The sequence below is a fragment of the Hydra viridissima genome, unplaced genomic scaffold (assembly GCF_058129835.1).
Source record: "Hydra viridissima isolate aposymbiotic clone 2 unplaced genomic scaffold, HvirCarnegie_v1 scaffold_10, whole genome shotgun sequence".
NCBI lineage: Eukaryota > Metazoa > Cnidaria > Hydrozoa > Anthoathecata > Hydridae > Hydra > Hydra viridissima.
In genome coordinates this window covers 13758118-13879644 of record NW_028324309.1, presented here as the reverse complement: position 1 = coordinate 13879644, position 121527 = coordinate 13758118, and the positions used below count along the sequence as shown (strand labels likewise).

General features: G+C 30.3%; 11 protein-coding genes, 4 long non-coding RNA genes and 3 pseudogenes across 37 annotated transcripts in view; 9 read left to right on the top strand and 9 right to left on the bottom strand.

Annotated features, from left to right (window-relative positions):
- Nucleotides 1-1549: 1549 nt before the first annotated feature.
- LOC145181477 (histone H3.3-like type 2) lies at nt 1550-3571 on the top strand. The gene is made up of 2 exons (XM_080056573.2): nt 1550-2188; nt 2879-3571. The coding sequence occupies exons 1-2, from the start codon at nt 1944-1946 to the stop codon at nt 3165-3167; spliced, it is 534 nt and encodes a 177-aa protein (XP_079912699.2). The 5' UTR covers nt 1550-1943; the 3' UTR covers nt 3168-3571.
- A 6525-nt stretch (nt 3572-10096) lies between these two features.
- Nucleotides 10097-11681, bottom strand: LOC149883221 (uncharacterized). Of its 2 annotated transcripts, none has more exons than XR_016456451.1 (2): nt 11453-11681; nt 10097-11189 (listed from the first exon to the last, which is right to left on the bottom strand). It is a non-coding gene; the product is annotated as an uncharacterized LOC149883221 (long non-coding RNA). The 2 variants fall into 2 exon arrangements; XR_016456450.1 differs by having other exon boundaries at nt 11483-11618.
- A 383-nt stretch (nt 11682-12064) lies between these two features.
- LOC149883220 (alpha-1-syntrophin-like) lies at nt 12065-16227 on the bottom strand. The gene is made up of 5 exons (XM_090101028.1): nt 15948-16227; nt 15658-15864; nt 15522-15580; nt 12456-12547; nt 12065-12161 (listed from the first exon to the last, which is right to left on the bottom strand). The coding sequence occupies exons 1-5, from the start codon at nt 15973-15975 to the stop codon at nt 12065-12067; spliced, it is 483 nt and encodes a 160-aa protein (XP_089957154.1). The 5' UTR covers nt 15976-16227.
- On the top strand, nt 12895-15143 carry LOC145185335 (uncharacterized). Its single transcript, XM_080061212.2, has 2 exons — nt 12895-13576; nt 13680-15143. The coding sequence occupies exons 1-2, from the start codon at nt 12994-12996 to the stop codon at nt 15065-15067; spliced, it is 1971 nt and encodes a 656-aa protein (XP_079917338.2). The 5' UTR covers nt 12895-12993; the 3' UTR covers nt 15068-15143.
- A 12712-nt stretch (nt 16228-28939) lies between the features above and the next one.
- LOC149883219 (uncharacterized) lies at nt 28940-31168 on the top strand. Its single transcript, XM_090101027.1, has 3 exons — nt 28940-30274; nt 30413-30800; nt 30888-31168. The coding sequence occupies exons 1-3, from the start codon at nt 28940-28942 to the stop codon at nt 31166-31168; spliced, it is 2004 nt and encodes a 667-aa protein (XP_089957153.1).
- Nucleotides 31169-32760: 1592 nt separating this feature from the next.
- On the bottom strand, nt 32761-57018 carry LOC149883217 (NFX1-type zinc finger-containing protein 1-like). Of its 2 annotated transcripts, none has more exons than XM_090065445.1 (7): nt 56890-57018; nt 49531-49660; nt 49235-49339; nt 44695-44826; nt 44134-44570; nt 41557-43388; nt 32761-36483 (listed from the first exon to the last, which is right to left on the bottom strand). In XM_090065445.1, the coding sequence occupies exons 5-7, from the start codon at nt 44554-44556 to the stop codon at nt 33438-33440; spliced, it is 5301 nt and encodes a 1766-aa protein (XP_089921571.1). In that variant the 5' UTR covers nt 44557-44570; nt 44695-44826; nt 49235-49339; nt 49531-49660; nt 56890-57018; the 3' UTR covers nt 32761-33437. The 2 variants fall into 2 exon arrangements, with proteins under 2 accessions (XP_089921571.1, XP_089921570.1); XM_090065444.1 differs by lacking the exon at nt 56890-57018 and adding an exon at nt 56174-56307.
- On the top strand, nt 53570-55099 carry LOC149883218 (uncharacterized; annotated as a pseudogene). The gene has a single exon (XR_016444550.1). The product of XR_016444550.1 is annotated as an uncharacterized LOC149883218 (transcript).
- A 2555-nt stretch (nt 57019-59573) lies between the features above and the next one.
- Nucleotides 59574-65731, top strand: LOC149883214 (uncharacterized). The gene is made up of 3 exons (XR_016444543.1): nt 59574-59995; nt 60085-60195; nt 65472-65731. It is a non-coding gene; the product is annotated as an uncharacterized LOC149883214 (long non-coding RNA).
- On the top strand, nt 60213-61184 carry LOC149883216 (uncharacterized; annotated as a pseudogene).
- On the bottom strand, nt 64016-64755 carry LOC149883215 (uncharacterized). The gene is made up of 2 exons (XM_090065415.1): nt 64158-64755; nt 64016-64100 (listed from the first exon to the last, which is right to left on the bottom strand). The coding sequence occupies exons 1-2, from the start codon at nt 64753-64755 to the stop codon at nt 64084-64086; spliced, it is 615 nt and encodes a 204-aa protein (XP_089921541.1). The 3' UTR covers nt 64016-64083.
- A 7485-nt stretch (nt 65732-73216) lies between the features above and the next one.
- Nucleotides 73217-80056, bottom strand: LOC145181840 (disintegrin and metalloproteinase domain-containing protein 10-like). The gene is made up of 6 exons (XM_090099636.1): nt 78708-80056; nt 78250-78391; nt 77765-77968; nt 76602-76903; nt 74213-74348; nt 73217-74077 (listed from the first exon to the last, which is right to left on the bottom strand). Exons 1-6 carry the CDS (start codon nt 79869-79871, stop codon nt 73848-73850), a joined length of 2178 nt encoding a protein of 725 aa, XP_089955762.1. The 5' UTR covers nt 79872-80056; the 3' UTR covers nt 73217-73847.
- Nucleotides 80057-80392: 336 nt separating this feature from the next.
- On the top strand, nt 80393-83992 carry LOC149883213 (uncharacterized). Of its 19 annotated transcripts, none has more exons than XR_016444685.1 (5): nt 80399-81376; nt 83105-83148; nt 83355-83442; nt 83564-83623; nt 83721-83992. It is a non-coding gene; the product is annotated as an uncharacterized LOC149883213 (long non-coding RNA). The 19 variants fall into 19 exon arrangements; XR_016444681.1 differs by having other exon boundaries at nt 83522-83623; XR_016444673.1 differs by having other exon boundaries at nt 80400-81376; nt 83355-83414.
- Nucleotides 83993-93717: 9725 nt separating this feature from the next.
- Nucleotides 93718-96897, top strand: LOC145181868 (glycosaminoglycan xylosylkinase-like). Its single transcript, XM_080057051.2, has 8 exons — nt 93718-94194; nt 94306-94392; nt 95436-95542; nt 95626-95800; nt 95916-96025; nt 96099-96183; nt 96263-96322; nt 96396-96897. Exons 1-8 carry the CDS (start codon nt 93782-93784, stop codon nt 96616-96618), a joined length of 1260 nt encoding a protein of 419 aa, XP_079913177.2. The 5' UTR covers nt 93718-93781; the 3' UTR covers nt 96619-96897.
- Nucleotides 96898-97934: 1037 nt separating this feature from the next.
- Nucleotides 97935-99661, bottom strand: LOC149883212 (uncharacterized; annotated as a pseudogene).
- A 1033-nt stretch (nt 99662-100694) lies between these two features.
- LOC145187759 (uncharacterized) lies at nt 100695-105612 on the bottom strand. Its single transcript, XM_090099893.1, has 10 exons — nt 104208-105612; nt 103787-104079; nt 103481-103693; nt 103142-103381; nt 102897-102973; nt 102593-102789; nt 102079-102402; nt 101760-101918; nt 101313-101505; nt 100695-101119 (listed from the first exon to the last, which is right to left on the bottom strand). Exons 1-10 carry the CDS (start codon nt 104661-104663, stop codon nt 100890-100892), a joined length of 2382 nt encoding a protein of 793 aa, XP_089956019.1. The 5' UTR covers nt 104664-105612; the 3' UTR covers nt 100695-100889.
- On the bottom strand, nt 105530-106951 carry LOC149883211 (5-hydroxytryptamine receptor 4-like). The gene has a single exon (XM_090099894.1). It carries the CDS (start codon nt 106949-106951, stop codon nt 105737-105739), a length of 1215 nt encoding a protein of 404 aa, XP_089956020.1. The 3' UTR covers nt 105530-105736.
- Nucleotides 106952-110598: 3647 nt separating this feature from the next.
- Nucleotides 110599-113505, bottom strand: LOC149883210 (uncharacterized). Its single transcript, XM_090101141.1, has 3 exons — nt 113383-113505; nt 111337-112244; nt 110599-110850 (listed from the first exon to the last, which is right to left on the bottom strand). Exons 2-3 carry the CDS (start codon nt 112166-112168, stop codon nt 110726-110728), a joined length of 957 nt encoding a protein of 318 aa, XP_089957267.1. The 5' UTR covers nt 112169-112244; nt 113383-113505; the 3' UTR covers nt 110599-110725.
- A 5635-nt stretch (nt 113506-119140) lies between these two features.
- LOC149883209 (uncharacterized) overlaps nt 119141-121527 on the top strand; it is a 2741-nt gene continuing 354 nt past the window's right edge. The window contains exons 1-3 of one of the 2 annotated variants that reach the window (XR_016444641.1): nt 119141-119623; nt 119717-119888; nt 120186-120926. This is a non-coding gene — a long non-coding RNA (uncharacterized LOC149883209). Of the gene's footprint in view, nt 119624-119716; nt 119889-120185; nt 120964-121527 lie in introns of those variants that run through there. The other variant, XR_016444642.1, reaches the window with a different exon arrangement.

Here is a 121527-nt window from a genome sequence, read left to right as displayed (position 1 = left end):
TAAAGTGCTCCACCCTATATAAATGTTACGATTAATAAAAATTGTCTGAAGTTTTTTAAAAAAAATTTTTTTAATGCATAGGTATTACGGTTTTTAAGAATTCCATCTTTTTTATCGTGAGTTGTAATAGTTTTCTAAATATATTTAATATTTCTCCGTCCCTCTAGAAAACATCCTATTATTAGTTAAAAAGTTTCACCTCCTTTTAGAAATAAGTCAAAAGCTAAAGCGTTGATGGACAGTAACATATTCTCTTTTATCTCTCCAAAGGTATTGGAGCTTGTGAAGAAAATCAAGTAAAGTTTCTTTGCCCACTACCTACAATATATATATAACTCGACCATTTAACGTGGCTTTCTTTAAACCTCTCAAACAGCTGGGCGTAATATAATTACCGAATACAGATTCGCCCGTAGACTCTATGAAGGCGTCTTATAAGAAACAACATTTTCCAAAACAATTTAATTAGTTTTTGCCTGCTGTAGAGCCGAGCTATTGTTTAAATGTCCAAAACGTCTACATAAACTTTTTTGTCAACTTCGTAAATGCAGAATTCTGATCGGCAAAGGAAAATTTAACAATTGATCATAATTTTTTTTTTTTGTATAAATGTTCTTTTCTATATTCTTCTTTCGGCTTTTTAGTTATCATTTTTTTAAGCGGCCGTTAAAAAAGATAACTTATAGGTATATAGTAATCATTTTCAACGGCCGCCTAGTCCTTGTGTTGCTAATTGTGCACGCCTCCACTTCATCTTCTTTAAAAAATTTAGAATTTTTCCTTTATCCATTTTTACATAATAATTGAAGAAATATTTTCGTTTGTTTGACCACCCATTCAATAAAGAGCAAAGCTAGATCATTAATAGAGTGATCTAGGTTTTCAGAAGTGCAAGATAAAGCAACTAAGATAAATGTTCTCCTCAATTACATTTTTTTCAAAAAAAAATAAAAAAAAACAAAAAAAAAAAAACTGTTAGTAAGAGAAGAATGAGTTAGATTTAAACGAATATACGGCTCCATTCCCCCCTATTTTTCTTGCGAACTTCGTTCCTTTCCCCCTCCCCCTACCCACCAACCTTTATCTGCTTTGTAGTGAGCGCGAATTTCATGTAATGGCTTCCATCACTTAAATATGTGTGGCAGTCTTGAAAGTTAGTTCAGGCTTATTGCTGTTGTCAAGCATTAAAATAAGCGAACTGTATATTGGGTTTCTTTAAATTTAACATAATGCACTGGTATACAATTCACAAAATATAGCTCAAAAGTTGACTAATAGTAGTTAATAGGTAAGGTATAAATTCTAGAGGTGTGGATAGTAAAAGGTACCTAGAGTGTAAACAATAATTTTTATATGAATCCTGAGTTCAAATGATCATGCTTACATAATATATGTGGGCATAATTTAATTCCCACACACTCATGCTAAAAGTTATACAGTTTTGTATATATTGACATACAAACTTGTTAAACACAAGCACAATTCTTTATTAATTTATTTGAAGAATTGTTGGATCAATTATTTTTTGTGACCAACATAAAGTAGTTTCTAATTTCATTTTTTAATTTCTCTAAAAAATGTTTAACAGTTGTCTTTTCATTTTTTAAAATAATTTACATACTTTTTAAAGAGAAAAATTATGGAGGACCTAAAATTAACAAAACTATTGTCTCTTGAGAAGTGATTGAGAACTGTAATGATAACAAACAAAAACTAATTTATATGATGTAAATGATCTTTGAATAATACACGACTTGCAAAAAAAACTACAACAAGAATGCTTTTTACAATTTTTTAACTTTTCTCTATTATAAATTAGTGTACTTTATGTTTTTCAAAAAAGGTCTAATACCATATGTAATTTTTTTAACATGCAAGAAATGAAGGAGATATGGTTATATGTAAATCAATAGATCTTATATTAGAATGATTATATATATAGAATGACAAAAAGTAAACATCAATCTCGCCCCAATGAAATAAAGCTTAAAACACCAACATCAACATCTACACCTCTTTCTAAGCCAAAGAAAAGAAAGAGTGCATCTCCAGTAATGGTGGTTGCAAAGCGCAAAAAAAGTGAAGTGAAAAGTCCTAACAAAACGGTGGTTTCAAAACAAAAAAGAGCTGTTGAAACCCCTGAGAAAAAAAACATGCAATCAAAAGATGATACTGGAACAGGAGTAAGGTAGATAGTTATATGTTTTGAGATTTTTTTAAAATTATTATTGATAATGGAGTTTTACATGAGTGTGTGGCATCTTTTTTACTATGGCGCTGTTGTCTTCATTTCTAAACCCATGATATTTCTGGGTTTGTGATCCATGGTTTATATTTGTAATGTGACTGTGGACCATGATTTATGCAATTTATGATATGGTTGTATCTTTGTAATGCATTTTGGTGTCAAGCACTAAAAGCCTTACAGATTTTTAAACAGAAAAATAGAAAAAACATTTATAAGTCTTTGAAAGTTTTGTAATTTTTTTAAGATCAAAGGGAAAGTAAATATTTGTTAACTCCTTTTAATCATTTTTAATTTCAATTTCACAACTTTAAAATCTAACTGCTTAAAAGTTTTTGAAGACTTGATTTTAATAAGAAATATAACTTAATATAAATGATCTCAAAATTTGAGCTGAAATAGTTCTTTCTGATTGGCTCTTTCTTTATCTTTCTTCTACATCTTCATAACTCTAATTTCAAAATTAAAATTTATGAGTTTCAATTACTGACTGGCAGCAGTTTTTTTACACATACTAATTTTATGTAATTTACTTTCACAATCTGTTATTTAGCACATTATAAACAATCTAAAAAAATAGTTGTCATGCATAATAAAAATCAAAAAATACTTAATATTGCATAAAATGTTTAGACGAAGTCGACCTGGAATTAAAGCATTGAAGGAAATAAGATATTACCAGAAAACAGATCACTTGTTAATTCCAAAACTATCATTTTGTCGCTTGGTAAAAGAAATTTTGTTGGGAATGTCTGCTTATGATTTGCGCATACAAACACATGCACTATCTGCTTTACAAGAGTCCACTGAAGCATTTGGCATCAGATATTTACAGGATGCTAACATTTGTGCAATACATGCAAAGCGCATAACTATTCAACCCAAAGACATGAAGTTGGTTGCATATTTCCAAAAGCCCTAAGTTAATTAAAAATATATTTTTGCTTGAGATGAAATGTTGTTATGAATATAATCCAACAGCTAGTAAGGCTGTTCAAAACATGGATAAATTGCAAGAACTTTTATATACATTTTACTAGGTAGATTTTATTTATTTTATTATATGCTATATGTAGTTTTACTGAAATTAAGTGGCATTTAGTGCTTTAAATAATTTCATTACAATTTAAGTTATTTATTTTTAATTGGTATTAAATGGAAGTAGTTTATTTGAAGTTCTTTTATTTCTAGCTTTGACAAAATGTTTGCTTTTTTGTTTTTAATGCATCAGTTATATGTGTATATAGAGAGAAATGTTCTTCATTTATTAACTGTGTTTATTTATTAACATTTCTTTCCAGTCAGTAACATTGCAGAGTATGGCAATACAGGTTTTTTTGTTTTCATTTCATGTTGAAGGTGATACAAAATTAAAGCCAACATTGGCTTTAGTTTTGTATTACCCTCTTCTTCAACTTTATCAATATTTTCGATAAACCTTATTTAAAAATTCAGTTGCTAAGAAGCTTTGTCTTACCAAGCAAACTGATAATCCCCTTGTTTTTAGTAATTAACGGATGTTTTTCTGTAAAACCTAAACTGTTAAATTTTTTTTTTCTCAAAGTATGAAGCGATTGTCGTATACTTTATATTTACATATTTACAATGTGTAAATATAAAGTGACTCCAAGTTGGCTCACATTCTACTAGAAAACTATTGCATTATAAAATTGCTATTAACTTATGATCAGCAACGGGTTGAACATTTAGTACACATTAGAAAAATACTATAATAAGCACTTACCTTCGAGTTCAACATACTGCACAGTTAATAGCTGTAAAGAAATTATTTTCATTGTTTTCTGCTTAAACGACTCGTGTTGCAAGATATTGGGTGAAAATGTTTTACGTGATTGGCGCTAATCCCAACATTCGTGTTCTTGAGTGATTTGCATTTGTGTTTTGCATAGAGTATAGATTGTAAACTCCCCTTTAAACTCTTAAAAATATTTTCTCCATTTTATATGATTTAAAGATTGGCCATGTGGGTTAACGCGCCCGATTTACGCGTACACCATTTGATTCATATTTAATATGAATCAAAGAGGTGTACGTGTAAATCGGGCGCGTTAACCTACATGGCCAATTTTTGCGCTGGGTCAACCTGCCCTATTGCCATGTGTAGAGTAAAAATGATTTTTTTTTCAAATTAACCAAAGATACTGTGTAATATTGTTTATTAAAATAACTCTCAAACTTTAAGCCTAAATACTTACAAATAAAACACTTAAAACACGATACGATACGATAAGATAACGCCATATTCAAAGACAGGTGAACTCAAACACACCAAGTATACTGTTCAAGCTTATTCAAAATTGATAAAAAGATGCTACACTACGTATTTGATACTTCTGAGAAATGCTAAAATTCTCCCTTTTGATTCCTTGCGCACCCTAGGGCATAGCCTGTGAATTAACTCAAAAGGGCCATCTTGCTCATAGAGCCAACTTGCCCCGGTCTACCGTAAATTTTAATCTTAAATTTTTGTTTAAATTTAATTATCTAATAAACACGAAAACGAACCAAGCTCAATTTTTTTGTTTATTTCGATACGGTCTGTTTTATAAGCATAGCAGTATAGGAGAATGATAAAAGAGACTTTTATATTTAATGTTTCGTTTAAAATCATTTTAAAATTTTTGCTGGATAAAAGTCGATGTAATTATACAAAATTAAACACCGGGAATCCATGACTTAAGCAACTTTGTTTTTAGAACTCCATCATTTCGATAAACTTCTTTTGTATTACTATTTTTAACTAGAATACTATTTTATAAACTCCTGATATGTAAAGAAAAAAGGAGATAAGCAAGATTTGTAAGGAATGTTAAGAAAATCAATTTGGAATTATTTTTCAAGATTCAGTAAATTCGTATCTGTTTTTTGAAAAACTGATTCAGCTTTTTTGAATAACTGATTAAATTAAAATCAAGGTAAATCTTATTCAAATAATATTTAACATAAACCAACATAGTTTAAGAGAGCATTTAAGAAATAATGTTATTTATTATAAAAAAATAAAAGTAAAAAGAATAGTTTAGGCAATAACTGTAAACCAGAATTAAAAAAGTTTAAAGAACACACTTTAAAGTAATAAATTATAACAGAAAAAAAAATGTCAGCTGTCTTTATTAGTAACAGAATTTGTATGCTTTCAAAGATTCTGATTAAAAGAAGATTTTCTCTCAATGTTAACACGTAGATAAAAACGAATAATGAACAAAAGTATAAAATTTTATTTGTTCTATATCCAATTGGTATCACCATCATCACTTTCAAATAATAGCGGCGGACTGCGACTATGTCCTGTCGCTTTGCTAATCATAAGTAAATATTTATTTCAGAATTAATTTATAATATAATCCTTATGTTATATTGTTTGATTTAGGTGTCATTTTTATCGTAAAGCACGACAAGAACTTTAAATGAAATTAAATAGACTTTTAGGAAATTATGCAAACTTTTATGAAATTTTTACCTTGCTAATAGTCATAAAATACTTAAGATCATCGTCATTATCAAAAAGAGGCTTAGATTTAATTGATTATTTTTGGCATTCATTCTTCTTAGTGACATTTAAACAGGCATCTTGAGGGGTATTTACAAATGGCGCTAGTAAGAGAGGGCTATCATTAGATCGCTCTTCCTTTTTAAGAATAGTGTTAGTAGATAACGATTGAGGAGTCTCAACAACTTTATCTTACGTAAGATATCTTTATTTACAGAAGATAAACCATCACTCAACAAATTAGTCAAACAATTTGTAACGCTGTTTGCTAAATTTGAAGGTGATTTTAACACGTTTATATTTTCAGATAGCGCAGACTTTTTAGATAGTTCATCATTTAAGACAGTAGAGCTGTTAATATGACTAATTTGATTTTTATCTCCTTGAAATATTTACCCATCTACTCCATCATTCTCCTCCTCTTCTTCCTTTTCCTCCTCCTCTTCCTCCTTCTTTTCCTCTTCCTCTTCCTCCGCCTATTTTTCTTCTTCTTTTTCTTCTTTTCAGAATTATCAACTTTTTCATTTCTATTTGTAGCATCTTTAGTCATCTGCAAAATTACTGTCTACTTTTCAGAATTATCAACTTTTTTCTTTTCAGAATTATCAACTTTTTCATTTCTATTGGTAGCATCTTTATTTATCTGCAAAATTACTGTCTACAAAGAAAATCTTCAAATAACGTACAATAAAGCTGATTTTATTTCTTTTAGATAAAGAGTAAAAATGGCGCAAATAAAACACACTAATTTTTTGATCACTGATCAAAATAACAAAATAAAATCGTAACGATTAAAATTATTTTAAAAATAAAAACGCAATAGAAAGAGAATTATCTTTTTCTATTCGAATATGTCAAAATAATTAGCAAATTAAATTCAGGTCCACTTTTTTTTAAAGTTGAAAAGAGTCTTAAACTTTTGTAAACCCTTTGGTTTGCAAACTCTGTGGTTTGCAAACCTAAAAGTTCAGAAACCGAAATCCAGATAAAATAATTTCCAACATTGTTCTTTAACATTGTAGTTCACTAATTTACATTCTTCATAAGTAGTTCACTAGTTTCTATTCTTCATAAGTAGTTCACTAATTTATATTCTTCATAAGTAGTTAAAAACATGTTTTGTTTAGTTAATTTAATTTCTCGTAAGTGTTAGTTTCAGTTTCTGTTTCTTCAAACTTAATCTACAAAAACATGACTTGTTTATGAAACATTCATGTTCAAAAAGTCGTACAATTAAGAAGATATTCAAATATGGCATTTCATTCTCAATACTAATAGGTCGCAAGAACAGCGACAATACAAGTTTCAAGGGATCAGTCTCAACAATGGTACTCTCACAGCAAAAAGATTCAATAAAAGTGCATGGATTTAAGTTCCTTTGGGAATGGGATAATGGTTTAGTATTCAATTTCTGATTCTGTTTTGATGGAGCATGATACATTCATGTAATGGTTGAAGGAACACGTGTTTAACTCCTTGTTAACCAAGTGCATAAGGCAGGTCTTACCAAATATTACAAAGGCATGAGCTTCAACAATTTATTTAAAGAAAATTTTTTTCTGCTTCTTAAACCGGTATTAGAAAACAGTAAATGTTTCACCTATTTGCACGCTGGTTTCCATTAGTCTTCAGTATATTGAGATATTTCTACTTAACAAAAACAGCATCAATCAACAGGCATTTGCTCTCAGAAAAGTTTAATCCATTAATGTCTTCAACTCAAATTGCCAACAACACAAGCTTTACATGTCAAACCTCGAAACTGGTTTTTACCTAGTAGAAACCAATTTCGATTTTTGACAAATAAAAACCATATAGTTCAAAATTTTTGGGAAATTAACAAAATTAGTTTAATGCTTTAAAATACTGCATCCTTGAAAGTATGTTTTTACAAATTAAAGGTATAACCAACGAATAAAACCACTGAATTAATTTTCACTAAATATTTTCTAACATGCTATTTTTGAGAAATAAATCCCCAATAACTTTTTCAAAACTCTTGAAATTAAAAGTTTAAAAATCATAAATTATATAGAATAATTTATTTAATTTATGATTTTTCAATATAATTTATATAACCATTATAATTTATGTAGCAGCTCTAATTCATAATGGTAAGTTGCGTTGGTGGAGAACTTTATTTATTTTTTTCATCTTGTTCAACTACAATGAGTTTATGAGCATATGGTCGCAAAATGTACCCGATGAGTGTCAAATCTGACTGAATGAGTGGATGTATCTGCTTTTTCTTTTTTGTTGAAAAAGCTGATGCATCCACTCATTATATATATTTTAATGATGTTCAAATGAAAGGTATTTAAAATAAAGTCATTCTACAACATAAAGTCAAACTAAGTAACGCCAACTTTAACAACTGCCACAATTATTACACATATTCATTTCCTCTATTGGCGTTGATAATTATACCGATGTTGCAGTTGCAAAAATTATTATAAACTAACTTAATGTAAAATTTGAAACGCGAGTAAAATGATTTGATTAAGAGCATAGTGTTGATTTAAAACATCAACCGCCACTGGTGTGGCATTTTCCTGAGCATCTCCCTTAAGATCCTACACAAAGGTTCAAACTTTGGTTACATTTATCTTTTAGCTTTGCTTAAAATGGTCTATGCTTTTTTTTTTTTTTTTTTTTGCATGCTGGATATTAGATTAGTAAAGCATAGCATTTTTGATTGGTACAGAATTTCTGGGTTTTTTTTATTGTTTTTTTCTTTGCAAACACGTGTGAAAAGAGTACTTAAAAAGACATTTTTTTTGTAGATTTAACTTTCAGTTCTGAACAAAATTGAAGTGGACGCAAAAAGAGAAATTGAACCTGAACAGAAAGTGTTTATAATTTCTTGACATTAAATCTTTATGGCCTGTGGCATAAAAAGCAATATTTTAAACAAATTTTCTTACTCATGTCTACTTGGGTTGAAACTAAAACAAAATAACAATAGTTTTGTTTGCAAACACGAAGTTCAGAAATCAAATTCTGTACACTTAAAGTGTACATGAGGAAGCAACGAACAAATAATTAAAAAAAAAAAAGTCTTTTTTAAAAATAAAAACTTTACATTTATTATCATTAAACTCAATGAAACTTAAGAAAGTAGTTTTTCTCACCTTTGGCTACAAAAACAAACCTAAAAATTAAAACAAATAAACATTGTCCTGGAGCTACAATCCTCTATTTTGATTGTAGCTCCAGGACAATGTTTATTTATTTTGATTTATATTCGTAACTTTTGTCTTTAACTTTTCTTCTTTCCGTTTTATCGTTCACTTACATGATAGATCGGTGAATCATCGTGTATAAGTCTTTTCTGGTAGTTGTTTTTGACTTTTCTAATTGTCGCTTTATTGTTTAACGAGTCTTCGCGTTTACGTCTTTTCTCAGTTGTTTTTAACTTAATTCTTTTTTGCTTTATCATTTACGCGTCTCAGTGTTAACGTTTTTGCCAGCTGTATTTAGTTTTTCTTACGCTTTACAGTTTACTTATGTGAAGAGTTGGTGACTCATCTTGTGTATGTTTTTATCGATCGTCGTTTTTATTGTAGTTCTCCCTCCATACAATACTTTATTTAAAGATTTCTACTCTAACTTTTGGCTTTCAGAGCAGATATAACAGAAATTAGATTTATCTAATGAAAGATAGGCACGCATATTGTAAGCACACAGCTTTCTAATATAAGAGAAGTTAGACTCCCCAGCCTTAGGAAGCATTATTTCTAAACCGAAACTGAGAATAAGGTAGCCTGACTTTATCTATTTTAAAGCTCTTCACGAATCTTCTACAAGGTCAACATGATCAAAATGCTAAGCCTGCTTAAAGTCGCATAAAGTAACTTCAGTACTTAGTTTTTGAAAGAACTCACATTTTTTACACCATTCAATTTTTCTGTGATGAAAAGAAATGTTAAGTTCTGTCAAAAAATGTTTTTAGCTTCTTCGCGTCCCCTTTCCTGAGAAAATTTTTTGTATAGCTCATACAGAAGGCTCATAGACAATTCAGACTCAAAATATTTTATTGTTGTATAATTACAATTATTAATGCGGTAATATACAAGGAATAAGTTTTTTATGATCTCTTCTTCAGTATGCTTGCCTCGTTTTCTTGTGATAGATATGTTGGTACCTGTTTGAAAACTTTCATAAAAAAAAAGAAATATAGGTTTGTTCCTTCTTTCTTACTCCTGGCCCGAGGGGTACCTCTTTTTGCTTACATAACATTTCCTAGACTCCAGAATCCTAGTTCGCTATGGTCCCTTCCTGTCGATAATAATAAAACATAAACCCAGTTTTACAATTTGCAAAAAAAAAACCTTCACCGATCAGACAAAGAATATTATATTCAGAAAAAAATTCTGATTACATAATTATGATTTAAAAACTGTGCTCATGAAAAGTGTCAGTAAACAATATCAACCTAAAAATGAAGATACTAATTTATGATAATAATAAAAGTACACTCTAAATTATATAAAATGCCTGGGACTAAGAGTTCTACAATACTTTGCCTTTTATTTTGATCTGGACTGGGGACATGTATTTCTTCAAGCATATCTTGAAAGAATCAAGGGTTTTACAATTTGCAGTTTGTTTGATTTAGGCTTATTCACTTATAAGAATGATTATATTAAAAAAGATAATTATTTGAAATCACTAGATTTATCACTCAAAAAATGGTGGGGAAGCAGTTAATTTTTTTATTAAAACTAGAGCGTCAGCACCATCTAGCTGGTATCCGAGATCAGCATCAATATTACCAAAATAATCAGAATCAGAAGACCTTTATATGCATAAACATTCAGTTCAGTTGAAAATAATGATCATTATGGCATTTTTAACTAGCTAAAGAATTTGATTAGATTTTTTATCTAATCTGGTAACTACAAGTCATCTTATAGTGTAGTTGAGTAGAATCTAGAGAGAGTATATTATCCAAACTTGGTGACTATTTGTTGTCTAGTAGCATTGTATTTTTCAAGCAAACTTAGTTTATCCTAAATTCTTCTCTTAAAAAAAAAATTTTGCCTTTCACAAATTTTTGCGTTATTTGTATTGGGTATAAGTCCACAAAGATATTCCTCAAAAATGGTCATCGAAAACATTAAAAACATATTTACAGGCATTGTTAGTTAAAAGCCATTGTAAACTACGTAACATCATCGGATTTTCTAGATGGTGAAAACTTTTTGATTGCAAAGGCATTTTAGATTTCTTCAGAGACTTTATTTTTTGAGTTTTTTTTTCTTTCTTTTTTTTTTTGTTTTTTAATTGGTCTAGGTAATTCACTTTTGGCTGAGCTGCTCTCCTCCTCTGTTATTTCTTCATTAGTATTACTTTTCAGTCTATAATCACTTTCTTGATGAATCTGTAGGTGATGATGATCGAGGGTCAAACTTGATTGGCAAACGTAACACACTGAATATAAAAAATTAGTCAACCCTTAGTAAAAAACCTGTATCAAATGCTATAAGGCAAATTATGCTTACTAATTAATTTTAAAAAATCTTACAATAAAAAAATGATGGATTAAAAATATTTTTCATAAAGTTACTTGTGTAATTGTACAAGAAGTTTTAAAAAAGAACATAAAAAAAAGGCAAAAATATAAATTGAGCTGAGTTAGAAAAGATAAACATATCTAAAGATAATTTAACAAACTAAAGAAAAGAAGCACTCACAAGCTGCTTCATCACTAAAAGAAAAGTCACCTTGTCGCTATTCTAAATGAATTTTTTTGTTGCAATCCCATTTGTTGCAATCCCATAACGCAACTCAGGAAAAATTTTAAACTTTCATGTCTTCTTAATATGTCAGTTCAAATTATTGCGTAAACGAGATCTGTTTAAAGTTATTTTTTTTTTTTTTTTTATTTTGTACACTTGAGTGTACACCAGGCCTTAATGGATTAAGTTACATAAGTCAATGAATAACTTCATGTTAAGGTAACACATGTTCCTATACTAATGTATTGAATAAGTAATTCTGTATTCGGTTTTAAAGAGCTGAAAGACTTTTTTTTTTTTTTTTGCAAATTTTTCACCTTTGAATAACCAGATGTTTTTAAAATATATTTTCTTGCAATTCGCAAAATTATTTTTATATTAACTTCATGATCATAAGTTCTCTCAATTTATGCGATTTTTCAAATTTGTAGCGTTCAAAATTACAATCAAACTGGTTTTTGCGAAAATTAAAGAGACAAACGTGGATTTTTTATTTATAAAAGACAAAGCATGTTCTTTTTTTTACTATAAAAGAGATAAACATATTTCATGATCAAATGCAAAATTTTATAGAAATCTTGTTGGACCCAATGAACAGTTCATTACGCTGCTGTTAAAGTTCACTTGCTCATCTATTACTGACAACTGACAAGGGAGAGAAGGTCTACAATTTAAGAACACCTCTTTCATAAACTTTTTGAAAACACTTCACAATCTTGAACAATTGAGGAAGTTCTTTTAAGAAGATAATAAGAAATAAGCTCCACTCGTAAAATTTATCTATATGATTTTGCCCCAAATTTGTTTATTCTCCAGCACTGCCGGCTCTTCTGTAGAAAAAGTGTTTGAAAACACGATTTGCTCTTGAGTTATCCATAGACCATTCAAATTTGTGTGAAAAGAAAAATAATAATTGTAATTATTACTGATACCATTAATACTTTTGCAAGAAAAAAACTTTAATATTTTACTGCTAGTTTTGCGTTTTTTGTAGACAAGTCTTGAAACCATAATCTTGACATGGGTTTTTGATTCTCTCAACATTTGAACACTGTTGTAAAAAATGACCAAAAACTACTTTGAGCTGACCCGAGAAAACCGGTTTGACAGGGTGAAACTACAATGTTTCCTGACTCCAAAAATGTAAAATTTGAAATCTAACTATTTCGTCCAAGAAAATAATTTTGATTTTTAGTTTTTAGTACTTTGCACAATAGGGCAAAATGACAGCTTTTCAAATTTTGCATTTTTACAGCATTCAAAAACTCTCCAAAATTAACATTTATTACTCTAAAACATAACAGTCTATATAGCAAGTATAATTTGTATTTATTTTAACTCAGAAGATAAAATTTTACCTACAATTTCATGGTTAAACTATATTATAAACATTTTGTTGCATCAAAATTGTAAATAAGCTAAAAATTCCGGGAATTGGCAGTGAACATGTTTATTTAAAGTGTTTCACTTATCAGTTGTGTGAGAAAAATTTCAAAATGCCAAATTTTTCAAAAAATCATGAAGATTGTCGGAAATCTGTCTGTGTCTTGTGTCTGAAGAAGTGCTCTCGAGAGTTGACACAGTTCCTTGTTGAAAAGATCCTCAAGCATTACCATACAAGTCTTGATTTGACTGATACCAGAGTGCCAAGAGGCATTTGTGACTCATGTCGAACAATTCTTCGGAGAAAAGATGAAGGAAAAGATGTTAACCTGCCACCTTTGTTTCCTTTCTCATCTATAAAAGTTAGACCACCAACAAGAGATCAAGGTTGCAACTGTCTTATTTGTCAAGTTGGACATTTGAAGTTGAATGAGAAGAGCCCAGTGGACTATTCTAAACCTGTGGAAGATTGTACCCCTCAAAGATGTGGTGATTGTTTGAGTCTAGTTGGAAGAGGTCTGCCACATCAGTGCACTCCATTCACTTTTAGAGAGAATCTCAAGCAGCTAGCTACAGCTAATCCACTCGCTGCAGAGCAAATAGCTACTCAAGTCATCTCTACTAAACCTTCCACACCTGGTGGTACTGCCAAAATATCGCATCCTAAAGGCGGCCCACCACTTAGAGTTAAAACAGGTGATACTTTTATATATACATATAAAGATGGCAGGTTCAGAGGGAATACCTTTAATTTTAAAACTTAAAATTACAAAAAGTGTTAATATAATTTCATTTTTAGGAAGCTCAAGTGCAAGAGCTCTTTTTCCCGAACCCAGCATCAAAACTGAAGATCTTGTACAAGTTCAGCTAAACACAGGACTGTCCAACCTTGGCATGAAGAAATTGGCATCAACCATCAACAGAGTCAGTGACACCAAGATTGTGGAGACTAGTTTTCTAGCTAAGTTTGAAGCCATTGGCAAACAGTTGTCTGAGTTTTTTACTCGAACCAGCATCCAAGTTTTATCAGAGAGTAACTCCACTGACTTTGTAGTTGTGCATTGCAAGGATCTTGCCGAGCTTTTGAATGAAGTCCTGCTTTCTCGAAGAGTTTTCCAGAATCATATTGTCAAGTTGGGAATTGATGGAGGTGGAGGATTTCTGAAAGTTTCTCTTGGCATCATGGAGTTGGATTCTCACTGTGATTCAAGGTCACCACCACGGAAAAAGCTTTTAACTCAGAGGACTGCCAAAGACAGTAGTGTAAAGCGTCAAATGCTTGTGGCTTTATCAGAAGGACTACCAGAAAACTTTGAAAATGTGAGGCAGATCTTGTCTTTAATCAAGTTAGACAAAGTCAACTTTGTTGTCTCATGCGACATGAAACTTGCCAACATCCTTTGTGGCCTTCAGAGCCATGCAAGTACTCACCCTTGCTCTTGGTGCAACACAGAATCAAAGCATCTTTCTCAATCAGGATCTTTGAGGACACTAGGCTCACTTGTTGCCTGTTATCAAGAGTTTGCTAAGTCTGGTGGTGATATCAAAAAGGCAAGATCTTTTGGCAATGTAGTGCATGAGCCTTTGCTATCTGGTTCTGAAAACAAACTCATCTTGGAGCTCATACCACCAATGGAACTCCATCTTCTCCTTGGTGTGGTCAATCACATGTACAAAGCCATGACAGAAGTTTGGCCCAATGTTGTCAAGTGGCCCTCAGCTCTCCACATTCAACAAGAACCATACCATGGTGGGCAGTTTGCAGGGAATGCCTGTCACAAGCTTCTCAGCAATCTTGACCTCCTTCAAAGAATTGCAGAGACTGAGTCTGCTTTTCAAGTCTTTGGAATCATTGATGCCCTTCGAAAGTTTAAGTCTGTAGTGACAGCATGTTTTGGTATGGTTCTGGAGGATGAATTTTCTGAAAAAATTGATCGCTTCAGAGACTCATATTTGGCAATCATGAACATCAGTGTGACTCCAAAAGTTCATGCTGTTTTCTTCCATGTGAAGCAATTCATTGAGATCAAAAGGGCTCTCTTGGGGATCTTTAGTGAGCAGGCAACAGAACCAATGCATCATAATTTCAGCTCACATTGGCAGAGATACAAAAGAGACCGCAATCATCCTGAGTATGCAAAGAGGCTTCTTTCATGTGTTGTGGACTACAACAGCAAGCATTTGTGAAGAATCAAATATTGAGAAGAATTTATTTTATGTACCATTTGCTCTTTATGTGTTTAGAATCAAAAGGTTGTTTTTGTGTTTTGGCTTAGAATAACTAAAAGAATTATTTAAGAAAGTGTTTATTATTTCCATCTTGTTAATGAAAAACTATATCAGTTGTGTCAGAATAAACTATTATCCAAGTGAATTTTAGACAGTTATGTTTTGGAGTAATAAATGCTTATTTTGAAGAGTTTTTGAATGCTGTAAAAATGCAAAATTTGAAAAGCTGTCATTTCGCCCTATTGTGCAAAGTACTAAAAAATAAAAATCGAAATTATTTTCTCGGACGAAATAGTTAGATTTCAAATTTTACATTTTTGGAGTCAGGAAACATTGTAGTTTCACCCTGTCAAAGCAGTTTTCTCGGGTCAGCTCAAAGTAGTTTTTGGTCATTTTTTACAACAGTGTGAACTGCTTCTTCGTGCGTAACGTTTCTGAAATTGTGTTCGTTTACCATAATAATTTGGTCACCTGGGAAAATAAAGAAAGTACTGGAAAAATGTTTCGTTTCATGAAATTATAGAATACATTCAAACAAATGATCCTACCTATTTCCAGTGTGTTTCTTTGGGAACATATTCCGTTTTTGTCAACTGATTTTACATATATAAATTTAGCCTGTGACTCTTTGCCTCCAATAATAGTAATGCCTAAAGTTTCATGAGATAACTTTTTAATATCAAACCAAAGTAATACTGACTCTGGAATGGGTGCAAGTTGGCTTAAGGATTTATGAACAGTTCTATGAGCATCGGCTATGGAAAAGAATAAAGTTAATTCTGGTTTAGTCATCAATTAATGGAATTGCATCTTAACTTGCTAAAGAGGCTAATCATACCTTTGCTTTCATTTTCGCTCGCAGTCATTAGGCCAATGATATTCTATTAGCCTAAGCAAAAAGTGTAAAAAAAAAACACGCTTAAACTTATCGTTAGGAAACCTTTATAAAGAAAGATATCCACTATGGCAGTATTTAAGACAGCTGTAGCAAGATTGATTTAAATTGTATTTAAAACTGGGAGCGAACGAGTTATGAATACTCCATTTATATTCGTATCTATTATGCGTTTATCAAATTTATTCATGCATGTATATTTTATTCATCAGAGAAGATACTTTTTAAAATGAAGGGAGAACCTTTTTTTTTGTAAAGACTTAAGTTTAATTTTTTTTTTTCTATCAAATCTTTTCATGAAAATTAAAATGAACAGATGAGCAAACAATGTACTTTCACTAAAAAACTTCTGAGAAAAAAATAATCTCTCGATTTCGTTAACAATGCGCTGGAAATTCGGAAGTTATTTTTAAAAAGACAGCGATTTCACTGCAATTGATTACTTCATCAGCCTTCCAGACTGTAACCGACGCAATCGATAACAGCAGCGTATGATTTTACTGCTTAGACATCGACGTCAAACAAAAAGGAAAGAAAAATCTTTTGAAGCAACGTGGCTAGAAATACTCTTAAAAACATATCGCAACAGCTAAAAGTTTTCAAAAATTAGATTGCAACAAAATAATTTTAAAACAACTTGAGACAAAGTCAAAAACTTTAAAGTTTGATTCCTGTCGCTTGAAAAATCATTTTCTAACATAAAAATCAAGTCATTTTTGTTTCATTATTTCAATAAAAATGAGATAAATTCTAAAAACCTTCAAATAGCAAAGAATCGTTGTTTTGACTCTCAATGTTTCCTGTCAAATTTCTCTCATATTTTTGTTGAATAACGACATTAACTATGTAAATGAAAGCTTATTTTTTTATATATCATTCCTAACTTTTAAGGTTTAAATTTTTAACAATTTTTTTATTATAAAAATTTTGTTACTTCAGAAACTTTTCTTCGATTTGACATCAAAAAAAATTTGTTTTCTTTTTTTTCTTTTATTTTTCCTTAAAGACGTTTTTTAAAACAAACGACTTTAATTTATTAAAGATTATTTGTCTCAGTTGGCCAGAGCAGAAAGCACTATTATGAGTAAAGCTAAAAAATGTTTAAATACCCCAAAACCTTAGATTTTTTAAAATCGTTAAATTATTTTAGATGTACTGAAAGATACAGTAGACAACGTATTAAAAAGATTAGAACGAAATCTGATCTTTTTAATTGGATTTCAAAATACTTATCACCTTCAAGATCACTTTAAAATAACCAAACCATTGTTTAATAATATATGTAAATAAGAAGCATAATGATGAAAAACTAATACACCCACACAGTAAAACAATTATTTAACTAATTAAAAAGCAGTAAAACCCACCTACCTGACACAGAGTTGACAAAGTTTTAAGAATTGAATTGAAAAATCAACGCAATAAACAACTTTATTCGTAAATTTTGGTTCCAATAAAAAGTAACGTAAGCCTTTTCAGTTGTAAGAAATAAAAATTTTGAATACAAATTAAACATACTTGGTAATAATTTTCCACAAATTTAAATAATCAATTTATCTTTTTTTAAGAAACTAAAATTAATGTTCACTACCTTTAATATTTTAACTAATATTTAATTCTACCATCTTGAAGTTTTAAGTACAATTAAACCATGTTTATCCCCTCTCTTTCAGAAAGTTTCAGAGTTATCTTTCAGAAATTGAATACCATAACTTTATTGTGCTTAACATCAGACTTTTGAAAAGCAATTTAATACTTTTTTGAAAAAGATGTTTTAAAAAGTTAATGCGTTTATATAAATTTAGGTTCTTTTAACATTTCTGCTGTGAAATTAGTTTTCAAAAAGACGTTTTTCATGCATGTTATCTTACAAGTTAGAAAACCTCAGCTCAGCAGTTGAGAAAGATTAATGAGACTTAGAAATATTTTGACCAAATACTTTAAAGTGAAAGGCAAGTGAAGCAGTAACAAATTTTAAAAGCAATTGTGACTCTGCAAAACAAGCTCCTGTATTAAGAAATTTGAAACAGGTTTTGAACCTATTAAGATTTAGTGAACACTGTTTACATAAACCTTTTTTTCTCGATATTTCATGAACAAATCGGTTGATAGCTTTTATTAAAAGAACATTTTCAGACATTTGGCGCCTAACAGAGAGCAATAAAATGTGGGCAAACTATGTTTCATAGTTAAGCACTGACGTAAGTGATGACGCCCGCGGATTATTTATCTCATTTTTTTACCTTTGAAATGTCTTTTTATGTGTTCATTTCTGTTCTTTCCAAAGGAAGAAGTGCAAGTTTTAAATGCTTGTTTTTAAACAATAAGTAAGCAAAAGCAGTAACTAATTTTTAAAAGCAATAAAAGCAGTAAGGACGAAAAGGATGAAAGGTTTTTCTTCAAACATTTTTTTACATTTTATTTCTCTCCTGGAAGGTGGTTTTGATTAACTCTTACAATCTATAAAGCATTTTTTGCTATTAACATTTGTTTGTATTTATTTCATTACAGAACACTGAAAATAAACAGAAACAAAGCAAAACAAATGTGAGAATGTTTTTGCTGATCGCAGATGGAAGACCAACTTTTTTACAAAACAAAACTAAAAGTTTTTCGAGTCTTTATATTAAACTTTAATACTTAAATTTTTTCCGTTTGTATCTTAATTTAAAAGAGCATGTATAGGAAAAAATCCCAATAGCTATTATTTATACTTAATATTATACTTAATAGCTATTGTTTCCGAAGTAAAACAGCTTCAGCCGAGCCTAAATGAATTGTATTTCTCTAACGTTTAAAATAATCTTTAAACTCTATCTATAAAAAAAGATTTTTGTAGATAGATTTTAAAGATCAATCATTTTAAACATTTCAAAAACAAAATTCAAAATGTTTCAAAGAATAGAATATTATATATAGTGAAAAGCCGGTTCCAGGACATTGACCCCTTTCCATACTTAAGGAATCCAAGATGTCGTCGTGTTTTGATGCAAAGTGTTGATTCCAGGACACAGACCCCTTTCCATACTTAATGATGCGTTGGTTAACGTTTTTCATGGATATTTTTCCTGTAGTTAAGGAATGATATCGTTCTTTGAATCAAAAAAAAATTCTTAAAATCCAAGATGCCTGTTCTTCGGTTTATTGCCTTGTTTTGTAGTGTCCATAAGCTAGCGTGTGTATTCCGTCTTGTAAAATGAATCTTTTATCATCGTTAGCGCTGAGTGCTACTTTGTTAATTTCTTCGGTGTAGACATCGTGATGACGTGATCGGAAGACGTTCATGGTGGTGAGTTTTTCTTTCTTATCCATTAAGCAGTCACCACAAGGTGTTAATAATGCTTTGAAAGTCGAGTCCTTCATTCAATTTTTTCAAGACGTAAAGACACAAGTGGCCGCAGTAAGAGGTGTTTCCAAATTGAACCCTTTCGCTGTTGTAATAAACAGGGCTTTTTAAATAATCGACGAGCTCGACGAGAGGAGGTTGAGCGTATGAGTCAAAGCTGTATTTTTTATCACCGTCTTTGTACCAACACACCCAATGAAACCCACTAGTGCTTGAATCACCTGTATTTGCAATACCGCACTCTTTTTTCATTGTTTTTTTTGGTAACTCGTCTCTTACAAGAACACCTCTAAAGTTTTTTAATTTTAACTGTTTGGCAGCTTTTTCCAATTGAAAGTTGGTTAATGCTTCGTTGGGTAAAACAATTCCTTCTACGTTAATCATTTTTTAAAAATTTGTTAAAAAGTTTAAATTAGAGAATGGATCCAAGAATGGGTATGCTATTGAAGGGTGAATTAGGCCCGAGGAGTAAACCAGAACCGGAAACAAGAGTGCTAACAAGCGTACCAAGCAAGGGGAGTAGAGCACCGATGAAACCTCCTGTTATTTCATGTCCTTTTCCAGTTTTAACAAAGAGTCCTTTTCCAGTTTTAATGAAGAGCCCATCGCCTTGGGTATTTCCAATCCAAGGTTTTAAGAATAAGCCAGAGCCAAATTTGGTTATTTTTATGCCTTTTCCATCTTTGCTCAAGTAAAATGTTTTGGGTTTATTAGTTGTGTGTTTTGGGTTTATTAGTTGTGTGAATCAACCATAGCTGAACCGGCAGATGAAGCAAGTCCGCCCAATAAACCTTTTGCAAGTACTGGAGCTGCACGAGAGGCAAGCGTTCCTAATAACGGTAAAAGAGCCCCAATGAAGCCTCCTTCTATTTTCGAGTTGTATGCAATTTGTCTTTTGCTCAATTTAAGAGTGACTCCTTTACCAGCTTCATACGCTTTTCTAATTTTGTTCAATTGCGCATTAGTGATAGCGAGAACATGTTTACCGTTCAAGTCTTGATGAGAAAGCTTAATGCTAGTATCGGTTTTATCATGCATAGCTTTTTTAATTTTATCAGATTGGCTCTGCGAGATGTTAATTTTGATGTTTTGATAATTGCTCATTTTTTATGCATTAAAAAATTATTTATTTCACTTCTCGAATATGATATCGTATTGTAATATCCTCTCCACGAAAATCAACCAAATCTCCATTCTGATCAATGATGCGAGTAACCATTGTTGAAATTTCAAACAGTTTAACAGGAAGATAAATCAAATGCATTGGTCTCTCGATGATTTTAAAACCTGGACTAACATTTGGATAAAAGGAGTAAATGAAATTTAATTGGGTTCCATTAATATAGGATGATCCGATAACGTTGTTAACGATTCTGATGGTGTTAATGCTTGAAATTCTAACGATATGATCCGACTCGTATTCGGAATTGGAATTTAATTTTCTTTTAGTAAACCCTAAAACTGAAGAGATGCTATTCTCCACGTTAAAGTCAATCAAATAATTCAAACCAAGTTTAATGGTTGATTTTAAAGTATTAAGATTGATTCCAATTTGAAGGTTGTTTGGAGAGTAATTAATTTTATTTGCAATAATATAACTTCCACGTTGAGCTGTTTTTATTGTGTTTAAAGCAGACCTTTGCAAATACTCATTGATGTCTTTAATGTCATAGCTTCCTGATGGAATGATAATGTTCTCCCAATTAGCTCCATTTTTCATGCTGTATTTGAAAGAATTGTTTTTACTGTTTACATTTGGAATGCTGTTGTAAGTCTAAAGACCGAGAAAAGCCATTTCATAACTTTTTCCCTCGTCAAAAACGATTTTATCCAAAAAATCAGTGGTGATAACACTTGATTTTCCATCTACATTGATGATTATACCTGACATTTTTTAAATAAGAATTATTCTTTTTAGAAGAGAGATCAATGACGGCAAATCCGTGAGGTTCATTCCAGCAATGATTGCAAAAGGCTTTAAATTCTTCTATTTTCATATCGCAGGAAACGTGATCTTGATAAATGTGATTAACGCTTTTTTGGTCTTGTTTAAAGAGACAAATAAAGTTAGCATTTTCTCTGATGGTATGTCTTGGAATCTCGAAATAGTTTTGAGCGAGATAAAAGCAGTCGACGTTAGAGTGTCTTCCTCGGATGTAATATTTTTCGCACTTGTTTTGATTGGTCAATTGCAAATCGTCAAAGATCATCAAATTGTTTTTAGTCGAGTCTAAAGATTCAGGTTCAGGTACATCGTCAGCAGTTTCAAAGAATTGACACTCCATATCATCATTGTCGGAATATTTTTTTGAAAGATCGTTAATAACATCTTTATGGATTAAATACAATTTTTCCATTTCGTCTTGTACATCATCCGTTAACAAATCAACAATATCCTTTTTAGGAAGTTTATTTTCGAAAGACCTTTTGAGTATTTTGAATTCGGTTGAAATAATGATTTACCAAAGACATACAATCGGTTGTAATCTAACCACCCAGATCTTAAAAGTAAATTTAAGAGCAGCGTTGTTTTACCATATCCAGACTTTCCAACGATGATTCCTCGAATGCTTCTCGGTAAAAGCTAGCTGTTGTTTCTTTTGGTTTTCCCAATTTTACACGACAGTTTTATCACTTCCATATTTTTTATATTAAAAAAGTTTTTATATATGTTAAAATATACTGCGTTAAGTGTAGAAGAGAGACTGAAACCATTCACTTGAAAAAGGAGATCACAAAAAACAACAGAACTATGCTTAAAGGGACTTGTAACTCTTGTGGGATAACAAAATGCAAATTTGTTTCTACGCATGCGCTTAGTGGAGGAGACTTGGTGGAATCGATCAACAAACTCTCTAACAAAATCAAACTTCCATGGGCAAAGTTTCCAGGAGAAATGCACGTTCCAGGTATGAACTTTGCTGGACCTGGAACCAATTTAGACAAAAGACTCACTTCCACAGACATGTATCAAGATTGGAGCAAACCGGTGGATAGAGTGGACAATTCTGCATATCACCACGATTTAGCTTACAAGTATTTTAACGACAAGCAAAACAGAAATTTAGCAGATCGAATGATGCTTGAAGAAATGAACTCTATACAAAATCCCACTCAGAGAGAAATAAGCGAGCGAAAAATCATCGAACCCATCATCAAAGCCAAAGCCAAATTCGGATTAGGTGTATCCGCAAGCGAATCTTAAAAAAACCACCGGAGAACCTGAAATGGACGGATCAACTTGCAAACGAGCTTCATAAACCAGTAATACATCATTTCAGAAGAATGAAAGTGTTTGTGAATGACATGGATGAAATATGGGCTGCTGATTTGGTTGACATGCAAGCGTTTTCAAAATTCAACAACGGTGTAAAATACTTGCTCATGGTTATTGATGTGTTTTCAAAGTATGGATGGATTGTTCCATTAAAGAGTAAAACTGGAGTTGATGTAGCTAGCGCTCTAAGCAAAATATTTGAGGAGAGAAAGTGCGTCAAAATGTGGGTGGATAAAGTTAAAGAGTTTTATAACAAGCATGTACAAGCTCTAGGTGTGCAATTATACTCCACTGAAAATGAAGAAAAAAGTTCCGTTGTTGAACGATGGAATAGAACAATGAAAGAGAGAATGTTTAAATATTTTTCAGCCAACAACACCAATAAATACATTGACGTATTGAATGAGATGGTGAAAAGTTACAACAACACAAAGCACTCTTCTATCAAAATGACACCAGTTAAGCTAGCGATGAAAAGAATAAAGGTAGGGTATGGTGGAATCTGTATGGAAAGGATCAAACATTACCAGCAAAACCAAAATTCTTAATGGGTGATCAAGTGCGGATTGCAAAAAAGAAGTCTCATTTTGAAAAGGGGTATACACCTAGATGGACTGAAGAGGTTTTTACCGTGTCAAAAGTTCAGTATACGAATCCGCCCACGTATAAAATCTCTGACTTCAACGGTGAAGAAATTCAAGGCACTTTTTACGAGCAGGAGATTCAAAAGACGCAACAAGACATATTCAGAATTGAAAAAGTCATTCGCAAGCAAAAGAACAGATCCTTAGTCAAATGGTTAGGATATCCAGACTCGTTTAATTCATGGGTAGATAATAATGAATTGTTAAGTTTGCAAAAATGATCTAAAATTTAATTTTTAATATGTAAAATGCATGCTCCTCACAAGTTTTTTAGAAATGTTGTATCAGCAGAAGTTCACAGTTTGGATTTGCAATTAAAAATTTTGGAAGAGAGAGTTAGAGAGTTGGAGGAAAGAAGACCGAGTAACATTATTGTGTCTACGAAAACGTTAGATCATCCACCTTATTTCAACGTTAACGAACAATATGAGATTTTTGCCCAGAAAGACATTAAATTTGCTGCTCTCTCACATACAATGATAGCTTTATCCATTGGGCTGAATTTGGAGAAAGGTGTTGCAGTGATAACATTAATGAATAAAATTACTGATCAATTGAATTATAGAAAAAACGAAGTTATTATTTCAGAGTCTGTAGATGATGTTATTATGGACGTGAATAGTAACAGCAAACAGGACGTGATTGTTAAAAAAGGAGAAAAACTTTGTAAGATTAATTACATTGATTTAAAATAATTTTTTTATTGATAAAAAATGGAAATATTGAATGAAAAACTTTATCCAGTTCTTCCAACAGCTCCTGCAGTTGAAGGACATGTTTACCGCCTTCAAAAAATAAGCGAGATACAAAAAGAGATAGAGAGTGAAAAAGCAAAGCGAGTTCATCTAAGCAAAAAGTATCATCGCGTGTTTAGAATCATTTCTAATGTGGATAATACGATGCAAGCCTTATGCATTGCTTTAGGTGCGACTGGAATTGGGCTTTTGTCAACCATTATTGCCAGTCCTGCAGCGATTGCATGTGAAGGTGTAGCTATTGGAATGGGTTTTTTATCCATTGTAGGAGGACAAGCCAACAAAAAACTAGCATTAAAAGCGGAGAAGCATGAAAAGATTAAAGTGTTGGCAGAGTCGAAATTGAATACGATTAGCGAGCACATTTCCAAAGCGTTGATGGATGGAAAAATAAACGATTCAGAGTTTCAATTGATTCTTGATGAGCTTCAAAAATTTAAATCCTTGATGGAGGAAATACGAACCAAAACCAAAAAGGGAATAGATGAAGTTACTAAAGAAAACTTGATCCAAAAAGGACGAGAAGACGCGATTCAAACGTTTAACAATTTGTTTAAAAAAGGATCAACGTAGTCGTAAAAACCAATTTATGTTTTTTTTCCACGTATTTTAAAAAGGATCAACATAATCGTAAAACCAATTTATGCTTTTTTCCACGTATTTTAAAAAGATGTTTTTCTTTAAAATACAAGACCTGAATAAAAGGGATGAAATTGTGAAAGAAATTAATGACAGACGAAAGAGGATTTATCAGAACAGCATCAACGACAACATTTCAGATACGAATTTTCAAGCTGATGTGAGCAAGCTATTTAAACCCATCATCGAGAGCAATGAAAAGATGATCAAAAGCCTGTCAGTCGATCAAAAAAAGAAAAGGCCTTTCGAAGTGAACAAAGTTGGAGATAAAATGTATATTGGAAAAATGGAGGTTGAAATAGATGGAGATGATATCATTGTTGGTGGTGAAAGGTATGAAGGAACAAAAGGTCTTTGGGAACTGATGACTGAATTAACAATACCAAAGAGCTATACCGATGAAGATTTGCAAAATTATGAAAAAATTTTAATGGATAGTGATGCTATAAGATCTGATTCGCAACCGCATAAACCGAAATCATCAAGAAGACCAAAGTATCAGCAACTTATTGCTCCTGTTTGGGAAAAAATGATGCGTATTGAAAAAGGTAAGAAAGGTCGTGGTGTCATTATTCTTCCAGGCGATCCTAATGCGTTGGTGGAAAAGCTTGAATTGAGTGTAGCTGCATGGCATGCTGGGAATAAAGAGTCAAGAAATGTGGCTGTTGCTATTTGCGATGAGCTGTTGAGACAAGGAGAGATTAATAAAGAGGAATATAAATCGTTAATGAGGACTATTGATAAAATTATTTAAAAAAATTGTTTTATTTTTAAAAAAATGCTCATTGTGAACAAAAGAAGATATGTGAAAAAGAACGTTGTTGGTGGAGGTGGTATTGTAGACATGATTAAAAATTTCATAAAAAGAGCAGCTGCGTCAAGTGTGTCAAAAGCAACAGTGAATTTGCTTAAAAATGCTGCTACAAGTAAAATTGGACAAGAAGCGATTACAGCTGCAAAATCTGCTGGGACAGAGTTAGCCCTTTCAGCCATTTCCACTGCTAGAGATGTAGCTATTGATAAAGGTAAAAAGACCATTGAGAAAATAAAGACTGGTTCATCTATTCAAATTAAGAAAATGTCTAAAAAGAACGCGATTCGAATTCAAGACCTGGTGAAAATGGGGCAGGGCATGAAAATAGTATGAAGATAGCATTTTGTTGCGATGACTTGCAATGAGAGACATTTAAATGAATTAAATAATTTTTTTTATTATATAAAAAATGATAAGTACTGAGCGATTAAGAGTTACTGAGAACCCAGAGTATGATACTGGTATTGAAAAAGTTGATTTTTTTGAGTACCTTCCAACCAATCTCGATTTAAATTCTTCAGGCACGATTACTTTTGAGATTGACTGCCAATCGATTCAAACAGTACCATCAGAGGCTTACATTCTTATTGAAGGAGTGTTGAAAAAGAGCGATGGAACCTTTTATGATGCTAAAGACAACATTGCACTGGTGAACAACGCTTTGATGTATTTGTTTAATGATGTGACTTATGACTTGTCGGGAGAGCAAGTGGAAAGAGTGATGTATCCAGGTCCAGCCACCACCATACTTGGGTTGATGAAATATCCTTATGGATTTCAGTTTGCTGATGGATTAAAACAGATGTGGTATATGGATACGTCAAATCTTGTTGGAAATTCAGGATTCAATGTTAGACGAGACCACTTGTTTGCAGACACTACATCCGTTGGAGCTTTTTCGTTTAAAATTCCGTTGAAACACATTTTTGGATTTTGCGAAACCTATGACAAAGTTGTTTATGGGTTTAGACATACCATCACCTTTACAAAGAAGGAATACGATGATGCAATTTATAGAGCGGAAAGTGTTAGTGCAGGAATGATCAACCTTAAAAAATTCAGACTTTATATGCCTCGCGTTGAATTGGATATTTCGAAAAAGACTGATTTCATGAATTTAATAGCTCAAAAAATCCCCATTCAAGTGGCTTATAAATCAAACAAATGTGAAAGACAGCTTATTCCAGCCGGTCAAACAGAATTTACCTGGTCGCTTGGAAGAGTCACTGACAAAAGCATTCCAAGATTTATCTTGTTCGGACTTCAGACAAACAGAAATTCCAGTCAAACAGTTAATCCATCACTATTCGACCATTGTGATGTTAGCAATTTTTACTTGACTGTTAATGGAATAAAGTATCCAAATTACAATTACGACTTGAATTTTGGAGAAAAGAGAGTGGTCATGGCTTATTCAGATGCGTTCTCTTTTGATGAAAAATATTACGGCACAAATGATCTTGTTTGTCAATCAGGGTTAACCTTGCTTGAATATATAAAATTATATCCGTTGTTCTTTGTGGATATCAGCAAGCAAAAAGAAAGAGTGGCGTCGGAAACAGCTGAATTAGTGGTAAACCTTAAATTTCGAACTTCAACTATTGCAAATACCGTTATTTTTGCAGTGGTTATTTCTGACAAACTGCTTAAATTTGTTTCAGATGGAACCAACATGACTGCTGTTTATTAGTTTTTTATCTGAATAAAAAAAATGGATAGCAAAACGGTAAAAGAATTGCGTGAATTAGGTAAAAACCATGCGATAAAAGGTTACTCGGAAATGAAAAAGGATGAGCTTGTGAAAGCAATAAAAAACACAAGACCAGTCATTGGAGAGTATTCTAAAGAATCATGATTTTTGAATTGACTTAAAAAAATCTTGTTATAATAAAATGAGATATACAACATCGTATTTGAAAAATTTGTTGAATGAAAACGGCGTTAGTAAAACAGCAGATGATTTAATAACGTTGATGATGCTTGCGGTTGAAAATAATTTGATCAGTAAAGATGAGATTTTAGAAAGAGCAAAAGAAAAAAAAGTAAAGCCTCTTCCAAAAGAAAAAAAACCTGTTGATCCAAAATGGGAATGGCTTAGTTTTGTTAAGAAAAAACCCATCACTGTGAGAATAACCAACATTGAAACGGGTGAGGTGGTAGAATACAAGTCTCTTTACAAAGCGATGGCAGGAACTGGACGTGGATGGAGATATTTAGAGCGTCGAGATGGAAAGGTGGATAATGGAATCAAGATTGAATTTTTAAATTCTGAAAAGCTTGAAAAACGTAAAAAGCAGCAAAATTGATTTTTTAACTTTTGTCATGTTAAAAAATTGACTTAAATAAAATTCTTGGCATAAATAAAAAGATGGAAAGCTTGCAAAAGGATGATCTTTTAAATACCCTTGATGATAGCTTTGATCCAACTTCTGATACGGCTAAATCAAAAAGTTTGCTTAAATTTCTAAAAAACATAAGAAAACTTCCAAAGGAACATCGAATCATTTTCAAAGAAATGGTTGAAGTAGCACCTTTTGAAGAAGTGATCAGAATTATAAAAGAAGACATTTATCTGCGTAATAAATTCCTGATCGGAACAAATTGGAAACTAAATGCTAGCGGACGTAATAATTGTCGTAAAATCACTGAACATATTAGAGATATTAAAAATATGTATTCACGTCTTTCTAAATAATTTTTTAATTCTTTTCGCGGGGAATTAAAAAACGGTAAAAACTTTTCGAAGAAGATAATATGCTGAAAGTGTGCCAAGATTTAAAAAATTGAATTGACTTAAAGAAAAATCTTAGTATAATAAAAATGAGTATCTATTCTTCAAAACCAGAATTAATTGCTAAAGAGCGAAAAATTGAAAGTGGTATAAAGAAAAATCTTTCCGTAATAAAAATGGAAAGTAAAACTGTGAAAGAATTAAAAGAAATTGCTAAAGAGCAAAAAATAAAAGGGTATTACAAGTTGAGAAAGGAGGATCTTATAATGGCTTTGCAGTCTGCTCCTAGAGTCGCTGCTCCTGCTGCTGCTCGTAGACGAACGACTGAGGCAAGACCGTTACCTGCTCCAAAACCAGCGATCATTCCACCAAGACCTGCTGTGGTAAAACCTCCTATTGCTCCGAAACCAATTCATTTGCAAATACCAATTCACATCCTTGATGAGCCTGTTTCAGATTTAACACCTGTCATTATACCAAAACCAGTCATTCCACCGAGACCTTCATTTTTTTCAAGTCTGACGGCAGCTGCAAAAAGTGTGGCGTCATATGTTGCAACTAAGTTTAATGATATTAAAGAATGGATAGATCCCTACGTTCCTGAAGTAGTCAAGAAGAAGGTAAGCGAATCAGTGGAACAAATCGATGAAAAGATAGTCTATCAAATCACTTGTATTAAGAACAGTGTATAAACATCCCGCGTCAAAACCATTTACGGTAAAGTTTAAAATGACTGAACATTCAGCGGAGCGAGCTGCTAGACTATTTTCTTACGAGCCTTCTTCTCGATACCAAGACATTGTTCCTTTTTTTAACTTGGTGAGAGAGTCGGTCATTCAAACCATAGCAGGAGAAAGAAACACAAAGGTAAGAATTGTTTTAATCTGTGAAATGATTCGCGTAAGCATCTTAACAGGTGAAGAGACTACTCAGATGGCTCACTTTTCATCCAACTTGAAAATTATATTGGATGGTACAGATGTAAGAACGGTTGTGAGTCAAATGGAAGAAAAAATCTTGGAGCGAAGCGCTAATTACAACAAGATGGGATCCAATTGCGTCTTGTCTAAGATTTTAAGAATGGATATCAGATTTATCGATTATGAACCTTTGAAGGGTTCTTCCTACATGGAGCTGTCTAAAGAGCTAAAAAACAAAAATGCCATCATCAACATGAAAAACGATGACGATCAATGTTTCAAATGGTGCTTCACCAGAGCGTTGAATCTGAAAAATACGCATAACGAACGAATTGACAATGATCTTATTTTAAAATCAAAAGAGTTGAATTGGGAAGGAATGGAGTTTCTTTTAAAGGTGACTCAAGTCGAAAAGTTTGAGAAAAATAATCCTGACATCAGCGTGAATGTCTTTCACTACGAAATGAATAAACCTCAACCTATGCAAATATCCAAATTTCATGATCGAAAGCACTGTGTTGATTTGCTGTACATTACAAACGATGTTACAGAACATTATTGTATCATTAAAAATTTCAGCCGGTTTGCTGGTTCCTCAGCATCAAAGAATCAACACAAACAATATTTTTGCAGAAGGTGCATGCACGGCTATGACCAAGAAGAAAAGCTCAAAATTCATCTAGAATACTGCTATCATAACGCGCCTATGAGAATCGATCTTCCAAAAGAAGGGTCGACCCTTGAGTTTAAAAACTACAACAATAGTATGAGAGTTCCATACGTTGTATACGCAGACTTTGAAAGTTTCATCAAACCTGTTAACACTTGCACACCGAATTCGAAAGAGTCGTACACCAAACAATATCAAAAGCACGTTCCAAGCTCCATCGTCTATTATATCAAATGCTACGACGAAACCATTTACAAGGGAAAGCTTGAAACGTATACAGCAGAAAGTGATGATGACGACGTGGCTCAAAAATTTGTTACCATGCTTGAAGCTAACTTTATAAAGATTTGTGACGATAGTTATTCACGACAAAAACAATGGAAGGAAAAGAAACTCAAGACTGATGAGGATAAAAAGAATTTTGAGGCTGCTACCCAATGTCACATTTGCAATAAAGATCTTAACGGTGATAAAGTATGGGATCACTGCCATTTGACTGGAAAGTACCGTGGTGCTGCTCATAACAAATGCAACTTGGATTATCAAATCCCAAGTTTCATTCCCGTTGTCTTTCATAACTTGTCTGGCTACGACTGTCATATATTCATCAAGAAATTAGGTGGAAATCTCAATTGCATCCCATGCAACGAGGAAAAATACATCAGCTTCTCGAAAAAAATCAAAGTGAGAGATTATATCGATGAAAAAGGTAAACCTCAAAAAGTAATGAGAGAAATTAGGTTTCTTGACAGCTACAGGTTCATGTCAAGCCCTTTAAAAGATTTAACTGACAACCTTGTTAAAGATTTGTGTGAGGAGTGCTCAAAATTAGATCTAAAAACATGCAAAAAGGACTGTATGGTTAATAAAGGTAAAAAATGCAAATGTAAAGACAATTGTGAAGATTGCGCTCATAGAAAATCTAAAAAAGGAGACATCATGTGCAAAAACTTAAATTCATTTCACAGCGGAGCAAAACGAGATTTGCTATTAAGAAAAGGTGTTTACCCTTACGAATGGGTGGACTCCATTAAAAAATTCTCTGAAACACAATTGCCACCCAAAGAAGCCTTTTACTCTAAACTAGACGATAAACACATCAGCGATGAAGACTACGAGCATGCGCAAAACGTTTGGAACGTATTTAGATGCAAAACGTTTAAAGATTATCACGAGCTGTACAACATCTCAGACGTGCTCATTTTAGCTGATGTCTTTGAAAATTTCAGAGACACTTGCATAGAAAATTACGGCCTAGACCCTCTTTGGTATTACACCTCTCCTGGTTTGGCTTGGGACGCCATGTTAATGGAAACTAAAATTAAATTGGATTTGTTAACCGATAATGACATGCTCAACATGTATTAAAAAGGAATACGCGGTGGAATATGCATGATCTCCAACCGATATGGAAATGCTAATAACAAATACATGCAAGACTATGATCCTTCACAACCATCCAAATTCATTCAGTACTTAGACGCTAATAACCTTTATGGGTGGGCCATGAGCAAACCTCTTCCCGTTAGAGCATTCAAATGGATGACCGATGTTGAAAATTGGCGTAGCATGCCGTGTATTTTGGAAGTCGATTTAAGATATCCTGAAGAGCTTCACAATTTACACAACGATTACCCTTTGGCTCCTGAAAAATTAACCATTGGAAAAGTGGATAAGCTCGTTCCAAATTTAAACAACAAAGAAAAATACGTCGTTCATCACCAAAACCTAAAACTCTATGAACGATTGGGTTTAGTCATCACCAAAATTCATCGAGGTATCACCTTTGAAGAAAAACCCTTCATGAAAACATACATTGACCTCAACACCAATAAAAGAAAAGTCGCTAAAAACGACTTTGAAAAAGAATTCTTTAAACTCATGAACAACTCTGTCTTTGGAAAAACAATGGAGAATATTCTAAAGCATGTCGATATTAAACTGGTCACCACGAAAAAAGAAACCTTAAAATTATCCAAAAAACCTCGATATAATCGGTACACCATTTTTGATGAAAACCTAGCTGCGATTCATATGAAGAAAACACAATGCTTTTACGACAAACCTGTTTACTTGGGAATGAGCATCCTAGACATCAGCAAAACTCTCATGTTTGAACACCACTATGACTACATCAAGCCTAAATACGACGATCGTGCAAAACTACTCATGACCGACACTGACTCGCTCATTTACGAAATCAAAACAGATGATTTTTACGAAGACATTGCTGGCTACGTACTTGAAAAATTTGACACGAGTGACTTTCCTAAAGATCATCCCGCCATTCAAAACGCTGGATTCAAAGTAGGCGAAAATAAAAAGATCATTGGCAAGTTCAAAGATGAAACCGGTGAAAAGCAAATCACGCAGTTTGTTGGTCTTCGACCCAAACTCTACTCTTACTACATCCCTGAAGAAATAGATGATCAAGAACATAAAAAATGCAAAGGTGTTAAGAAGTGCGTTGTTAAAAATCACCTCACTCATCAAGACTACTACGACTGCTTAATGGATAAGAAAGAAAAACTCACCACCATGAACGTCTTCCGATCACGTCATCACGATGTCTACACCGAAGAAATTAACAAAGTAGCACTCAGCGCTAACGATGATAAAAGATTCATTTTACAAGACGGAATACACACGCTAGCTTATGGACACTACAAAACAAGGCAATAAACCGAAGAACAGGCATCTTGGATTTTAAGAATTTTTTTTTGATTCAAAGAACGATATCATTCCTTAACTACAGGAAAAATATCCATGAAAAACGTTAACCAACGCATCATTAAGTATGGAAAGGGGTCTGTGTCCTGGAATCAACACTTTGCATCAAAACACGACGACATCTTGGATTCCTTAAGTATGGAAAGGGGTCAATGTCCTGGAACCGGCTTTTCACTATATATAATATTTCCGAAGTAAATAGATTTTTAACAAAAATCAAACGAACAAAAGAAAAAAGATTCATTATTTATTTGGTTCAACAAGATATAACAAGCTTCTAACATTCGTACATTAAACACAAGATAGTAAAAGCTTTATATTTATCAAAGTTAACAAAACCTCCATTAAATAAAGCATAGCTATCTAAAAGCTAAACTGAGACCTTTTTTTTGAAAAATCATAATAAAAGATGAAATATGCAAGTCTGAGCTAAACTGAGACCTTTATTTGGCTTTTAAAAAAGTTATAAAGATAAAATGCAGTCTTGCATTAGGTAAAAAAATTTCTTATCTTTGTAATTAAATCGTCAAAATGATTAGGATGTTGTCGATAGTGGATATTATTACAGTTGATATAAGAAGAATCTTTTAACATGTTTTCATTAAAACAACTATCCATAGAAACATCATCATATTTGTCTCTTTGAGTACACAAACTGGTATCTCTACATTTAAAACAATTTTTAGATGTTGGTTTTCACTCATCTGAAACAAACTCGGACGATAAATATTTATTTCTACCCTTAAAGGAACCTGTTTGACTACATCTGATTGTTGTTGAAAATGAAATTTTGATATGTTGGTAGTTGTTTTTTTACCCGTCAATGGAGCCCTATTTCTAAAGTCAAGTACCTTGCTTGTTTTAAAGTTCACTAATTTAAAAGACTAACTTTAAACGACTTTTAAAGTTATTTTAAATGAGGCATTTTTAAGGAAAATCTTGACAGAAGATGTCTTGTTTCTTCTATATTGTTCTCTTGAGATGGAGACATACTTAAATTTGTATTTAGGTATGAAGATTTCTGATCAGGTAGACCTTTAATAGAAATATCCTTTAAGTGATCAAACGAAGATAATCCACACTCTGGACAAATCATTCTATCACGATTAGAAACGATAAAAACATGACCTGCCCTACACTTTGACCAGATCTCATCTTTCTTAGGACAGGAAAGTAATGAAGGTTTGCATATATGCGTTAAAGGAATACTCACTTTACCATTTATCACTGAAAATACCTTTTTCCTCAACTTTTTTAGTTCATCGCCTCGAACTAAATCAAAATCAAGAATTGATTGCTGCAATAGAGTATAAACTAAAGAAAAACTTTTAGCTTTGCTTAATGCCTGCTCAACAGATTGTTTACATAAAACCATTTGCAGTTGGAACTGAAGCCTTTGAGCTTCTTTGCTGAGATCCTCTGATTCATGATAGGTTAAGGTATTGTCTATTATATTATATATAATATCATCAAAGGCATTCAAAATGTTTTGAATCTCGATACTGCTATTTTGATGATCTATGCTATACTTTATGTAGTTAATAAAAGTTAAAATTTGAATTTGATTATATAAACGTTGTGCAGTTAAAATATTTTTACTCTGAATTAATCGCTCAGCAATTAATAATGTCTCTGATTTAGTTGAACTTCTGGCTAAATAACGTAAGTCGAGATTCTTTTGAAAGTCAATTAGGTTTTTATTGTTAATAATAAACATGTAATCTTGTTGTTCTTGTGAAGTAAGTTTAGTTTTCAACATGAATTTTGACAGCGTTTGACAAGCAACATATGTATCTTTCATAATTGCTAAAGCATTAGAGGCTTCCTGTTTGAGGTTGTAGGACTGAATCTTTAGAAAAGCATTTCGAACTTCATAAACCTGTTTTCTGTAACGCTTAGTATTTAAGATAGGCTCATAGCAAGATGGGCATTTACTGTAAGCAACTAATGAAACACAATGCTTTGTAAAGAGCTCATCGATTTCAGATACCGGAAATACATGACCACAATCAACAAGAACTATTAGTAGGGAAGACTGTATTGAGTTAGACTTATATGTGCAGAGCATGCAATATGTGGGGCAAGTCTCACCACATAAACCATAGCATTGGTGTTGGCATTTTTGTATTAAAGAACATCTTTTATTGCAAGGCTTAACATTGCATTCTTCATAACACAGCTTGGTGCATTTTTGGTGTAAACAACGATTTTTACAAGGCTGAGTGCATTTCTCACACAATTCAAAGCATTTATTTGAGCATGTTTTGTGTGAGCATCTAAATGGACATGGTTTTTCACATGAAGTGCAAGCCTGGCCACACTTCACACTGCAATTATGAGAGCAAATATGGAAATTATTACAAGTCATTGTACATTTCACATGGTAAGCTCCTTCAAAGCACTGGAAGCAAGTTCCAGAACATATATGACCACATCCTAATTTAACTTCACATTTTGTATTACATTCAGCAGTATCAGGATTTTGATTACAAAACAATTTTTGCATGTGACCACACTTTAAAACTTTAGAAACAAGCACTCTGCAACTTAACATATTTGAACATTCTTCTCCACATTTATTAGAACACTGATGACCGCAGCTGATAAGTTTATCACAAGTTTCTTGACATACTGCTTCACTAGTGCTAATTGAACAAGGGACCATAGAAATGTGCCCACATAATTCAAACCTTTTTTGTATTAAATTATCACAAGGGTTGCATTTTGCTCCATGATGGCATTGATGCAAGCATTTATGGCCTTTGTTTTTACACATTTGTTTGAGACATTTTTCACGACACTCATAATCTTTATGAAACTTATCATAAGGATGGCAAAAAGTGTCACATTCATGTCCACATGGCAACACAAAACCACACATCAATCGACATCCTCCTTCTGGTACATTTTCAAAGTCATTTTCATTTGAAACTTTGATTTTTGTTTCTGGATGATTTTGACAACACAGTGATAGGGCATCACCAAAACAACCTACATTTGTTACATCAGCGATAATCCTCCGCCACAACAAATTATACTCTGCAAGTAAGGAAAAATTTCCAATTACATATAAACCATGTTTGGCTCTTGACAGAGCTACACAAACCCGATTTTCAATTTTAAGGAATCCGATGGAACCTCGTTCATTACTTCTCACTAATGATAACAAGATAATATCGTTTTCTTCACCCTGGAAATTATCAATGGTGGTCACTTTTACTCCTTCAAAATACAATTTTGGCATGCACTTTTGCAGTTCTAAAAGTTGTTCAGAGTATCCTGCTAAGATAGTGATTTGACTAGGTTTATAGCCTTGCTGTAGTAAATAAAGACAAAGTGATTTCATAAATTTTGCTTCATGCAGATTTGCCTTTGATCCAAATTTTTTAAAGCTTTCAGGTTCTGAGTGATTAATAAAGTACATACTTTTCTCCACCCCAAGAACATGCGGATAACTTTTCACACTTTCATGATCAATCAAGTTAGGATATATATACTTTAAGTTAGATGAAATAATTGGTCTCATTCTATGCTGAACATTCAATGATGGACATTTCATATTATTATTTACCATACGTTCAAACAAAGATAGGTCCAAATGATAATCTTCAGCTAGTGCATGCACGTTTGGGTTAGGCCTTAATTGCTTGTGATCTCCAATAAGGATGCAATGTTCTGTCTCTTTTAAAAGAGAAGCAACTATATGGGCTTCTAACACCTCTGCTGCTTCTTCTATAACAACAATTTTTGGTTTAATGGACTGCAGTACAGAGCGCATGCGACTTGCACATGTTGTAGTCATTGCAATTACATCCGCTTTACGTAAAACAATTTCTTGCTCTTCTTCCCTAACCTGAGCAGCAAACCTGCAGGACTCTTCATATTGTTGCATTTGCTTTGCAACTTTATCATCGTAGTCCATCATAAAAACTTCTAACCAATATTTGTACAACCTTGAAAAAACAACTTAAAATGAGAAAAACTTATAAAACATTAAACTTGAAAAACCTTAATAAAAACAAATTATGGTTTTATGCAAAAAATTTTTTTTTATTATGTCATAGTTTATGCTTTAAATTTTGTGAACAATAATCAAGCTCTTACTTTGAAATAATGATGTATGTTTATGCATGCTTTATTTAAATGATATCTACTTCAGTGATATTTTCATTAACGTGAAGTAAAATTAGAAGTAAAAATAATTGATTTCGTTAATGAGAATAAAAATTTTAAATTAGGATATATCTGAAGAACGAAAACTGAAATAGAATTGAATATAAGCATCAAAAAACGAAAATAGGAACAGAATTAGGAATTATTACCGAATGAAAATTATTGAATATTAAAAAAATTTTGGTACACTAAATAGTTTTTTTTGACAATTAATTTACAAAATTTACATACTTGCTTTAAAAATGGCGCACATGTTTGACCATAAAGATTATATTTGGAATGATTATAGAATGTATCAATGGACCACAAAACTGGTCACGTGCTTTTCATTACGTTAAGTATAACTTCTTTTTTTGTAAAATGAAATAAAATCTTTTGTTGTAAAATAAAATAAACATCTAAAGATTCTTAAGAGTTAATAAATCAAATAGCAAATAAATCAAAGAGCAAATAAATCACTAACAGAATAATGAGTTTATCAAGGTTGTTGGATGGTAGGAAGCGTGACAGTCCTATATGGAAATTCTTCGTTTACGATGAAAAAACTGACAAATCCAAGTGTCTAGTACAGGACATAAATAATGAGAGCGCGTGTGGCGCATCTCTTGACGGAAAAAATTCCAGTAACTTGGTAGCGCACATTCAGAGAATACATAAAGACACACACAAATGTTACATGGATGAAAAGAAAAAACGAAATGTAGAAAAAATATTTTTGAAGCTTAAAATTGATGATATCAATTCTACATCTTCCCGAAATAGTGGAAAGACAAAAACTCAGACAATAAGAGAGTGCTTTGAAACACGAATCACCGCGTAGCCAACGGAATCAAGTGGATATCAAGTGCCTCAGGATAGCGTGATTGAAATGATTTTTAATACCAGCTATCCAACGGTATTGCTAGATCAGCGGTCGTTTCGAAAGATGATAAAAACGCTTGACCCAATATTTAAGTTGCCAGGTAATAATTAACACAACTAAATTTTTAAATTATTGTTTTAAATTCATTCAATGCTAACAATTTTTAAATGTTTGCCTGTAATTATAGTATCATTAATGTAACACTATAGTAACTAAAAACACAAACTGATGTGCATTAAATTTTAACTGATTTAAATTTTATGTTGCAGGGTCTGCAACACTGAACGGATAAACGAGAGTTTTCTTCTACAATCTGTACAACTGAAAGACTTAATGAATCGTACACGCAAAGTAACAATTTGTCTTGATGGTTGGACGAAGAAGGGTCTCACAGCATCGTTCCTTGGAATATCTGTTTGTATCTATGACACCACCATTGATAAAGCACGACATGCTTTCCTAAATTTGATGGAATTCCAACATCCCCACACGGGTGAGATGCTTGCCGAATGTTTAAAGAAATGCCTTGACCAGTGGGGTATTAGAAAAAATCAAGCTATGTTGATTGTTTCAGACAACGGGTCTAATATAGTTAAAGCCATCAGGCTCTTTCATGAAGTGCATGCAGCTAAGAAATCTGACGAATCTAAATCTTATTAGTTTGAATCTGACAAGTCTGAACATGAAACTGATGAGGAAGAGATCCAGTCTCAGTCAGAACAAACTGATTTATTTCTGCCAGATCATATTCCATATCGTCGAATGCCCTGTATGGTATGAACATTATAGTGCCACCATCTTAGAAACGAGACAAGTTGTATCAAGAATTAGGAAATCAAGTGTGGCAATTGAGAAACTTATTGACAAGTGTGGGAAGTGTCAAGTCAATTCACTATTGCAAGTCACCTGTCAAGGTATTTGGTAGCCATAAGCGGTGATGAAGCGCTGCAAAGTAACGGCCTGCTTTTTTGGAAACAAAACAAAAGCAAGTATAGCAAGATTGCAATTTTGGCTGAAGATTTACTGTCCGTCCCAGCATTACAGGTGTTTGTAGAAAGGATATTTTCACTTTGTGGAATTTTAACTGTTGGTCGCCGCAATCGAATGAAAAAATCATTACAGTTGAGAATTTTTATGAAACTGAACAAAAACTTGTAATTATAGTTCAACCAGATATTTTCTTTCAATTTTGAAAAAAAAATCTTGTTATAACTTAATTAAATGATTGAATGACTATTTTATGACTATTTGTATGGTTATTTAGATGTTTATTACTCAGTTAAAAAATTGTTCAAATATTTTTCTTGAAATTTATGTATTACATTATTTCTTGAAATAATGATAGGGGAGACCGGGGCTAGTTGTCAGCAGGGGTTGACGAATTGCGTTTATCTGCAGATACTGTCTGTATACTGTATATTGTCTTTTATCAAAAAGTATCAGAAATCTCAGGGAACTTTCCTAATTGACCATTTCATCTTGGGTACTATTAATAAAACTACTATAAATATTCCAGTCACAATTGCTTTACTATTATCAGTCAGGTTGTTTTAGTAGTTGTCGTTTTTCAGGATCTTTAGGCAGTTTATTGAAAGGCTGGCGCTTGTCTGGTTTCGCACCCCCTTTTTTTTTTTTTGCAGATTCTGGAAGATCTTTGTCTGAAACGGACAAAAATGGTATTCATTTTTTATTTTTGGCAAAGAAAAAATATTCTAATTCACATTTGAATATTTCATTTTTTAGTTAAAAACGACGCTGCTTTTAACTCCATTTTGAAACTTTTTTAAAACCATTAATTTAAACCGCTGAAAATATTTACCTGGTTTTTACAAGCGTTAAGAAATACAAACAACAAAAAAATAGATGGAGTGTTATCAACAAAACAAAAATCAGTTTTTATGTAGTTTTTACACTCCATCTTTGATGTTTGCCCATGTTTTGCTGCGCCACTGCCTAATACCAGTAAAAAACAGCTAACGGGTATAAAATTATTTGGAATTTTTTCGAACGGTTTTGATGTCTTATAATAAGTCGGTTAACAAACTCGTATCACCAGTTTTTTGTAAAGAGAAATTTCAAAATGGCTAGAAAACTAACAGTAGTTGAATTCGATAAAATCTCGTTAACTCAAATTGGTGCGAGGTTTATGAATAATCGCGAAGAATGCATAAAGTGGTTGAGAGAATTTGGTTTTCTTGCTACTGCAATGATTTGTCCCGTTTGCAACCTACAGTGTAGCGAACAACTGTACACACGCAGTGTAGATGGAATAACCTGATGATGTACTGTTAAAAAGTGTAAAAAGACTGTAAACATTCGCAAAGGCAGCGTTTTTGAGAAATCAAAACAGGAGTTGTGAAAGATCATTGGAATAACATACATTTGGGCTCTAAGCGCAGGCAAAAGTCGGGGACTGTCGCAAGAAGATATTCAAAAAGATTTGGATATTGGATGCAGGGAAACTATAAGCGATTGGAACCAGTTTTGCAGAAATGTTGCAGTAGATTACTTTTTGAATAATCCTGTACAATTAGGCGGCTCTGGTTGTGTTGTAGAGATTGACGAATCTCTTTTTGCTCGCCGCAAATACAACCGTGGCAGAATTGTGGAAGGCCAATGGATATTTGGTGGTTATGAGCCAACAACATAAGAAGGTTTTTTAATCCCCGTAGCTCAACTTGATGAAGCAACTCTTTTGCCGATTACAAATCGATGGATAAGGCCAGGGACAGAAATTTGGAGTGATATGTGGGATGCTTATGACACTCTTGGAGCACAAGGCTTTCAGCATGGTGCGGTGAACCACTTGCTTCACTTTGTAGATCCGACAATAAACGTGACAATAATCGAGTTGAAGCAATGTGGTGTCGCAGCAAAGCAAAGTTTAAAGAAATATTTGGAACACATAGAGACATGATTCCTGACTATCTGAGCGAATTCATGTGGATGCAGAGGTTTAAAGAGCATACGTTTTTTCACTTTTGGGATCAAATTGCTACTAACTACCCAGTAAATTAGGTGTTCGTAAAACTATTTGATGAACACAACTCATTATTTGGGGGTTTATATTTTTTTATATATTGTAATGAATAAATTTAGTAGCTTTTCAGTTAATGTTTTAATTTAAGTCATTTTTTTGTTCTTTGTATTTCTTAACGCTTTTAAAAACCAGGTAAACATTTTCAGCGGTTTGAATTAATGGTTTTAAAACTATCATAAAAAAGTTTCAAAATGGAGTTAAAAGCAGCGTCCTTTTTAACGAAAAAATGGAATTTTCAATTGTGAATTATAGTACTTTTTCTTTGTCAAAAATAAAAATGAATACCATTTTTGTCTGTTTCAGACAAAGATCTTCCAGAATCTGCAAAAAAAAAAAAAAAGAAGGGGGGGGGGGTGCGAAACCAGACAAGCGCCAGAAATCTAAGTAAATTTCTTATTTAATCTTATATTTTGGTTAAATTTTTATTTTTTTCAATTATGGCTTCTTCACTGAGACATAAAGATTGACATTTTTCGACTATTGACTTTAACAGCCTTTTCATTCCATTCAGAAGCTTCTTGAACTGCTCTGATATCAGAGTTTTAAACCTTTCTGTTAAAAGTCAGCTAATAGTCCCTTCCTAAGATATTTTTGAGTCTGCCTAACTGCTCTTTCATGGAATCAAACAATTTACCAGTCTTTTTGATGGTGTTAACAGTGTTCTTCTTGACATTCTGATAACCTTATTTGAAGTAATCTTTTTGTACAAACTTGTTCAAATATAATTTGATTAGGTTATTGAAACAATAACAAAGTTTGCAACTTTTTAGTCACTAAACTCACCCTAAAATTAGTCCACTAATTGCTGCTGCACCTTCTAAGAACATTTTGACAATTAAAATTTCTTTTTTTAAAAAAAAAAAAGAGAAAAACCTTTATTAACGCAATTTTTAAATTAGAATAATGAACTAAACTTGCTCATTATATACGTGAGAAAATAATGACTTTTACCTCCACCTATTGTCAATAGGTAATAACCAAGGATTTTCTATTGCATCAACTTCTTCCTTACTCATTGGATTGCATTTCTCCAGTTTTGTCCTCACTTTCAAAGCTTTTTTTGTTTTTGACATTGTAACCAACTTAAAACCCTCTTCATCGACAAACAATGAATTCTCATCACCAAAATTATCTTCATTCTCAAAATTGTAAGCATGACTGAATAGCAATGGTTTAAACTGATCTTCATCAACTACCCAGCGTTCTGTTAATGCACTTCCTTCACCAACAACTTCAATTAAGCCATTAGGTTTATCCTGTGATTCTAAAAATTCTTTTTCTGTATCGTGAAGAATTGTCTCATTAAAATAATCTTTATCCAACCTTGAAACATTATGTAGAATGGGCAATGGAATCTTGCATAAATCAAGGAAGATGTCAAAAATTGATATCTTTAGACCATGACAGTGTTTATCTTGCTTTTCAAAAAATTTTGAGTGTTTTTTACTGACACAATGTTTTATTTCACTGAACATTAAAAGCTTGCCTTTTTTAACAGCTTCCTGGGATTTTTTCACAGAGCGCAAATAAGGCTCTAATTGTTGTGCAAAGTCTAGTAATGAGTTTGCAGATATTTCTCGGCGATATTGTAAACAATTATAAGAATTATTTTTGGATACTTTGGATCGAAATTTCAGAACATAATTTTTGAGCAAATAAGGTTCTACCTCTTCACAGGCTCTACCACCAACTCTGATAATGTTTTTGTGACCGAACTTTATAAGTCCTTTTAGAAACTGATCAAGTGCATGGTTTGTGAAACATACAATCAGCATTGGATTATCTTTGTTTTTGTTCCAAACTTGCTGATTAGACAAAAGACAATCTACAATTCGTAGACCACAGTAAGTCTTACCAGTACCAGGAGGTCCTTGAACTACAGAAAACTCATTTGTTAAGGAATGCTGCAAAGCGTCTAACTGTGATGAATTAAGATATATTGAACTGGTCAACTTGGTTTTGGAAATGAAAACTTTCTTAAACCGTTGTTCTCCTAAAGTGCTTGACATATCATAGACAGCATTAGGAATTACTTGCAGATAAGCTGGCAACTTTCCAGATGTTTTGTTCTCTATTAAATATTTTTTCATAGGCATTGCATAAGGGTTGATTTCTTTAAAACAATCCATTACATGTCTGTAGGCTTCAAAGTAAGCTGGACACTCAACCATTTGTAGGTGTGATTTTTTTCTACAGTAATTGTACATTTCTGTATTATTTTGAAAACAAACATCAAAAAATCCTCTCCGCAACTCGAATGGTTCTCTATCAGCTACTGTACCAAAAATTAGTGTTTCAAAGTTATCATTTGAAAAACATAAAAGACTTCCAAATATTAAACTTCGTGACTGCTCCCATGAAAAATATCGCATTGAAGTTGCATCAAAACAAACTTTGAAAGTGATTCCCCTATGAGTACATATTGGATACAATACTTGAATACCTTGATAAACTGTTAGATTAACTTTTTTACTTGTAATATTTTGACGCAACTCATTAATGCCTTCTTTCAATGTAAAGAGTAAGTCTTCACGGATAAGACGATATTGAATATCTAAGTATTCCTCCCCATTTTTGTAGCATCCTTTTTCTTTTATAGGTCTTAGTACGCGTTTATTTGTAACAAGAAAGTCTTCAAGTGTTGGAAAAGTAGGAAGCCTTCGAAAATCATCATAAGATATGAGATCAGTGTGATTAGCGTCAAACTTCAAGTGCATAAACGTTTCACCATTTTTTTGAAACTCTTTGTGTTGATTGTAAAAGTGCTGAGAGAGATCTTTAATCTAAAGAAAAATTAAAAAGCATGATGCATAAAAATTACTTCAACAATAAAAAGTCATTTCCAAAAATCTATCAATAAACATTATGTTTATTGGTAGATTTTGTGAGGCATTTTTTACTCTTTAAATTTTAAACCATATAATATTCAAAATATCGGTGTAAATGCAGCCATTAAAACTTAAACTATTAAGTTTAAATACTGCAATGCACTACAGAGCTTGTTTTAAAATGTAAAGTTTTGATCATTTAGACCTGAATGAACAAAATATCTTATTTACTAAAGATCAAATAAGTGTTTTTTCATAACTGTAATAAAAATTTTTAAAATGAACGTAAATACGTGCATTTGCAAACAGGCGATTGAGATAATTTTCTGTCTACAGACCATCGATAAACATTGTAAAACAACAAGTAAAGTGCAGAATTTTTTATATGCTAGGAAAATTAATGAAAAAGGTGTAAGAAACTTATTTTTATGGTAACAGAATGAATGAAAAATGTATAAACTTTACAATAAGTTAATATTTATAAATAGCAGCACACAAACTGAATGATAAATAGAAAACCATAAATTAAACAAAAAAATGATTAATAAAACTTTATAAATATCAAAAATAAGTTACAAAGCACCAAAAATAAGTTATGAAGTTTTACATACTATCAAATATAAAAATTACGTACTAATACTTTAAAGTATGCTAGGTATTTAATTTAAATGCTTTATATTAATTCTAAAATATTACTTACACGTTTATTGAGACTTTGATCTGTAAGATAGTCAACAAACTTCTGTAAGCCTTCTAAACAAGCAGCTGTTAGAAACTTATGTTGCAAACATGTTTCTATGATAGTCAAATAAGCATCAGCTACAAGCTTACATTTTGACACATCCAATTTAGATGACCAAATGAGTAAGTAATGAAAAAATTCCTTTTTGTTTAAAAGATTTCTTAAATATTCTACAACCATTTGAAAAAGTAATAGATCTGTAGCTGTTGCTAACCTCCTAAAAATTAATAGCAGAAGGTACATATTTTCTTGAGGAATTTTGTCTTCTTTAGTATATTTCATAAGGTTTGCTTTAAACTGGCGAATTTCATTTTCAAATTTTGCATCTGTGCTTAATTTGAAATAACTTAAAAGCTTTAACTTCATTTCAGAGTGAACCATTTCCAATTTAGCTTCTAAAAAAAGTAAAAAATAAAGCTGCAATGATTAATTTACTTCTCTTTTCTTCTATATTTTAAAAAATGAAAAAAAGCTTTAGAATTTACAGTATAAAGCAGTTTTCTTTTAGATTTTGCTTACTCAGATTAGATTTAGCTACATTTCCTTTACCAACATTCTTTGTTCTACATCTTGACCTTCTTCGAAAACTTACATTTGATTCAGTGCTTTTGACTTTACTAGTATTGGATTTTGTACTGCCAGACTGAACATCTAAATGAAATTTTAGCAAAATAAAGAAAACCCAATTTTGATAAAGTTTCTTCAAGTACATTTTAAAATCTTTTTATTTGTAAATTTTCACTAAATAAAATGAGTATATGTAAATAAATATAATAACCTTTTAAAAACTGCTTCAACCTTTTGGCAGTAAAAAGACGTGCAATTCTATTTGTCTAGCCATTTTAATATGCAGGACAAGTTATGCCAACTGCAGTTTCTTAGTAAAAAAGCATATTTTTGGAACTTATTTCTTAAATATACTTTTCCAGATGTTATCAACTTAAAAAAGACACATGTGGTGACCCAAGGGCAAATACAATTTCCTTTCTGCCTCTAGTAAAAAAACTATTTAGAAAGTACTTGCAACCTTATCTAGAGATTTAAGAACTTCTTAAGCCACATCCAGGGCCTCAGAATTTAGCTTTTTTACATCTTTTTTTCTGAAAATTCTTTACATCTGCTTTTTTGAATGTTCACTTCTTTTGATTGTAATGAACGACCGAGATTATTTATCAATGCAGAAAAACTTTTGCCATTATTAGGATATAAAATACAAATACATTGGCTAAATTCTTTTCGGGACAATAAACACTATGGTCTTATAAAACTGAACCAATTTTGGTGTTAGTAAAAATAGAAGTAAGAACAGCAATGATAATAATGATGATGATGATGACGATGATGATGATGATGATGATGATGATGATGATGATGATGATAATGATGATGATGATGATGATGATGATGATGATGATGATGATGATGATGATGATGAGGAGGATGATGATGAGGATGATGATGATAATGATGAGGATGATGATGATATGATGAGGATAATGATGATGATGATGATGATGATGATGATGATGATGATGATGATGATGATGATGATGATGATGATGATGAGGATGATGATGATGAGGATGATGATGATGATGATGATGATGAGGATGATGATGATGATGATGATGATGATGATGATGATGATGATGATGATGATGATGATGATGATGATGATGATGATGATGATGATGATGATGATGATGATGATGATGATGATGATGATGATGATGATGATGATGAAGCAACAATAACATTGGAAACAAAATTGGCCTGTACAGACGGGTCCCGTAAGATATTGAACTGGGAATTCGGTGTCGGTACAATAAAGGAAAATGGCACCGGGACTAACACGGTAACAATATGGTTAGTGTCGGATGCTTATGCTACCTATTGACTATAATAATTATTTCCTCGTTCGCGAAGTTTGAAATTGCCATTTTGCTGTGATTGAATTCCCATCAAATTGAATTATTTCCTAAAGTTTTACATTTTGTATCATTTTTAAATAGTGGTATTTAAACTTTTTTCGGGTTTTAATGTAGTGATTTAACTTCAAGTCTTGTGTAAAGAAAAATTAATTTTTTTAAAAAATCGTAAATACTCTCCCAATTCCTAAGCTAACTTTGTAGTTGGAATAACTTAAAACGTAAATCTGAATATTCACAATAAAAATTTGCTTGTAATTTTATGTTTATTTTCTTCTATTTGTTTGAAAGGTTAAGTTTATTCGCTTAGGGTGAGCTGGCTTTAGATAGGTTTTCTAATGCTGCCAACAATTCATAAGTTCTCTTTTCATTTAATTTACAACAAATTTAGTATTTACAATTTTTAGTTGATGGAGAAATATTTACAATCCCATAAGATCTTATTAACCATTACTTTCTTGTAGCTTATGTTTTAATATTATACTATTATCACAGATATAAATTATTATTTAGTATATGGCTAATTAGAAAAACGTTATAAAGTTACCTAAATATAAGTAACCTTGTAATGAGTTTAGGCAGAACAAAACGTAGGAAAATCGCGTCTAAGGTGGCTAGAATTGTGAAATACGTATCATGCAGCGAAAATGAGTCGCAGAGTAATGATATTTTAAGTCCTTTAAATCCTTTAAGTGCTGTAAGTAATTGTCAATCATTTCCAGCTGTTAATAATACTTTATTACCCAGAATCTTTGTATTAAATTCCTGAAACTTCATGTAGATTGGATGTTGAAGAAAATAATCAAGAATTTGAAGAATTTAATGTCAGTATTCATTGGAAGCCACTTTTGAATGATGATTTCGGCAATGATTTTGATGGTAGCATTAACATAACAGAAATAAGCGAAAGTGTGTCGAATAATTTAGGTACCAGGGCAATGTTGTTTTGTATATCTCATAATGCTGTAAACAATTTACTTAAGATTTTGTAAAGTTCTGATTTAAATTTGCCTAAAGATGCTCGAACGCTTTTTAAAACTTACTACAATATTGCCACATGCTACAATAGCTGAAGGTGAATATTTTTATATATGATTTAAATACTGGTTATTGTTAATTCCCAACAAGTCTTTAATTCCATCTCATATTACACAGCTTACAATTCAAAAAAATATTGATGGTATTTCGTTATTTAGTAGCTCAAACATTTCTCTTTGGCCCGTTCTTTGTTCCATTGTAGAGCTTGAAGTTAATAATGTTTTTCGTTGTTTTGTAATTCTTAGAAATCAAAACTCTCCCAATCACTTTCCTAAAGATTTCATACAGGAGATGAAAAGTTTAGAGCAATTTGGTTTTTCTTGAGTAAATACAAAAGTTCATAAACGCACCTACATGATCATTTGTTAAATGTACAAGAACACACAATTCGTATAACTGCTGTGAACATTGCACTTAAAAAGAGTGTGGTGCTAACATTGCACTCAAAAAGGGGAGTTGTGTAATACGATAATCTTGATTGAACTAATTTCTCCTATAAGAACTGATGAAATTTTTTTGTTTCAAGATTATTCAGTTAATCACACTTCAGGATCTTCTTTCACAAAACTAGGTTACCAAATGGTCAGTGGTTTTCCTCGTCTGTTTAACACCTCGTGTCTGTTTATGCACCTCGTCTGTTTAGGAGTTATATAATGGTTAATGAACTTTTGGATTGGTAATTGACCGTTATCATGTAAATTATCGCAAAATAAGTGACAATGAATTCAGAAAAATTGATAATTAGGAGACTTTTCTAAAGAATTTTCACGAAAACCACTTTCATTATTAGAACCTAAGCCATGTAAAAGTAACAGCTGCAGTTATTTATAATATACACTGGACCTGTTGATTTGAAAGGATTTTTGTGTCCTCTGTGTTATTACAATTTTAGACTTGTCTGTAGCTGTTAGAATACTGCCATGGTCATCATTACTTGATAATTATGCTGATTATGCTGGTCAATTGCTTAGGTATTTTACACAAACTTTCAGTGATTAGTTAGTCTATAACATTCACTCATTACTGCACATTGTAGATGATGCAAAACGATATGGTTCCCTTGATAATTGCTTTTCTTTTAAGTAGAAAGTTACTTTGGTCAATTTAAAAAATTAGTTTGAAAGCCAGCCACTATGCGGCCAAATAGCTAAAAGAGCATTTGAAAATCATAATGTCATCAAAGCTGCACATCGTAAGCATGCATGTGGTGAGTTTAGTAAATTGAATATGGAGGTCCAGTAATTGTTTCATTTCGTCATTGTCAGCAATACTTGCTATATCACGTAATAAACTGTTGTGTCTAGTCAAGGAGTTAATTGCTTTGAAATTGGCGGTAAGATTAGTATTTTTACAACTATATTAAAGGATAATGAGGATAGCAATGTCATTTTCGTAAAAGAATCTTCTTTTCCAGACCTTTTAGATTCATGTAAGTTATCTATGAATGATGTCGATTACGTCACACAATAAATCGCTGTGCACACTCCTATACTTTATTGCTGATTTATAATAAAATTAAAGAGGTATTCAAAAAATTCAAATAAACAATGAGTTCTACAAAATGACAAATCAACAATGGGTTCTACAAAATGACAAATCAACAATGGTCAAGTTAATGAATTTTAAAACTGTGTAAATGTAAGTCCCCCACTTAAAAAAAACAGTTTTAAATTAAAAAATTTAATGTTATGAACATTCAAATGTTACTTTCAAGGTTTCTCTTTAAAGCTGTTATTATTCCATTAATTTATTTCATTTTATTACATATGAACTCAAATGTTTTAAATCTAAGCCATTTAGTAATTCTCCGCATGCTATACCGTTTTTTTAAATATTTGAAAAAAGACTTTCTTACAATCATTTAAAAATATATATATATATTTCCTTTGTACGAAACATATATCTCCTTAGTACAAAACATTGTACAAAGGTTATTACTTTTTTTTAAAATTATCTAAACTTCTTGCAAAAAAATTCTCCCTCAATCATCATTTTCATATTTCAACTCCTTAGTAATTAACTAATTTAATAACAGTTGTGTAATTCTGATCAAGTTCACAAGAAATTGAACCAAGCAACAAACATAACATTACCATGGACAACTTTAACTGCTGACTTTTTTACTGCAATTTGTAGCGTAGTTTCTTTTTCACTTTGCTTTTGAGTTTGCTCTTCACTCTTTGATAAACTATTTACATCTGAAATGGTAAAGTTTAATTTTTATCTTTTTTTAAAGAAAAACTTTATCTACCAGTCAATACTTAAGCATTACTATTAACTTTTGTAAAAGGATTATCTGTATGCATTTGGTATTCTTTTTATAGAACTCGTTGCAATATAAAAGAAATATGAAATAACTTTCATAAAAGCATATCATGTAAGCGATTACTTTGATGATTTTTTTGAACTTCTGATGTCTTTTTCTTTTCATTTTGTAAAATAGCTTCCCTTTCTTTCTGTTTTTTCTTCTGCTTTTTCCTTTTTTTTTGTTCTACGATTTGACCTGTTGTTTGAAGTACCTGAAACCAATGAATTAGTATTAAAATATTTGTAAATGTACTATTTGTAAATGTCAGGAATAAAATTTTGATCAACACCACTAATCATGCAATTAGTGTTTATGCTTGCATTCCAAAAAAATTAATTGTCTGAAGTATAGAAGTTGGAAGTGTAATTGCTATTCCGGTCAAAATTATCGTGTTGTTCAGAGTTTTTCTGCTTGGTAGTAAAAAGAAAAATTGCAAATAAGTGCTTCCGGCCTTAAACCAACCACAATGAACAGCTCACACTGTAAAAAATTTTTTTAATGTAAAACGGTATAAATAAAAATGGTATTGCCTACAAAAATTGAAAATCGCAACATTATAAATATATAAATATGTAATTGCAACAGGTACCAAAAACAGCAAACAAAACGTTCCAGGTTCATTAATTGTTACATTTAGAGGAATTAGTAAATTATTTTTCTTTTATCGTTTTATTCTTTTTTTTTTTATATATATAAAATGTTACTTGAAAATAAAGTAATGAAATTGAGCACAAGATTAAATATCAACTGAAGTGTACTTAAAAATAAACTGAAAGAAACTGAACGTCTCGTATGTGAAGTGTACGTCTGTTGAATCTGACTCGATTGACGTAAAACATATGAAGACTCCAAGGGAAGAAACGGCAGGGTCACATTTTGAAAATTTTGACATTTTACACATTCTAGCTTTATTAACCACAAAAGTATAGTTTGTATTTGAATTCAAATCAAACAAACAATTTGATGCATATTTAAAGTTTGACGGAATGAAATCTCTTTTCTTTATTATACAAAACATTACCTCCCCGAAAAACAAATTTTTAAGAATGTGGAATGTGAATAATGTTCGGCACTTACTAAAAGACATCAACCAAGTTTACCTTCCTTATTTTTTGAATTATCAAGACTGATATTGATAGCTTTAAGTCCTTGTTTTTCAAAATAGTAACAGATGACTTGATTGATGTAAATTTAGTAAAAATGGCGGCTAATGAAAAACCATTAGAAATGCTAAAGAAATCCAAAAAACGAAAAAGTAAGGAAAGATTGCGTGAAAGTAAAAAAAAAACAAAGACTAGCATCACATAAAACAGGACTTGAATGTAATTGTAAAAGGTTGAAATGCTTCGAAATTGTTAAAAGAGAAGATAGAATTTCTTTATTAAGTTATTTTAACTCTCTAGCCAGCAAGGATGCTCAAGATTCGTATCTTGCTAGTTTAATAACTTTAAATAATGTTTCAAGAAGAAGATCACGAAAAATCGATTCAAAAGGTTATAATAGCAGTTACAAATATAAACTTTTTATTACAAATCAAGAGGTAATAACGAGTAAGAATTCGTTTGTTCATGTTTGCTTTTCTGCATTTACTTCAATCTTTGGGATAAAGAAGGGAAGATTGGAGACAATAAAAAGAAGTCTGGCGCTACTCGACTTTCGCACCCCCCTTTTTTTATGATTGATTCTGATAGAGAATTTTATGCTGATTAAGAATCGTATAAAAACAAGGGTCTCAAAATCAACGGAAAGTGCTCTAATCTGAAGTTGAAAGTACAAAAATATACGACAAATCCCTAATATTCGCCATGTTGAATAAACTAACTTTACGATTGATTTTGTTTTCAAAGCAAAACATTGCTAACCTGGTTTTTACTATAAAAAAGTGTTTTTTGACGCGAATGCACTTTCGAGTGTAATCAGACAGACAGGCGAGCTATAAAACATGTTACTCTTTTTAAACATGTAATTCCTTCTTGTGAATTTTAATTTTATAACAGAATTTTAAACTATTTTTCTAGTAAAAATTGTTACCTAACATATGAAGCCTAAAGTTTGCGTGTACTTTAAGCAAATCTAGTTTTGATCCGAATCACAGCAAATTTTGCACAGATCCCTCATTTTACCAGAAGATCATAGGCTGCTTTTCGTCCCAGAATTTTGACCCTAAGGGAGGTACTTTATTAACTAGGATTCCCCTAGGAGGCAAGTATCTGTAGCAAAAGTTGTAATTGTGTTTTTTCTATAATATCTTTTTAAGTATTTTTTGGAGATTTTCTTTTTTATCCCGGGGAGCGCCAGATACTAACCAGCTAGTTATTGTTTAAAAAGGTAATTCAAAAGAACTTTCATCAAGTAGTAAAAATGGGATTCCTAAATATTCTTTGCCAAATTGTTTTTAATTAATTTGTGTGGCTATGAAAATAGCCGTTTTTTAAATACAAGATCCTCGGCATGAACTATAAGTGTATGTTACATTCGATGCACACAAAAAGCTATAAATGGTAGCAGTCAAACAGGATATGCTGTAACAACCTGATCCCAAAAGTGAAAAAACCGATGTTCGGGAAATCTCTGCATCCACATAAATTCGGATAAATAATCAGCTATCATTTCGCGGTTAGTTGGTCCCATCATTGATTTAAACTTAGATTTGGCTCGACACCACATAGCTTCCACGTGGTTTGTTGTCACGCCTGTCTGCGGATCTACAAAATTGAGGGTATGGTTAACGGTCCCATGTAAATATGCAGGAGCTTGCATATCATTATATGCTCTCCACATGTCACTCCAAACAATAGAACCAGGAAGTATCCATTGATGTATAATTGGAATCAATGTTGCAGCATCGCGATTTTGGACAGGAACTAAAAAGCCTTTCTTTGTTGCAGGTTCATACCCACCAAATATCCACTGCTGCGGGATTATTCGACCAACTTGATATTTTCTTCGACAGAAAACAGATTCATCTACTTCAACAATACACCCTGGACCGCCAATTGGATCAGGGTTGTTGAGGAAATATGAGACGCAAATATCTCTGCAAAATTGATTCCAATCTACAATCGTGTCATCACTTCCAATATTTAGTTCTTGCCTTATATCGTTAATTGATAAACCCCGACTCTTACCCGCACTTCTACTCCAGACGTATGTTAAGCCTAATACTTGCCACAAGTGTAGATGGGATTTCTCAAAGAAGCTGCCTTTTCTTATACTGAAGGTTCTTTTGCAGCGCTTAACTGGACATCTCCAAATGATTTGATTGATTGATCTATTATGTACTTGTTGTGTGCAGGGCAAGTTACATACACTACAATTCATACTTTCAGCGAGTAAACCATAAGTTCTGCACCAACGAATTGTAGCTTCTAAATTGTATTTGAACTTTGCTCCTATTTCTGTTAAGGTAAGAGAGTCAAAATCGTTAATTGTTGGTCTGTGTAGGGCCATGATAATTATGATAACGAACTTAATACAAATCTATTTATGAAACATTCCTTTTTATACGACAGGCATGATGATAATAAATTTTTACGAGGGGGTTAGCTAAAAGTATGTGAAAAAAAAGGTCAACAGTTTAAAATATAAATATTTTTAATATAAACAATTTAATACTATCAAATTTATTTTAGTATATAACAATAAACAGAATTTTTCAACTTCTTTGATAAAAGTTTCAAAAGATATTTTAGACAACAATGTAATAATCCCAGTCAAAGCAAATTTGCGTGATAATTGAAATATGAATGAATTCTCAAATCGTTCCATAATTGGAAATCTTTGTTATAATATATAAAAACCAGGTTACTGGTACTTTAAAATGATAACTTTTAAAACAGAAAAAGTCACTTTTCAAGATGGCGAATATTAGGGATTTGTCGTATATTTTTGTACTTTCAACTTCAGATTAGAGCACTTTCCGTTGATTTTGAGACCCTTGTTTTTATACGATTCTTAATCAGCATAAAATTCTCTATCAGAATCAATCATAAAAAAAGGGGGGTGCGAAAGTCGAGTAGCGCCAAGAAGTCTTTTAACCACAGGCAAATTATAATTTTTTGTTGAATACATTAATAATTATAAAATCTTTTTTCTTAATGCAAGTTTTCAATAACATTAATCTTATATAAAAATTAAGTTTTTTCATTATATAGGTCACTCACCCCACGATCAAAGAGGAAAACACAAAAATCATTATAATAATTTTACTCCTGAACTTAAAAATAAGATATGTGATCACATTTCTTCTTTCAGAGGTCAAGAGTCTCACTATTCTCAAAATAAAACTAGGCGCCTATATCTTCCTGAAAAACTGAATATTACCAAGATGTTTAACCTGTTTAAAATCAAGTATGGAAATGATAAATTGTCATATGAATCTTATTGCAACATATTTAACACTAATTTTAACATTTCTTTTGGGTACCCTAGAACTGACACTTGTTCTAAATGTGATGAGTTTAAAATTAAAATCAAATCAATAAAAATTGAACTACCTCTTAATTCAGAGTGCAAAAAGCTTAAACAACAATTAGATGAGATAGAATTACAGAAAGAACAACACCACAAAGATGCCGAAACATTTTCTGTTAGAAAACGAAATGCACGGTTTAAAGCACAAAGGGAACAAAGATTTGAGTCAATTGCTTTTGATTTCCAAAAAAATCTCAATTTACCAAATCTATCAACCAATGACTTTTACTACAGAAGAAAATTGGCATTTTATTCATTTAATATTCACGTGCTTTCAAGTAATGAAGTTTTTTTGTATTGTTATGATGAAACTATTGCTAGAAAAGGGGCTGATGAGGTAACGTCAATGTTATATGATTTTTTTATGAAACATTTAGACAAAGAAATTCGATCTGTAGAGCTATTCTGTGATTCATGTGCCGACCAAAACAAAATTCCTTATTCATGAAAAAAAAAGGTTTGACTTCATTTAAGTTATTTATCCAGAACGCAGACATTCTTATATGGAGTGTGTTAAAGATATGGGGTTGATTAATTCCAAAACACCTGCATGTATTCTATCAGATTGGATTAACACATTCAGAAATGCTCGTAAAAGACCCACTCCATTTCAAGTTGTAGAATTGATGCAAGATATGGTAAAAAATATAACTGATTTTTTAAGACCATTTTATAAGAACAAATGTCCAATTCCAACACGTCCTCTTCGTGAAATTTGTTTTAGAGGAGACTCAACTGGCATTATATTTCATCGTGATTCATGGAATGGGTTATTATTAAAAACAAATTTAAAAAATAATAGGAAGATTGCTATAAAAGGTGAGATCCCGATTCTATATAATGCAAAACTTTGTATCTCCGAGGCAAAGTACAGAGACCTACAAGTGTTAAAAAAGTTCACATCCAATACAGAGTTTTATGATTCTCTGCCTTACAATCAGGAGCTTCTCGAGGCATTTCATGAAAATATTGACTCTGAAGATGATGAATAAATAGATGCCTTTTTTCATTTGTAGTTTGACCTTTCTTTTTTCTTTTTTTGTTAATGTTTCTTGAAAGATTTTCAAAAGTTAATGTTTTTTCTTTCTCTGCATTTAAACTTAATCAATTTATAAAATTAATAATCACAAGATATTGAAATATTGATATTAAGATAAAAATTGAGAATACACATAAAGATTAGTTTTTTAGTTACATTTACCCATGAAAATTTAAAACTCATTTATTATCAGGAAAGACTCCCTGCAATAAATACCTGTTTGTACATATAGTTTTGTGAAAGAAAAGTGGCATCTGTATGGACAAAGCTTTAAACCTTAGAATTAAAAAGAAAAATTGCATTTTGTCATCAACAACAAAAAAGTATTCTTAATTTATACTGGCCTCAAGACTGTTTTAAGGTCGATACTATGTTCCAGTGGTGAAGTCGGTTGATAAAAAAGCTCCTGCCTGATTTTATTTACAAGCTAATATAAAATAATTAATAATTTAACTTTTCACTTGATCTAAAAACTAAAAAAGACATTATACCGGGGAAAAAACGGCAGTCCAAAAAAAACTTCACTTAAAAAAGAAAGTCTAAAATGAAAATTATTGCATTTAATTGAAAGTATAACTTTAATTGCATACAAAAATGGTTATTTTTGCAATATACTTTAAAAATCCACACATTTTTCTTAAAAATTTAAAACCTATATAGGTTTAAAAGGTTAAAAATGAATTATCTCAAAACGAAAAAATGTGACCCTGCCGTTTCTTCCCGTGTAGTCTTCATATTTTACGTTTGGTAATATTTTTTTTGGTAAAAGTTTTCAATACGATTGAAATTCCAGACTATTTTTTTTGGAAGAAGCAGGTTTTTCTAATGAATAATACATTTTAAAATGTTAGGAAATAGTTGTTATACAGAGAGAAATAAATGAAATTGCAGAACATAAATTTACCCTGATTGCAATGAAAAGTAAAAATAAATATTGTTTGAAATTAATGAAAAAGAGAAAATAACTTAAGTTGTTTGTTCCTTTTTCAAAAAAACAGCTAGAAATATATAGAATTTTTGAAAAGTGCTAGACTATGAAACAAACATTAAAAAAAGCGATTTGAAAATTTCTTTAGCAATTGTCACTTTAAATGAGTATCATGCAACAAACACAGTTTAGTTGACTAAATGACGCATACATATCATACAAACTATACATCACCATAAATTGCATATACACATGTACAAAATTTAAATAGATGTATAGTTTACCTCCATCATTTTGATTGTGCATGGCTCTCGACACTGAACATGAGTTAAAGTTACGGTTGGTTTAAAACGTTCAGGAAAATAAACATGTATTAAGCTGTTTAAAGATAAAATCAAGGCATGGTGTGCTTGTTGAAATATTCAATTGGTGTCTTTTTTCTTTTTCTAGGAATTCTAGGAATATTCTAGGAATTTTTTTTATTATTTTTTTTTTTTTTCAAAAAAACCCTTTGTTCGGAGTGCGCATTACGCATCGCTTAGCGGAAATAAGATTTTGTACATATTTTTTATTTTTTCAATTATAAATTACTTTAAAAAATAAATTTTTTTAGAACAATTTTTTAAGTGATTTTTAAAGTAATCATTACATTTTTGATTTTAAGTAAAAATAGAGATCATAAGATTTATATATATATATATATATATATATATATATATATATATATATATATATATATATATATATATATATATATATATATATATATATATATATATATATATATATATATATATATATATATATATAATTTTTTAATTCATCACTGCATTTGATCTTCTTAATGAAATACATTATAAACTTTCAATTTATAATGTATTTCATTTACCTTTCCAACTATTTTCATTTATTTTCAAAAGTTTGTGTTAAAGAATTTTCTGACAACTCAAACATTTGCATCATAAAGCTGATATTAAATAAATCAAAAAAAGGTTCAAACCTGTGTTACCAAATCCCTTGGGTGTAAACCATGCTACAAAGCGAACAGTGTATTCTAGTTCATGTTGTTTTATGTAACACAAGGCCTCATTTTCATCTTCATAAAAAAATATATGACTTTTTCTTTTAGCTATAAAAAAATTCCTGTTATTAATATCTTCTAACTCTCAAAAGGAAAATAAAAGTCAAACCAAACTTAAGCTATATTTAAATTAGAAATTCATGAAGTCGTTGCTTTGTAAAACATAAAAATGTACAAGTTTTATTTTGTTGATTTAAATGGTTAAATTTAAAAAAAAAACATATTTTTTAAATTTAAATTTATTTTTTGTTAATCATTTAAATGGTTCAAGAATATGCTTAAATATGCTCATTTTAAAAACAAAATCTGAGCCTGTATATGCTTATAAACGTTATGGTTGTATAAAAATGAACTATAGTGAATAATACAGTATATATATTTAATATAAAAATAATATTAAATAATAACAATAAACCATTTAAAATATTGTTAAATAATACCAATAAACAGTATCAAATGACATTATACCAAACAATATAATGTATCAATTTAAATTTATTTATATACCATGGTATATTAGTAAAATATATTGAAATTGATATATTATATTGTACAATAAGTAGTACTATGTGTAATACCATTATATCGTACCATGAAAATACTAATAATAAATGAATTCAAAAATATAAGTAAGCAAATATTTAGCAATAAACTAAGTATAAAGATACACAATAGCAAGTTAAACTTCCTTTTTATCTTTTGTAAATAAAAAGGCGAGTAGCAGCAGGATTAATATTTTAAGAACAGATTAGCAACGTCAATAACAAAAAAGTTAATTAATTTTTATTTAATTCTTATTTACTTTCTTCTCTCAGTCAATGTCAATGACGTCTCGCTTTAACATTTTTTAATATTACTTTCCAATCTTATAATTATTTTAACAAAAAAACTTACAAACTTACTTTTACTTTCATGCATTTTTTTAAACTTTTGAAGCACGTGCGAAATAAACGAAAACAACAACATAAGATTAGTTTACACGCAACGCTAATTAATATTAGCATGACGTAACAACAAAGTTCGCATAATTAAAACATATTTTAATTTCCTCATCGTGGGTCATAGTATCTTTCGCTTACCAACCATCGCAAGGTAAAACAAAATCAAATAAAAACTTACTGTATGTTATTCAGTGGCGTATCTAGGGTAGGGCAGGCAGGGCACGTGCCATGGGCGCCAGCCTGAAAGGGGCGCAAAAGAGGCTTGGTTGCGATACAATAAGCGAGAATTATATAAAATAAATTAAGAAATAATATATCATATAAAATAAATATATTATATAAAATAAAGTTTGTCTCATCATTTATTAAAAAATTGTAATTAAGCATTTTATGTGGGGGAAGAGGGGCGCGAGATCGGTGTTTGCCCCAGGCGCTATTTACCCTAGGTACGCCACTGATGTTATTGAACGGAATTTTCATTTACTTCACAGAATTTAGTCGGTTTTTAAATAAAACTCACAGTAGTAAAAATGATTTTTAAACATGAGGTCACAGAGGTCGCCTCAATTTTTTTGTATAGCAGTAAAGTCAATTCGCAGTAGCTTAATTTTATTCAAAAAAAACGAGGCGACCTCTGTGACCACATGCTCAATCAATGTTTAAGAAATAAAAATATCAGCAAAAAAATGCAATGCAAAAACCTTTTTTTTTCTATTTCTAGTTTTACATTCAATTAAATACATTATTATTTTAATTTCGCATAAAAATAATATAGAAATTTAACACTTATCATATACTTTGAAACCTTAAAAAAAACCAGTAAGATGTCAAAAGTTTAAAAAAACTAAAAATAATTTTTTTTTTTTTTTTTTTTTTTTTTTATAGAGAATTAAAAACTGAATGCAAAAAAAAAAAAAAAAACTCTAAAAGTTAAATATGAAAAGTCACTAAAAAAATTTGTACAAAATCCTATTTTTTCCTATTTTATGGTTGTTTTGTACTACTATATCTTATAATTATTAATTTATCATATACCATTTAAGAAATTATTGAGATCATAAAACTTAAAGTTACAGGTGAGAGTCCACTCACTTAGAAAAAATCTTATATATATATATATATATATATATATATATATATATATATATATATATATATATATATATATATATATATATATATATATATATATATATATAAAGTTTTTAATTCATCACAGCATTTGATCTTCTTAATGAAATACATTATAAACTTTCAATTTATAATGTATTTCATTTACCTTTCTCAGCTTTGAAATAATGTCTCTTACAATTACAATTAAGTTACAATTATTTTTCTCAGCTTTGAAATAATGTCTCTTACAATTACAATTAAGTTACAATTATTTTGCAGTTATTAATCTTGCTTCTCCTTAGGTAAGAAATTTTTGTATTTATTTTTTATCCAATTTAACAGGTTGTTTTTTAAAATTAAATAGTTCATGGCAGACTTCAGACTTCAACCTCAGATTTCAAATCTTTTTTAAATTTTCTATAAACCAGAATTACTTTCTTTGATGTAAAATATTTGATGTAAATGAAAAAAGTGGCTTCAAAATATAATATTCCAATACATGTTAGTAAATGTTATACTATAAGCTACTGCTCTAAATTGAACATTTAGAGCAGTAGCTTATAGTAGCAACAATGCAATGACATTTAAATATTGTTAATATTTAAATGTCATTGTATTGTCAAACTTTATTTCAATTTCTTTGTATATGGTTCTTTGTAAAATGGTTCTACTTTACTAGAATTTACGAAGTGAATGTTTGAGTTATTAAGTGTTTACTGTAAATCCAAATTTTTCTCATTGAAGTTTGGTTAACTTATTGTATCATTTTTTGTATAAGCGCTTTCAGTGTAAAGCAGACCGTGTCACATTTAGATGTACATAGTGAAAATCACAAAGTTTTATGGGAAAATGAAGGATTTTATGCAGACGTGCCTTTCATAGTTTTAGCACAGAAAGTTTTGGATTGTTCACATGGAACAGATCGCAATAATGCAAGAAAGAAAGCATACAAGATTAAAACAAAAGCAAAGGTAAACTCCATTGTTTATAACATGAATTCCAAGTTATAGTTTTAATAAAAAATATTTACCTTACTAAAGTATTGCTTGAATGATTTTAGAAAACTGAACACTCTTGTCAAAAAAGTTATTTTAGTGTGCAAGACACAAAAAAATTCCAATGTCCAGCACAAGTTTCTATGAAGGAAATTATATATTTCAAAGATTATAAGGTAATTTCTAAACAATTTACTCTAATTGATATCAATTTTTACTACTGTAAGCATGAAACAAGCATTAATTATGAGTAATACTTATTCTAATTCATTTGTGCATTTGTACATCCTTGTAGCAGGCATTAAAGCCCACAACTTTTGCCTTTCTCAATCTCTAACTCAAATAGTCAACTTTCCAACTCTCTTTCTAGACAACCCGAATCATCTTCCTTCTCTACTTGACTAATGTCATGTTTCTGATCCTAGTCAGTGCTCAGTTTCTCCTCACTCACCCTTAGGTGCTTCTGTTCATTGTTTGATCTCTTTAAATCTATTATCTCATTCTTCTTCATCATCTAAATCCCCCTATCATCGCACCCTGTTGACAAATTTGCTTCTTACATAACTTCGTGGATTCAGGCTGGCATGAAATCTTTTATTCCCAATCAACGATTCCAAGTCAAACCTCACTCTTCTCCTTGGTTTTCCTCACATTGTGCTGCTGCAATTGCCAACCGAAATCATTACTTCCATATCTATCAACAAAACAATTCTCCAGAAAACAGACGTCTGTTTATTACTGCTAGAAACCATTGTAAAAAGGTTTTGTCTAACGCCAAAGCCTGTTATTCTCAGGTCATGAAATCTCGTATTTCATCACAAAAATTAGGCTCTTGTGACTTCTGGAGAATATTTATTAGTATCAATAATAAGGGCAAATCTGTAGCTCCACCTCTTTTGTATGGTTCAGATTTTGTCACCTCACCTAAAGACAAAGCTGAGTTGTTTTCTAAGAATTTTTCATCAGTATCGACTTGATTCCACTAGTTACGTTCTACCTGATATAGCCGTCAAACTGGTTGATCCATTGCTTGACATTCGTATCACTCCAGCTTCTGTATCTAAAGTGATTTCCTGCTTAGACTCTTCTACAGCTTGTGGCCCGGACAACATACCTGTTATAGTCTTGCAGAAGTGTTCTCCGGAGATGTCGTTGATACTTTGAAAACTATTTAACAAGTGCTTATCAGAGTCTTGTTTTCCAGCCTGCTTGAGACCAGCATTTGTTATCCCTATTTTCAAAAATTCTGGAGAGCAATCTGATTTGTCCAACAACCGTCCCATTAGTCTTCTTCCTATCATAAGCAAAGTTTTTGAATCTTTAATTAACAAACACTTAATCTCTCGACTTGAATCTAATAACTTACTTTCTGATCACCAATATGAATTTCAATCTTCTTGTTCAGTTACAATTACAGCTGATTTGCTAACAGTAATAACCAATAGGTTTTATCGTGCATTAGATAAAGGTGGAGAGGTTAAGGCCGTTGCTCTTGACATTTCTAAAGCATTTGATAAAGTTTGGCATGCTGGTCTTCTCCATAACCTTTCTTCTTACGGTGTGTCTGGTAACATCTTTAAGATTATTGAATCCTTCCTTTCCAATCGTAGTATAAAAGTTGTCCTTGATGGACAGCACTCTTCTTCTTATTCTGTAACTTCAGGGGTTCCTCAAGGTTCAATCCTTGGCCCTATACTCTTTTTAATTTACATTAACGATCTTCCAGACATTCTCATATCTAAGGTAGCATTGTTTACTGATGATACTACTATTTATTCTTGTCATGATAAGAAGCCAACACTCTCTGATTGCTTGGAGGGGGCATTTGAGCTTGAAAAGGATCTCACTTCTGCTACAGCATGGGGCTCACAGTGGCTGGTGAACTTTAATTCAGATAAAACTCAGTTTTTTTTAGCCAATTGTTATCTTAATAATTTAGATCTTCCTATATTTATGAACGGTAATGTACTCGATGAGTCATCTACCCTTTTCTTGAAACAATATCCAAGATTTTTTGATATGAATGAAAGAGCAAGTTGTTCAAATTTAAATTAGTTAATTTTATATTTATTTTCTGCTTTTATTTGGATGAATAAAGACATTACTGAATTTAATAATACTAATTTATCCAATCTAGAGTTTATATTGCTGCTTTATGAAATCCTTCTAAACCAAATATTTTTATTATGTCTTTGTACAGTCGCTCTTATGTCTTGTCTAATCTGTTTTAACTAAATTTTGAATTAAAAAAAAAATGAGTCTCTATAAAACCAAAGATTCAAATGCAGGAACTTCATAAAGTTACCCCGGAGTTTCCCAAACATAATGTAGGGGAGAGGGGGGCACATTAGGACACTTTTTTAAAAAGATATTACAGATTTCGTACTGTTTGACAAAAAATTAAATTTTTTTCTGAAAAAGGTAATTTAGGCATTCGTTCTTCAAAAAAAAGCTAAGTCGAGCTAGTTCAAATAAATTATGGTTTTTTTTTTTCTTAAAATTGAAGCTACCTATTGTTTAAAACTACCCCACAAGAGGGGGTAGTTTAGGACAATGTTGGGGCAGTTTAGGAAATATAGTAAAAAGACAAGAAATGTTTCTTAAAGCCTAATTTTTTCGTTTAGCAGTAATTATTAACAATAACAGAATCAACAAAATTATTAGGAGTAACATAATTATAAAGATCTCAAACCATTAATGAGTTTTTTTGTATATTCAAATAAACTAAAATGAAAATGCTTTTCAATCACATATCACTCTTATTAATAAAAAGATGTTAATAACGAAAGCAAAGAGTGTGAATATAAAATGGATGTAGATAAACATAAAATTTTTCTTTTTGTTCGAATTGAGAGAATTCATAACATTCAACCAAGTTTAAATGTAGAAAAATCAAATTTGAATATTATACCAGAACCTCTTGAAATGCTTCCTGCATTGTTTGGCATAGGAAGTTTAGCTAAGACTTCTGCAATCGGCACCGACCACTTATTTTGTATATCAGGAAAGTAAAATATATTAAATCCTACTTTTTTATTCAACAAATTAACAACCAAAATGTTTCCATTTATTTCTTCAATTCTGCAAACAAAAGCTAACGTTGCATTGTTAACTGTTGAAGCACATTGGACTAAACAAAAATCTCCATGATTTAATGCTTCTGTTTTCAATTTTTCTGTGTATACAACAGGCTTGTCTTTAAAATTTAAACTTGTTTTATTTTGCAAATAAGAATTACTTTTATTGTGCATACAGGTAGAGCTAGAGACTGTTGCATTAATTAATTTTTTGGGGGGGTTGATATGCTTGTTAAATATTTTCTGTTTTGTGTAAGCTATAGATTCTGTTTTTTGTGGTCTTTCTGGTGTGTCTGTTAAAATTCTTGATCTTCCTTTTTTTCTGCCTCTTGATGTTTTCTTTCTTGGAGGTGCTTTTGGGTATTGTCTAATTATTTCAGGAGATAAAATTGGTGCAGATGGCTGTGACGGCTCATCAGTTGAGTTTTTATATGCATGAAGAGGCTCATTGTTTGGCACAGTAGTTTCAAAAGTTTTTACTATAGAATGATCATTAACATTTAAAATTTTAAAATCTATGTAGCTTTTTTTATTATTGTCATTATTACTAGATTGATAAGAGATTTAATTAAGGCTTTGATTTGTTACTTCTGAACAGTCGAAATCTTCATTTGTGAATGCATTTCTTGAAAAAGGAAAAATACCACATTTTTTGAACCCTGCAGTAATATTATTTGGTGTAAATGAGCTATTATATGCAGGGGTTACTATACTGGCTAAATCATGAATTGTTATAGTTCTTCCTGGGTGATTTAACAACCAGTCGTTTTGAGATACAGAAAGTTTTTGTTTAAAAGGACCCAATACTGAAACATCAAGAGGTTGAAGTCTATGTGTACAATGTGGTGGGAATGTAAGTAAAACAATTCCATTTTCTCTGCAAAAGTTGATTGCATTAATAGTACAATGGCTTTCGTGGTTATCTAGTAATAACAAAATCTTGTTTTCTTTATTGCACTTTGAATGGAACTTTAAATGTTTGAGCACTCATATAAAAAGTTCTCCTGTCATCCATCCACTACTAGGGTTGTTAGCAAATCCAACACAACCATTAGGTCCACCTGTTAGCATACGCTCTTGAAATCTTGCTCTAGGATAAATAAAAACTGGTGGTACAGTGTTTCCGACTGCATTAATAACAGCACACATAGTTACAAGCTGCCCTCTTTCAGCTGAGACGTTTTGACCAACTTGCTTTTGACCACGCTGAGCTATGACATTTGGTGCCTGCACAACAGTCATGACACTTGTTTCGTCTATGTTAAATATGCGTTCTGGAGAATATTTTGACTTACAGAGTACTTTCTCTAAGTTGAGTTGAAATTCATTCACATTTTGTTGGTTAAAACTTGTTGCTCTTGATAGACTTGTATTTTCTGGTTTGCGCAGAGAAAGCTTTTTGTGTCTTATCATAAATCCTTTCATCCATTCAATGCCAGCAATTTTATTTTGGCCCCATAGTTCAGGACATTTTTTCAAAGCATTACTATATTCATATGCTAAAATTCTAGCTTGGTAATAAGTTAAACCATAATTTAATTTTGATGATTTCAACATATAATTTTCTAACATAGCTTCTTCTGCATTAGTAAATACTTGATTCACAGAATATTTGGTTGAAAAGTTATCACTTTTCGATTTTCTATTATTTCTGATCATTTTTATTCTGTAAGCTAACGTACTTTTAGAGAACCCAAATACACCTGTAGCTTCTCTTAACTTCATTGTTTTATCAAAAACATGTTTCACTGCAGTTTTTAAATTTTCCTCGTTTATAAATCTTTCACATTTTTTTTTATAATTGCGCACCATTTTTAAACTTTGTATAATTTTATTTGAAGATAAGTTTGTTATGATCCGCGCAACGCGTCCAAATGTGCCCCGTGAAAATCGCCCAATGCTGCCCCAACCCTGATCTCAGGAAACATTCCACAATTTTTTTGTGAAGAATTTATGTTTTATCGTTGAATTTTTTTATTTACGTCGCAGAACATATACCTTTCATAGAAAATGCAAAAAATAATTCCTTGGGTGGAGTAAATGGTTTCCCATGTTTTTGTTTTCCTCAAAGATTTGTCTAAAGTCCTATTTCTACTTAGTGGTGCATAGTGCATTTCTTGAAGGCTTGTTGTAAATACTAAATGTTGCTCCACATAAGGATTGCTGAGACAAGTCTGGAGTAAAAATTTTAATTATATTTCAATTATATCTATTTATTACAGTGAAGAGAGTATTTTCTTGAATGTATAATTATTAGAATTAGATATTGATAACAGATAGTTTCTTACAATAAATAGTTTATATCTTAAACTATATTATTTACTACAATAACAAAACTTTTTAAAATTTTAATGTTTGTTGTTAAATAATTTTAGGAAGATAAAGAGTAATGGTTCGTATTAAGAAAAGAAATCAAGGAAGCATCAATAAACCATCAGCTGTAATCGATAAGCAACTTTTAAAAAATGGCTATTTTCATAGCCACATATTGTTAAAAACCTATTTTAGCATCAGAACCTTTATTCTGCATTTGAAGGGAATGGAACTTCTGGAGTATTTATTTTACTTTTATTTGTAATAAAATACTTATGTTATCTCCTTTTTTATTTAACATTAAAATATAAGTTGGAGACTAAAAATGCATGTAACCCCTAAAAATGATAAACTGATATATCAGACTTAGAGTTTTAAATATCAAAAACTATCGGTTTTATATCTTTTTAATCAAAAATCGAATTAGTCCGGATAAACAAACTAAGAAACCGGAATGAAACCGGTTTTAAAAAAGACCGGACTTTTTTTTATAAATATATATATTATATATTGTTTGTTTATATATATAATATATATAAACAAACAATATCTCATAATTGATGCTTTGTTAAAAAAATTACTTCAAAATGTTAAATAGTTCTCTAATTGTAAGGCTATTTCCTTTTTTTCTATCTGCGCGACGCACAGTGAGTTAAAAAGGTTAAAAAGCGGCAAAAAATACCAACTACTAAATACATGTACATTAAACATATACTATACATCAAAATAGGGGTTTTTGGGGTCAAGGAATTCAAATTAGGAACTTAAAATTATTTTCACATGCACTAGTTACCCGTATAACGCACATGTACGCGTTAAAACGCGCGTTTGTGCACTTTAAAATTCTAAATACTATTTTTAGTAAAACATTTAGCTTCCTTGACCCATAATATAACAATATTACATTAATACACAAACGCTCGTGTACGTGTTAAACGCACGCATTTACTAAACGCGCGCAGACGCGTTACAAAGCGGGTTATAAATCTTTAACGCAAAAAAAAACAAACTTAACTAAGAAAACTGTAACTAAATTTAGTCGACTTACTTTTTAGTCTAACTAAAATTAGTCGATTACATTTTAATTATAACTAAAGTTTGTCGACTGACATTTTAGGGTAACTAATATTATTGAAGTAATTTTGTAGTTTAACTGAATTTAGTTGACTAACTTTTTAGTATAACTAAATTTAGTCGACTAAATTTTTAATTCGCGAAAAGTATATTGTTACTGTTACCCAAAAAATACTTTTTTAAAATCTTGTTAAGCGTAAGTTGTGAAGTGGTTTGAGCGCCATGTTTTTAGTTTTTATCTACAGGGCATTTTAAGGTTCGATTTTCAGAGTTTTTCAGGTTTTTGGAGAAAGGTTTGCAACATATACTTTTGGAAATTTGTAATAAAACTTATCTAACTAGTCCTCCCTTATTATTAAGTACTTATTTTAACTTTCCATGAAAAGCGATTCAGATCTGGAATTTTTCAATTTCTAATTAAAGTAAATTATAAATTATAAAACACATGTGAAATCAATTTATAAAAAAAAAAATGGAGCCATGTTTTTGAAAGGTGTGTTATGTACAGAAGCATTTTCGGATTTCCTTTGTATATTACCTGAAATGATTTTTTGAGGTAATAATACGTAATTTATTTCGTTCTACACTCATAAAATCGCAGATATTTACAGTGACAACAATAAGATTGAAATAGTTAGGAAATTAATGTTTTTTATTATTTTTATATTGTATAATTAAATATATATCTTGTTCAACTCTCAATTTTGTTTTTCTTTTAAAAACTATTATTAAAATGCTAATAACTAATTATGCTTTCGGTATAAATTATCAGCTGTTTTTGACGGAGTTATTCTGCTAACAAACCAATTTTTATTTAATTCAATAAAAAAAAAATTCATTAAACAAAACAAAATGGAAATTTTTTTAAGGTGTTTTCACTTGCGTTTACATCAAAAACAAGGAGCAACTATTCCTCAACTTTAAGAAACAATCAAGAAAACATATAAAGATGTAAACTTAAAGAAAACTTTTCTCAGTCATCCATTCCGAGAAATTGGCTGAAACCTTATTCCGAGAAATTGGCTGAAACCTTATTGTTCCGTTACGAATAAAATTGAAGTTAAATTAACTCTAGGAGAGATAAAATACGGGGGGCATCATATCGCCAATCGCACTAACTTCCAAAGCCACAATCACTAATGCTCATCTTTTGGTAGATGCTACCGATCAACGACCGGTCTGGTCGTTGCAAAGTTGGCATTCTGGACTCATCTTTATTCCATATGTCTGCAGCGGTCACTTTAAACGTCAAAAATAAAATTCAACGTTCTGTTGATTAAAGCATTAGTGCGGTGAATTGTGTTGCTTGAGGGGAACAAATAGAAAATTTCAGATACCGATTCAAAAATACTAAAAACCAACGACACCCTACAAATTGTAACTCTGTCTGAGTGGGGAGTTTTCTGCTGCAGGCAAAAAATTATGTTTACGCAGAGCATCCGACCTCCTAAGGACAAAAATCATAGAATTTATCTCAGGACAAAGACTATAGTATATATCGTTTGCTTTCATAACGTATAGCTCAAGTAAGTCTTCCTGTTCAGGTTCAAATACCTGAAAAGAAAAAAAGAGCGAGCCTAAAAATTGCGTAAACATTCTTTTAAACTATTCCAGTTGTTTTTTATATTGTTCCAGAGTTTTCAGTTTGATTTTGGTTGAAGATCTCTTAATGTAATTTCTTCATTAGAGGCTCAGGCGTTTCAACAGAAGCATCAACCTGGCGTTGGTTGTTATTATGAGAATATGGGGGAATCACTTAGTTCTCATGAATCATTTCAGTCTGAACTGAAGTGTTAGAAGCAAAGATAATATTTATAAATACCTACCCACACCCTATGAAACCCTGAGCACTTAAACAAAATTAATAAATGCTCATTTATTCACTAGAGTAATTCTTTCCTAACATATTTTAAAGCTAGTTTATAACCGATGTGTAACTTATAATTTATAAATTAGGTGCCATATTGCTGATTTACTTTTTTTTAATAAGTAATAGTAATATTACATACTAGTAGGGGAGAACCTTAATGAATGGGACGATTATTGAATGGGACAAACTCAGATTCTTATACAAGCATCGATGTAAGGATATTCAAAGTTTTCCTGTAACAAAGAGTGATAGAAACAAGAACTCAACTGACTGACTCATCCATCCTATTGCTCTATGACCGTAATGACAATGGATGTTATTGTGTTTTCGAATGTAAAAAGTAATTTTTAAAAACGTTTTTTTCTGATTTTGTAGCAATTTTTGAAGTTATGGAAAATAAAATTCCATGCTTAAATAGATAGCAGTCTCTAGTACTACAGTAAAACATTCAAGCTTAATTAATGGTGTTTTTGGTGTGACTAATCATTTTTGGATAAAGTGATACGCATACTGAATGGGACAAAATACTACCTATTGAATGAATTTAACAAAGTATTATTTACAGCTCAGCAGAGGGATGCTGCAGTCCCTTACTTTTATTCCCATGGGTAATGGGTATTATTTACACACTTTTATACTGCAATATTTTACTTAAATAAAAATAACTAATTATAATATTCTAAAATGGGAAAGTTCTGCTTTGATTGAAATTTATTTAGGGTGGAATGCAAGAACCGAACTTCAAATTTGAAGTCGAACTTCAAACCTAAAGTGCGACTTGAGCGAATGCACAAAGCGAACTTCAACTCAAGTCAGACTTGAAAACCGCTAAAAATAGACCTTTTTCAAGTCTGACTTCAAACCAGACTTGAGAGAGCAAAAATTCCTTCCGAATGCAAGAACCCAACTTGAAATTTCAAGTCAGACTTCAAATCTCAAGTCTGACTTGAACGGAATGCAAGAAGCGAACTTGAACTGAAGTCAGACTTGAAAAACGAGAATTTTTGAATTTTCAAGTCATTTTTTCAAGTCTGCTCCAGACCAATCTTGAAACCAAACTTGAAAAAAAAAACAGACCGCCATTATCATTTTGCTGATGCGTAACAAAACTTTACTATTACTATATAACTTATTACAACCTTTGCAAGTATGAAAATGAGTTTTTAACAAGCAAAAGTAGTTACTTGGGCATATTCACCTAATTAATTTAGAAGGTTACATTGTGAAAGTATATTTTTAAATGAATTCATTACAGAAAACTGAATATTAACATTGCGAAAACGTGTGTCTTTTAAAACATCCTGTAACTCGTATGTAATGATTCAACATGTCATATTTTGATGCCATTAGAAATGTTTATTAGCTTTTTGAAATGTCGAACATCCTAGCATTATAAAAGGCTGTTGATTAAGGCACATTTTTGTGATACAGTATAAAAGTAAATTCCATTTAGTAATAAATAGTTGCAGTTATACAAAGAGGTGATACGTGTAAAAGGAGTAAAAGAGAGTTCATGAGAAGTAGTTACAATTACATGAAGTATTAAAAAAACATTTTTTTAAATGTTCAAAAATGAATCGGTATGAGCTGAATTTTAGAAGAAGAAGAAGAAAAAATAAGCCAAGTCACATACCAAGGTTTATTATTGACAGAGCTAATCCTTTAGAAGTTTACCACGGTATAGAATTTAAAAGGTGCTACAGATTTTCCAATAAAAACCTTTTTAATATTAGCTAATGACATTATTAACAACAATGTTAACAATCGAGGGTGCCCTCTTTCAACTGTACAACAACTGGCTATTGCATTTCGGTTTTATGCTACTGGTTCATTCCAAGTGAGTAGATATTCAAGAAATGGTATCAGAAAATGGCACCTTCTTATTGTAGATTTTACATTACGTTTTTAAATAACAACATTTTATACCAACAAATGATAATATACTTAAGTAACAATAAATAAACTCTCTTAGAGAATAACAGGAGATTTGGAAGAGCTGAAACTCAACTGTTTGTCCAGTGGTTTAGAACATTTCAATTCAAATGGCTAACAAAAGATATCAGTACATAAAGTTTCCAACAGAAGCTGATTCTTTGATAATTCAGCAAAAGTGATTATAAGTTTTCATGGATATCTGATTTTGCTATTTCATACAAACTTCAAACTTTTCTTAGATAAAGAAAATATTTATATTTATCAACCATTATTTAGATTTTACCAAATTCAAAAAATCCCTTTTTTTACCGAAACAAAAAGGGATTTTTTTTTTGAATTGCCAGGTCATTGCAGGTGCTTCATATGAAATTTTATCTGCTTGTGTTCAATGGCCTGGAATTGTTCAGGATTCATTTGTTTTTGCTAACTCAGCTATTAAACAAGTTTTAGAAGCTCGCCAACATGTTCATGTTTCAGGTGATTCTGGCTATCCTTATAAACAATATTTAATGACACCTTTTTCTAACCCAAAAATGAAAATGAAATCAGATACAATTACAACTTGAGAAGTACACACATGTTGAATGTTGTTGTTGAATATTGTTTTGGTATATCAAAAAAAAACAATACCCTTGTCTTCAGTGGCGTACCTAGGGTAAATAGCGCCTGGGGCAAACACCGATCTCACGCCCCTCCTCCCCACATAAAGTGCTTAATTACAATTTTTTAATAAATGATGACACAAACTTTATTTTATATAATGTATTTATTTTAAATGATATATTTTTTCTTAATTTATTTTATATAATTCTCGCTTATTGTATCGCAACCAAGCCTCTTTTGCGCCCCTTTCAGGCTGGCGCCCATGGCACGTGCCCTGCCTGCCCTACCCTAGATACGCCACTGCTTGTCTTAACATTCCCTTAGGAACAAAACTGCAAAATTCCATAGCTATAATAATATCCTGTTTTGTGCTTCACAACATTGCCCTTCTACAAAATGATTATTGTGGAGGCAATGAAATACAAAATAGCAATGAAGAATGTGGTGCTAAAGCATTCACTAAAGATATTTTTGCAGAAACAAAGCAAAAGGCAAATTTCAGACTTATTTTTTAAAAAAAAAATTTGTGTCTGATAATGGATAAAGGGTGTAATAACAAAAACATTATTTTCAAATATTTATACTACATATTATTTCAAAAGAATTACATTTTATATTTCAAAATAGTATTATATATGAAAAAAACAATTTCACTAAAAAATAAAGTGATAAATTCAAACATTCCAAAAACAATTTGGATCTGATATTGTTAGAAAATAATAATCCTCACATAGAATAATTCTGTTGTGTTGCTTTTTTAAAACTTTGTGAAAATTTTAACTGTGAAAATTTTCACAAAGTTTTGTTTGTATTGTTGCTTTTTCTGGAGAGAGTTTTTTTTTTATATCATCTATTTCTATTTGTTTTTGCATTAGTTCTTTATCAAGATCATGAATTTCATTATATTGCTTTTTTGTATTTTTTTTTATTAAGAGATTTTTGTTTAACGTTAAACTTTGTTCTTTTTCATGTGTTAATGAGCAAGATGCTATCAATGGTTTTTAAAAGTTTTCTTTTCTGTTTCTATAAGTGGCCCAATAATTTCAGAAGACCTGTCTTCATATGTGATCTCTATTGACTTACATATGTAAATGGTATACTTACATATGTTAATGGTATATATGTGTAGGTATATATATATATATATATATATATATATATATATATATATATATATATATATATATATATATATATATATATACACACACACACACACACACACATAGTATTATGTAGTATTAGTATTGAGAAAACTAATTTTGTTTAAAGTAATTTTCTCAGTATTTTTTAAAAAAAAACCATTATTTTCATTAAAGTATTAGTAAAAAGATAAATAAAAATACATTGTAGTATAGTATCATCCCCAAAAAGCGTCAAAATAAGATTCTGCATTTTCTAGAACATTTCCATGTATTTTAATTCAAATGGAATCTGTTAAAATGGAGAAATCAAGAGAAATTGTCTTGATCACTTAAGTGGTACATATGACCAACCGTTGTTTACCAACAAGTTAGGATTTGGAACTGAAAGTGCCAAGATGAATTTGTTTTTCTGATGAAAAATACATAGCAAGAACTTTTTTTTTACTGTTATTAACTTTTTATTTAATCGTATACTATACAAATATCATTACACGGAATTTGTTCCAGTAAAAGGTTTTTCCCGTAAAAAAAATCCATTACCGCACTTGAAATTTTCAAGTCTCGTTTACGCATTCGCTCAAGTCAATTTTTCAAGTCTGACTTGACAAAGTCGAACTTGAGATTTCAAGTCGAACTTGACTCAAGTTCAGTTCTTGCATTCCACCCCTAGAGTTAAAATGTTTAAAGTTAAAAATATTTTTTGTGTGGTCTTTATGTATGTATCTATATATTTAACTACATTTACAATTAATAAACTAATTTGAAAAATGATTGAATTAAATACGTTTATTTTTAATTCTTTTATGTTTGTTCCATTCAATGAGACATACTTAATGAATGGGACAAATGTCATGCTCCAATCAAACTCTCTTTTTACCAATAGCCAAATGCAAATCCAATTTTTTTGTTTTACTATATCATTGAGCAAGAGTCGGTGGTTATCAAACATATTTAAATATATATACTAAACAATTTTATCTACGTTTAAAAAGCATTTTGCAAAAACTGTCCCATTTATTGAGGTTTCCCCCTATGTTGTTAAATACTATTTTTAATGCTACATAACATATTTACTTATATTCTTACAGAAATTTAAATTTACTTTGCATTTTAAACATTAAGTTGTGCAAAGTAACACAGTAAATATGCGGTAATAAACTTCAAGTGAAGAAAAAAAAAGTGGAAAAGAGACGGATATTCTAAATAATAATTGTAGCTTAAAAAATACAGATTGCTTAATAATACAAAATACACAAATCATCAAAAAAATTAATAAAATAACTTTGTAATATCTAAAAATTTACCCTTAAGATGCAATCTAATCTTGGTTTTATCTCGCTTTACTCTCAAATGTAAAATAGCGTCAAATCTTAGTTTACAAATACAATACAGGACAAGCAAATTTTTTTTTCTATAAACAGCACATGAACACAATAATAATTTTTACATGTCCATTATAATACAAACCTTTTCCATAAATAACTCACCAATACGAAGGGAGCATATACCTATAAAATTTAGACTTCTATCGAAAAAATTTAGATGACGTGTTTAAAAACAAAAGTGACATGGATAAAATTTATCCAAAACAAAGTTCACAAAATATATTTTAAATAAGCGTGCGAAATAAATATAAGAAATGTAAAATCAATCATATAATTGAAACTTTTGTTCAAATAATGTTTTTAAGTATGGATATACACATACTAAGATCCAAAAAACATTTTAAACCTTTGCATAAAAATAAAGGCAAAAGCAATGACCTTGAATTTGGTGTAATTTGAACACATGGACAATAGGGGATAATACTTTTAGGCATAAGTTGTTGACAAAGGTATAGCTCTACCGCCAGTTTGATAACCATCACCAGCTTGTCGTCTCTTTTTTTTAAGAGGTTTGTGTGGCATTTTCTGTTCTAATCTTGGGTTACTTGATGGAGTAAAATGTTGGCAGTAAAACACAAATGCTGACAACATGCAAAGAATCAATAACGAGGCAAGTATAACAACAAACCAATATCGAGAGAACCAAATTTTGATACCTAAAAAAAATTATTTGTAGCAGTTTTAGTTACAAGAATGTGCTAGAGGTTTATTAATACATTTTAAGGACATAACATTTATTTTAGAACCTAATATATTAGAATTTCCATTAAAGTTAATAGAGAAGTACTAACCTTCTTCTGTGAAAAATGTAACATATAACATTCTCATAGGTCCATCCATGTCAATATCTTCACAGACTCCTTGAGAGTCACAATAGCCTTTGTAATAATTGCAAGGCATTCCACGTGAAAGCGTCCCATTAGGCATCTGAAATTATTATAAGAATTTAGAAAGTTAAAACCAGTTAATTCACAGCAACAAAACATTTCATTAGATTATCAGCTACATTTACAGGATGCAACTTTTCAATTATTGCACATTGTTTAATGCTTGATTTATCCTTTAAGAAATGTCTATTTAAAAAATGAACAGCAGAACAACAGTAATTGTATTCGTTTGTATTTTAAATATTTGATTGGTTTCTTCTTATTCTTGAATGTTCAAAAACACAAACAAACCTATATTTAAACCAAACTTTCAGATTTGAAGTATGACTTGACATTTCAAGTTTAATTCTGGGTTTAGACCATCAAAAAATTATGTCTATATATTCTAGGGAAATGGAAAGGATGGCCATACACAATAAGTAATTCCCTAAACTCTTCTCAGTTTTGTTCTCAATATCGAAATGTTTATGGTATTTTAGGGCTTTTTCAGCGAATACTTGTTAAATTATTATTGATACCAAAATTTATTAGAGAAAAAGATTAAGAATTTAAAGTGCCAAATGTTTAATGATTGAGTATGATCTACCATCAATGGAATTATCTTTACAAACATCTATTTTAATTATGAGGCAGAAATAACAGATGAAACAAGTGATTTGAGAAAAAAAGTTTACATTTTTTTTGCCATGTTTTGAAGTCACATGGAATTATTTGTAATTATTTAAATCATGCATCCATGACTAAGGAATATTATCTAAAAAATTCAAATCAAAATGCATCTCAACATTTTTTGTAAAAAATCCACATGCTGCAGATGCTATTTTGTTAAATTTCATGTAAGAGGGTTATGCAAGACCTACTATTTACAATAATATCAAGAGATGCAGGGAAGGTAAAGATATTAAAAGTATGAAACAATAAGAATCAGGGTATTTTGAATTGAACTGTAAAAATTAAGGTTAGTGTAAGTTTGCATAAACTAGCCTAAAAATATTTTATTATGTCATACAATCATGTCTTCAACTAGCTCAAGCAGGTTCAAAACATGTGAAAAAAATTTAAATATAATCAGTTGAAAGCTGGAAAATCCGATCAGATAATACAATTTTTATGGATGATGAAAAGTATTTCACTTACTATTGTGATAGAATACCTGGTAATGATGAATTTTACATTGGTATAGAGAAATATCTAAAATACATGCTTGTATGGACAGCGATATTTGAAAGGGTGTTTTCTGAGGCATTCATGCAATCAGTCAATGCTCCAGTAATAAATCAGGACATAAATCTTGAAGAATGTTAAGTAAAAAGACTTAAGCCTTTTATTGATAAGTATAACAATGATGGAAAATATCTATTTGGGTCAGATTTGGAAAGCGCACATTATGATATAAATGTTTTATGCTGGTTAGATGATAATGTTAATTTTATACCCCATGACAAACCCACCAAATTTTCCTCAACCAAGACCAATTGAAAATGTTTGGCTCAGAAAGTGTATGAGGGAAGATGCACTTTCTGAGCTAAACATCCTCATACTGAGCCAGTTGGTAAAAGAACTCAATGAAACTTTTTTACAAGATATTATTAAAGGGATCAAGGGAAGCTACTCAAATTAGAACTAATCAAATTAGTGTTAGTTAGACTGAATTAGTTATGAAGCAGAATTATTATTTAAGTATTAAGACTGAATTTGGAATTTTCTAAAAACTAGTTGTTGCTTTTTTCTCCTTTTGTATTATTAAATAGCAATTATCTGTCTAATATTTTGTATTTTATCTGAAGTGCAACTTTTATCTTTTTACCAAACCCAATCATATCTTCATATACTTTAAATAAGTTTTATAGCATTTGTTCTTTCCACAAGGCAGTTAAAAATTTCATTTTACTTAGAAATCATGCTTCAAAAAGCTGTTAAATAGTGGCTTAAAAAAAGATTTTTCAACAACAAAAATAGCATTGTCCATGGAAAAGAAATTTTACTTATAAAAGCAACTTTAAGGTAATTAACAAGAAAAACTCGTTTCTTGGGCAAAGATTTCATTTCAATCTGCAAAGTATAGCAATCGTTTTGTCATACCAAGGTTTGCAAGGTAGTGGTAAGAGAATTGGTAAATAGGGCTTTAATTTAAATCTTTAAGAGTACAAAGGGTGAGCAAAACAAAGTAAAGTTTTCTGTCCCTTGGACAATGACTTTTTTGGACTGGAGAGTAAATAGTAAACAATACAAACAACAAGTAGTTTAAACAAGTAGTTTAAGAAAATAACTGTTTAAAGGACAAAAAATATACCATGGGAATATTAAAAGATGAAGTGCATTTCCCACCATACTGACAACACACTTTACATTTATCAGCTGGGGCATCACACATGCAGCCTTCTAGCCCATATCTAAGACACAGAGAACCTTGACAAAATCCATTGATGCACACACTTCGTTCCTTATCACATAAGGTAAGATTAGCTTTATATTTTGGTACAGGACATGTATAGTGTAGACCATCACAAACTAAGCTTTCCATACATTCAGTACCATCAAAACATTGGACATATTGACGAGCAATTGTACAAGTATCATTGAGGCAGCAAGGTCCTATACAATTATATAAAAAGTATTTAAAGATTTTAAAAAAAAAGTTTAAAAAAAAAAATTTTTAATAAATAGTTAATTTGTATTTCCAAAACCTACAAAACTTCGAGCATGGTTTTAAAAAAAATTACAATATCCTTAAAGAAGCTAAGACTTTTGATAGCTCCTTATACAAGTGTTTCTTTTTTTCTTTTTTTTAGCATTACTAATACAATAAATTAGCAGTGATTAGTGGTTCTTCATGATAAACTTTTATATGATTAAATTTCTTTTTTATTCAATAATTATTCAAGATTATATTTTATCACTTCCATAGTTATTTAAATTTATATTTACATTTTATTCTATAATTTTTTTATGTATAGCATGGTCTGTGCATTTTTAATTTAAGAATATCACAGAAGATTCCTTAACATTTAAAGAATGTATGCTAGTCTAAAATATTCTGAACAAAGTCTTCTAGAGATAATTTTAGTAATTTCAGAAATACATGTTATTTGTAATCTCATAAGTATTGCAAATTTCCACTTGACTGGCTGATTAAGCTTCTAGAAGAGGTTTAAAATATCTTCTCTTCCCACTCCTCACCTCTTCAGTACTAAAGCTGACATTATATAGAATTAGGACAATTTTGTGAGATGATGGATGTTATAATATTTTCCTTTACCACTTTTAATGGAAGAAACTACTTATGATCTTTTTTATTAACAGAACAAATTTTTGTAATCAGTAAATAAGAATGAATGTATTAAGTCACATCGATATATCAAGTATTCATAAATTTATTAATGATATAATTGATTTCTGTTTAAATTTTAAAAAATTTTAACTTTAGTTTATAGAGTTTAAATATTAAAACAATACCTTTACTGGGACTGCATTCATAAGCAGGATTTCGGAAAGTGCATGGTGTGCCTGTTTTTGAACCATACGGAGTACAGCATTTTTCTACACAAGTTGATTCTGTACCACAGTCACATATTTCACCTTCTTCAAAAGCACCATTACCACAAATAGCCCAGTAACGATCTGTGAAACATCCAATTGTTGGCTCAAGACCTTTTGCATCTAAAAATGGTTTTTAACTAAGAATACAAAATAGAGAAATACTTTTTAAAATTCTTAAAATGTAAATGTGCACTTGAAAACAAAAAGCAAAGATAAATTTAGAAACTGTAATGTTTGCACATAAATAGAAGTATGTTTTTAAAAAATCCACCATTTTATGTTTTGATATACTGTGACCTTTGTAAAGAGATTAATATTGTATGTTAAACTTAAGGGAATATTGTACAATATTTAATAATAGGAAGACATTTTTTTCATAAATACAAAATTAAAGCACATACTTATTACAGGGATCATTCTAGCAATGCTACACCTGGAGAAGGCTTTATTATTTTTCAAATACCCAGATGTAGCTTTATCATACATGATGAAATTACCACCCCTATCTGGACCAGGTTGACAGTCTTTGTTTGCAGGATCATGCTATAAAATTAAATAATCATATTATTTATAAAAGCAATAACAATTTAAAAACAAATTGATGGAAATTAATGAGATATTATATTGTATTTTCTATTACAGTATTTAACTTTTTTGATAATTAAAACTTATTAACTTTGTGTAACAATAAATAGTTAGATCCTTTATATACCTTCTAACATTTAATGAAACAAAGCTAGCCTCAGTTTTTTTATATAAACATAAAAAATGATAAACTTACTTTTCTACATTTATTTTAATGTATGAAAAATAAAATTCTTTTAATCTTATGACAGCCAAGTTAAATTTATATATTTACCTGGGCTCCAAAGGCATGGCCCAACTCATGAGCAAATGAAATCTCAGTAATAGCTGCAGGAGCTTCTCGATTATATAGCCGGACAGTTACTAAACCAGTGTTGTAACTTTTCCAAATTCCACCATAGTTAGCATAAGGATCACATATTCCACCAGCCTGACCATATTGGTATGCAATCCAAGCTAAACCTAATACACCATCATCAAAAGATCTATCAGTAAATAAAAATGCTAAGCACACAGAGCTATGGTTCATTCGTGAAAAAAGTTCCAGAAGTTGGTAGACAGTTATAAATGGAGGTTTTATGTCTTGAGGAACTGTATCTTCTAACCAAACATGAACTTCTTTGATCCGAAAGCCAATACCTTCTGGGCTGTAACTACTGTCCAGCTGATCTGTTGTGTTAAAGGTTTGATTACGGAAAATATATTCAACTGCTTGATAATGAAGAACCATTTGATCAATAGCTTGTTCACGACGTACATACTTCTTCATAAATAAGTGATCAGCAACTAGTTTAAGATTACATGTATTCATTCTGCGATTCTTTGTTCCTCTTCTGTAGCGCTGCTTCCCATTCTCTATTTCTTCTTTCATTTTTTCTTCTAAACCACTTCCTTTAAGAGATGTTGGCCGAGATGGAATGGGAGGATGGGCAAATTTAGCTTCATGCTCAACATCATTTAAATTATACATCACAGAATGAAAAGAGCCATCTGTTTCATCCTTGAAATATCTTTCTGCAGGCTCAATGTAATATTCATCCTTTCCTAAATGAATTTTACCTTCAAAGCGACCGTCGTCAATCTTACCTAATACATGACTTTTTCCTTGATGAAAACCTTCTACTTCTCCTTGAAAAAATCTTGAATAGTCATAGTCAATTTTATTTCCTAATCCATCAACGATCTTAAAATCAGCAGCAAAAATGTCATGATTTCTTCTCATATGCAATGTAAAATTTTTACTGAAGGCAGTGAATTTTAAGTGTACATTTGCGTAAGGAGAAAGTTCAAGGGCTCTTCTGGCTCTTCGATGAACATCATCTGTGTCGTAAGTAATTTTTTCGTGATGCCGGATAAAACTATTTAAAGGTTGTTTAGCCGAACACTTATTGAGTATGATGCATAAAAAAACCAAACCTATAAACCTTGAGTACAACATGATTTTTAAATGTTTATTTTCCTATTGTATTAACCATGCATTGAGGTATAGTTCAAGAGGTTACTTGTGTCGCTGACTATTTTGATAACACCCCTTCTTTCGTTCTAAAGCTGCCTCAATCCCAGCACACCGCCAATTTACAAAATAACGTTTTCTCAACTCTACCAAATATTTACATACTTTATAAGGTCTTTAATGTAGTTTATATGCGTGTATGGGAAAATCGGCTTGTGTTTGGTGTATAGACGTCACGGTATTTGCGAATTTAACATGAATTGTTTTCGGGGGTTATTTTTATTTTTTGATTTCATTAAATACTATAAATAAATATTTTTAATGCTATTTAAAATACGAAAATCAGAAAATTATTTATTTTTAAAATATTTATGAAAAAAATTGTTAATTTATTTATATAAGTAGTTTAATTCTATAACTAAAAAAATTTTTAATACATCCTTATTGAAATGAACATTTTTAAGTTTAAATTTAGATAATGTTATATCTGTTATGAGTGACGTAATTTTTGTGACTAATGGTTCGGTGCAAAAATGAACGAAAATGCGAAATACAATTCAGTGCAATAGAAGTTATGAATCCGTTACAATTTCAAGTTTTTAAAAGTTGTTGATTACATCAAAAGTAAAGCGTTGTTATCTTTGCTTTAGAGTGTTAGCGAATTAAATTTTTTAAGTAAATATGTTAATGAAAATATACATTGCTCTTAAAAATTCATTTCCACTTGAAAAATTTCATACCACAGCCAAGTCAAAAACTTACGAAAAAATATACTTTTTTTTCTTCTGGATAAGGACGCTCTAAAAAGACCTTAAAGTCTTATTATAGAGCAGTGCCTCATGTACCCAGACAGCCTACGACAATGGGCCAGAATTCCGGCGAATCATCGCAAGCCGTGACGACAAGATTTAGTAACGGGTCAGTACTGGCCCGAGCCTGGCATGCTTTTGGCGAGTAGTCGTACTCCATTGCGATGGCATTTGTTATTGGGCCAACACTGGCCCGATTGTAGCGGCTACAGATTTCTGGCCGAATGTCGTTTTGCCATAACCGTCATTATTTTGAATATTTTTGCGTCATCCATGATGATTTTATAGACGCGAAGCCAAATGCTTACAAGATATATTTCACAAATTTCTTGCTTTTGCTGTTTTTTTATTATGCTATTATTACAATACGCATTATATTAATAAAAGCAAACGTACGTTTGCTATTAAAAAAAATGTTGCTTTTTTGTGAAAACATATAGTTATGTTGTAATTAGAATTGCAATTGCTATATCCTAACTCTTGCAGTAGTAAATGCTACTGTAAAAAGTTTAGATGTCGTATGATGTAAATAATGTAAATTTCACTTGTGTTAGCACATATCATTACAGTAATTTTATATAAAAGGTTAGCTATGTTTTTATATTAAACAGTTTGAATGACATTCATACAAGATTGGTTTAACAATAAATTAGAAATGGTCAAAGAAAAGGCTATTTAAAGGTTAGAAGATTAAGTTTTAATAACAATAACTGTAAGATAATCAAGTTTTTAAATAAAAAAACATTTATATATATATATCTATATATATCTATATCTATATATATATATATATATATATATATATATATATATATATATATATATATATATATATATATATATATATATATATATATATATAAAATCAAGTTTTTAAATAAAAAAACATTTATATATATATATATATGTATGTATGTATGTATGTATGTATAAAGATGATAACAAAATAATAGCATAACAAAATCAAAGAAAAGATAATAACAATATATATATATATATATATATATATATATATATATATATATATATATATATAATCTTTATTTTTGTTGTTGTTTTTGCTGTTATTAATTATCATTGTTTTTATTATTATATGCTCCTTTATTAAAACTTGTCATTAAAATAATCTTATCTATTTTTAATTAGTTTTAAACTCATTTTAAGTGATCTTGGTTGTAATACATTATATTCATGAAATGATTTTGTCAATCATCACTTTTCTCATTTTAGCAATTCAACATAAGAGTGAACCATCCAAACTAAATCTTTATATATATTTTTTTTATCTTTACTTCGGGATAATGTATTGTTCTTGCTACATATATAGTTAGGGTTATTTTAAAATGCTTGCAACAAATACTTAACGAAGATATCAGTTGTGAAATATTTAATCCACAGAACTTCTTCCGTAAGGTAACTGTTACCCCTTCAAACATATCTACAAAAGACAATTTTCCTGCTTTAAGTGAAAAAGTTGTAGATAATAATGATTCAGTTTTTGGAACTGTTGTTAATATATTTTCTGATAACAATAATAATGTTGAAACTGAATTTGATCATATTTAAAATCTTAGTAATGATAATGATGATGAAACATTTTCATCAGATTTGACTACCCTATTAGCTGATTGGGCTGTTCAGTTTAGTGTTAATCTGACTTCTTTGTCATCTTTACTGTGCATTCTCTGTCTGTTTTATCTTGATTTGCCTATTTAAAAAACTCAACATAATTTTATAGTTGCATATCGAGCAGGTGGTGAGTATTTTTATTTTGGTTCAGCAATTAGTTTAAAAAATATTAAATCATGTTTATGATAAAATTGCAAAATTTTCAGCTCTTTATGTGCAGTTGATTATCGATGATTTGCCTTGGTTTAAAAGTTGCAAAATATCATTTAGGCCAGTTCTGTGTCTTTTGCAAGGTTTTAGAATTAAAAAACCTGTGTGATTCAAGTCTGTTAAGAATCACATTTTGTATCACACTTAGATAAAGTTAAAAACATAGCAATTTTAGATGACAGAATTCTCAAGTATGTATTGTTACAAGTTAATGATGGTTTTGTTGTTTCACCCTTGCTTCACTTGTTATAATTTAATTTGTTGAAATCTATTTACTTATACTATTGCTTACAAAATTAATATGCTTATTTCATACATAGTTTTATATGAGGTGGTAATTGAAATATTTAACTTATTTAGGTTAATGTTACTAGTGTCTTAAGTAAATTTCTTCCCTTATAATAACAATTATGTAATAACATTGTCTATTTTATGTATTCAATAGCTGCCGATTAAATTTTACCATTTGGTAAATATAAATGGCATAAAATGATCCCCATAAATGTTTAATAAATTGTTTTTGATTTCGTATTTTATTTGCATTTGATTTTTTACTTTTGGTATTTTTAGTATATATATGTACACTACAAAGTGGTCATGCATTTAAGTCAAAGGTTTTAATTTATAACTTTTAAGGTTGTAATTTATTGGTACTTGTATTATATTCATTAAATTATTTTGTCAAAGGTCACTCTCCGCATTTTTGGAATGCACTATAACTATATGTGTATGTATATGCAATGTATGTATATGCAATAAAATGCACATTAACCTATTGTTAAAATAAACAGTTTCATTAATTTTTTCTTTTTAATTTTAGTTTTCAGGTTCTTCATTGATATTCAATCGATGTTCATCTGCCAGACAGACTCTTGCCAAAGTGAGTGAAAGAACCCTTCATTGCACTGGTTAGGAGTAATATGCTTAGAATTTATACTTTCAGTTATTTTAAGTAATTTTTGTAAATGTCTATTTTTATTTTACTAGAATTTTAAAAATGAAATTTCTAAGAGATCCTGATTTTTACAGCTGTTGAAAAAGAGCTGCTTATTTTAGTGGAAAACTTGAAGAAAAGAAAGATTTTATTGGGTAAAAAGAAATCTTTATCTTTATTCAATATATATATTTATTTGTATGTGTTAAGTTGTTATATTTATAGTTTTGTCAAGTTAAAATTTGTATTTAGGTGCTGTAAAACTAAATCATTTAAACTCAGGAGCATCAAGCGAAGAGTTTGAGCGTTGGCTGAAGAGTATTTTCAGCTTTCAGGAGGTCGAAATGGTGGACGAAAGGCTTGAGAAGAACGGAAAAACTCGTTGGATAAAGAGCAATATTTCAAACTATCAATAATATCTGTACTATTTAAAATTATTTTTGTCAATTTGAACTGGAATAAATATCAAAAAAATATTTACTTTTGTATTTGCTTTTTGTGCGATATCACATTAGAAATGGCTAATAATAGCGCGTTAGTGAATGTATACTGATTAAAAGTAACGGGTCAGTGCTGGCATACGATCACGGACGAATGCTGGAAAATGATCCCGGGCCAGTGCTGGCTAGCAATGCAGACTCATTGGCCGTTTTAACATTGGGCCGTGATCAATTGCCGGCATCGCGCCGCTGTGGCAAGCGGAACTGGGCCAGTATTGGGCCTCTAACGGGAGGCTGTCTGGGTAACAAAGCCAAGTGTGTCCAACTCTCAATTCCTTGTTTGTATTACCCTGGTAGATTACTTGGATGAGTTAGCAAGGTAAATTACATTTGAGCAAAATGAAGTTTTATAAAATACCACTTGAATATGGCTGAACACAAATATCATAGCAAGTTGGCCTTCCATTTACTTTTAATTTTATTGCGTAGAATTGCTGAAAAAAATAGATAAAATTTGGCGCAATTTGGTTTATCAGTACTAACAAAAAAAAATCTTTTGTAGACTAAATTTCTTTCTAATTGAAAATAAAGGCTCATCAATGATGATATCCACATCAGCGTCTACATTGAAATATAGACATCTTCCCAGTGGGCATGCATCGTCTTACGGAATGTGTTACGGACGTCTTGCGGACGTCGTGTGGACGATGCATGCCCATGGGGTTAGTTCTAGTTAATGGTTTGAGAATATTTATGACTTTTTAAAAATTATAATGCTTTTTAAAATGATAATGATATGCTGCTATTTTTCACCGATGTTTAAACTAGAAACATTGACTTTGAAACTTGATAAACTTGAAAAAGTCAAATCTTAAATATTTTGACTTCAATCAAATCGCAAAGGATTAAGAAAAAATTCGACTGGTGTCTAAAAACTCCATATTTTTGATTCTCAATTTTATGACCCTCTTTGGTATTTTATGACCCTCTTTGATACTTCTTTTAATCAAGTTTATCAAGATTTTCGATTCAACCTATTTTTTTTTATGTTTTCTGTTTTAAAAGTTATGTTTTCCCACTTTTAATTCTTACATTAATTTTTAAAAGAATAATTTAATTCACAGCTTCTTTTTTTTTTTTTCATCAAACAACAACAAAAATAAATCAAAAAAATTTGAATTGCTACGACTTATTTTCGCGACCTGAGTGCTTATTTGTTCTAACTCCAAATTCTGTAAAAAAAAAACAACCTTAAAGCAGTTATTATAGCATCAAAATCTTTCTAGTTTTATTTTTAAGTTATGTATCAATGTGTCTGGTACGTTTCAAACTAGAATTCACTTCGTTATATCTCCTCTTTTAGAAATTGTCTTTTTATTCTTATTTGTTAAAACTCCGAAACGGTCAATCAAATAAAGCGGGAAAAGAACGAGTAATGCATAATCTCCAAACTGGGAAAAATTATTTAATGTTTATTTGTTCTTTTAAAAAACTACAGATTCTAACCAATCAACCAGCTGACTTTATATAAATTGGCAAAAATTTCAAAATGGCAGGCTACGAAGTCGCACAAAATATCTTGTCATTTAATTCAATAATGTCAGTCTAATTGTGATTTTTTTGTGATTTTTTTGTTTATTCGTTATAAAAAAAAATGGTAAACATTCCTCAAGTTTTTTTTTTTTTTTTTTTTTTTGAAGATCTGATAATGTAAATTATGTTAATGTATTATTTTTTCAGTGATAGAAAAGCAAAGAGAACTTGAAAACAGGCAAGAAATCCTGTTATGTGGAAAAGGATTTGCATAAAGAAAAAAGGAAAGTCTGGAAAATCTTAAAATCTCAAGAGGGTTAAAAGTTGAAGAAAGAAAATCTCCTGAAATTGATTGCTCAAGTTGCATATTCTTTTGTGAATCAAAAATTAGGCGTTACTCTACTTTCGCACCACCCCACCACCACCCCCTTTTTTTTAATATATATATAATTGATTCTGATAGAGAATTTTATACTGATTAAGAATATAAAAACTTATGTCTCAAAATCAATGGAAAGTGCTCTAATCTGAAGTTGAAAGTAAAAAAGTATATGACAAATCGCCATTTTGAATATTGATCTTTTTAAAGTACTTACAACCTGGTTTTTTTTATATAACAAAGATTTTTAATTACAGAACGTTATGAGAAATCATTTATGTTTAAATTTTCACGCAAAATTGCTTTAACTGGGATTATTTCTTTGTTGTCTAAAATATCTTTTGGTATTTTATCAAATAAGTTGAAAAATTCTTTTATTGATTATATATACTTCAATAAATTTGACACTATTAAATTGTTTATATTAAAAATATTTTGATGAAAGTTCCTTTTCTCAATTACTCTTTTTAACAATAACTAGCTGGTCGATATCCGGCGCTCCCCGGGATAATAAAGAAAATCTCCAAAAGATTTTATAGAAAAATCACAATTACAACTTTTGCTAAAGATACTTTGTGAGATTTTGCCTCCTAAGGGGTATCCTGTGCAGTAAATTAGGGGGACTCTAGTAAATAAGGATCAAAATTCTGGGACAAAAAGCAGCCTATGACCTTCCCTTAGTAAAATGAGGGGTCTGTGCAATATTTGGTGTGGTTCGGATCAAAACTGGATTTGAATAAAAAAACACACATACAAACTTTGGGTTTTATATATTAGATAACAATTTTTACTTAAAAAATATTCGAAAATTCTGTTAAAACTAAAATTCACAGGAAGGAATAGCATGTTTCACAAGAGTAACATGTTTTATAGCTCGTTTGTCTGTTTGATTACCCTCGAAAGAACTATCGCATCTAAAACAAACCAAAAATCATTTATGGTAGGAACCGGGCTAGTAATGCTTTGCTTTTGAAAACAAAATCTACCGTAAAGTAAGTTTAGTCAAGATAGCGACTATTAGGGATTAGTCGTTTTTTTTTTTTGTACTTTCAATTTCAGATTAGAGCACTTTCAATTGATTTTGAAACCTATGTTTTTATACGATTCTTAATGAGCATAATTACACCAGGAAAATTTCACCAGAAAACAGAAAATTCATATTCAAACATTTCTGGAGTTTAGATGAAAATAGCAAAAAAGCCTTTTATGCTACATTTACAAAAAGGAATAAAAAAAGTAAGAATGAGAACTGTTTCAGATAAAAGCAGAAAAAAATATTCTTATCGATATTTTTTGGAAAGTTATAGCATTATTCACAGAAAGCATTAATCTCACTGTTCATAGTTCAAAAAAGTTTACAGTTGTGTGTGGTTTGAGTAGAAGCAGTAGAAATTCCAATTGAGTATAGTAGTAGAAATCCCAATTGAGTATAGGTAGTAGAAATCCCAATTGAGTATAGGTAGTAGAAATCCCAATTGAGTATAGGTAGTAGAAATACCTACTGGTAGTAGAAATGCTAATTGCATTACGACAGCCTTGGTAAAAGTTTTGAGGCAATTTGTTTTAGAACATCTTATTGTCACAGAAATTATATTTTGGTCTGTACAGCTATTCACGAAAATTTAAACGATTGCAGAATTTTTATCAAGTATGTTTGGTTTTTGTTTAATAAAGAAAAACTGTAAAATGATATCGACTTAATTTTTTTTTATTTATTAAAGAACAAGTAATTAGCTTTAAAATGAATATAAACATGTTATAAAAATTTTAATATTTAGTTAGAAAAAAGCTATTACAAAAAATCTTATAGGAAAAGTAAGAAGCACAAAAGTTTAAACGAATTGCAACATTCCAACAAAAAATGAAAAAAAAAAGCCAAATTAATATCTGAAGTGTCCTCCTTTGTTTTTATAGCAAAGATAAACTCGTTTATAGATTGATTCAACTAATTTCATGCACATCACGCGAGGTACCTTCAGCCAGTACTCATTCAAAAGTTGCTTTAAATGCTGAGTTGATTGAATTTCATGGTATGTCAGTTGATTGTCGATCCAAGACCAAATATTTTCGATTGGGTTGAGATCTGGTGATCTAGGGCACCAGGGCATCACATTGAACTTTTTTTTCAAAAAATATTCTTTGATTGAGTGTGCTGTATGAGCTGAAGCCCCGTCTTGTTGAAAGATGAATTGCTTGCTTCTGCCATACAAGTGTCTGATTGATGGAACTAAACACGTTTCCAATGTGTTCTTGTAGTTGTATTGATTAATTCGGCCTTCATACAGCTCACAGAAGCCTATATCTTTGTGAGAAAAACATCCCCAGATGCTAACCGAATCTCCACCGCCTTGTCGACGATGTTGCAAAAACCTGTCTGAATATTTCTCAGTTGCAAATCTTTTGACACAGATTCTTCCCTTGCGGTTTACAACTTGAAAGTTAGCTTCATCACTCCAAATAACTTTTGCCCACTGTTCTACAGACCAGTCCAGCCTTTCTTTGGACCACACTCGTCGTTTACGTTTATCCGTGATTGAAAGAATAGGTTTTTAAGCAGCTATGTACGTTCCAATACCTTTGTCCGACAATGTTTGTCTCACGAGCTCTCTGCTAACTTTTGAATTATTTTTTGACTGATTGAAGATTTGTGCTAGCTTTTTGTAGCTGAGTCTGCGGTTTTCCCTGCTCATTCTGAATATACCATTTTTGTCACGGTTGCTGAGTTTGGATGGTCTCCCAGTACGCGGCATGTTGGAGACGTCCTTGGTAAGTTCCCAGGTTTTGATGGTTTTTCTAACGCAATATTCAGAAATGTTAAGTATTTTGCCTATTTGAACGTTTGTGTGATTTTTTGTCCGCGCCATACCAATAACTTGCCATTTGATGTCACTAGAAACTGATTTTCTACTCATTTGCACGCAATTGAAATTAATTTGAAATTCACAATATTTTAAGTTGATTTTTAATGAATTAAAAGCTGCCTGATAATGTTGTGATGAATTTTTTGATTGAAAAACTACTCAATTATTTGCTAAATAATTGATAAATTCGCTGCGAAAAAAAATTTCGCAGCGGATTTATTAATCAATTAAAATGCGCTGCTTCAAGTAGATCTAATTAGGACATGGAATGTTCTATGATTTTCTAGAATGTTGTCGCATTTTGTATTAATGCCTCAACCATATTATTTTTTAGAAATTTTCACGCAACTGCACAAGCGAGTACAGATGATTTATTTGATATAAAATGTCAGATCAGAAATCCTTCATTTGACACATCTTACATGAGCTCCAGCTGGGTCATTGGGAATGTTTTGGGAACTGCCGCACTGTCTTCATTTATTGGGAAAGGTTCTAAAGGTGGGGATTTGGGTTTCTCACAGTCTATCACAACATGACAAGGGCATGCGCTTGGAGATCTATACATTTTTATTGTCCAAAAATTGAGAGAGAGAGAGAGAATTGTGTTTATAGTCCTCCAGCCGATGCCTTGCAGACCCGATCCTCTCCAGGGAAGACCCAGAAGCACGTCGACCCTGAGTTTGCCTCCCCTTTGAGGAACGGGCGGAAAAAAAAGAAAAGTATCAGTTTAATACAAGTACACCGGCCTAGCCAGCTCACAATCAATCCAAGTGACTACACTTGATCTTAGCCATTAGGCCGAGAAGGCAAAAATTGATGCTTTGACTGGTTAGATCACATAATCACTGGCAGTAAAAAAAGGGGACTTTATGTAGACCATGCACGAAAGTGTTAATGGGTTTATGCTTAAGAGTTACCTTAAGCATAAACCCATTAACACTTTAATTATATCTAACAAAGGTTTTAAAATGTTTATATTTTATTATCTAATAAATATGGACTATGTTGTCTTTCCCACATGTATGACTCTTTTTTAACTGTTTTTTTATGAGAATACAAAGCAGTATAAAAATAGTAACATTTTAAAACAAAAGGAACTTTTATCTTGATACCGTTAGGTTGTAGAGCAACACTGCAACTTAACTATAAATTCTTCATTTAGAATCTAAGTTTAATTAAGGAAGACTTCATGGTTTTGTAATTAGCCTTTTATACTACATAAAACACTACAAATCCTGTTTAGTAGAAACTTATAAACTATAGCTTAAAGAAAACTTCTAGTTTGCATCTACAAAAATTATAGTTGAAATACGACATAACGACATGTGATAAATAAAAAAACCATTAATGGTTTTATAATGTTTGAACTACACAAAGTGATTTTGGTAATAAAATGTCAAAAACAGTTATAAATTGGTTAGTTAATAAATATAAAACCAAAATAGCTGTTGAAATTGAGCATTTAGATGGACGAACGCAGAGAAGTTGATGGAATTCACGCGTTTGGAACTCGATATTTCAGTGACCAGAGTATGGTGACCATTAGATGATGCAGGTTTGTATAGTTATCGTGCAGCAAAAAAGCTATTCATATTAACAAAGAATTGAAAGCAAGTTTGGAGTTTTCACTCCAAATTTTCTTTCACTTCTTTGTTGATATGGAGTTGATAATATTGGGGTTTGAAATTAGATGGTAGAACAGTGGAGACGAATATTAAGGTAAGATTCGTCGAAATTTAACTAGAAAGATTCAAATAGTAAATAAAATGTGAAAATACCAGCTGTCAAACAATTAAAATCAATGTACACTATTGAAATCATTAAATATGGAGGTGGCAAAAGTTTGACACAACAAACTCATTAAAACATGGTTTGATATAAATAAAATCACAGAAAATGCACTGACCTTTGTTATCTTCTGACCAGCAGCTGTGCATGAAGCAAAATTGTTAACAAAAAATTTAGGATATAAAAGACTACATCAATGTATGTGGTTTGGAAAAAGTCATGCTTCAGCAAATTAAAGCCTTGAACCAATAAAAAATTGCTGAAGCCTTATCAAATTGTAGCTTAACAATTCTTTCTCATGAAACTCGAAATAAATTTGGACCATTTGAAAGTATGACAAGAAAGTATGAAAGTATCAGATTTGGTAAGACCATACTTGAAAGTATGGTCTTACCAAATCTGATCTTTAAGAAAAAACAAATCAAAAGTATGTGCGAAAAAGATTTTATAACAAAATTATAGATGAGTATAATAATGGTACAAGTTTAAATTTGGATAATAATATTCGTAGCCAGTATTTCTATGGGATCATAGTTAGGCGAATAGTTGAGATGAAAAAACAAGTAGCTTACGCAGGATTATATTATATTTAAAATTTTCTACTTAGTAGATTTTTGTCAAGTTATGAAATAGTTTTTAATTTATTGAATTAATTGAAATATATTTATCAGATCTGGAAAAGACATTTGCTAATAAGTTTCTTTTATTTTTAGGAAAACTCACCAACATAAAATCTGTTACTAAAATGAAGAACCAAATAGAGAGTAAGTTGGTCACAAGTTTTCCAAATCTTTTTTTTTTTTTTTTTCTGAACCAACTTATTTCATCTACATGATGAATTTAAATTATTATTAATTGTAAGTCTTTTATTCATTTTAAAACGAAACATAAGGTATTTTACTTAGAGATAATTATTATGTATGATATGTTAGGAAAAAAAAAAAATCATGTTTTCTATATTTGGTAAAAAAAAAAAAAAAAAAATCATGTTTTCTATATTTGGTAAAAAAGCAAAACAATCAACAAGTTCGATGAAAACTTTAAAAGTAGAAAACACAACCGCATTGAAATATCGACAGATAATGCAATCTGGTAGTGTTTCCAAAGTTAGATGAAATGTTTGTAAGAAATTAATCAATATATTTCCTAAAGTTCGTAAAACATATTTGCAAACGCATTTCGTCGTAATATTGTATTTTTACAAGAAACCTTTTAAATGCTGAAAATATCAGAGTGGTTTATTAAATGGATTAGAGAATGAGTATTTAAATCACACACACACACACACACACACACACACACACACACACACAACACAACACAACACACAAAAACAATACACCTATATATATATATATATATACATACATATATATGTATATATATATGAATGTACATGTATACTATTAAACGTTTGTATATATTTTCGTGTTTTATTGTCTAACTTTATTTTAAAATTGTAATATATTGGTATTGGTTTTCATAATTTATTACTGTTGCCGGTTTCGTTATTTGTTACTTTACGGTTTCATTTCAGGTTGGATTTTGGTATCGGTTGTTCACTTAACGAATGTTTCCGTCTCGATTTAATACAACTTACAACATTTTAGGCCGGCTGCCGAAAATGATTGATGTGGAAGTACACTCACAGATCCACAATACTTTTGATTAGAATCAGAAATAACTGGTCTTATTGAATCCTTAAACCTAATTAATTTAGAAATTTACGAGTTTGAAAATAAAATTTATAATCAGTTTGTATAAGTTTTTATTTTTTCTCTCTAATTAAATGATTCCAATGTAACTAATAGATATAAGGTTAGGTATGCAAATTAAAAAAAAAAATTCTGGTTTTAAAATTTTTAATAATTTTAATTGAAAGCAACTAACATCTCAGTTTTTAACAAAAAGTTTTAATGTTTTTAAAGTGTCTATTTTAATATTAATTGTAGAGTAATTTTTAGCTTTAAAATATCAAGTCTTGACTTGATATTCTAAAGCTAAAAATTAATGTAAAAACTTTTATAAGGTTACTTTAAAACATATGTAACTAGCTAGCTGATAGTATATGAATTTTATATAGTATATATATATATATATATATATATATATATATATATATATATATATATATATATATATATATATATATATATATATATATATATATATACAATTTAACTTTTTGTTTGAAGTGTCAATAATACAGTCTGCCATAAATATTTTTTTATTAAAATAAGTGCTGGTTAGATATGTTATTTTTTTGTTTCGGAAAAAATTAAAGTTGATCAGAAGTGACATAAAAATTTATTATTTACCCTATTTACCCTCTTTAAGTGATAGTTACCCTCTTTATGATAAAAGGTTTCAATTGTTTAGTAGAGACTAGACTTTGGTTTTCAATTTTTACAATTAATAACAATTAAAATAAATTTTTTTGTATAAGTGATTTAGAATAAATCTGATTTTCTAAAGCTTACAAAAAAAGAACTCTATGCACTTAAAACAACTAGGTTTCAGTGACATGTTTACATTCATACACAAAATTATTAGTTAAAATTAAAACAATTTACATTCGGACAGACATTAAGCTCTATATCGTAAAGTTTATCTGTCCAAACGTAATTTGTTCAATTGTTTGTAATTTTTTTTTCTACAGATGTTTGTACTTTTACCAAAGATTTTGAACATTTACCTTTTTTTTTCCAAACAAACTGCACAGACTATTTTAAGTCAGCCTTCTTTAATGTTTTTTGTTTTCATTGTTTCAAACTCATTAAAGAAAAAGAAGCCAAATGTCATCATTTTTGAGGCTAATCGTTTAGGTTTTTTTTACTTAAAAACTTAAAATACTAACTCTTCTGATCAACTTCAGATTTATTCTGCACATGAAAAACACACACTGCATTTACTTTTTTAAAAAATGAAATCAGAGGTGAGGAGAGGTTGAACCTGGCAGTCTTTATGGCTCAAAGTGATAAGTTTGTAGTGTTAACAATGTTAAGTGTTCCCTTTAAAGTATGTTAAAAAAACTGGTAATAAGTAATCTTAAGTAAAATTATGAGCTATTGTAAACAATTTCAAGAACACCATAATAAAGATTTCATCTGCAAAAAGATGGTATTTAACATTAAAATATATAGTAATTTAAATTTGTAGTAAATGTAAAAAATATTTTAATTTGTTGTTAAGGAAATATCTAAAATGCTACTAACATCACAAAAAAAAAAGTGTTTTTTTATACCTTACACTGTGTACTCTTTAAACTTTAGATATTAGGATAAATTGGAAGATGACTTTGTCTTTCATATTATGAAATTAAAGGATCGTGTAACAACTGTTCTGATTCTGGGTGTTACACTATTAGTATTTTTATATAATGCCAATTTGGACACAAAACGAAAAAATCCAGTGGTTGCTGTTGAGGAAGTTAAAGATGATATTCAAAGAAGAGATGTCTTCTTTAACTCTTTTAACAAGTTCATAGAAAACAAACCTCGTGAAGACAGTGAAACATTAAATGTTCATCCTTGGGATATTTGGCATGATATGGTATCAATACGAGCTTTGACTGTGAAATCTAATCATGATGTAGATAAAATTTTGAAAATGATGGCTTCCACAAAAATCATACAAGCAACAACTGGCTACAAAGGTACACAACTAAAAGCAATGTTTACTCTGGATGGCCCTCAGATACAAAAGGCTGTCTTTAAGCCAAAAAGGTAGATTTTAAACTAAGAAAGTTTATGTCAATCAGCTGATTTTTTTTTTTTTTTCTTTTTTAGTTATAAGTATCCAGATATTTCAAATAAAATATTTTCATTTATGAACAGGTATTCACGTGACAAGATACTTACAGGTACTCCTTATGAAGGGTATGATAGACATAATGCTGAAATTGCAGCATTTCATTTAGACAGGTATATTCAGTAACACTTTTAAGATATAAAACAAAAATCTAAAAATAAAAATCATATTAGATATTTTTTGCTATTAGTAGTTATTTGATAATATTGTTATGATTGTATGGGTATATTTTATGTTATGATTATAAATCTTATGATTTTATTAAATTTCTTTCTGATAAAATCTTCACTACTATGTTTGTTTAACATATTTGTCTAACATATGTTTTATAAAATTTAAAACTAGTATGTATGTAACTAGTAGTTGAAATTTAAAACTAGTATGTATGTAACTAGTAGTTAAAATTTAAAACTAGTATGTATGTAACTAGTAGTTAAAATTTAAAACTAGTATGGTATTGTCATCAGAGTATATTCTCTTGATTTTATGTAGGTTTAACATTTTGAAAGCAGTAGTTTGAAAACTTTTGTAGCATCGGTTCAAAGTGAATCTACAAATTTTTTTTTATGGCTGGTTAAATTGTTTGTTTTTGTGATTGCCATAACACTTCTTATTAAGTTAAAACTAGCTTGGGTTTATCTGTTAACATCAATAAATTAAATTTTTTTGCTGTGTTATTGAGTTGTGAGGAGGCAATTGTATAAAGTGGTGGAAAGAATTGACATTACGTAGCTTCCCTGTGTTAATTATTTTTAACAAAAAAATTTTTGTAAATATATTTGTGAATGTGTTTGTAAATTTTTTTATGAATGTGTTTGAGGTATTTTTGTGAAGTGTAAATTGAATGCAAAGCATTTGTAGAGAGAGTTTTTTGAAGTAGAGAAAATGCAGAATTGCAATGTTATATTCGCTGCAAGAAAGCTACATGCTGTTTTTGTGATATTTTGGATTGGAGTACTTGAAGTATCCTTTTGTAACTTTTAAAATAAATATTTAGGTATAACATTGGTTTATGGTGAATAGTTTTAACCAAATGTAGTTTTAGCATTTATTACTTTGAACAAAGTTGCAACTTGAAATAATTTGGTTATATTTTAATCTTTTTCCTATTAGATTTAATATTATGAAAGTAAAGCAGTGTTTTACCTATTCACAGATTACTTGGGTTTTATCGAGCACCTCCTGTGGTAGGAAGATATGTTAATTTGATTACAGAAGTAATTCCTGTAGCAACAAAAAAGCTTGCCAGTACATTTATAAAAGGTTTAAAATCATTAAATATCAATTTTATTAGCATATAATTTGATATTAATTTTCTTTTTGATAAATGACAATTTATTTTTAAGACAATGATGGAAATATATGCTTTTATGGTAAATGTTTATATTGTAATCGAGACGAAGCAGCATGTGCAAGCAATGTAACAATAGAAGGAGCGCTTATCTTATGGCTACCTGAAAAGTGGCCTGTTTTGAAATTGCCCAATCCATGGAGAAGAACATATACTCAAGAAAAAGCCAGGTTTTTTGGTTTTTGTTTTATTTTTTATAGAAAAATTGAAATTTTTTAACTATTCTCTTTCACTGGTCTTCAAAATTTCAAACATTAATTTAAAAAAGCAGAGACTCTTTTTCAGGTGGGAAATAGATTCAAATTATTGTAAATCAGTGATTAAAAAGGCACCTTACAAAGAAGGTCCAAGATTGTTGGATGTTATAGATGCTTCCATCTTCGATTTTCTAATCGGTATGTTTCCAGTTAATATTTTGTTATAAGAGAAATTTTGGAGAGTTTTTGTGACTTGAATATTTTTTTTAAGGAAATGCTGATCGCCATCACTATGAATACATTGAAGTTGAGGGAGAAAACGTTAGCATGCTGATACATCTTGATAATGCCAAGAGGTAACTGTTAATTCTTATTCTCAATAAATAGTAATACAGGTTCAAAATAGATTTAATAAAGCCTTTTTTTTTCTTTTAGCTTTGGGAATCCAAATGTTGATGAAATGAGTATCCTTGCTCCCCTCGTGCAATGTTGCCGGTGAGTTTTAGTTTAAGTTGATATTTGATGTGGAAGATGGAAATGTTTTTCTGCTAACTATAAAAATCTTTAGATTGCGCTCATCAACATACAGTCGATTGAAAAATATTACATCCAGTGAAACAGCTTTGAGTTTGTTGCTTGATAAAAGACTTTCTTCTGATCCAATCTACCCAATACTTACAAATGACCATCTACATGCCCTCGATCGAAGGCTGCTAATAGTGCTAAAGGCTTTTGAAAATTGTTTTAATGAAAAGAAAAAAGAAAATGTTCTTATAGAAGATAATTTTTAAATTTTATTTAAAGTAATTTTAGATCAATTTTTCAGCTGCGCAGATTTTTTTTTGATTTAAAGTATACTTCATACAATAATTTTTAGGTCTTGTTTAATTTAATTCAATAATGCTTTGAAAAATGCTTCTCATTTATACTTGTTTAGGAAGACTTTACTATTCTTATTTAAAAATTAGATATTTGATCGGTTTTTGAGATCTCTGATTTCATTTCGGATTTAATGCTTTATTTATTTATAGAAGCGTTTTCTACATTGAATATAATATATTTATGCTAAACGTCCTTTTTCTTATCTTGGCAAAGATTTCAAAATTAGATTCATAAATAAACTAAAATATTGCAACTCTAACCGGTTTATTTTTGTCTTGTAAAAAGAGAATGAAATAGTATTCAACTAGAGCACGGTGGTTTAGTAATGGACATTTATCATGCGCATGCGTTATATTTTGCTCAAATGTTGGTAAACAACAATGTTCGCAAGTAAACAGAGAACAACTTATAAAATTGCCTAAACTTCAAATTAGATTTATTTGTAGATATTTCTAAAAAGTCCATAAGAAGTGATATCAAAACAATACTTTAGGTATGGTATGTGTCATTAAAGCTATCATTTAAATAATTGTACAAAGAGAATAGAAGTGGGACTAAAGTGAAACTTAGCTGTTTTTTAGGCGGAGTTTAACCTGTGCTTACATTATAGTCTATATTCTGAAGTTTTAAATTTTTTAGTGACTATCTTGATTTTTTTTGAAAATGTAAAAGTTTGTGAATCATTTAAAGCAAAAATCGAAAACCGGTTACTTTTTTTTGTGATAGTATAATGCTTTTAAAGATTGGTAAGTTTTCTTTTTATTTGAAAGGTTAAAAATACTGACAAAAATATTATGCAGGCTTTAATGCTGCCATTTATTTTCTTTAAATCATTTTGCAGTATTTTATCGGATTATTTTTAGTATCTACAATTTTTCTTATTCTTGGCTGAGCTTTTTTTTGGTATTTTTTTACAGTTGGGTTGTTTTTTATGAAATGCTCATTCATTATGCTTTTTAACCTACGTAGTCCTTTCATATGGCAGTAGGTACTCTTCATGCGGTTGATTTCAGCATGAATCATGGCGCTCTATACTGAAGGCCTATTCATCGCGCAACCGTAAGCCGTGACTGGGGGCCTATTATTTTTACGGATTATCAGCAACTCTGCTATAAAATTATATTTTGGAGTCAAAATATGACTGTTTATGAGTTTAATTAGTTTATTTAGAAATATTTATATTAAAATAATAAAAAGTTAAAATTTTAAATTAAAAAAAAAATTATAACAAAGAAAATATTTGCATATATTTTAACAACAACAGATACAAATCATTCTTTTCTAAACAAATTTATGATAACTTTAAAACTTTTAATGCAGGTTCTTTATTAGATCTTGGTGTAATTTGTGCACAAAAATTGTTTAAAAATATATTACCAAGCGTGCTGCAATGTTTTTGATTAATTTCAAAATAGTAAAATTCAGAAACCAGCAAAAAGATGTCACTTAAGGACTTACGACAAACTTTATCTTTTATCGAATGGAATAAGACAAAGCAAAAAAACACCCATTGGCAAACATTGTCTGGTGGAATTTTAAGACCACCACGATCTATAGACTTGAGGTACTCACCAAACTTTTCATAATAAAGTAATGTTTGATTAAACAAATTGTTTTCATTATATTCATTCCTACATACATAACCAGCAATATAAATCAAAGACATTTTGGTAGTATCAGAAATTGATGACTCTAGTTTTTCTAAATTGTCAAATATTTCACTACCTGCTTCACATAAAACATATGTACAAGAAGCACACTCATGACCTGAACTAAAATCAAAAGAATCTATGTCAATATTTTAAGATAACAACAGTGATGTGTGATTTATATGCAATTTTTCTATAATTTGTTGAACATTTATAAAGTAGGCACCCCCGGAACCTTGTCTCAATTTCCCAAATTCTTTTTCTAAGTGGTCACTTGTAAACATACCAAGAAGAACATAATCATGACTTGTTGCTAATAAATATTTACATAGCTCGACAATACCATAGCAAGTATGGTGAATTGATTTTGCAGTATCATTAGATAGCTGCTTCACTCTTTTGCCATTTTTACAACACATTTCAAGAGCCATATCACCAAACTGAAGTAGAGTATTAAGACGGCAATCATCAGGATTACAAATAGGTGCTTCTAGTGGATCATTATGTCTTACATCAGCTCCACGACCTTTCACATTTAAAATTTTCCACCAGGTTATTACTTTATTTATAAATATTGCAGTATCCTTAGAATTTGAAATTATTTGAGAATAGGTCAGAAAGGCATGATATGTCTTATCTGAAAAAACTTTAAGGCAAGTAGATACATTTTGCCTTTCAATGATTTCAATTTCATTCAAGTCTGACAATTTGACTAACTTTTCTAATTCTAATTTATATAAGCATTTAAGGTGTTCCCATTTAGCTGTTCTTTGAATACCATTATCACTGTACACTAGTTCCCCAGTTTTTTCTGTAAGCCATAGATTCCTAATGTTTTTCAAAAGATGAACAAAGTCAAACAGTAAATACATCCCATCTTCCGTTTTCCAAGGTTTTTCTGGAATAGTATGATATAATTTTAAAAATGCTTGGTTTACACGATTACCATCACAGATAACAACTTTTACATTGCCAGATGATGATTTTATAAGTTTTATGCTGGAGTTTATTTGTTCAAAAAGAAAATTTGAACTTAATTTTGAAATTGGAATCATCTTATACAGAAATTTTGGACCACCTTTGAAACATACTATCATAATTCCCAACACAGTTTTAGCCAATAATGATGGATCATCTAAAGATTTACCAAACAATGTTCCACCATGGTAAAGCATCATTTTTTGACATATACTACATCATGAATAATTATACAAATTTTTTGTTTTTCTTCAATGTTTTTGAAAACTGAGTCTAAGAAACTAGCGTCATCAATTTTGCAAACTTTTGATGTTATGCGTGTCAAAGTACTAACTGATGGCAATTGAAAATCGTTTCTTAGTTTATTGTATAAAGCACGAGATGTTGAAAAATATTCAAAACTACGTATAATTGTATCTGATTCATTTTTTTTTTCCAATAGGCTTTGCAGACATAACTGATATTTGTTGCTGAATAATGTTTTTCTTATGATCTATTTCCATGACATTTAAAAAATGTAGTATTTCCTCAAACTTTGACCAAGAATCAACAATATTTACACGATCTTTACACAAACTTTTTATAAAACATTTTATTCCACAATGAAATGTTTCAAAATGTAAATTCTCTAAAATTTTAACAAGAAATAAAGGAACACCATCATAAAACATAATAAATTGAACATTAATTGTTTTTTCAATCATATATGTTATTACTGAAACTGAAAAAACCCTAAGATTATTTAACAAAACATTTTTAAAATCAATATATGTTGCTTTATCAGCTGATAAAAAAGTGCTAAGTTCATCAGTTTTAACATTTCTAACAATGCTTAAAGATTTCTGTGTTATGCGATGACATGGTAATGGAGTAGGTATTTGACTTGAAGGTATTCCTGGCCATACAGATGGTGGCATTTTCGGTCTTTGTTTTCCTTGAACAGTAACTTTTTCAAAAACTTTTGGCCAATGTAATTGGCAAATAACAGTTTCATCTGAAACTAAAAGATTAGAATTTGGAATACTTTTTATCCAAATATTTCTTTGTTCTTTATCTTTAGGAAAACGATAAACTGGTATTTTTTCAAAGCTTTTATTGCTTTTGGTACTTTGATAATTAGTTTTGCAGCCATATACACAACACTTTTTTGGCATCTATAAAATATAATTATTTAAAAGAACATAAAAATATGCAAACCATAACATAAGATTTTCAAACACTTTTTTGTCAAATATAATGGATCACTACCTATATCAGTCATAATGAATGTATGTATATATATATATATATATATATATATATATATATATATATATATATATATATATATATATATATATATATATATAAAATATAACTCATAACACTCTAAGGAGTTAACAAGTAAAAATACAGTGTTTTAAAATTATTTACAAAAATTTATAATTTAAAAAACATTGATAATACAAAGTTATTGGAAATATAAAAGAATAAACAAGATTAATTTGAAAAAGTTAAAAATTCTCTGGCAAGTTTTTCAATGAGAGCTTTTCATCTTCGCAATTTTTAGAATGTTAAAATAGGCCCCCAGTCACGGCACACGGTTGCGCGATGAATAGGCCTTCAGTATAGAGCGCCATGGCATGAATACTTTCTCCACCTTGCTCTCCATAAGTACCTAGTCCTACTCCCCATTTTCTAATGAAAGGTAATGCATGGTATTCCAGCATATGAAGCTTGGGTGTGATTGAAGCGTTTGGCCAGTTTTCACGGAAGTACTTCATGAAATCTTTGATTCGATTTTCTGTAACCAATAATATATATATATATATATATATATATATATATATATATATATATATATATATATATATATATATATATATATATATATATATATATAACACAATGATTTCAAAAAACAAAGATAAAGATCAAATAATAAAAACGATTTTGTCTATTAATTGTGTTTTGCCAAATTATAACATATGACATACCAAGGTCCTGTTTGTTATCTTCATTGAACTGATTGCAGGAGTTAATAAGCTTGTGACATATTCCAAATTTAGAGAAGAGTACCTCAAAGTTTTTACAAATTTCAACAGTTTCTCTGTGTATATCAGTGTCATTAAACCCAAGTTCAACTACAAGGTTTGGTATGGAGTTGCAAAGTTCAAGGATACTTTTCTCCTAATTTAATATATAAAATAATTGTGAAATATGTATTATATGTAGTAACTGTTGTTAATTATGCATCTAGTTATGTCTAATAATGTTAGTATTAGCCATCTATTCCACTTACACACACACACACACACACACACACACACACACATATATACATATATTTATATTGTATTTTAAATTTAAATTTATCTAAACTTTGTTTTTAGTAAAGAGTAGATTTTATAAATTTAGGAAATATATATTAGATATTATTTTACCTTTAACATTTTGTGAACATGATAACCAACAAAACTTTTCCCGTGATATGCTTGTCTTTGTACTCCTAATGAGTTAAGTACGTTATCAAGTTTGTTTACAAGTGGCCCAAATGATTTCTTTACATGATTTGCTTCAAGGAGTATTTTCAGTTCTGAGATCTATGATTATATATGTTCTTAAGATAAATTTAAAAAAATGTAATCAATAAAACAAAACTTAGATATTCAAATGTATAAGATTCTCAACTGTATTATTTCGGGTTTAATTACCAATCTAAATTAAATATTTTTAGTAGATAATAAAATTTAAAGTAGTTACCTGTTCTTTCTTTTTCTTACCAAAGTGCATCAGGTGAGGTTCAAATTTAATTTTTTCTTCATTTTCAGGGTTAAAAAGAATTTGCATTTCAAGTGCTTCTGTTATAACACAAGTTTTATCTTCAAGTTCTTGAATACTTATTTGAAGTTGATTTATTTGGTGCTGGTGCTCTATATATGCATTAAATTCCTCACAGTCAAGCGTTCGGTTGGTTACTGCCATTCGACCTGCAATTTTTATGTCAATTGTGTGACAAGAGTCTTCTAACATGTTGAAAAACTTTAAGTATATACCAAGTGAGATATGTAAAGCAGGAACTCCTATCTAATAGTACAAGAGAGTTTATATTATCATTTACAATTGCATACACCACCATTTATATTTAGCCCACCAATAACTGTATAAGTCGTAAACAATATTGTATTACATTGTTTACGATTATTCATGTGAATTTGCGAATAATGCCTAATAAATAAAATCCAAATAATGTGAATAATGAATAAAAGCAAAGCACCTGATCAAGTGGCACATTGAACAACCGTTGGTCAATAACATTGTCGCATAACTTGGCAAACTTGGGATCTGCACCATGGTTGTTAAATTTTGCTAGAGATAAGTCCAGTGTTTTAAGTGATCGCATTTCAATGTTATCATTAATTGGATTTGACATTCCTTGACTTGTGATGTTGCAAAACAGACATGAGTGTCCACCTAAAGTAATTGAACAAGTTTGTGTTAAGAAAACAAAATAAATCATGCTGCATTTATCTAGCCCAGATGAGTTTTTTTAAAGAAATCTGTATTAAGTATATACTCACCAGTTGCACCAGTTATTCCATAAATTGCACACAAGAATTCATAATCACCGAATACAAATACGCGAATCTGTTTTTCTCTAAAATTGAACAGAATTAAATTATTATACATTTCTTTAAAAAGAAACTGTAATCTATCATAATCCTGACAATTGTGGTAAGAAATGAATAGTTGATGATTTTGTTTATGTCAAATATTGGTTGGATGTTTTTGAATAATTGAATTATCTTTTGTAATATGTTCTTACTTCCAAATCATTTTTTGCAACAAATCAATTTCTGATGTAAATCTTGCCAATGAAATTTTCAAATTTGTGCTATAATCCTTTGCCTCAAATATATTAAATATTGTTGTATTAGTTTTGGCATTAGGCTTTTCCACATTCGCTACTTGATAAAACATTTTGAATGAATCACCTCCATAGTCACCTCCTATTTTTGTATGGATTTCATTGTCTTTAATCTTGTTGTATAATAAGAGGTTGTTGCTAAAATTAAAACAAGAAAAATTAGTTTTTGCTTTTATAGTATTGCATTTAATTTATTGTAGTATGTTAAAGTATTTTTTAAAAAAGATTTGTTTGTACCTATCTAGTCTATCTAGTACATTTATTATATGTCCTTGTAGATTTTCAATATATGCACACGGCAATTCCTTGATTTCATAAGAACCTTTTGAATCTTTTTTTTCAACCATAAATGGAGCGTTTTTAACAATAAGATCATCACATGACCATTTCTTAGCCACATTTCTTTGTTTTGCATTAGAAGCACATATTACATTGTTGTTTTTCAACCACCTAAAATAATGTGTTTTTTTATTATCAATAACTATTAAAAGTATTGAATTTGTCTTTTCAAGATTTCTATATAATAATTGCAATCTTGTGTACCTAGATAATATTTTCATGTTGACATAAGTACTGTTCATGTTTGCTTTTAAACTGATCATTTCTTCAGCAGATATTCTGGCTTTTGAAATATTTGATTTGCTCAGAATATATTCTTTTTCATTTTCATTAAAAGATTTCAAAAGAGTAGCAGTTTGCTTGATTATAGAACTGATGCTTTCTCCACATGTTTTGCTCATATTATGTTTTAGCTGTAATTGTCTTCTGCGAATTGTGCGTAAACATACATCTGAACTTTCTTTGTAGGCTATTGGTGTTGATGTAAAGCATAAGGGCTAAAATTTTGTGTAATTTAGTTAAAATCTTCAAAAAATCATACTATAGTTTCCTATTATAAAATTAAAAGCATTTTTGTTTTGTTATAATAATTTTACAGTCTCTGTTTTTGTAAAGATAGTCTTACCCTTGGTCCATCTGTCGGAAATTCAATTACATTGGATGTTGTTTGAGACATTTTTTGTTTTATTACATGCAGAGCAGCATCTTCAATAATTCTTGGTATAATACTTGTTGAATCCAATGCAAATATATCTGAAAAGTTTATTTGTGAAGTTGATGACGATGATATCGATAATGTTGTTGAATTTGATATCGGAGTTGTCTGACAAGTTTTTTGATGACTCTTTCGTTCTGACAGTTGTGTGACTTTAAACAACCTACCACAACCTTGCTTGCATACTTCTTGCAAATTTTCTATCATTTCAATTACATTGGTTGATGAAATTAACCCATCACTTGGAATTGAAAAGGAACATTTAGGGCATTTTGTTTTTGATATTAGTTTGCCAATGATAAGTGGTAATAGACATGTTGAGCAGAATGAATGAAGACAGTTTTTTATAATAATCGGTTTATGCATAATGTCATTGCAAATAGTACACACACAAAGATGCACATGAGGGTTTAAGATGCAGTTAATATCTTGCAGTTTAAGATTAAATTTTGCTTGAGGTAAATGTTTAGATTGTATGTTATTTTATGTCTAGTCCAAATATTTTCACTATAACTAATACTTAAAGGTCTTCCACTTATCTTTTTCTTTTTTTTTCTTCCTTTATTGGCTTTAAAGCAAACACATTCAGTTGCATGGCAATTTTCAGGCCAAGATCTTAATTTTAGTTCAGTTTTTGAACCTTTTTCAATATTTCTTAATATTGAAAAGTATCTATTACACATTTTTTGAGGATGCATATTTGGGTGGTCCTTATCGATTCGGATAAAAAAACAAAACTCTATTCTAAAAATATGTTTTGTTAAAAAAACACTATCATTATCTAGACTTTCTCCACATATTCTGCATAGTTTTTTTAGTTTGGTTTCATGAGACTCAGTCATTTTTACGTGTTTTTTTATTGCTAAAATAGAAGATTTGATGTACAAAATTTTTAAACTTAAAAAAGTAACCGGACTCTGATTTCTTTTTTATTATAAAGTTAAAACCATCTTTTTTTTAAATATATATAGCTTTAAAGCATAAAAATTCTGATAAACGCTTAATTATTATGTTTTAGTAGTAAAGATGACCATAAAATAATTTCCGACTTTCCTGCGTATTTTATCACATAAAAATTGATAAATTTGAGTATTTCAAATAAAATATGTTTTCCTTGGCCACACATTTTATCAGTTTATAAATTTATATTTGGTATAAACATCTTCAAAGCAATGATATGACCTTTTTTATTAGGTTACGGTAAAAGACCATTGCAAAAAAAAAAATCAAAATTTGGATGTTGTTGTTGTTTTTAAAGTAGCGCATGCGCATCATAAATGTCCGCAAATGCTTAAAATTAAACCACCGTGAGAGAGTTTAAAAAGCGAAGAAATATTCTGCTCGGTCAATTACATTTTACAATTTTTTTTTTCTGGGAATTGCATAATTTGTTTTAGATCTTACATTATCCTCTGTAGCTATTAAGTATTTCCTACCGTTCATCTGTATTTAATTTTCTTGACCCCTTTTGACTCTAGCGAAAATGTTGATGCAGTGATTCTACTTGTTGTAAAGATAGATTTCTTTGAAATATTTGTCGGGGTTATGGGGTTTTCTATATTTATCACCTTGTTACAATTGAAGCATCGATTTGTAGTTTTAATGAATAGAAGGGCTGTATTTCTGAACTGCCGATTGCTTAAATCGTAAAGGAAAGGATTTATTGCGGAGTTTAAGGGAGGTAATATGTCTACTACAATAATAATAATGAATTCGTAAAGAAATGGCTGGTTACTTTGAAAACCAATTAATGTTTTTGTGAAATAAAAACTCAGAAGCATTGTAACGAACAAAGGTACCCAGCATGCTGAATAAATCAAGAAAACAATGAAAACCGTTTTAAACGTTTTCAATTGGCGCATCTTTCTTCTTTTGGTCCTCAAGTGCATCTTTCCTAATTCAACTTTAGATATCTGACGAATATGGCGGGCAGTTGTTTTGAAAATAAAATGATAAATATATATCATTAGAATCGATGGGATACAAAGACACACAATATAAACTGCGGTATAATAAGGTGTGTTATCTTGACTGCAAGTATGGCTATCTGAAGAATAATTGATGCTAAGTATACTGCTTGAAGAATTCTTTGGTTTATACCATTTAAAAATTCCCAAAAAAGACCAAAGAAGTGCATAAATCCATACGGATACGACCCATACGTAAAATGAAAACGAAGAAACTGTCAGCTTAAATCGAAATGGAATCTTTAACGACAAAAATCTCTCAACTGCAATTGAAAACAAATGGGTTATTGTTGCGACCGAGAGGAAAGGCTCCAAAAGTAAGAACGCTCTACACACGTCTTCTGACAAACAAAAAAGCCTATTGTTATACACTCTTTTTGCGTTGATTGGCACGATTACACATCCCACAAGTAAATCAGCAATCGCAAGAGAAAGGAGCAAAAAGTAAGTGCTGTTTTTGCGAAGTTTCGGTGTCACACCTATAACAATCACAACAAAGATGTTACCAAGAATCGTTAACGGAATCATCGCCATCAATATTATCAAGATCGCTAAGTGGGTTTTGGTTGTTTTTTTGTTGCAGCCCTCAATTAAATTGGTCGACCGATTGCTGACATTGGTATTATGAACAGAAGCGATTAGCCAAGAGATAATCACGTAAGCTGTCGCAGACAGTCTTTTTCTCATTCTCTGCTTATTAACTTGAATATGTTAAATTCGAATAAAATAACTTCAGAATGGAGCTATAAAATGCAATTTAAAATCGTTAAGTTTCGAAAATAATTTTTTATGAACTTTTTGGGTATTAATAAACTATTTTTTGTACGTTGCAAAATCTTAAGTTTAAAAAAAAAATTTTACTTTGATGAAAAATGTAAACAAGTTAAGCGGTTGTTTAATTTTAACCTCAAATTTGTTTGGTTATAATGTAAGTCGCTAAGCAACAACTCGCGAAAACGTTAAATACCGCTTCTTTTTATAAAAAGAAGCGATATTTAACGTTTATATTTTTGATAATATATATTTTTAAAATATAGATAGCGCCATTAGGTCAATTAAACATTCTATCTGCTAAAATTGGAACTGCACTTGCAGCGGGATCGTTTTTGAAGCGTCTTAGAAAAGTAAACATTATGCGCAAATATTTTCCTTTGCTTGATAGGAAACAAGCCTCTGCAACTTATTTAAAATTTAGAATTATTGTTTAACTCAATTTCTGTTTAATAATTTGAGTTTTTGCAAGTGCCTACAAAAAGCTAGAAAATATTTTTTAAAAATATAGATGCACTGACATCGATTACTGTTGTATTCTCAAGCCAACTATTTTTGAAAACTAATTTATTAAAACAAAATGTAACTATTTTACGAAAAGTTGTTTAAAAATGACAATTTGAAAATCATGAGTCGGATAATAGGTATGAATACCACTAGTCATAATTAATGAATTAGACACTTGGGCATCATGTGTCTTTTATTTCCCTTTTCAAGCCCTTACCTTTGGAACATCGATAAACTGCTCACTACTAAGCAAAAGACAATAAAAACAAATAAAAACTATAAACGAAAATATTTTTCCCTAACGTTTCGGTATGGGAACTGATTTGTGGTTCGCAAACTTATTTGTAATTTGCGAACTGGTATGCAGTTTGCGACCTGGTATGCCGTTTGCGAACTGATTTGCAGATTCCGAACTGATTCGCAGTTTGCAAACTGATGAACGAGCTCTCTGTGTTCCGTCCGACTTTGACTGTGTTTGATCGCAAATTCTGAAATCGGAATTTTTTCTATTTAAATATAAAACTAAGAAATATACAGATAAGAAATTTTAAAGATTAAGCAATACTTAAAAAGAAAACATATAAATAAGATTTTCAAATTAACTATTGTTTTTTTCACGAAACTTCAGTTTCTCTAGAAGTTTCTTCTAAATTTGGAAATCCGAGTTCTGACGGAATTCGGTTTTGCGATCAAACGAGATCAAAATTGGTTGGAAAGTAGACCTCTAGTTTACAAACCAGTGGCCGCAAACTGTGCACGCAGTTTTTTTGTTTCGTTTTCCACCCTGGTTACTAACTTTCCTGCACAGCTTTGTTACTCTTTCCCCGAGAGAAGCGAACAGAAACCCGATAGAAATGCGTGAGGTCATAAGGTAACTCGGTAAAAGAGCAAATATTATGGTTTCTACTAGAGTGCGCCAAGTTCCCGTATTTACGGGAACTACGGGAGCGGGATCCTGTTCCTGCTTTTGGTATTTAAAATACGGGAACGGGATCCTGTTCCCGTAATAAATAAAATACGGGAACAGGAAATTCCCGTTCCTGTTCCCGTACGTCATTCGATGTTACGGGGTTTTCCCGTAATTATTATATTATAATATATAATATATATATATTTATATATTATGATATAATATATATATATTATATATATATTATATATATAATATATATATTTATATATTATATATATACATATTTATATATTTATATATTATAATATATATATTTATATATTATAATATAATATAAGAAATACGGGAAAAGCCGTATTTTTACAAGTTTCCCGCATTTTACCAAGTTTCCCGCTTTTTTACGGGATTCCCGCTATTTTATGATTTGCGCGCATATATTCCCGTTTATTTTAAGATTTTAAGATTTATGTTATAAATTTGGTACTAATACTAGGAACAAACTACTATAACTATAAGGTAAATATATATAAATATTATAATAATTTAAAATTATAATTAGGTTTAAGACCTAATTATAATTTTTTTAAGTAGTTTACTGTCTTCGTTTCTTTGCTAACTTTCTTCTTTTCTTTGCTAACTTTCTTCTTTTCCTTACTAACTTTCTTCTTTTCTTTACTAACTTTCTTCTTTTCTTTACTAACTTTCTTCGTTTCTTTACTAACTTTCTTCTTTTCTTTACTAATTTTTTCTTTTCTTTACTAATTTCTTCTTTTCTTTACTAACTTTCTTCTTTTCTTTACTAACTTCTTCTTTTCTTTACTAACTTTCGTCTTTTCTTTACTAACTTTCTTCTTTTCTTTACTAACTTTCTTCGTTTCTTTACTAACTTTCGTCTTTTCTTTACTAACTTCTTCTTTTCTTTACTAACTTTCTTCTTTTCTTTACTAACTTTCTTCTTTTCTTTACTAACTTTCTTCGTTTCTTTACTAACTTTCTTCTTTTCTTTACTAATTTCTTCTTTTCTTTACTAACTTTCGTCTTTTCTTTACTAACTTTCTTCATTTCTTTACTAATTTTTTCTTTTCTTTACTAACTTCTTCTTTTCTTTACTAACTTTCGTCTTTTCTTTACTAACTTTCTTCTTTTCTTTATTAACTTTTTTCTTTTCTTTACTAATTTCTTCTTTTCTTTGCTAACTTGCGTCTTTTCTTTACTAACTTTCTTCTTTTCTTTACTAACTTTCGTCTTTTCTTTACTAACTTTCTTCGTTTCTTTACTAACTTTCGTCTTTTCTTTACTAACTTCTTCTTTTCTTTACTAACTTTCTTCTTTTCTTTACTAACTTTCTTCTTTTCTTTACTAACTTTCTTCGTTTCTTTACTAACTTTCGTCTTTTCTTTACTAACTTTCTTCATTTCTTTACTAATTTTTTCTTTTCTTTACTAACTTCTTCTTTTCTTTACTAACTTTCGTCTTTTCTTTACTAACTTTCTTCTTTTCTTTATTAACTTTTTTCTTTTCTTTACTAATTTCTTCTTTTCTTTGCTAACTTGCGTCTTTTCTTTACTAACTTTCTTCATATCTTTGGTATCTTTCTTGTTAATTACCTTATTTTCCTTTGAATATAAGTTATTAGTTAGAATTAACCTTTTTTCCTTTTTTTTTTTTAGGTACATAGCTTTTATTAAAACTCCCCTGTGTGTCTTCTATGTTGTAAAAATCTTCTATGTTGTAAAAGTCTTCTATGTTGTTAAGTTAATAAATTTAAAAAATAAAAAAAAAAAATAAAAAAGAATCCAAAAAAAAACAAACACCTAAACCAAAATAAACCACAAAAAAAACAAACAAATTATATAACCAGGAAAAAAAAAGAAAAAAAAAAGCAGGAAAAAAAACCAGGAAATATTAGACGTTCCAGGTGAAAAGCGGGAACAGGAACGGGATTTTCCCGTTCCCGCTTTTTAAAATACGGGAACGGGAATTCCCGTTCCCGTTTTTTTCCAAGTCCGGGAAATGAATCCCGTTCCCGGAAATTCCCGCTTTCGTTTCCCGGAAAACGGGAATTGTCACAGCCTAGTTTCTACCGACATTTAAAATAATAATAATAATAAAAAAAACAATAAAAAGATCATGAGCTTGAAGCTTTTTTCGTCACTTTTATCACGTTCGAAATCACATACACACAAAAACAGTCTTAACAATAAAAATATTTGGGGGAGGGGCTGTTGCTACCCCTTCCACCCCACCAGCAGCGCCAAAGTTCAATGAAACTACTTAAAGCTTGATACGTTCCTATCTTGAATTTCTAAAAATCTTCCTATCCGTTGATTATTTTCTTCTGTGTTTGATTGAATACGGAATACCTCAGTGATCAATGGTCTGTTGCTTCGGAAATCTAAATTCAAACAAACTTAGTTGTAAAAGTAATTTAATTGCACGGCCTAATGATACATGATTTTAAGGTGAAAATTTTAAATAAAAATTTTCTTCATTTAAAAAAAGGCAAAAATGCCCTGTTTTTAAAAGATAGAAAAACTTAGTAATTTTTTGATTTTTACTTTTAAGTAATTTTTATAAAAAAAAAAAAGAACAATAAAGGAAATTTTTTGTTTAAAAAATCAATTTTTTATAGTTATTATTAGTATTTTTTTTTTAATGAAAATGACGTCTTTTTTATTTAGAGTCGTCATCCCAGCTTTATTTAAAACATACAATTGTACATTTTGATGGAAATCATGCTGATTTTTTTTAAACAGGTTAGTCTTTTTAAAAGATCTTTTTAAAAAGACTCTTCTTCATTTTGTTTCATTAAAACTGAAGCATATAGTTAAGACACTACAGTTGATGACATCTCTAAAAAAAATAATAAAAAAATACGCACTTGACTTCGGGTGTTTCCTAACAAGATACCTTTGTTGCTTGATATGGCGTTTTAACCGATCGAGAGATGGCAGCGGTGGCGATTTTTGTGAGGTAGGTACTGGTATCAAATAATTAAATTTACTTAAAGGTTTTTGAATGCTCTGTAACTCGATAGAACCACGTAAGTTTTCCGTTTCTTTAGTAATCTTTTCGCCTGCTTCCTCCGTTCGAATTTCTTCATAGCAGTTCTCAATTTCATTTAACCGAGTAAAATCCTTCTGTTCAAACTCTAAAAACTCGACAAAATTTTTTTCTTGTCCAACTTCGCATTCTTTTTTATTTTTTGAAGTTGCAGATTGTTCAAAAGGAAACGTGTTTAAATTTTTGGGTGATCTAAATTTCTTATGGTTCACATTAGACTCCTTTTCACTTCGTTTCTTTAAAACTGAAGCGTAAAGGGAAGATGCTACAGTTGGTGACATCTCTAAAGATATATCATAAATATTTTGGTCAGCACGTAGCTTCGACCCAATATAGTCATTTGAGTCATCTGAGATTGAGAGAAGAATAGGGCATGTTAGGGATTTGCTGTTCGTAATTCGATGAATGTACCTTAAATCTGTAAAAAGTTTATTTTGTTCATTCAGTGATACGTTATATTGACGGTATCGAGACTGAAAAAAACACATCATGAGAAAGGTGGGAAGATTCTTTGATAGAAACATTGATTGCTTGCATAAACTGTTTTCTATTTTTTCAAGTAGGCTTTTCGTCGCATCATGTTTGGAGTTATGGCCTTCGAATTCACGGTCAATTTTTAATACATTAGAAAATGAAATTAGTGATGACATATTTTCAATATCCTTTTCAGATTCAACTATCTGCTGCTCTCTTGAACGAAGTTTAGTAAATGTTTTAGTTGCGGAACTACAAAGAAATTAACATTAGAATGTATGAAGTTAAAAAAATTAAAGATTCTTTTAGATCTAAAAAATTAAACAAATCAAAACAAAAAAAATTATAAACTCGATTAAGGTTAAAAAATGTTTTTGCGTTATTACAAAATATTGTAAAAAAAAAAAAGTGTTCCTCATTTAAAGATTTCTGTAAGCTTTCACAAATGTGACGTTGTGGTTTGTACCACCAATAATTCAACTCTTTTGTAAATACTGGCATGAGACATATTTAGAAATTCTATTTTTTTTTTGGATGTATGTGTGGTGGTGGTGGGGGCGGGAGGCGGGGTTGAGTGACTGGGTGATTGGGTAGGTGTTGGGTTGGGGATGTTGAAGCAGTTGCGTAGTTAGTTCATTTTACTAGTGAGTAGAGAATCTCTTTTTTTACAAGTGCCTGACAATTTGTAAACTTTACACAATTAATTTAACAGAATCAGCTGTAACAGTAGAAAATGTATAAATCATAAATACATTTCTTTTTCAAAAGGTTTTCACTTGAAAGTGGTTTTAAAAAATAGAAAGATAATATCTCATCAAACTTTTTGGAAAAAATTCACGGAAAAATTCTTGGAAAGCAGGCTTAAGTAGATCAGAGCCGTAAAAATAAAATCAACTTTTAAAGTAGTCAAACCTGTATTTTAATTTTAATAAAATCAGTAGATTTATTCAAAAGCAACTCTTCTTGCCAATTTTTCATCACTTCAAAATAAATGCATATTTAACAAAGAAAAAAAAAATACTTAAAATATTTGAGTAAAAATTGAAATGTATGTTTTAATTTTAAGATTTTCTTCTTTTCAAACGATTGATTTCAAAATAATAAAAAGCACCCAGCAGCTGATTTTAAGCATCAAATACTCAAATGCCAAATAAATTCTGAATTCAAACTACGCTAATATGTTCAGTAAAAAACAAATGTTCTTTTAGCATTTTCTCCATTTTATTTAAAATATCATGCACCATTTCAACTTTGCAAAATTTGAATTGGCACCGCAACACCGAAATCTTAAAAAAATACACGACAAAATTTTTGTCAGTACTTTTGTCATAATTTATGAAATTCGTAAAAATATGCTAAATACTTTAAACTTTAACAAATCTGAACTTACAAACTATTCTTCAACGTTTAATTATTCGTGCTCGATGTTTTAAGAACAAATGCTTCTTCCGTCCTTTCGATACCTTCGAAATCCCCTTATTTTATTTTCTGCCTCTAATTTATAAAACTTTTGATTGGTCATTTAAATGATTAGTTAGGAGATAGAATTATAATAAAAAATGAATGGTTTGTTTGTTTATTACGTATTTATTTTTAAACCAGTTTGTTGTTCTACTGTAATAGTAATTGTTATGTAATTAGATTAAAAACCGAGTATTAAAAAGAGCTGACGTTTTAGACTATTATCTCGTTCAAACTAAAAGACTTTCTTTTACATAACTTGTTTTTTAGAAAAGATATATTAAAATGGCGTTCAAAACTCCATTCTAAACAGTTTTTTAATATAACTTGGTTAAAATTAAATTCGCTTTAAGTTTAGTTTGAATCGCAAAATGTAAAACGAGTTTAAACGAGTATCATTAAACCTTGTTTTACTGTAAGTGTGAATGGGGTGTAATAATCCATCAAAGTTATGCACCAAGAGTACCAGTGGCCTTCGTATCCCACCCTCTACCCCCCTCCCTTTTTTTTTCTTTCTTTCTTTTTTTCTTTTCTTTTTATTGAAGATGACAAATACTACAACAATTACAAGAATACTTTTTTTAGTTTTAAGTAGTAAAAACCATGCTGGTTAATGTTTTAATAAAAGTTTTTGAATTATGGAATTAAAATTAGTGAGGTAAAAAAAATGGCGAAAGTTAGCATTTAAGTTATTTATTTTTATTTTTCTTAAAGTTTCAGTTGAATACTTGAGTTGGTCAAAAATCAAAACAGATACCAGTTTTCTTCATTTTTTGCGACGATATTTTATAATCTGCATCAAATATAAATTGACGTGTTTTGCCTTGTCATGAATAACGTCTTCAAGATGCAATTAGCGTATGTGTAGGTGTTAAAGTTTGTAAAGTGTTAAATGTGTGTGGGTGTTAATGTACGTAGTTGTTAATGCATATAGGTCTTAATGTATTTAATGTGTCAAAATGACGCGGCTGTAAAACTGTATAAAAAGGGAGTGTAGTTTGTAAATTGTATGATTCGAAGTCAGATGGAAAAAATATTTTGAAGTTCATAAAGAAAACAATGATTCTTTAGTGTCTCAGGGAAAGTCAAAATAATTCCCTACAGCCTTTAAAAATGTAATTTAACTCAAAATGTAATTATTTTTTTTCAGAAATCTCGTTGACGGTTTTGTCACCAATAAAAAGTACACTCTTATGAACAAACGATGAAATCTAAAATTAAAGTGTAAGTCTAAAAAGTATTCTATTTTTAGTCCAGTATTAAAGTAAATTAAAGATTAAATAATCATTATCTTTTTACATCGAAATTTATTTGGCATTACGCATTCATTATTTTTTAATTACCCTGGACATTTATTCAAAAATATTTTCTCAACTTATTTTTTGAAATTAGAAATTTCTTAAGATACTTAAGGCACTTAGTAGAGACAAACAGGTCAGTTGCTATTTGTGGGGGTTATTACTGCTTTTTAAAAATTGTTTTGTTGCAACAAAAATTTTAACGGTAATTCCTCGTCTTGCTTAAGATGGAAAAATCTTAGTTGGAGTTTGAAGCCTTGTATGATTCTTATTTTACTCTGTATTTTTAATAAAAACATTTTTTTAAATGATTTTTTGCTTGCTTCTAATTGTTTCTTGGTTCAAAACCGTCATAAGAAATTTATAATCACTTGTAAATCTAATTAGAGAAGTTCCGATCGTCATAATTTCTCGCCAACAACTTAATCATAAAATAATAAAAACGCATTAGTTATTGAATAAATACGTCATTAACAAAGTACTTTAAAATATGACAAAAAGTGACGTTTTATTTCGGATTGACGCCACACTAACTTAAAATTTATGCAAAACTAAACTATAATTTGCAATCTCAACTTCATTTTAAGAATATAGTCAATAACGAACTTTACCCTGGATGTTCAAATTGCGGCTCTTGACGACCCCACCCTCTCTTTATTTTTATGATTAACTGTGATAGAAAATTTTATGCTAGTTAAGAATACTATGAAGACATAGATCTCACTATGAATGTAAAGTGCTCTAATCTGAAGTTGAAAGTTGAAAAGTATACAACAAAACTTTAATATTCGCCATCTTGAGTATAGTAACTTTACGATTAATTTTGTTTTCAAAAGCAAAATAATGCCAGCCTGGTTTATACTATAAAAAAAAAATTTTTTAATGTTTTTTGGTTTATTAAAAATGCGAAAGCTTTTACGAGGGTAATCAGACATGAACGAGCTTTAAAACATCATTCTTTTTAAACATATGATTCTGAAAACAGGTTTAAAAATAACCATGTGTTTAAGTCGTTTTTAGAATTTGCAGTAAATCCTTTTTTATTTGATATTATTAGTGATGATTGCCCTATTCTATCAAACATGCTGCCCAGTGGGCATGCCTCGCCCACACGACGTTTTACGGACGTTTTAAGGACGTCTTACGGACCTATTGACGTCTTACGGACTTATTGACGTCCTACGAACGTCGTGCGGACGATGCATGCCCACTGGGTGAAAAAAAATTTATCAGTTTGAAGTGGAACTATTAGATCTCTAAGAAGAGAAAAATCTTCTGATGTTGCATAAAACACTAACTTTTTGTTAAATTTTTGGAAGATAATGACTGAAGTTAAGTATCTTCTACTGAAAAAGAATAGTATAAAATTTATTTCCATTGTCAATTAAATGTATACATGTGAATATTTATTTTTCAAAATGACCCCTTGGGGTAAAACTGTCCAAATGAAAAAGTAACTATTTCTGCTATCACGCGAAATTGTTGTAAAACTAATTTGTTGTGGTTTCAGTGAAATCTTGAGTTAACCGTGCGTCACTTAAGTTCAATGAGGTTCTGAAGATGGGATTAAGGAAAAGAGTCTTTGTAAAAACATTTTTATTTTTTCAAAAATTAAAATATTGTTAGTAGGAGATATATCTTTTCTCAAGAGCAAGTTTATATGAGCTGAGTATGCGAGATGTACAGTACTTATTGTGCTAACTACCCGAACTTAATAAGATAGCTCGTCCATTTTCTCATGTAGCAAAGAAAAAAAAAGATTAGTTAAAACCTTTTAGGAGTTAACCAGAAATTTCTTCTTGTACCAGAGTCAACCTCTACTGTTCGAACCTGAGATTTCAATAAATTTATAGTTAATAAATTTTTTAAACATCTTCTTCAAGTTCTTGATAAAAAAAAAAAAAGTTGTAGCTAATTGAATCTTCAATATAAATGAAGCACCTTTAAGCACTGCTCAAAACAAGAACTTAAAAGTATCTGCCAAAAAAGGCTGAAATTAAGAGTATGTATAACTTCCATCGAACTTGGTACCATAGCAGTGGTATGTCAGAAAAAGATAACTTCATTCCGTCTTTTCTAATTTTTGAAAAAAAAAAAATTAAAGCTAAAATATTGGATGACGCACCACCTGGTACAGTAATGAGAGTAGTTGTTTGAAAAGCTGGCTGGATAGTCAGAGAGTGAATCTTGATTTCTGTGCAAATGAATTTTTACTTTTTGTTTGGATAACACGAATAATCTTTTGTAATTATTCATGTAATCCAAGCTTTAATCTTTCTCTATATGTAATTTTTAATGAAACAACAAAGAAAACACTCCAATCAAAGCCCAATTTTTATAAAACCATTCAAAAGGTAACGGAGTTTGTATCAGAAATTACAAAAGTTTAAAAAAAAGTTTAAAAAAAAAAAATTACAGATGAACTTTCTGTGGAAATTTTGTCTATAAATACTATTTCATCAACCAAAAAAAGTCAAAAGAGTTAATGTTTTGAGAGTTGAAGGCTAAGTATATCTGAGTGCTCGAGAAACTAAAGCAAGACGATGAGGCCAAAAAAGTCAAAGCAGTTAAAGAAACGCTAGGTTGACTTCATAGAAGCTTCTGATGAAATTCAGCAAGTGCAATATTCAAAAACAGAGACATAACAAAGACATAAAAAGGTGCAAAAAATGGGTTTGTCAAATATATTTATGAAAAACAAATTTGAAATATCAGAATTAATTTTCGTAATTCTAATCTTCACATATTAGTTAGAATGCGAGTAACTAAAAAAAAATAACTCAAAAACGATTAACAGACACCGGAAGTCTCGCATTTACATTTATGTATTTACATAATGATGAGTTTGTAACGACGGAATTCCAATTACAAAATCTGAATTTCTTTCTTATAAACGTATTTTAAAAGAAACTTTGTACAATGTTATAAGTGAAATGGTTTTTCAAACTACTGTGAAATAGTTTCAAAATAAAGAATAAAAATAACAAAATGACTGGAAAAAAACCACTTAATTACACAGAGACTGTCCAAGTACATATAGAACCTGACTCTAGCCAAATAGGTAAGTAAGGTTCTGAAGAATCATAACGTGATCGTTGCACCCATTTAAAAATTTACTCTTTCGATACCTCAACATTTTTTAGAATATTTTTAATGATTTACATGTAGTATTTGTATTTAATAACAGAAATAATAGAATTAAATTAATAAAAGGATTAAAAAAATTTTAAGTTAATAAAATTAATAAAAACTATAACTTTATAAATAATAATTATAAAATTATAATTAATAAAATTAATAAAAGACTTCCTCATACCAATGGGAGCAATTTTATGGACAACAATTGAAATCTATGATAAAGATTTTTAGAGTTAAAACCAAAACCTTTCAATCTTTCACAAAAGAAAAAATATCATTTTTATCTGCAGGCTGAAATTTTGAGTTTACAATTCACGGGTGGTATTTATTATATTATTATGAAAAAAATAAAATAAAAAAGGTTTGCATAGATTGGTTGCTTTAAGAATGATTAATCTAAGTGTGCTTAACAGCAAGTGAGCATATACAGCTAATACCTGATTGTTTCTATTCAAAAACGATTAGATAGCAATCGATCCTACATGTGACTGGTCTAACTGGAAAAAGTCAGGAATTCAAAGTATACTGTTAGGATAGGGAGCCCAAAGTATAATGTTCCTTACGGGTAGAGGAAACCTAAAGACTAACTGTGCACAGTATGAAATCAATAAATTACAGCATCGAATGCTAATCAATTTATTGTTACTACATTTATAATTAATTGAAAGATCAAGCCTTATGTTTAAGGGATCAGATTATAAATTTGTGGCATCGAGACGGTAGTTGTTTTTAGTTAAACAAAGGTGTGAGGAGAAAAAAACTTCTGGTCGTAATAACTGCGATAATCAAATTAAGAGATTTATAGCAGTTTAAACAACATTATAAACAGATATTCTAAAGTAAATATGGTTTTTTGGCAATAATAAATAAATAGTTTTCAGTGTTGAAGTTCAACTGGGGCGATAAAAATTCCGTAATTGAAATCCATTTTGAAAGTGAGTGAGTATTGAGGCAGTAACGCTGCGTTTAGAACTTCTAAAATGCGGTTTGTTTTTTTTATACCTGAACAGATATATTGGTGAACAGATATATTGGCAAAATTATTTTTCAGTTCACATGTTTATTTTTATATATTAAAGGAAAAAAACAACAATGGCGAAAAGTGTATAAATTACAATGAAACAAAGCTCTTTATTTCAACCTAATTAATCTGGAAGTCGTTTGAATTGTTAAAATGTTGGATTTGTATTTTAGTTGAAAGTTCCGCCTTTTTGTACAAAATTGAACTCACCTCTTATCTCATGTAGGTGATTCCTAGAATAAGTTATAAGTTCTCTGTTTAATTAAATTCGCAGAAGAGTATAAAACCAAATTAAATATACTTCAAAATAAGATAAAGCCATAATTATTTGTGTTATATATATAAAAACACATTGAAACGCGCGCATACACGCATAGATACTGATATATATAAATAACCATTTGAAGTTTTTAACAATTTTTTATAATTTTATCTTTGTTTAAAGTTTAAAGTTTTTCTTTCTTGTTTAAAGTTTAAAGAAATTTTCAAGTGATAACATTGTTATGGATTTTCTGGCGGCCATACCCTTACAGAAAAATGAAACGTTTACGTAATTGGTTTAATTCGCTAGGGCTTTTTATTTTTTCTTTCAATCTCTTTTTATATCGACTTTTCGATCTCGTATTATCTCGACATCTCGGAAAATTTAATTCGTTAAAAAGATTTTTTCTTTTAGCAGTTGGGGGTGACTTCCAAACTTTTTAGCAGTTGGGGTGAGTTTTAATTTAAATATAAAATTTAAATTACAGTTTTTTTTTGGAACATCTTTAAATAAAGTTATAAATTTTAAAATTCCACTCTTTTAGATTTTTAAAGCAGCTTTGTTTGGAATCGTTTTGATGTCATCCATACTCTTTTAAAAATTTTTCAAGCTGTAAAACAGTCCCAGATCTTCCCGAAAAGAAATTCTAAAAAAGAAAGAAATACAAAAGTAGAGTTCTTTATTTTCCTTAACAAGCGTCGCGTTTTCTTAAAAAAGTGAGTATTAAAGTTGGTCAATAGAATTTAACAATCTTTACATTCGAAACTCCGTCTTTTTATAAGAGGGAGTGGTCAATCAAACTTTTTCTTCATGCAAGTTTTTATCTCGACATTATACTTTCATAGTAATCCCTTTTATGGGTTCTTTTTTGTAAAATAACTTTTTAAGTTTCTATTGCTAGGCAACGCCTTTATTCGATCTTCCTCATTTTAGTCGAAAGTAAAAAAAACTAAATAGTTCAACCATTTTTGATTTCAAAAGAACCAAACAAAGGGTGCAACCTTATGTTTTAGGTCATAGCTGGCAGAAGATATAATTAAAAGAAAATACCATACCAATTTACTCATCAAAACTTGCAGCATAACTGAGACTAAACAAAGTAACGGAAGATGTGTCGTTGGATGATTCTTCTTGCGCTCTTAGAAATGCATCTTGTCAAGTCCCAGAGAGATTGCAAAGCTTTAGATTTAAACCAAGAAGAAATTCCTCCCGGATTACATGACCAATTTGAAATCAAAAACTTTATGCTTGGAGGTGCCAAGAACGCGCAACAAACACGTTTACGACAATCTTACAAAACAAAAAACCCGATAAAAAACTCTATACGGAAGAAAGAAAGTCACCTGTGCGAACTCTGGGGCGTCGAGTGCGATTTCTAACAAAAGTTGCTAGTAAATAAATTTTACGTTTATAATTATAAAAAAAAATTACTTGAAGTAACCAGTTAAGCATTTTTGTTGCGGTTCTTTACCTTACTGTCCAAGTAGGAAGCTTTAGGTGGACTTCGTGAGTTATAAATCGTTGTCTGGATTTGACTTGAGTTTGAATTCAGTTTCTAAAAAGCTATTGCGATAGAAATGAATTTTTTAACAGCCAATAATAATGTGAGAATGATCGCAACACGCTTAAATAACATTTGTTTTTAAGTTAATCTGCACCATTTTATTCTGTAAACTGAACAAGTTTTTCTTTGTAACACTTTTAGAGAAATAATAGTTTATGCAACATAATTTATGCGACAGAACTTATGCGAATAATTGTGTCGTCATTTTGTTTCATTTTCAGCCAGAGGTTTGTACGAAATTATGTTCACCATGTTTTCCTTCTTACTACTGTAAAACTAAAAAATGTTTATGCGAGTATTTGTCGTCATCAAAAACAAAATTTATAACGATTTATAATAGTGTGATCTTGCTTTTTGTCGGTGTTGTTCTTCTACTACTTATACTTTTGTATACATAGAGACGTAAAATTTCCCCTTCCCCCCAAGCCCTTGGGTCCTGGACAGTGTGAAATAGTAAGAATTAGGTTGCAGTTTAAACAAGTAAGATGCTAAAGAGTGAGCATTTAAGTTTGATATTAATTCTTTATTTACAGCCATTAACAATATCTTTGTTTATGCACGTCACCATCGAAGCTATAACCAACTGAATAACGTTTTCTATTTTAAGTGCAAAAACATTTTACAATTTTATATGGCTATTAATTTTGATTAAATAAAAACTTTTATTTTCTTCTAGTAATTAAATAAAAGTTGGTTTTGTAACTATTTTCTGTCTGCGCGCGTGTTTACCGTTTAAAATAAATATTTAATTATAAATTATAATATATAAAGAGAATTAATCTTTCCGAGGG

Coding starts and splice junctions, on each gene's coding strand:
- LOC145181477 (XM_080056573.2), top strand. CDS start 1,944: ATGACAAAAAGTAAACATCAATCTCGCCCCAATGAAATAAAGCTTAAA. Junction 2,189..2,878: donor GATACTGGAACAGGAGTAAG/GTAGATAGTTAT, acceptor TAAAATGTTTAG/ACGAAGTCGACCTGGAATTA.
- LOC145185335 (XM_080061212.2), top strand. CDS start 12,994: ATGCCAAATTTTTCAAAAAATCATGAAGATTGTCGGAAATCTGTCTGT. Junction 13,577..13,679: donor ACCACTTAGAGTTAAAACAG/GTGATACTTTTA, acceptor TTTCATTTTTAG/GAAGCTCAAGTGCAAGAGCT.
- LOC149883220 (XM_090101028.1), bottom strand. CDS start 15,975: ATGACTGCGAGCGAAAATGAAAGCAAAG. Junction 12,548..15,521: donor ACGTTACGCACGAAGAAGCA/GTTCACACTGTT, acceptor TTTTACAACAGT/GTTCAAATGTTGAGAGAATC. Junction 12,162..12,455: donor ACTAGCAGTAAAATATTAAA/GTTTTTTTCTTG, acceptor CTTAAATTGTAG/ACCTTCTCTCCCTTGTCAGT.
- LOC149883219 (XM_090101027.1), top strand. CDS start 28,940: ATGACTGAACATTCAGCGGAGCGAGCTGCTAGACTATTTTCTTACGAG. Junction 30,275..30,412: donor AAGATCTTAACGGTGATAAA/GTATGGGATCAC, acceptor ATATTCATCAAG/AAATTAGGTGGAAATCTCAA. Junction 30,801..30,887: donor AGATTTGCTATTAAGAAAAG/GTGTTTACCCTT, acceptor ACTCTAAACTAG/ACGATAAACACATCAGCGAT.
- LOC149883217 (XM_090065444.1), bottom strand. Junction 43,389..44,133: donor ATCAAAGTCTCAATAAACGT/GTAAGTAATATT, acceptor ATTTTTCTTTAG/ATTAAAGATCTCTCTCAGCA. Junction 36,484..41,556: donor CCTATTGACAATAGGTGGAG/GTAAAAGTCATT, acceptor TGTTTTTTCAAG/GTTGTACAAATATTGGTTAG.
- LOC149883215 (XM_090065415.1), bottom strand. CDS start 64,755: ATGATCAGAAATAATAGAAAATCGAAAAGTGATAACTTTTCAACCAAA.
- LOC145181840 (XM_090099636.1), bottom strand. CDS start 79,871: ATGTTGTACTCAAGGTTTATAGGTTTGGTTTTTTTATGCATCATACTC. Junction 78,392..78,707: donor GCCATGCCTTTGGAGCCCAG/GTAAATATATAA, acceptor TTAATTTTATAG/CATGATCCTGCAAACAAAGA. Junction 74,349..76,601: donor CATCTTTTAATATTCCCATG/GTATATTTTTTG, acceptor TAATAATTTCAG/ATGCCTAATGGGACGCTTTC.
- LOC145181868 (XM_080057051.2), top strand. CDS start 93,782: ATGAAATTAAAGGATCGTGTAACAACTGTTCTGATTCTGGGTGTTACA. Junction 94,195..94,305: donor GCTGTCTTTAAGCCAAAAAG/GTAGATTTTAAA, acceptor ATTTATGAACAG/GTATTCACGTGACAAGATAC. Junction 96,184..96,262: donor CATCTTGATAATGCCAAGAG/GTAACTGTTAAT, acceptor TTTTTCTTTTAG/CTTTGGGAATCCAAATGTTG.
- LOC145187759 (XM_090099893.1), bottom strand. CDS start 104,663: ATGCATAAACCGATTATTATAAAAAACTGTCTTCATTCATTCTGCTCA. Junction 104,080..104,207: donor TTCCGACAGATGGACCAAGG/GTAAGACTATCT, acceptor ACAAAATTTTAG/CCCTTATGCTTTACATCAAC. Junction 102,403..102,592: donor TCAATGTGCCACTTGATCAG/GTGCTTTGCTTT, acceptor TTGTACTATTAG/ATAGGAGTTCCTGCTTTACA.
- LOC149883211 (XM_090099894.1), bottom strand. CDS start 106,951: ATGAGAAAAAGACTGTCTGCGACAGCTTACGTGATTATCTCTTGGCTA.
- LOC149883210 (XM_090101141.1), bottom strand. CDS start 112,168: ATGTCATCACTAATTTCATTTTCTAATGTATTAAAAATTGACCGTGAA. Junction 110,851..111,336: donor TAGGAAACACCCGAAGTCAA/GTGCGTATTTTT, acceptor GTTTGAATTTAG/ATTTCCGAAGCAACAGACCA.